Source organism: Arachis stenosperma, chromosome 2 (genome assembly GCF_014773155.1).
Source record: "Arachis stenosperma cultivar V10309 chromosome 2, arast.V10309.gnm1.PFL2, whole genome shotgun sequence".
In the NCBI taxonomy this organism is placed as follows: domain Eukaryota; kingdom Viridiplantae; phylum Streptophyta; class Magnoliopsida; order Fabales; family Fabaceae; genus Arachis; species Arachis stenosperma.
The window spans coordinates 115,646,823-115,762,941 of record NC_080378.1 but is presented as its reverse complement, the minus strand read 5'-3'; the positions used below and the strand labels follow the sequence as shown (position 1 = coordinate 115,762,941).

General features: G+C 30.9%; 10 protein-coding genes and 1 pseudogene across 14 annotated transcripts; 2 read left to right on the top strand and 9 right to left on the bottom strand.

Annotated features, from left to right (window-relative positions):
- The first annotated feature begins 3,129 nt into the window (after positions 1-3,129).
- On the top strand, positions 3,130-6,293 carry LOC130960960 (gibberellin receptor GID1B-like). Its single transcript, XM_057886522.1, has 2 exons — positions 3,130-3,648; positions 4,393-6,293. Exons 1-2 carry the CDS (start codon positions 3,610-3,612, stop codon positions 5,386-5,388), a joined length of 1,035 nt encoding a protein of 344 aa, XP_057742505.1. The 5' UTR covers positions 3,130-3,609; the 3' UTR covers positions 5,389-6,293.
- A 16,796-nt stretch (positions 6,294-23,089) lies between these two features.
- Positions 23,090-25,569, bottom strand: LOC130961828 (receptor protein-tyrosine kinase CEPR2-like). The gene is made up of 2 exons (XM_057887850.1): positions 24,426-25,569; positions 23,090-23,864 (listed from the first exon to the last, which is right to left on the bottom strand). The coding sequence occupies exons 1-2, from the start codon at positions 25,287-25,289 to the stop codon at positions 23,523-23,525; spliced, it is 1,206 nt and encodes a 401-aa protein (XP_057743833.1). The 5' UTR covers positions 25,290-25,569; the 3' UTR covers positions 23,090-23,522.
- An 8,130-nt stretch (positions 25,570-33,699) lies between these two features.
- Positions 33,700-36,812, bottom strand: LOC130960372 (histidine-containing phosphotransfer protein 1-like). 2 transcript variants are annotated; one of them, XM_057885751.1, is made up of 6 exons: positions 36,406-36,809; positions 35,762-35,892; positions 35,515-35,583; positions 35,103-35,174; positions 34,187-34,259; positions 33,700-33,990 (listed from the first exon to the last, which is right to left on the bottom strand). In XM_057885751.1, the coding sequence occupies exons 1-6, from the start codon at positions 36,463-36,465 to the stop codon at positions 33,940-33,942; spliced, it is 456 nt and encodes a 151-aa protein (XP_057741734.1). In that variant the 5' UTR covers positions 36,466-36,809; the 3' UTR covers positions 33,700-33,939. The 2 variants fall into 2 exon arrangements, with proteins under 2 accessions (XP_057741734.1, XP_057741735.1); XM_057885752.1 differs by lacking the exons at positions 33,700-33,990; positions 34,187-34,259 and having other exon boundaries at positions 35,099-35,174; positions 36,406-36,812.
- Positions 36,813-39,216: 2,404 nt separating this feature from the next.
- LOC130961087 (autophagy-related protein 18g-like) lies at positions 39,217-45,019 on the bottom strand. Its single transcript, XM_057886760.1, has 8 exons — positions 44,373-45,019; positions 42,999-43,454; positions 42,449-42,853; positions 42,085-42,330; positions 41,164-41,991; positions 40,932-41,089; positions 40,224-40,360; positions 39,217-40,055 (listed from the first exon to the last, which is right to left on the bottom strand). Exons 1-8 carry the CDS (start codon positions 44,550-44,552, stop codon positions 39,574-39,576), a joined length of 2,892 nt encoding a protein of 963 aa, XP_057742743.1. The 5' UTR covers positions 44,553-45,019; the 3' UTR covers positions 39,217-39,573.
- A 5,063-nt stretch (positions 45,020-50,082) lies between these two features.
- On the top strand, positions 50,083-52,113 carry LOC130962062 (uncharacterized mitochondrial protein AtMg00240-like). Its single transcript, XM_057888148.1, has 3 exons — positions 50,083-51,542; positions 51,603-51,671; positions 51,758-52,113. The coding sequence occupies exons 1-3, from the start codon at positions 51,229-51,231 to the stop codon at positions 51,786-51,788; spliced, it is 414 nt and encodes a 137-aa protein (XP_057744131.1). The 5' UTR covers positions 50,083-51,228; the 3' UTR covers positions 51,789-52,113.
- A 2,900-nt stretch (positions 52,114-55,013) lies between these two features.
- LOC130960294 (receptor-like cytosolic serine/threonine-protein kinase RBK2) lies at positions 55,014-61,071 on the bottom strand. 2 transcript variants are annotated; one of them, XR_009079058.1, is made up of 7 exons: positions 59,922-61,071; positions 59,303-59,554; positions 58,336-58,490; positions 57,898-57,977; positions 56,670-56,801; positions 56,432-56,581; positions 55,014-55,670 (listed from the first exon to the last, which is right to left on the bottom strand). XR_009079058.1 is itself a non-coding variant. In XM_057885667.1 (7 exons), exons 1-7 carry the CDS (start codon positions 60,283-60,285, stop codon positions 55,563-55,565), a joined length of 1,245 nt encoding a protein of 414 aa, XP_057741650.1. In that variant the 5' UTR covers positions 60,286-61,068; the 3' UTR covers positions 55,014-55,562. The 2 variants fall into 2 exon arrangements, 1 of the variants encoding a protein (XP_057741650.1); XM_057885667.1 differs by having other exon boundaries at positions 56,666-56,801; positions 59,922-61,068.
- A 10,871-nt stretch (positions 61,072-71,942) lies between these two features.
- On the bottom strand, positions 71,943-76,811 carry LOC130960627 (uncharacterized). Of its 3 annotated transcripts, XM_057886073.1 has the most exons (4): positions 76,524-76,810; positions 74,085-74,335; positions 72,920-73,769; positions 71,945-72,663 (listed from the first exon to the last, which is right to left on the bottom strand). In XM_057886073.1, the coding sequence occupies exons 3-4, from the start codon at positions 73,725-73,727 to the stop codon at positions 72,131-72,133; spliced, it is 1,341 nt and encodes a 446-aa protein (XP_057742056.1). In that variant the 5' UTR covers positions 73,728-73,769; positions 74,085-74,335; positions 76,524-76,810; the 3' UTR covers positions 71,945-72,130. The 3 variants fall into 3 exon arrangements, with proteins under 3 accessions (XP_057742057.1, XP_057742056.1, XP_057742055.1); XM_057886074.1 differs by lacking the exon at positions 74,085-74,335 and having other exon boundaries at positions 71,943-72,663; positions 76,524-76,811; XM_057886072.1 differs by lacking the exon at positions 76,524-76,810 and having other exon boundaries at positions 74,085-75,118.
- An 8,645-nt stretch (positions 76,812-85,456) lies between these two features.
- On the bottom strand, positions 85,457-87,519 carry LOC130963528 (uncharacterized). Its single transcript, XM_057889631.1, has 3 exons — positions 87,439-87,519; positions 87,031-87,247; positions 85,457-86,511 (listed from the first exon to the last, which is right to left on the bottom strand). Exons 1-3 carry the CDS (start codon positions 87,517-87,519, stop codon positions 85,457-85,459), a joined length of 1,353 nt encoding a protein of 450 aa, XP_057745614.1.
- A 7,024-nt stretch (positions 87,520-94,543) lies between these two features.
- Positions 94,544-96,376, bottom strand: LOC130962269 (uncharacterized). The gene is made up of 2 exons (XM_057888436.1): positions 95,565-96,376; positions 94,544-95,271 (listed from the first exon to the last, which is right to left on the bottom strand). Exons 1-2 carry the CDS (start codon positions 96,361-96,363, stop codon positions 94,739-94,741), a joined length of 1,332 nt encoding a protein of 443 aa, XP_057744419.1. The 5' UTR covers positions 96,364-96,376; the 3' UTR covers positions 94,544-94,738.
- A 946-nt stretch (positions 96,377-97,322) lies between these two features.
- LOC130963527 (VAN3-binding protein-like) lies at positions 97,323-100,625 on the bottom strand (annotated as a pseudogene).
- An 817-nt stretch (positions 100,626-101,442) lies between these two features.
- On the bottom strand, positions 101,443-103,782 carry LOC130963526 (E3 ubiquitin-protein ligase SP1-like). Its single transcript, XM_057889630.1, has 5 exons — positions 103,703-103,782; positions 103,493-103,545; positions 102,530-102,648; positions 102,330-102,425; positions 101,443-101,529 (listed from the first exon to the last, which is right to left on the bottom strand). Exons 1-5 carry the CDS (start codon positions 103,780-103,782, stop codon positions 101,443-101,445), a joined length of 435 nt encoding a protein of 144 aa, XP_057745613.1.
- Between the last annotated feature and the right edge of the window lie 12,337 nt (positions 103,783-116,119).

Genomic DNA, 116,119 nt, shown 5'->3' with positions numbered 1-116,119 from the left:
AATGTTTGTAGAATGACTAGTATATAAACTTGCAGAAAAGAAAAAAAATAATATATATACAATAAAATATAAATTATACCTTTTGTCTCTAATGAATTATAATTCTTTAAAATTATAAAAAATAAAATTTATTTAAAATGAAAGTAATGTGATTAACTGTAATTTATTTAGATGTAATTAAAAAATAATTAAATACTATGTACAGTAAAAAATTAATATTATTGAAAGATAAAATTAAATTAAAATTTACTTTTTAGTATTGTTTTTGTCCCTAACGTTTTGGTCCTATTTAAGTCCCTAACGTTTCAAAATGGTCTCAATTTTGTCCTGGCGTCAATTCTGTTAACGGATCCCTAACGGTAGGACAACATTGACTCAATTTTGAAACGTTTGGGACTTAAATAAAATGATTGAAACGTTAGAAATAACTGAGATTTACCCCAAATGTTAGGAACAAAAATGATACTTTACTCTTAGCAAAATACAAATAAGAAAAAAGTATTGGTAAATAGATTAAGAGTGAAAAAAAAATATTATTGATAGTAATAGACTAATTATCTTCATCATAATTTAAATGTACAAACATAATCTAACGGTGTAGATCTATTAAGAGTAATGATGAAAATTATATATTAAAATTTTTTATTAATTAAACTTAATTACTAGCTAAAATAATTTGATGATGTAGTATCTTTGTTAATTTTTCTTAGTAAGTAAAGTGTTAAATTTATTTTGATTCATCATATATAATCGTAACACAACATCAAGTGAATTTATTAGAATTTACTATTCATACACCCGTTAATATAAAACTAATCTTGTATACTAACATCTAGCTAGATATGGGAACAAAAGTAATTAACTTTTAATTTTATTATAAAATAGCTTTTATATCTTTATAATATTATTACACTAATTATATCTTTATAATATTATTACACGTTAGAGCTAGTGTACATAAAAATTAAAATGATTATCTCTATAATATATAATATATAAAAAAACAGCAAAAATTACAAAGTGAGAATTTACATATGTATATTTATAATAAAATTTATTTAAAAATGTTGTGAAATATATTTATCACAAAAGATTTTAAATTTTTTGATTTAATAAATAAATTTAATTTTCACCTATTTATAATATAAAAGAGTTTTATGATAGAGTCATCTAATCATTATCACATCAACAAAAAAAATAATTTTTAAATTTATTACTTAAAAAAACATCTAAACGTATGAATCTGATTTGATAATTCTGTACATGGTAAATATATCTAGATTAACAAAAATATTTAATAACAAAAAATTATTAAAATTTTTTATTTTTGATTTTTGATTTTATTTAATATATTTTTAAATAATTAAATATTAAATAAGATAATTGTAAATTGTTTAAACTTTTGTCTCTCTAATATTATTGTTAAATTAAATTATTGATAAATATATTAAAATGAAATGTTAAGAAATAGGAGTAAAATCCAAGAAACAATTAATAAAGAATAAAAGCGCAATTAAGAGTGGTGAAGTTGGGAGAAGGTAGTAGTAATTAATGAGAAGTGAATGGGGAGTACTAAAATAAGAAAATTACCTTCCCGTTTGAATGGGAAAGGAGTAATCCCAAAAATGGAAGAAAAGAAAGCTGTTTTGGACAACACACAATGTAAAATAAGGCTAAAAACGAAAATGAATCTTCTGAAAAAAATTTTAATTATTTAATAAAGTGTGAATTGTAATTATTTAATATTTTTTATATATATTTTATTTTATTTAAAAATAAAAAATAAAAAATGATATTTTATGAAATAATTTAAAAAAAATTGAAAAGATCCATTGTGAGTTAAAACGGAAATTGTGAATTGCCATGAAGAAAGAAAGGCTTCTGCCACACACTAACGCACAAAACGCAACACTCCTACGTCACACATGTCTTTTCAATTCAAAATTTCTCTCCACACACCAACAACCATACAAAACAAAAACTTATCAAACATCCCACCAAAAACTATAAAGTTATTGGATCCGGGTTGCTATATTTTACCCATATCTCCTACTATTATAGATTTCATCTTAGTTCTTTTAGGTAGCATTTGGTGGAGAGATAGAGACAGAAAGACTTAGACTGAGAAACAAAAATTAAGAGACAAAGATTGAAATAAATTTCAGTATTTTGTTTAGTGCAAAATGGGAGACAGAAATTGAAATAAGAATGAAATTCTAATTTAATTTGTACAAAGGATAAAATTGAAATTAATTAATTGAAATGAAAGTATTTTAGGTATAAAATGTTATTAAAGTTTCGGTCTCTATCTCTAAAAATTTCAGTCAAATTTTAGTACCAATCTCTGAACTAATAAACACGATACTAAGTCTCAATATCTCAGTTTCTGTCTCAGTACCTCAAAACAAACGCTATCTTAATATTTCTTTTTTTTTTAAATATAATTGCAGCCATTTCATAAGTCTAAATATAAAAAATATTAATTATACACAAAAAATAATAATGAAATAATTCATTTTTAAAATATATAACTTAATTGAAATACAAATATTAATGTTAATATTTTCTTTTGTTTTGCTTTTTATAAAGAAGGTGTTTTATTATCAATAACAGTGATTAATTTCTTTTTAAGACAATAAAAATGATTATGCCTTTCTTTAACACATTCTTCTCTCAACCAATTGAAATTGTTGACCAATACAATTCAGTATTTTTTAAATATTATCTTTTATTCAATTTAAAAAAAATAAATAATAAATAATTTTTTTAATTTTTTGAATAATTAGTATATAAAAATAAATATTTAAATTAATTAAATAATAATAAATATTTAAAAGACCTAGCTAACTATTAAATTTTAGTTATTTATATAGATTTAAAACTAATTAAAATATATTAAAATTATAAACACATATTAAACCAAAAATGTACCCGAATAGATACCTGCGGATACGAGTAGTCCTATGAACCATAAACACATATTCAACTTTGAATTTTATTAAATAAAAGAAATATATAAGAATAAAAATAATAAAAACATAAAAAAAAGGGGAGGGTGGGACCCATATAAATAGTTTAATTCGGCCGCCAGCTTTGTCGCCTCTGTCGTCTCCGTTCATCTCCGTCGTTTCTCTTTGCGTTTGACTCTCTCTCTCTCTCTCTCTCTCTCTCTCTCCCTTCTTATCCTTCTCTTCCTTCTCACTCACCCTTCTAACTCTGATCTTTCTCTCTCTCTCTCTCCACCTTCTTCCTTCATTCCACACACACAACAAACTCTGTCCCTTCCTTTGTTCCTTTTCCTCTCTCTCTCAAACACAACACAGACATACATATATATATACACATACACACCCCAAGCACTTCTCTGATTCCTCTTTCTACACCCACCCCCATCAGCAAAGGAACCGTTTTTATCATCTATTGTTACCATTCTCATAAAGGGTCGGTGTTACTTATTACTGTGAGAAGATCATCATTCATCACTGTTGCTTTTTCCTTAGCCCCCCCTCTCTCTCTCTCTCTCTCTGGATTTGTTTTTTTGAAAGTCTCTTTGGCTATTGAGATAAGACAGAGAGAGAAAAAAAAAAGAGAAGAAGGAACAAACAAGACATGACTGGCAGCAATGAAGTCAACCTTAATGAATCTAAGGTAATAACATAAACATAGACATAGACTTTTTTTTAAACATTTTTGTTCTTAAATTTCTTTTTTAATGAGGCTGGCATTATGTTGTGGTGCATTTCTTTGGGTTTTTGTGTTCTGATTAAGTGATTGGAGGTGTTTTTGGTGATGGGTTTTGGTGTTTGAGGTGGAAATTTCCAATCTTTAGCTTCAATTGCACATAACATGTCTGAGTTGCAGAGTAAATGTTGTTCTTTTGTTTTTGGGTGCAAAGGGGGATTTTATTTTCTAACTATAGGGGTTTTGTTAATGATGATGAAGTTCCTATTAGGATGATTTTTTGTTTTATTGGGGGATGGGGTGTTTGATTTTCTCTCTCTTTCTCTCTCTCCCTCTCTCTCTCTCTTGTACTTTCCATTTCTTCCATGTAGGCCTCTTGTTTCTTGTTCTGGTAAGTGCAAAAATTGAGATTTTGATTTGTTGCCCCAAGTTGAACACTTTTGTTTTTTCCTTAAGATTTGTGAGTAATATCATTCTGGTGCACCCTCCTTTTACCCCCCCCCCCTCCCCCTCTTCTTTCTTTAGTGCTATGATATTTTGATATTGCAGCCCTCTTTTGATGATAGTCCCTTGCTTTTGTTTTGGGGGAATGTTAATAGAGTGATCATTGTGAAGTACTGGAGTTCATCTTAGAATTAGTACTTAGTGAACTGGAATATTAAGTTCACACCTAACACTCTTTCAAATTTCTGTGCTGCCTTGATTTTACAGAGGGTTGTTCCACTCAATACTTGGGTGCTTATCTCCAATTTCAAGCTGGCTTATAATCTACTAAGGCGTGCAGATGGAACATTCAATCGAGAATTGGATGATTTTCTCGATCGCAAGGTACCTGCCAATACAATTCCTGTTGATGGGGTGTTCTCTTTTGATCATGTTGATAAGAAAACTGGCCTCTTCAACCGGGTTTATCAGCCGGCACCGGAGAATGATGCTAGGTGGGGCATGATAGAGTTGGAGAAGCCCTTGAGCACCACCGAGGTTGTGCCCGTCATAATCTTCTTCCATGGTGGAAGCTTCTCTCATTCATCAGCTAATAGTGCTATCTATGACACTTTCTGTCGCCGCCTTGTCAGCAATTGTAAGGCTGTTGTGGTGTCTGTGAATTACCGGCGATCTCCGGAGCATAGATATCCGTGTGCATATGAAGATGGCTGGGCTGCACTTAAGTGGGTCAAGTCAAGGGTATGGCTTCAAAGTGGAAAAGATTCCAAGGTTCATGTGTACATGGCCGGGGATAGTTCCGGCGGCAACATTGCTCATCATGTGGCAGTGAGGGCTGCCAAGGAAGATGTCGAGATTCTAGGTAACATTCTTCTCCATCCGTTGTTTGGTGGGGAGAAGAGGACAGAGTCAGAGAAGAAACTCGACGGGAAGTACTTCGTGAAGTTGCAAGACCGCGATTGGTATTGGCGAGCCTTCCTTCCTGAAGGCGAGGACAGAGACCATCCGGCTTGTAACCCATTTGGTCCCCGGGGTAAGAGCATCGCAGGACTAAAGTTCCCGAAGAGCCTAGTTTGTGTCGCGGGTTTGGATCTTCTCCAAGATTGGCAATTGGAATATGTTGAAGGCCTCAAGAACAGTGGCCAGAATGTGAAACTTCTTTACCTAAAAGAGGCCACAATTGGATTCTACTTCTTACCAAACAATGATCACTTCTATTGCCTAATGGAGGAGATGAAGAATTTCGTTAATCCTAACTGTTAATATACTACCACCACTTTTAACCTTGCTCTACAGGAGGCCATACATAACTATAAGCCTGACATTTTCACTTTGAGTTTTTTCTATTTTTTATTTCCTACTATTTTTGTATCCTACTTTATAGTAGTGGTGTGTAGTTATATATAATTGTGTAGCATTACTCACTGTTATAACATCTATGGTGGTTGGTTCTGCTAAATTCGGGGCTGTTCTGCGGCTCGTGTAGGGTAGCACCGGTTATACCGGAGTTTGGTCGAAACTGCAGGTATCTTCCTACCGAAGGCAATCGCGAAGTACCATAGTTTCGGGTCGTTCGGGGGGTTTTGCTGAATCACCATATACAAGATTACAAGCTTTGCCCCATTTTAACCTTTTCAACCTCAATAACAGGAGGGGAGATCAGAACATAGAAGAACAGGGCTTGGCTGTGATGATCACTTTGATAGAAAGTGAATACATATCTTTTGTTTGTAGCACTTATTACTGAATTGATTTGGAGCAGCAGAACCCCAAAATCCTGTTATAGAACTTGTGTATGTTTATATATATATAATTATATATCTATATACATATGTCTCCACTAGAGTTATATAAATGCTTTTCTTTTTTTGTTTGTTTGCATATTTCAGTTTAGATTTCTACTATTGGGGTTAGAATCTAATGTTTGTACTTGTTTCAATGTTGTTGCATGCTGCTACATAATTCAGATTAAGCTGTTTCTAGTTTGTGACACAAATGTCATAAATCAAATGGTTTTAAGCTTGTATTGTTTGTTTGTCCAAAAACTTGGATTAAATGTTTTAGGTTTGAGATACAAAGATATTATGATGGATAATGGGACAAGACAAAATAGTTGTTTATGTCTTTGATTTATTGGTCTCTCATTCTAGTGGATGAAAATTAATGTATTTTGTTGTAGGCTTTTGGATGAATGGAAAATTAGACCAATTTGTTATAGGAAAAATCTTTGTTTCTTTCTTTATTTATTCCTTTTATTTGGTGACAGTTACCAAACCGTGGCTATTTATGGCCAACATGAAAAGTAAAAATATTGGCAAGAGTATGATAAAGGGCAAACAAGGCTCAAAACTAGACTAGTAAAGTAAATAACAAAAGTGAAAAATTCCCTATCCCATGTTATAAAGTTTAACTTTTTTTTTTAATTTTTAAAATACAAAATCTATCCTCCAATTTGTGAAGTGACACAAAATCTACTTTCCGATTTGTGTTTCAGTATTAAAATTTTTTTTCGATTTGTGATTACCTCCATACTAAATTAAAATACACCACTTCTCTATAATCGAGAATAACACAACGATCATTTTTATATAAAAAAAAACAGCTGAAAATTTTTATTTTTATAAGTTTTGAAAGTAAGTTAGTATTTTTATTTTGATCAATTGAATGTTTTTCACATTAATATTATAAAATTATTTTTTAAAATTTAAATTTTAAAAATATTAATAAAATTAAACTCTAAATTCTAAAAATTAAATCCTAAAATCCTAAAACAAAAACTAATGTTAAACTGATAAAATAAATGATAGAAAACAAGAGTAACCCTATTTATATTTTTATGGCAAATCTTCCAAAGCCTTAAGTTTGTCATCTTTAGCATCCTTATCATGATTCATCATCATCATCATCACCAACAAGTTAACAACAAGAACAGTGTGGTAGTATTACAAGATAAAAAAGCAGTGTTGTACTATTGCACAAGTGGTTAAAAAGATGAAAGAGGGCATTGGAATTATTCTCTTTGGTGTTCCCTTCCCCCACCCTCTTTGCACCTTAGTTATAGGTTGAACATAAGATTCGCCTCAAAAAGTTGATACCAAATGTCCAATATGAAAAAAGGATAAAAGAAAAAAAAAAGAAGAAGAAAAGGGTTTTTGTTGTGTGTGACTAATAATCTTTTTACAAAGGAATAATCAAAGCATAATATAGAATAAATAGAGTACACACTAAAGTGAGGACCATATTTAGGTCCTTGCATTTTCTATATTGTTAGGTGTATTCATTTTACAAGTCTTTTTTTTCTTTTTAAAATATTGTGAATTGATTTTTTTTTATTCTAATTATTTTATAAATACAAATATGCATATTTTTTTTAGCTAATACATTCAATAAAAAAAATCACTTTAAAAATTCAAACTTAATCTTATTGTAAATGTAAATAAGTCAATACAATTATATAAATGTGTAGAACATAGTTTCACTCTAAAAGAATGATTGGCAAGAGTTTTTGAATGATGAAAAAATTTTCTCCATCTTTCAACATCAAATTTGATTAATGCGTGGCAACACCTCATTGCTTAATGTGGATAGGTGTATTTGGCACTTAGGAAAACATACAAAAATGAGAATTTGGCATTGTTTTGATGGGGGGAACTCATTTTTATAGTTGTTGGGAATTTTGGATGTATTCTTAGGGGGGCTACTTTTGGGAACCCACAAACCCTAAAAAAGTCCAATTAATAAATTAAAACCTGTTGGGATTGCTTTAAAGTGTTCAATGGCTACTAAGTGAGTGGTAGGATTCATGAACAGCTAAGCTTCGACAAAGACATGAACCTTGTCTTTTATTGACTTTCTTCCTATGCTTATCTAATATTTTTTCTTAATTTATTCTTGTTTTTCTTTAATTTAGATTAAGATGTTTTTGTTTTTTTGTTTGTTTTGATTTGAGAATTGAAAGAAAAATATAGATTCATATATATGATGGAAGCTTATCTTAATTTTTGTATATCACAACTCAATATGATTTAAATTATTTTATACACTCAATGTAAAATAATAGACTGATTTTCATTTAGATATTAGATACCAAGTAAATAAAAGTCTTTTCTTAATTAGAAAAATATTAGGTGTAAAAATTAATTGATTTTATTTATGTGTAATTATTTATTATGCACATATTTAGCAATTAAGATTTATGACTAATTATTGAAATTTAAGATCTAAGAGCGAAATCTACTCTTCTTACGAATATCAGTCTTATGTGCGTCAAAATTTTTATTTTGTCAATAAAAAATAGAGAAAACTAACTTTGCAGAATCAATAACAAATACGAAAAAAAATTTACTTATGGTAATCAATTTCGGCATATTCTTACATTAACAATTTGTTTACTATTTTGCAATCCTTGTATTTGAAAGGTTTAAAAAAAATATTTGTCAATAGAATTTGATATGAGGAGTTTTGTTTGGAGCTTGAGGCTTGATTTTCACCCCCTTTCTTTGTGCATATTATTTTGCTTTACTTTGTGTCTTATTGTGAAATATGTTTAGTAAATTAGCTGTTTATGTCTTTGAAAATATTCCCTAATACGACACTTTGGGGTGTCATTGTCAACAAATGGGGCTTTTCTTTATTGCAACAAGATTATCATCGACAAAACCCTCATTTGTTTGGTCGTCGGCAACCTTTCTTATATATATAAAAAAAATAATATATTTAATAATATTAATAAAATATATATATATTTAATATTTGACGGGTCATAACTTGTTTTATGCGCCTTCCCACCATGATGATTCTTCTCTTCAGGAGTGTGTGTCATTAGTGGCCCCCCATTTTTAATTTATACTATTAATTAATAATTAATTATGCATTATACTACATAATGTTAATATTAATATACTCCAAAATCTAAATCATAGTCCTTGAACACCTAAGTTGGCTAGTTACTTTCAGCTTTCAACGTTCACCTCAAAACCGTTTGCTATAAATGGTTTCAGAAAAAGTGTGATTCTCATGTGAGCATTTGACAGTTGCATTGAGACATAGTTGCATGATATATATTAAAAAAAAATAAAAAATAAAAAATAAAAAATTGTATAATGGAAAAAACTTTTGATCCCTTCTTTTTTTTTTTTTAAGTAAATTAAAACTGAAAATCTTACTCTTATGTGGTTGATTTATAGAAGTATATATTAAAAGATAAATTACATGATACTTGTGTTTTTATTTTATAAAATGTGTCATTAATTTTTTTAGACATTAATTTATTTGACGGGGATAAATAGTTGTATTTAATTAGTCTTTACTCTTTACTTCCAAGATAAGGTTAGGTCAATTGTGATGCAAGCCATGAGGTCAATAAATTCTCATTAATTTGGTCTCTTGTTTTGGGTTGTATTGTTATTAATTAGTACTATTGTTACATTTTTTCAAAGTAAGACCTAGGAAATGTAAAGTGAATTTCCAAGGGATTATTAATGAGCTTATGGACAAAATTAAGAGTGGAAAATCAAAATTTTCCTAACTTTATGATATTCCTTTGTATATAGACTTTGAATGATTATAGGTCAATTGGGGCTATGCCATGCCAAATACCCTAGCAGCAACCAATCCTACTTAATTATATAATTTATGTTAATATTAATTATTTTTTTTATTGTAAATTTATTTTTTTAACTCTTATTTTTTAGAGAATTTAGGGTTGGAATTTGTGATTTACAATTTATAGTTTAAAATCTAGGATAAAAAAAATTCAAAAAATTGATTAATATTGGTTAAAATAATTGGCTGGTAATGAACTCATATTAAAATTATCCATTGAAACAAAAAAAAATTATGAAAAAGATTTAACATTATCTACAAAATATTATCTTATTTTGATAAAATGTTTTTACGGTAAATTTGTTAAATGAATATTCTTTTTGTTTGGAGGATGGAGTAATTTTTTTGTGAAGAGTAGTTTTGTCACCATAATTATTTTATATGGGTAAATTTGCTATTTTCTTTTATTTTTAAGTGAAACTCTAAATTTGGTAATAAACAATGCTGTGAGAAAGTTATGGCATCTCATACAACTTGGGTCCTTATATTAATTAAGGAAATGTAATCTCACTTAAGAATAGAGTGATTTTTGGAGAATCAATCAATTATCAATTATTAAACAACAAATAGAAATTAAAGGAGCCAACAAAATTCAAACACATAGATATTCCAACTTTTTTTAATTTCCCTTCTTTTCAGTTTTCACTACCATAATAGCAATCAACTTTGTAGTATAATTAACAAAAGGAAAAGAAAAGAGAAATGAAAAATTAAATATATAAAAAAAAATCATAATGATATAATTAGTACTCACCATGCATAAAATAAAACGTGGCTAGGGCTGAGAAAGTGTTCACACATGTAAAGTCATATAAGAAGTTAAGAACACACGCATGGACTGACAAAGGCAAAGAAAAAGACTAGTGGAATTAATGTGTCATATAAAACAAACAATGAAAAATACAAAGCATGGCCACAATTATTATTCACTCTTATTTTGTTGGTCTCTAGATTTTTTAAAAATTGATAATTGCTAATAATGTGGAGACCAACATTGGTGATCACCAAGTGTGGAAAAGATGTAGAGTGAGAAACATTATTTGTGTTCATTAATTTACATGAAGAAATTTTATTTCATTTTTACTCTCAACTAAATGTATCCTAAAAATATATTTCTTTTAAATGTAACCTAAATATTTGATTGCCATATTTGGATTGATTTTTTTTAATTGTTTGTTTATTTTTTAAAATAAATCTAATATAATTGGACATTTTGATTGGGTTGATTTTTTTCTCTAAAATTCGATATATAATCAATTATTTGAAAAGAATTAACATAAAAAATATTAATTTAATTTTGATATACTGTCAGTATAGTAATATATATTTAATTATGTATTATTATGTTAATAAAAATAATTATATTTTTTATTATTAATTTAATAAAAAAAGTAAAAAATTATATTCAAAGCTTAACTCTTTAAAATACCAAATCCAATAAAAACATGACACAAACTATTACGTATAAAACAAAAAGAAAAAAAAAACCCTCATTTGCTAATCAGTAATCACAATTAAAAATTACACCCACATACACACAAAAACACATTATTCCTTCATTAGAACTTAGCATAACATTTCTAATTAAGGGATGATTGATTAGTCCTTATCAGATCAAAGATTTACCCTATCCATATTTAACTTTATTTCCTGTGCATGTTGCTTTCCTTTCTTTCCTATACATATGTCCTACTATATATATATGAATTTAATTTTAATATACTATAAAATAATTTTATACGTACATCTAATTATATAATATTACATTAATAAAAATAATTATTTTTTATATTAACAGCATAAATGATCATTTAAAATAATAGATAAAATTATACGATTATGTAAAACGTTTTACGTTGTCAGTACATTAAATTAAACTTTCTCTATATATGGAAAAGAAAAACACAAAGACAAGTTGGTTATGAAGAACAGGGGTAAAAAGATAAAATGATAAGAATAATATGAATTGTGGCACAAAAGACAGAAATATTTAAACAAAAGATAGGTTGTTAATATTTTTTACCCAATTTAGTGTCAAAATCATGGAACAGGGTTTCTTGTCTTGCAATGGATAAAATGGTTTTTGGGACCTACTTATCTTGTTCAGTGTTTGTAGCAAAATATAAACTTCCAAAACTGTGTCCATCATTGTGAATACACACAAAATCCATAAATACAAGGAACTTATTTAACTTTTGGAAAAGAGAGAAAAGGAAATTGAAACCACCACCACACGGTTTGGGGAAAAGCTTTCTTAATTCTTCCCCACACACAAAACATGCATCAATCTTGTTTTATATCCCCCCCTTCTGCGTATACTTTAAGTTTATGGATTGCCTTTCCCTCATCAAAATCATAATACACGTTTTCAATAAAGAAATAAATAAATAAATTATTATTATTATTATTATTATTATTATTATTTTGGAATAGGTAGCGATTTTAGTGACTAACTAAATCGATTGTTATGTGACTGATCGGATTTTTTTATCACAAAAGAAAATTGGTTATTAAATTAGTCATTGAATTTAACATAAAATTCGAAAGTTAGATTTTAGGAATTTTTGTAAATTTTTGTCACTAAACCGTCGCTAATATAATGGTAAAATTATTAATCGATTTAGCAGCTAACATGAATACTAAGTTCAAAATTAATGGTTGCTTAGTTAGTTATTAATGAGTTGGTCTCTAAATTGATCGCTGATGATTATATTAGTGATCAATTTAAAAACTAACAAGAAAATTAGGTCATAAAATCATTGGTCGCTAATAATAAAATTAGTAACCAATTTAGTGATCAATATAAAAATTAATTGTAAAAATTGTTAGTCACTAAATTAGTCACAGTCTGTGAAAGGACCAAATTGAATAATTACTTATTTAAAAAGTTGAAAGATTAAAATTATTTGAACAGTAATTAATTATTTGAAAATCAATTTTAATTCAATACTATTTATCTGAAATTCTTTTAACATAATTTGTTTTGTTTGGATTATATTCATATGGAATGAAAGGGAAAAAAAACTACTTGGGTATAAAAGATGATTATTTATATTATTTAATATGTGATATATATTTTAGAATCATTTTAATAAAATCCTAACAATGATTAAATAATCAGTTTGTGGCTTAGTTTCTGCATATAATTATAATAAATTTCCAAAAATTTCCTAGGCTTCCAACGGATATATTTTTCTAAAACATATTTTTTTTTAGAAGAAAAAAAAAAGGTTGTTCTGCTTTGCCAAATATGCTCCTAATTACTATTAGATTGTCACGTATAAATAAATCTTCTTGCTCAGCTCCACCATGTATTATTATGGCATACAAATCTGTTTGCCACCTTGGGACCAAGTGGATTAGTTTTATGTAATAAGTTTCATATATTTAAAATCAGAAGTCTATATATATAGTAAAATGTCATGAAGACACAAAAAAAAGATATAAATTAAAATGTCATGCACTCCACTCAATCTTTCATTGAGTCATTTTCAACTAAAGGAAGTGTATGTTTGTGGTGATTTTCTTTTAAAGAAACAATTATACATGCATTAGAAAATTTTCTTAGACTTTTCCAGAAAAGGGTATAAACAAATAAACAATGGCTTGCTTTCAATTCATGGGAAAAAAATATCCCCGTTTTGCAGGAAGAGAGAAAACGGGAAGAGGAAAAAATTGTGAATAATGAAACAATTATATGGTTCATAATAAATTAAAATGTAGTGTATGTGGTTGTCTTTTTGTCATTGTAGCTATTTTTTTATGCGTTGATAAAGAAAATTGAGGTAATTAACACTATTTAAAATATGCTCGGATTCAAGGCAAAAAAAAAAGCTTGGATTTAATTTTTTTTAAGGAAAAAATTTACTCACAAATAATAAGAAAAAATCTATAAAAAATAATTAGAAAAAAAACACGCCTAAGAAATTTCGCAAAACGTATTGAAAGTTTACATATTTTTAAATCTCAATATGTTTTTTTGCTTCATATAACATTAGACCTAATATTGTTATTGGTTTGGATAGATACACATATAAAGGAGAGATGAAGATGTTGAGATGGATGAGTGGTTATACGTGATTGAATAAAATAAGGAACGGAGATATAAGGGAGAGAGTTAGAATAGCACTCCTTGTAGAAAAGATGATAGAATCACGTCTCAGGTGGTTGGACATGTGAGAAAAAGACCGATAGAACATCTAGTCAGGAGGATGAATGAAATGGAAGATAGACAAGAGGTGAAAGGTAGAGGAAGACCTAAAAAGACCATCCATGAGATGGTCAAATGAGATCTACATGTAAACGGTCTCTCTGTAGACATGATATATGACAGAGTTCAATAGCATCGTTTAATTCATGTAGCCAACCCCACCTAATGGGACAAGACTTTGTTGTTGTTGTTGTTGTTGTTGGATAGATACATATATACTCGTTTTATATATAACGACCGAAATTCGAATAGATTACAAATAGGGTTAAGTACTTTTTTCGTCCCTAAGGTTTGGGTGAAAATTGAATTCGTCCTCGACCTTTTTTTATTATTAAAATCATCCTCAACGTTACAAAATGTTATAAAATCATCCTTTTTTTTACTAAATTACCCTTAACAATTAATAAAAATAATATTAAAAAATAAAGCCAAAACCCCGCCCCACCCCACCCCGGTGTCTCTTCACTGTCTTCCCTCCCCATCCCCTTCTTTCTACCATTCTCTTCGAAACCACCTCTTCCCCAATCCCCCAATTCTTCTTCTCTCCCTTTCTGTCACCCTACCATCTTCGCCCCTGCCTCCTTCTCTACCTTCTTCTCCTTCTCCATCACCAACCTTAACTCTTCTTCCATCAGCGTCGGCCTCGCCTTCCTCATCTCTACTACGACCACTCCCTATCACTCCCTTTCTCTCGATCTGTTCCTATTCTCAGCCACAGCTATGACAGAGTTGGCACGATGGAGAAGGAGTTGGAGCAGTCACGATCGCTGCGAGGGCGGCGGAGCTGGAGACAGAGTTGGCGAGGCTCCAACATGACTCCATATTGGATATGAGCACCGCTGATGAGACGATGGCTGAGGCTGTTGAGCTCAAAAAGCTGCTACCGAAGATGGAATCCAAGGTGAAATTACTGGAGTGAGAAGTTGAATTCCTGAAGAAGAACAAATCTGAGAGTGAAAAGAAAATTAGGAATTTGGAGAAAAAAATTGGGGCTCTAGAAAAATAAGAGCTCGGATATGAAAGAGTGGGTTAAGAAGAAACTGAGCTTGCAGGAGGAACTAAAGAACTCTAAGGAGAGAGAAAAGAGCTTGAAATTGTTTGTTGTTCGGTTGAAGGAAGAAGCAGGGGTGGTTGAAAATATGATCAGAGAACTGAACCAGAAAGTTGATACTTTGAATGGTGAAGTGAATGAAAATGGGGTTATTGCTAGGGATGAAAAATGGGTGAAGGGTTTGAATATTCAGTGACCTGTGGTGGTAGTTGGTTCTACTGTTGTTGCAACTGCTGTTGTGATCTGTGTCTTCTATGAAAAACGTAGGTGAGAAGAAAAAGGATTAAAATTTGAATGATGTGGGAAGGTTCTAGAGGTTAGGTTTTATGTTACTAGGGTTTATGTTTACAAAAAAAAATATATGTTTCAATTTTGGTTGATCTATGAAAATAATGACGATGATGGTTTTTCATATGGCTTAATGTTTATCAAGCTTGTGAATTTTGATTTCTTGTTGAAAAGTTGGAATACTTGTTGGTTGTTAGCACTTTTTTCTAAGGAATTAAATCAGAATTTTGTGTGTTGAGTTTTCTCATTGTTTGACCTTGATGATAAATTTAATTTGATAACCCTGTTACTGATTCACTGCTAAAAAAAATTTTTGATGCTAAATTTTGTGCTTTAATTTTTTCTTTTTCTGTTGTAAATCATTCTAATGAGGGTGAGGGTGAGGGTGAGGGTGAGGGTGAGGGTGAAGGGTGAGGGGTGAGGGGTTTTGTTTTAATTTTTGTTTAAGGGTAAAATTGTTCGAAAAATATTATTTATGGAAAATAGGACAATTTTATAACGTTTTGTAACGTTGAGGATGATTTTAATAATAAAAAAATGTTAGGGACGAATTTGATTTTTACCTCAGACCTTAAAGACAAAAAAAGTACTTAACCCTTACAAATACATATAAACTAACAATCTAAAATCTATCTTATTGTCACTTATTGAGATATATTTGATGGTTTTTGAAGTTCTAAAAATAAAATGTGCATAATATGAACACACTCAGTGGCGGAACTTGAAACCAAATTTTAGGGGGGTCAGACAGAAGATAATTGTCAAGATACTTTTGATATGGATCCCATTTAAGATAAGCTCGTCTAACATTTCTCTGATTTGGGTAATATTGCCAAATTTGGAGTCATTTTTCAGGGTATCGTTCTAAAGAATTAAGATCAAACTCATCAGATGTAACTTTTTAAACTTTTGAATGTTGTATCTTACTTTTTTCGTGATTCATTAAAGTAGAAAAACTATCTACAGGTGTTGATATTATAAAAGTTATATGTTTTCCTTCTTGAATATTAGCCTTCTTCTTAAAAAATGCATCATCAACTCTTTGATTTTTTATGACTATTTTATATAGAAATTTGAATATATATCCGGTAAAATATGTAAAAAAGAAATTAAAAGGACAAATATTAAAATTTATAATATTTATTGAATTTTTTATCAATTTATACAAATACAATAATATCAATACTGATTGAATATTCTAATTATCATATAAAAAATTAAATTAAATAAGCAGTAAAATATAAAATAATATTAAATTACATAAATAAAAAATACCTAATTTTTTATATTTGAACTCAAATGTAGAAGGAGTGTTGCTTATTGAATAGAGAGTTGTGAAATGCAAATACAGTCAATTCAGTTCAAATCCAATATGTTTTGAATGTTTAAAACTAAAAATTACTGTATAATAAAAGCAAGAGATGAAGATTAAACTTTGGTATTTTAAGTCATAATAAAATATTTGAGCCAACTGAACTATTTTTTTATTTTTTGAAAAAATATTACTAATTTTTTTAATAAAAGTTTGGGGAGGCCATGGCCACCCCTTATCTGAACTAAGCTCCGCCACTGAACACACTTGATCTAGTTATATCACAATAAAAAAATAAATTAAAAGAAAATACTTTAAGTGATAAAATAAGAATTATAATAAAATTTAAGAGTGATAGAATGACTATCGATATAAAAATACAAATATCTAGATGTTAAAAATATTATTTTTAATCTTATTTAAACATAATTAAATATAAAACTAATTCACACTAAGAAAAGGCCTAAATTTGCAGGGTTTTTTTTTTTAAAATTTGCTATGGTTTTAAATACCGCAAAATCTATCAATTTTAGAACTGACGTAATTTTATATTTTGCTGTTATTATTATTATAAAAAAATAATATTATTACTCTTATTTTTAATAATACCATTTCACACATAACTTTTTCATCATATATTTGTTTAAATTAAAAAAATATATTATTAAAATTAACAAAGACAATATTCATGGTCTGTTATTATTATTATTATTAATTTTTATTCATGATCTTTTTTAATTTAATAAGTTAATAATTTATTTGTCACAAATTTTAATTTTATTTAAAGATTTTTGTTATAAATATAAATTTTATTTAAAATTTTGTTGATAATTAATTAATTATTATATATACTAAATAAAATTTAAATTTTTAACACTTATTTAAAAGAATAAATAGATTGATTACTCAATTAACTCAAGTTGGTTTTATGTATGTCATTATTATTACTATTAATATTACTATTTTGACTGTCATATGATATACTATATGTAGCTAGATGGTTGCAATAAAAGGAATTAATTGTAGCTAGATGGAAGTAGTAATAGATATGTCCCACAAAATATAAGAAGTATTTAGTGCATGGTGATCAAATGTGAATTTACCAGCTATATAAAACAAAATGCATTCATTCCACCGTCACTCCCTATATAGAGTTACAGCCACTTCATGATTATTATTTCCACAATAGCCTAATTGCCCAACATGACATTTTTTATTTATCATGTGTCGCATTTTTAATTATGTTATTTATTTTATGAATTATATATAATATAAACTCTTATATTAACTTATTAGTTTTTGTATACTCTATTTTTCCTTATTTGATGTAAATAAAATAGTGAAATTTTGGAAATAAAGATATGGTGTCATAATAATAATAATAATAATAATAATAATAATAATAATAATAAACTTGGGTTGGTCGAGTAATCAATTCATTCATCCGTCACTTAAATAAGTGTTTGGGGTTTGAATTTTGTGTTATACATGTAGTAATTTATTGGCCAGCAACAAACTCTCAAATGAAACTTAAATCCGTGACAAATTAGGGTGTGTTTGGTTTTACGTTAGAAAGAAGAGAAGCACGTTTGAATGCATTGAACGCTTCTTTTTTTTGTTTGCATACTTTTTTTTCCTCTAAAGGCCAACGTGATTTTACGTTAAAAAATTACGTTAGGATTGAATTTATTTTGTTTTATCAATTCTACCCTTTACTTCCTTGCTTGTAGTCTCTTTAGTATTTAAATATTTTAAATATATAATTATATTTTTTATTAAATTTTTACTTTTGATTTTGTATAAAAAAATTTTTTTTTGCTTTGTTAAAATTTATAAGTGTAATTCTTGTATATTAATTTATTATTATAATTTTGTTATAATATAAATTATTGATCCTATTAAAAAGAACAAAGTAAATAAAAAACTAATTATAACTAAGAATAAAGTCATAAATAATTAAAATTTATAGTTTAAAATAGTATTAAATAAAGGAGTACCGAGAGTATTAACAGAATTATAAGTAATATAATTTAATAAAATATATCTTGATATATTTTTTATATATTATTTTTACTTTTGATATAAAAATATATTTTGTCAATTTTTATATATTATTTTTATTTTAGTAAATAAATTTTTTATTTTATTATAAAATTAATTAACAATATCTATTTAAATATTTAAACTAAAATGATAGAATAATATACAAAATTTATTTAAGTTAATGTCTATTTTAGTCATTTTTTATCTAAAAGTAATTTTGAATAGTGTAATCCAAACAATATTTATTTTACTATAATCCATTTTAATATAAAGATTACCAAACATAAATCACTTTAACACAAACTTACTTTTCTTCAAAATCAAGTTTGCAAAATCAATTTTACACAAACTTCTATTTATAAACTAAAATTCAAACACACACTTAGTTCTTAACTTGTCGAATTAGGAGATACCGTGAACAATTAAAAAAAAATAATATAGTACATCTCTTGAAAACAGACTAAGACTCGTTTTCTTTTAGTGGAAATTGATAAACAATAATATTTTTTAATTTGATAAGGCTAAGACTAATTTATTGAAAGAAATATATTTTTGGTCAGTTCCACGTTCTAATGATTTTTTTGGGGAGTTTAAGCTTCCACTTGTACCATAAAGATAATTAATTAGCATGTTGGGCCTGTATATAGTGTATATCCTAAACACTGTAATGCCTTAAGCTTTTTTATTTTTGTGGCTTAAGTCCAAAATGTATTTCATCCAAAAACGCCGAAATTAATGTAACAGATGGGTAAACATTTGGTTCTTTCGGTTGCCGGGTTCTGTTTATTTGGGCCTAGGCCATGACCTAAAGAATGGGTAAACATTTGGTTGGGTCCTCTGTATGAAAAGAATTTGAGATTAGGATACTTGTGCCTTCTATTCTTTCTAGTATGGAGACTGAAAATTGAGATTGAGTATTCTTTTAATTAGGATAAAAAAAAAAGTATCATTTTTATCTGAATTTTAGATGTTTAAATTTTATAAATTTCGAACTTTTTCTGGAAATGTATAATAAAAAATAAATAAAAATAAACTGTTAAAAAAAGCATCATTTTGAATATTACTTATACTTGGATTGTAGATATTTAAATTTTAAAGGTTTTGGATATTTTTTTTGGAAATGTTCAATTAAAAATAAATAAAAACAAACTATTAAAAATGAATGCATTATTTCAGATATTTTTATACTTAGGTTTCAGATGTTTAAATTTTAGAAGTTTTAAATATTTTTTTTGGAATATATATTAAAAAGTAAATGAAAACAAATAATATCTTTAGATTTTGAATGTTTAAATTTTAGAGATTTAAGATTTTTTTTTTTATAATTTTAGATGTCTCATTCTGTTAGGTTTTAGATATTCTTTTTTATAATATTGGATTTTTTTTAATTAAATTTTGGATGTTTTTTTTTAAATAATTTTAAATTTTTCTTATTCAACATTTTATTATAAAGTTGACGGACTTGTTAAAATGTTGGCTAGAAAAGATGTTGGGTAATTAGACTTTTTTTTTTCATTCTTTTATTTTAATAGATACTATTGTCTTCTATAGCAAATTCCGGTAATTTATTTTGACAAGATAGCATTACTTATATTTACTTTACATATTAAAGTGATGATATATTTTGTGGTAGTTGATGTATTGCTACAAAATATTCTCTGCCTTCGGATAAATGTTAAAGCTTCTATTTTAGAAATGTCATTCCAAGATGTGTATGTATATATTAACCTTATGGTGGTGGAAGTCTTGAGAATCTATACTATTTAGTTCTCATCATTTTGCATTTGTCTTTATGATTGATAGTATCATATTCTTTGTCATGAAGCATGATTTTGATAAGCCTTATAAAAGGGTTAGGTAGTTATCTAAGCATAAGAGATAAATATAATTTATTTATTTATTTATTCTTGGCTAAATAAAAAGGGAGAAACTCTCACAATTAATGGCTAGAGAATTGTTTCTTCTAAAGGGATTCCAAAGGTGCTACTTCAACATTTTGGGAAAGGAAAAAAATCTACTATTTATATAATTAAAATTTTAGATTCAACTTTTTTTGGCTCATCGTGTATATATATATATATATAGTGGGAAAATTTTCAAATGTACTGGGAACACCAATGTTCTAATTATTTTAACAGTTTATTTTAATTAATATATATTATATATATTTTTTATAATTCAAATTAATGGTTAAAACAATTGAAATATCAATATTCTCGATATACTTAAAACTCCTCCTATATTATGAACATTAACATTGTATATTAAAAGTGTAAGTTGGATCTACACACGAGTTCAACCCTACTCGTTATAAGTCGGATTATCAACCCACTCGATCGAGTTGGAATTGATTAGATATTGTAGATGTTAGTCATACTGTGAGTCTGGTAAGTAGTTAGTTACATAATTACTTAACCTACTTTATATAATAATAATAATAATAATAATAATAATAATAATAATAATAATAATAATAATAAATAATATAATAATAATAATAATAATAATGAAGAGTTAAGCCTAATATCTTTTGACATATAAACTAACCCTAACCACTTGATGAGCTACACTCTAGAGGTAAAGAAATGGAAAATGTTTAACATTTCATATGATCATGTTAAATTAAATCTCATCTCTTTAATTAATAATTATGTATTAACAACAACAAAACTGCCCATGATCAAATCATACAAAATTTTCACATAACAAATTAAAATTGATCTCCATATAATGCAATCTAGAAATGCACTTTAACAAAGCAGCAACAACTGGAGATGACAAAGACAAAACAAATGTGTCAGATACATAAGCAATGGTATTTGGTTTTGTTATCTAATATCTATTTATCTCTCTCTATCCCCACTACTTTCCTTTCCATCTTCCATTCCATGTGCCTCATATGCAAAAGCAATAAATGTCATCCAACCTTATATACCTAATCACATTTCTTTTTTTTTTTTTTTACCACAATTGATTTTTTTCTATAGATATTCTGTTTTAGCCACACATAGAACTAGAAAGAAAAAAAGAGACATGTCCTAATGAGTGAAGTGTGTTAGTTGCATCATTTTCCATTGAAATGTGTTGCACCTCGTGCTTATTAAAAGCTACAACAAAGGTTAAAAAAGCTGAGAAACGGTAAATTCTAGCTAGCAACCACCAACAAGGAAAGAAAGATGAAAAAATTGCAATCATTTGTTAAACTATTCTTCTATAAAAGTAAGCAAAACTTAATGCTACAAAAATATGCATAATCATTTTTTTTTAGTTTGTAAATTCTATACATTATTATAAATAAAAAGATAAGTGGTTAATGGTTATGCATATTTTTGCATTCATACAAACAAATAATTATTACTATTCACTATGGATCACCCTTGGGGCTTCTATCATGCATGACCCAACAAGCATTTATGTATGGAAAAGGGCGTCCTCTTTTATCGTATCGATAATACTAGAAAGAAAAAAAATCAAAATTTATTTTATTTAATATTTATTTATTATAAAATACATTAAATAAAAAAATAAACAATAAATTTTAACAATTTTTTACTAATATTTTTTTATTGCTAAATATTTTCGTACCCAAAATCATTGCTAATAGTTCCTAAGAATTGGAAATAAAAAATGTGTTAAATAAGAAACAAATGTTACTAGCATATTATGAATAAATTACCAATTGTACCCATAAAAGATATAAATGCTGACAAATGTACCTATATAAGAATAATACGACAATTATAATCACGGAAGATGGCTTCCGTGTGCCAAGAATACCAGACGTTAGATACATAATTGATTCGTTAGGGTATTCTTGTCATACAAAACTATCTTCCGTAGATATAATTGGCATTTTATTCTTATATAAATATATTTGTCAGCGTTTATATCTTCTATGGATACAAATGTTAATTTATTCGGCATATTATAGTCAAATAGCCGAGATTAATTTGAGAAAAGAAGATTAAGCATTATAACAATGATACTAGATATCCACATAAATATCGGAGAACAACAAAAAATATTGGATAAAATCTACTTTAATCTCTAATGTTTAAAAAAAATTTAAAAATATTTTTACCATTTAAATTGTTTTAATTTTCTCTTTCAAAAATACCCTCATCGTTTCTACCTCTTTGTCACCTCTACCTCCATCTCTGCCTCGTGCTCTGCTCTCGTGTGGTTGAGAAGGGGGAGGCAGTGTTAAATTGAAAACAGAAAAAAGGTTGACTTAACAGTATTAACTGTTAAAAAGTTAATAATAGAAGTATTTTTAGAATTTATTAAAAATATTAAAGAAAACATCAAAACAAATTAAATATTAGACAAAATATAATCTAACTATTAATAAGTATTGGCAGGACATATAATCAAGCAAACCTTAAGCCTATTACTTGGGTCAACTACCTAGACTAAACAAAATAATAATAGAATGGAAATAGTTTTACATGGCATATTAAGTTTCAAACTAACTACATAGATCAAGATTAAAAAAAAAAAGAAGAAAGAAAGCAAAAAAGGTTAAGCACTAACATAATAATTTTGCTTTGTTCTGCCTAATGCATCATATTACATTAGTAGCATCATAATATATATATATATATATATACTCCACCAAAATAGCTACACTTTTCTAACTATTCACAGCCATCTTAATCTTATTCATCCTATATGTTCCCCATAACTACCACAAAATTAAATAATAATGAATCAAAAAGCAAGAATAATAAGAAAGAAAAAAAATGAACATTAGAAACAAAAGATTAAAATTAATAATTATTATGAAACAAAAAAGGAAAACAAAAACCTATATGAGAGATTTTCATTGCAAGATTGCTCCAAATCTTGATGAGGATGGATTTGATTTAATTCATGAACTTCATTCTTGTTCATCCTTTCAATTGGTTACACTGAGCAATAGGCCTTGTCTTCTCTTTCCCAGCCCTCAAGGGGCATGGAGTCTCTACGGGAGGGACCATGCAGTTATACTGAAGACACAGTGAACTCCTTAGAGGAATCACGGCCGTTGGACTAATCTCAATTCCAGTCAGGTAGTTATGCTGCAAATACAGTATCTGAATGCTCGAGTCCAATAACCGGTTCACAAAGCTAGCGGGAACTCGCCCTGTGAACCGGTTATTGTTCAAGTACAGGTTCTGAACCGATGCGAGCATCGGCGATATTTGACCATAAAATCGGTTGTAGCTTAGATCGACCGTTGCAATTGAGACCTGAGGCAAATACATTGATTTAAGAATATATTAAATATTCATAACAACAACTAATTAAGTTCTCAGTGAATATAATGAATGATTAATAATGTAGAAAAAATTTCAGGTATTCTAGAATTACCGACGTATAATTGAGATCAACAGTTTATAATTGAGATCAACAACTAAAATCAGTAGAACATCGATATCTTTGGAATATTTGAAACAAAATTCACCATCATATATAGTTTATCACATTTTTTTAACATAAATTTTACATTTGAGAATTGAAGTACAAATAATTGTAAGTTTCAGTGAATGTATTGAATAATTAAATAGTATATATGATGTAAACAATTCACTACTTCTATAACTGAATTTCAGAGTAATACCTAGTTTTTTTACATTTTTTTACCAAGTTAACTATCATTCCAATTTATTCGTATACATTGCACGATACAAACAATATTACTACTGAATTTAAGGAAATATACAATCTTTTTCTATGCAAATTGTTTCAAAGAACTTAACATTATAATTTATAAGCTATTCTTTAACTACGAGAAGCTATTGCAAACTTACCTGATCCAATGGCCTAACCGGACCAGAGAACTGGTTCCTCTCCAATTGTAGGTTCGTTAAAGGGAATGAGAAGATCCTTCCGGGGATTGGACCCGTGAACCGGTTCAGGCTCAGGTCAAGGTAATTAAGCTGATCCAACCGGTTCAGAAGCTGGTCCACCGGACCGGTCAACTGGTTCCACGCCAGTGACAAATACAGCATAGAAGGTGGAAAGTGGTCTGATCCAAGCGAACCGGATAGAGCATTGTGCTTCAAATCAACCCGGGATAGGGTTTTCGACACGAACCGCGGAATTGAACCGGTTAGCTTGTTGTGGCATAGCATGAGGTTAGTAAGCTCCGGCAAAGATCCGATCGCCGGAGGAATTACTCCGGCGAGCTGGTTAAAGCTGAGATCAACGGTCCTTAACAGCCGGAGACCACCCAACCCTGACGGAATCTCGCCGGAGATGAAATTCCGGCTGATTCCAAGGAACCTCAAGTTCTTCAAATCGGAAATTGACTCCGGCAATCTACCGTAGATTCTCCCCGGAACGACAGTAAACTCGGCGAGCGAAGAGAGTTTCCCAATCGCCCGGTCTATCCGACCGGTAAGACCGGGCGAGCCGGCTCTCGGGTCGCCAAGGTTAAGAGAAACAACCCTGTCAGAGTCACAGAACACGCCGGAGAAGTTGCAGGGATCGGAAGTGAAGTCCCAATCGGAGAAAAAGGTTGAACCTGGCATGTCTTGGAGACTCTTGCGAATGGATTGAAGAGCTAAGAAATCAATTGGGTCCAAAATGGCATGCACGTTGAGAATCAGAATAAAGTGAATGTGAAGAAAACAAAGCAGAAAGAGAGGAATAGCGGTCTTTCGCCTCGCCATTGAAGAAACCAAGCTTAAAGTGTTCAACTTTCAATGGCGGAACAAAAATCAGCATCAAATAGATAAAAGGGTTATATATATATATAGAGAGAGAGAGAGGGATTAGGCTTGGAAGAGAAGCAATAGGTGAATGTGAATATTGGGTTTTTCTTTTCCTTCTTATGACTACTTTTCGTTTTGGCTTCTGAGAGAAGAGTGGTTCCGGCTATGGCTATGGCTATGAGAGAGAGAGAGAGAGAGTGAAGCAGAAACAGAGGAAGCTACTTTTTACTTTGGGTGTACGAAGTAACACAGTTGTTGTCTTTGGTGGCAAAAATTAATAATAAAATAATGATGATAAATAATATAATATTGCTTTAACTATTTTCCTTTCTTGGGAAGTGGTACGCGTCAAACGGTTGTCCGAGCCTACTTGGCATCCGAACCTTAGCCTCGGCTGAGACATGTCATCAGGCTGTGCAAGTGTTGAGCTTGAGTGGCAAGTGTTGTAGAAAAACTGAAAAAGAATGAAAAATGATTATCATAGCTGTTAATATAACACTATTATGGCCATTTTCTTTTTGTTTGTTTCTTGGACATTCTCAAACTACTTTCATGCATCATAATTTATGTGCTACTAATTATTATAATTATTTTTAAAAATTTAATTTTAATATACTAACAGTATAAAATATTATGTAATTATATTTATTTTATAGATAATTATTCACATCGTCTATAAAAATAGTAATTATTTATAATGTAATATTATATAATTGAATATACATATAAAATTATTTTATACTAATAATATATCAAAATTAAATTTTATTTTTAAAAGCAATATAAATATTCTTTAGATCAGATTAAATTAAATACAAGCTAGGATAAAGTACTTTATGTTATATTCTTAATTATATATATTGTTGTCGTATATTTTTAAACTTGTTACCTCAAGAGTTAAATGCTGCTAATACATGATATATAACATATCAAACTCAACAACTTCATTTTAAATTTAATCTGAAAATTTAACACTATATGCACGATTATTAAGACTAATAATTCAAGATTAATAATTGATGTTTTTCACCTAAAGAAATTAAATACTTTGTTATCAAATGTTGGGGGAAACAAAATAAATGGACATTATCACATGTCTTAATCCATATAGGGTAGCAGAAAGAGGACAGGAAAATCTTGTTTTTGTCAACTAATAAAATAACTGTTAATTGTTCACATGTGTGAAACCAAATCTTATATACATAATGTGTATACATATTACATTTATTAACAAACAAATAACTAATTATGATAAACGTTTGAAGAAGACACCAAGTGAGCCAAAAGCATGGTACAAAATAAATATCCAAATCTCTAAACAACAAATAAAGGGAAGGGAGTGAATGACAGCTAAGATACATTGATGTTGAAGTTCATAATAGAAAAAAATGGCAGCATTAGGACTGAACTAGATGCTCTTTCTCGCCTTGGAGTTCAAGGCAAGCTTATAATATTGAGAGTGTTACTATTTTTCTATTTCTTTTCTTAAAAAAATAAAATAAAAAATATTTACATATATAATACACTTGAATTATTGGTTCATAAGTCCCACTATTGATATAATTTATAATATGACACAATAATATCATTTGAAACATATAGCTAATAACTTTATCTAATATAATAAGATTTTGTTATTATTGTTATTTTGTTATTATTGTTATTTTGTTATTAATATACTTAAATTATTTATTTATTTTTTAATAGTATAAATTTTAATATAATTTATATTAATTTATTTAAATTTACAATCTTAAATTATTTATGAAGAGATACTATAAGACTAACAATATTTATTTTATTTTTGTCATTATTTTGACATCAAAGTATTTTTATCACTTATATTAAGAAAAAAAGTTCAAATACATTAGTAGAGTGTGTGTAATGACTAAAATTACTAGTAAATATAAATGAAAATTGCTAATTTCTAAACTTTTTTCTTATTTTAATGAATACTAAAAAGACAAAAAAAAATATGAGAATTTGCTTTATGTAGTATTTATTAATTGTTATAATAATTAATAAATAATAAAAAAATAATTTATAGTTATTTTTAGTTTATTTTTTTAAAAAAATAAACCGATTCCTGATTTTTTGGTTTGTGAACATTTAAATTTCTAAAGATTTAAAAATACATATAAGTGTCTGACTTCAAAATATGAACACATTGATTTGTAGGTCTAAATTGTCCCATTTAAAAAACTTTCTCACTTATGCATTTGTATCAATCAGGTCAGTACAACAAGAATTACACTTGATTTTTTCGTTGGATCTGACAGACTCAAGTGAACATGAGGGATCGATATGTCCAAGTTTTGAAAGCATCAGTAACTTAGATATATTTTTAAATTTTTGAAGATTTAAATGTCACAGATAAAAAAAAAATTAAGAATCTATTTATCATTTTTTCATTTTTTGTTATAAAATATTTTTATATTTTAACATATCACTCTCAATTTAAATTTGGTCAATTAAAATATTCTTGTATGTAATTTAATAATTTCTTTTGAAAACAATTATTATGAATGTAAACTCAACTTCACACTAAGACTCATACTCACATCATCACATACATGATGCATATTTGTGTGTGTGACACTTTATGAGATATGTTATTATTTAATTTTGGTATGTAATCTGTCCTATATCTCTAAATATCACAATAATAAATCCTTTTAATTCTATTTTAAGTTATCATGGTTCAATACTTTGCCAATTTTCCATATCAACCAAAGAGTTTGATATATATAACCTGAATGCATATTATGAGTTCCATTAATAGTGTAATAAGTGATCGTGATTCATAACAATATACTTCGCCCATTTCAGTTTCAACATATATAAATGTCTACCTAGTAGTAACTAGTAAGTAGTAACTCATAATAAATACATAGCAGCTACTACTACTCTAATCATTGAAGGGCTTTTTTTTTTTTTGGGTCACATTAATATTCCAGCTACTATAAGAATTCACAAGGTCCCATAACTAGAAATACTATTGTTTGGAAAATGTTGAGAGAGGGGGTCAATTTATACATGTGTACATTAAATTCATTTTTGCCCCCACAAAAGTATTGTTATTGATTATTGAAGAAGTTTTTAGTAAAAAAAAAAAAAACTGTTGGATTAAGAAGTTCTTCATAGGTTTAGAAATCACATGTATAAAATTTCACATTATATCATCAATATTGTTTAGTACGATTTTCACATGCTTTTAAATTTAATGCATGTAATACATATTTTAAATGTAGATAAAAAATATTTAATCACGTTCTTAATTTTCTTGTCCATTTCTTATGTATAATAAGTTATTTATAATCTAATAGATTAATTAATTAATAAAAACTGTCTTTTAAAAATATATATTTATTATAGTAAGTCATGTGTGAAACTAATAAACTATATAGTTATATATTATCCATCATTAAATGAAGTGTGAGCAGAATCCAAATAGTGTGTATATAAGTCCTTTTCCACTTCCAATTAAATTCAGTTTGGCTGATGAAAAACGAAATATCAACATAATATAGAGTTTTTTTTTAAATAAAATAAAATAAATATTAAATTTAAATTTATAGACACATATGTATTAATTTATGATTATACACTTGATTATATATCTCATATTCAGCATGAACGAATTTCTTATGAACATATTTTATTTTTGGCATAGACAAAAAACGTCCATAAAAATAACACTATCTTATCTTATCTACAAATTAAATATATTATTACTAATTTTTTTTCTATTTTTCCGTTTATAACAAAAACGAATACGTTCATAAAAAATTTATTCATGCTGAAAACAAAACATATAATAAAATGTGTAATTGCAACTTAATCCAGACGTATCTATAAGTATAAATTTAATATTTATTAAAAAAAAACTAGTGTAAAGGGTAGCTTGAAGCTGAGGCAAGATGAGTCAAACACATTTGCAGTCAAAGATATGCAAAGTCATCAAAAGCTTGTTTCGCAATTCACATTAATTGTGCTTTTATTTGCTTTGAGCTTTGGCCAATTACACTCTCACATTTGAAGAATGGTTTCTTCATGTCCCTTTCTTCTTTTTTTACTTGGACACAAAGAATGACTGAAAGTCAACATAACATAACCAAAATCAACCGCCATGTGCATGCATCCTAACATAAGTACATGACCTTTTAATTTATTTATTTCCCTTCACTTTTAACCTTTTTTTTTTGGTAAAAATTAAATTATATTTGAGCTTTATACATATGCTTGGAGAGCAAAAGTAACACTGCTGTAAAATCAAGCTATGATGATTTCAAGATTTATTCTTTATTTCACTTTTTCTATAGCTAATAAGCCTATTTGTTAGTATGTATAGACTATAGTATGTTCTGATTTTTGTGCCAAAATCAAATAGCATTGTTCTCTCTAACCTTGTACTTAGTTATATATGATTAGATCATTGGAACCTTCAAAGTAAGATATAAAGCAAATTAGCGCAAATTAAATTGAAGAGAAGTGACAATAAAACAATTAGTTTATATCAAAGCAAAAATAATAAAAGTATTGAATAATATACCACCTGGCTATAGATACAACATACATACATTTAAGAATAAAGTGATAATTAGGTCCACAAAAATTTTAATTTCAAAACAATTAGCTTTTAAAAAAAATACATTAATTTTATCTTCTACGATAGCAAATAATAGATACATTATGTCTTTCTATCAATTTATTACGATCTATAAAATTTAACGGTGATGTTTATTTGTATTGTAGGTTAACTATTGTGACGTATCTATTTATAAAAGATTATTATGTAAAGAATAATTTTTTGAGCGAAGCTTTACTTATTTTAGTAGGATTCGTGATAAATTGAGAGTAGTTAATAAATGTTATATAAAAACTTAAAAAATAATAAAAATTTCATTGTACAAAATTATATCATTTAATTTCTTTGTTCACATAATACCAACAAGACATACACCATTATAAATAACAGAATATATAGACAATTTTATTTTATTTTACACTATTAATTTACAAAAAAACATATATATCTACTATTTATTATCATAAAAAATCAAATTAATACTTTTTTCCTTTAAAAACTAATTGTAATCCTAGGTTAAAATTTTCAATAATCTATCTAATCGCCACTTTACTCTACACTTAATATTATAGGTAGAAATGCGTTGCCTCAAACAAAAACTCTAATCCAGCCAAGTGCAAAATAAAGACAAAAAGAAAAAAAGGCATTTTTACAAGGTGTATATATGTGTGTGTGTGTGTGAGTGATAGAATAATGGTTGTGAGTTTGGTCCCAAATCAAAAAGATATAGAAAAGCTAAGAGGCATATATAGTGCATGCATGCCTTATGACTACCACTACTCCAATAAACCACCCACGCACATACCTTTATATGATGGCAATGGGGACGCAATAACCAACAAAATACTCATTACTATCCAATCTTACACAATACACATTAGAATGGTGCAAACACTTACTAGATACTAGAAATAAATTTAAGGTAATAACATAAGGGTTTTGCTAGCTGAAAATTGTGGCTAATTTTTTTAAAATAACCTAAATCATGAACTAGGTTAACTAGTAAAGATATATGCAAAAGACTTTATTTATTTATTTATTTATTGCATACATTGGATGTGATATAATACTTTATTTATAGTGTTTGATTGAGAGATCATTAAAAAAAAAAGATAAAACTTCCACAGAAAAACAAATATATGTATTTATATCTACAAATATAATTAAGCTGTTTTAGATAAATAAGTCAATAAAAAATGTTACAAAATTAATAAAAATATCTACATAATGAACTAAATTGTACATATCTATTTTCAAAAGCAAAAGTTCTAATTGAAAAAATGACCTTGTCATGAGGGAAGTTGGGGGAGGATTATTATTACACCGAACTATAGCCACCAAAAGGACCAACTTTTTTCTGTTTATTACTGAAGCTTCAATTTATGGAGTTTGAGGTGGTAGGTCTAAAAACTTGGTGCATGTGTTAGTACTATATCTCTATGTTGTATTCATTCTTTGTGTCTATGAATGCAACTTTCTTGTGCTGTCCTTTTCATCCACCTATACATGTGCAATCAATCAATGATGATATTATAAGGTTGTTTCTCCCTCAAAATTTGACCCTTTTATTAGTGATGATACTTAATAAGAGAGTCTAGGCAACCAAGACTTGTTTAGTTAATACTATATATATATATAGCAAGCAAACTCGTTTTTATTTTCTCCATTCAAAGAAAAAGAGAGATAAAACATATGTGCATGACTATGACTATAAAATTATTGGTTGTGTAGCATGATTCATAATCTATTAATTGGAGTACTTGGAATAATTTTTTTAGGCGATACGTTGATTTAGTTTGCAATGTTGATTTAAAAATAAAATAATGACTATTTATTAGCATGTGATATACTACTTAACTACTAGTTATACTATAGTTTTTTTGTACTAAAAATAAAATAATATATAAAAATGTATGAGACAATCAGTGGTGTATCACACAAAAACAAGAAGTCGAGTGAATGATAAATATAAATATTGAACACGGATAAACATTATTATTATTATTATTATTATTATTATTATTATTATTATTTCTTTAGTTTTCTATTAACTATCTATTTCTGTATATTTATATAAATTAAGAAAATGAATAAAAATTGGAGTTAAAAAAGTTTTTTTTTTTTAAATTTACTACATTATCGTTACTTATACATACATACATTTACAAAGTGAACCAGCTCGGTTAAATTTGTGAATCAAATAAACCGGAACAATTATATATATTATTAACGAAATAGTACTAACAGACTAATAATATAGAGGTCCAACACTTTTTAACATTCCTCCATCAGATCAAATGGATTGTCTCATTTATTGAAGTTTTTGTTTTTTTGTTTTTTATTTTTTCCCCCTAAAATTGGAATTACGTTATGAAAAAAGAAACAATATAATTATTTTTGAGCTAAGTTCCAAACTTATGGTTGGATTTAGGTAGATTTTTGTTTCTTTCTTTTGGTGATGGTTGTTGTTTAATAACTATTTTGACTGACTAATCCAATTTCTTTACGAAATAAACAAGCGAACTATTTAAATATATATATTTTTTATTGACTTATTTTTAGAATCAAATGACTCTTCATAAGGCGGTATGACCAGTTTTGCCCTATAAATATTGGACTATATTATGTATATATTAAAATTAATTATTAAATTTATTTATTAATATAAAATATATATTAAAATATATAATATATATTAAAAATAAATTAAATAATATATATATTTATATATAAATTTATAATAATTAATTTTAATAAACAAATAACATTTTTGATAAACATAATATGACGCAACATGAAGAAGACCATTAGGTTCTTCAAATAAATTATTTATTTATTTATGTATTTATTTATTAAGTTAGATAAATAGAATATTTCTCAAAATCTTAGATATTACATCACAAATACATATTACATGCACACACATACAACATTTAAGAATTTCTATCTAGTATCTACTACTTAATATATATCCAACTTTAAAATTAGACCAAAGCCTCATGTTCTTTGAATGTTAACTGTACTCAAATTGTAATAGGGCAATTTTCTTTTTAAATTGTAATAGGGTAATTAATAATTAATGCCATATTAAAGGTAGTGTTTGGTAGAGAGACAGAAATTGAAAGATTGAGACTCAGAAACAGAGATTAAGAGACAGAGATTGAAATAAATTTCAGTATTCTGTTTGGTGTAAAATAGGAGACAGAAATTGAAATAAGAATAAAATTCTAATTGAATTTGCATAAAGGATAAAATTAGAATTAATTAATTGAAATGAGAGTATTTTAGGTAAAAATGTTATTAAAATTTCAGTCTCTATCTCTAAAAATTTTAGTCCCTTATATTATCACTTTTTAGAGGTACTGAAATACTGAAATTTTAGAAACAAAGACAAAAATTTTAGTACCAGTCTCAAAACCAATAAATATAATACCGAATTTTAGTCTTCTAATCTCTGTCCTAATACCTCAAAACAAATGCTAAAGGATAAATAGGGCCCAAAAAAAAAAAAAAACTCAGATACCCATTAGAGCTCATGTTGGCCTTTTTAAGTTTGATAAATAAGACGTTTTGGTAATATACCAAACAACAAAAACAAATGTTAAATTTTGACCAATAAATAATCTTGGTCTCTAGCTAAGTGACCTGATGGCTTTGCCATAAGGTTTTTGGGCTGGGCCCTTTCCCTGGCCTGGTAAAGTGGGCCCTGTTATCAAGAAAATAAATAACTAGACCAAAAAACAAAAAGAATAAGCTCTTTGGTAAGTGGTAACACATTAATAAACAAACGCATGAAGCTATATTGGAAAAAAAGAATCACATATGTAGCAAACTAGGCACAAAATGTTTATTCACATCACCATTATCCCACTGTTTAATTAAACTCTAGATATAATTATGAAAGATTAAATCAGAATTTTTTTTTTCTTTCCAAATAAATGAACAACAAAAATCAGCCGTTATATCCAAAGCTTCACGTTGTTCTGATTTTTCACCAATTGGTAATCATGTCACTTCCCTCTATTCTATTGTTGGAATTGAACCACCGGCAGCTTGGATTTCTTCTTGAAGCTGCAATACTCAATACATGGAACATATTATAAACATTATATATAAATATATGAAGCTTCATTTTCATTTTCAATATGGTATCTCAGGTGAAAAAAGGTTAAAAAAAAACAAATAAATACTCTCTATTCCCCTTTGTACATGAATCTAAGAATATAAACACCAAATAGAACAAGATATCATAGTGCTTATAACTTACCCTAAATAAATATTGAAGATTGTTCTTGAGTAGGGAGTATTCTTGTTGGAGTTGTTGTAAACATCTCACACACCTGCACCAATTTTAAGGAGGGGTAATATTGGAAATACACCAAGTAGCAAACTAACACTAATTCATATTTTTAGTTGTCCAATTTTTTTCTTTTACAACTTTACCACTTTAAATAAAAATAAGTCTAAGAATTTAGCTTTTAATGAGACAAAATTGGGGGAAAAAGTTTAGGCAACTAATCATGAGTTAGTATTAATTTTTCATATGGGGTATTATTAGTGGTCCATGTAATAATAAGATTACAAATAGCAAAGTGAAAAGTATTTCAAGCACTCTAATCATGGTGTTCCAATAATGTTTGCTCAATCAAAGTTTACCCGTGAAATCTTTATAATTGAAAAATAAAATAAAATTTCCATATTTTCTTTTTCTTTATCAAAAAGAGAAAAAGATCTAATATCATAATTGTGCAATCATTCTTTAATAGGAATAATATTTATAACAAAAGATCTTAATTGAAAGTTGTTAATAAATTTATAATTTTCCTATTACATTTAAATCTAGCTATCATCTTTATTTTCTCTTCCCTTTTATTTCAATAATAATAATAATAATAATAATAATAATAATAATCTTTTTTCTGTAAAACAAAAAAAAAACTTCTCTTGTGGTGATTCAAGAGTAAACTCTTTATGAATAACACATCACTTTTGTTTGTCATGCCTATATATATATATATATATATATATATATCTTTTTAATTCAAAAAATGTAACAGCAAAAATATATATTTAAAAAAAATGCAATGAAGCCAAGATGTTCAAAGATTCAACAATGCTTTTTTTTTTTTTTCTGCAGGGAAGTGAAGTGGTGAGAGAAGGAATTAGAAGTTTTTAGTTTTTACCCTTCAAGATTCTGAGTCTCACAAAAATTTCTGAATGTGGCACAGACATTCTTAACTCTGGCAGCCCCAACACTACAACAAATAATGGCAAATCATCACAAGTTTTTCCAAGTTCCAAATTACATATTTCCAAAGAGATTCAATACATTACATATTCAACAAAATAGATAATTAAATATTTTGTGTATTCTCTTTTATTATTATTATTATTATTATTATTATTATTATTATTAGGGTTTTGTTAAAGCATTTGTTAAAAATATTACACAGAAAATTTTAATAAAAAGTAATTTTTTTTTTATAAATTTTCAATACATTAAAAGAATAAAACCTTTTTACTTTACCTCTTTTAACCAATAAATTTTTAAAAAAAATTAGCTAAACCCTATTATTATTGATTTATTGTTAATACCTTGCACTGCTTCCCTTGTACTGATGAACATGAGCATCTACTTGCTTGAAATCCACAGGTACTTGTCCTCTGTAAAAGTCAAAACAAAATCACAATTCAACAATTAAATGAAAATTTATTCAAGAAAACATAAAGAAATTTAAATCCTCTGATATGTATTTATTATGATTATGACAAAATTTGTGCCTATATCTATTGCATAGATCAGATAAAAGGATTCCTAATCAACAATAATAATAATACTCACAAAGCTCTTGTCATGTTGTGGAGAAGTTTCTCAGAATCATCAAAGAACATTTTGACAACCTCAATCACAAAATCAGGACTGCTCTCATCTTGAAGTTTCTGAAGCTGACTGAACTGATCATCCAGAAATCCCTATTTTCCCCAAAACAAGAATCACATCATAATCACAATCACAATATTGAAGGGGAAAAAACATAATCATCATCATCATCATCATCATCATAACTTTGTGGGACTACATAACTTCCCAATAACAAGAACCAAAGTACACAAATTTTGTTTGTCCTTTGTTTCAACAAATGAAAAAAAAAAGGTGTGGGAAAAATTCAATTTTTATCTTGTTTTTCGAAAGAAAGTGACATCACACCAATCATTAGTTCCCCAATAAAAACACACAAAGTTCTCCAACCAAAAATTCAAACAAAGGGACAACACACCAACGTCATATACATATTTATTAATTATTTTAATTATTATTATTATTAAGATATAACTGAATGTAATTATGATAGAGAAGAAAGAAATAAAAAAAAAACTTGCCGTTGACCTGAAAAAACTGAACCCTGATTTTCTGTGGGAATAAAAGAAAACTAATATAGAAGAGAAAAAAAAGAAGAGAAAATTAGAATATTATGATTCATGAACCTCTCGAAGCATGGCAGCTTGGTGCTCTCTTAGCTTCCTCTGGAGCTGAAGAACGTCCATGGCAGAAACCAGATCTCAGCAGCCCACAAAAAAAGTTTCTGACTTGAAAGCGAAAATGAAGTCAGGATTGAAATTGAGATTGAGTAGCACTGAATTTGAGACAAGGGGTATGCACTCAAAACTAAAAGAACTTTTTTTTTTCTCTCTCTCTTTCTCTCTCTAATTCCAATTCTCTTTCTTTCTCTCACTTAAAAGGTGGCGTGGTGGTTGGTGCGTTTATTATTTGAGTGTTTCTGAAATTCTGAAGTGAAATGAAAACGTTGGTGTTTGTGTTGTAAGAAAAGAGTTATTAGTAGTAATAATGTTGTTGAATGAATGTGATGGGATTAATGAGGTTACCACAAATGGGGATTCCTCTCTTAATTTCTCCACTTATTTGGTTTTGACTTTCCATTTTATAAAAAGCAATACAATAATATATAAATAACGAACTATATTATTTACCCAATAAAAATTAACAAAAATGTTATTTTTAATTTTTTATACTAAAATCAGTCACCAATATATTTATATATAAATATATGTGTAATTTAATTTATTTTCAATATGTATTTATATTTCAACATATATTTTATATTAGTGGCTAATTTTAATGTACATGTAGTATTACTCAAAAATTAATTATTAATAAAATACAAATTAAAAATTTTTACAAATATACAATAATTAATATAATAATTGATATTCTTTGTTGTGTATAAAATATGTATTTTAATAAATGATTGGGTTTCAAAATTATAGGTGATAATTTAATGTATATTGTAGATCATAAATAACAAACTTAAAATAAACATTTCTCTTGGTTTTAGTTACACACACAACTTCAAATAATAATAATAATAATAATAATAATAATAATAATAATAATAATACGATATTTCTAATTAATTTGAATTGGTCGAACGATTAATTTATTTGTCTATTTAATTAAGTATTAAAAGTTTAAATTCCACTATTCAACAAATAAAAAAAAAAGCTTTAAATGAGTTAGTGAGTCTTCTATCTACTTTTAAACCCAATCATCCAACCATGGTCATATATTTTGGCATTGGTATTTTAATCCACATAGTGAATTTCAGTATGGATTTCAAACAAGTCTTAAACAAATTGTAAAACTTCACATTTAAATTTCATTTAATTTATCAAAATTAAATCTATATACAATATATATTAAATATAAGCAGTTGAAAATGAAATAAGAATTTATTTGTTTGAATCCACATGACACAAATAATTGTATGAATTGCCTTGACATATGATTATATGAATGGATTGATAGAGAATCAATATGAGAATGTGTTTGTTCATTGTGGGGAACACCATTTATTTCTTTTTGTTTTCGTTGGAATCATAAACCCCGAAAAGAAAACTATATGCTAAACGCAAACATTGATTGACCAAAAACATTGGTCATAACTCATGAGAGCATCAAAAAGAAAAGGGAAAAACATAAAAATTATTAACTATGAATTGCTCCAAAATAAGTTATCATCATAGTAGCAAATCTTCATTTTTCTTTTACTCATTATAAATTCTAATTAAAAATCAAGTCAAAATTCTAATACAAAATTATACCATTTTTTTTGAAATTTTTTTCTGACTCAAACAAAAATATGTATTTGTCAACTTAATCGTAACAATTTTACTGACTTAAAAGTAATTTTTTCAAACATTTGATTTGTGACCTAATGCAAAATTCCAAAGGAAAAGAGAGTAAAAAATGATTGGTTAGTAAAAGGAAAATTTGCAATAATACAATTTGATTTGGGTCCAGAGGAGTTGGTCTAAGTAAACAAATCTATATTGACATAAAACCCGACAAATCTTAGAAGCTACATGTGCTTGAGGATTCAAATCTATTTGGCTTCCATTAACCACGTTGCCCTTTTTCCAACCCCTATCATTTTCATTTTCCTTTTTGGTTTCTGTTTTATTCCCCCCTTGTTTTTATGTGCTTATGTATTCAATTTCATCCCCACACATGGAAATCTTGGCTCATTCTTTTTTTTCTGGAAAACATAATCTTGTTCTATTAAGTGTTGTGCTGGCACCACTAGTGGAATAAAAAGGACATAAGAATACCAGGTGAGTCTTTATATATATAGTGAATGTTATATGCACTATGTTCTATATATCACTTTTATACACTAAGAGTGATTAATAAGAAGTTAGAGAAAAAAATGTTTAACTTTTTATATCTTAAAAAAAAAGTTGTATGAAAGAGGTGTATAAAAAAGTGATTTAAACATCATTTCTCTTTATATAAATGGTATCATTGAATTTCATATTCAATTCAATATCATCTACATGTTTCTTATTTTTGGGAAGGGGGTGGGGGGAAGAGGAGAATAGAAAAAGTGGTTGATATCAATAATGAGGTTTTCATGAAGATGAAGTATATATGTCTTCATCTTCACCAATTCAGCATCAAAATACCTTTAGAAATGAGTACTTATTAAAAGAGCCACCAAGCATGACCCCAAAAATAAAAGGTTATTCACTAATGATATCTCCTATCCTAAAATACTCTTAATTATGTTTAATTACCAAGCATCAACATACTCTTAATTTTTAAACAAAGAAATGATTGAAGAGCTATTTTGTCTTAAGTTGCAACAACTTGTCATAGGCACTCTTCCTTGCAAAGTAATGAGTTAAGGAAAGCAAACATGCTTAGAATATATATATGAAATTTCATAAATTATATTAAAAAATCCAACTTTACTTTCTTCTCCTTAGCAAATTCAAGAATTAAAAAATATATATTATACAACTTCCATATCCCACTAATATTTACATGCTAAGCATAATGATAAATCCAAACTTAGCAAACCCATGAATATATGAATTCCCTCCTATGGAATATACAAGGTTGAGAGAGAAAGAGGAAGTGGCAGTTCACACAATTGAACAACAATCATATCCTTAGTTGTTGTTCATGTGTTCGTTTGCTATTCACAACATGCATAGACTTTTCAATCTGAGAATCTATTGAGTACAGATGATTGAATTGATTCATTAACAAAAGATGATCATCTGATGTAAAATTAAATTTCAACTATGGAAGAACACCCACAATCAATTTCAACTGCACTTTGTATTTTTACCTTATTCCGACAAGACAAAGAAGCCACCAATCATTTCATCCTTATCATCATCCTCCTCAGGCTGTTCTGTTTCATGGTGACTACTGCTACTGTCAACATCATCAGTTCCTACTTCAGTTAACATGTTACTTCCATTGACCCTAAGTGTATCGCAATGGTCATCTGAGAAAGATTGCCATGAAGATTCATTTTGCATTGTTGATGTGACTTCTCTAAAATTGTTCTTATCTGCATTATGCCGTTTCATGAGCAATGCTGAGCCCTCAGAGATACTAGCATCTTCTATGGTCTCTTTTCTTTCATCATGTTTCAATTTGTCCGAAGGAGATGAATGTTCCAGCATAATCTTATTTTGCGCATACGGTTCAATGTTTGGTTCAATGTTTATGGCTCCCAATCTCTCCAAGTGGATGTCGGCAAGTATTTGACAAGGAGAAGAAACTTGATCCATGTCAAACAGATTTTCAGTCCTCCTTGATGAACCTGAAGTAAATTACAAACATCAAATCAATAATAGATAGACAATCACCATAAATTCGAATAAATACGTTAAATGCTTAAAATAATACAGAAAACTTCCATTTAAAATAAGAGTCAAAATTCCAACTAATAATTTTTTTAACTCCATATGTTAACAAAATAATATCTTACCTCCATCAGAGCTCTCAGTGGAGCTCAGCGATGCTGGCTTTGAGTGACAAATAACAGTCGCATCGGCAGTTTGCTTGTCTTCACTTTGATTACGAATTGGAGATGCGATAAAATATTTTTCTCCGGAAAGTAGGCCTCTGAGTTGCATTCCAATATGCATGAGAAAAAATTAAATAATATTGAGAATATAAAAACAAAACAATACAATAAATGATACAAATGATTACATGTGCATTTTGCGACAAATAATAATAAGTTGTAGAAATCAATCTTATAAATGCCTCCAATTTGTAAACAAAAACAGCATGTGCTCAGAATATGAACACGTAAAGAGATTATATGAAAAGAATTGCAACATTTGACAACAGGTGATGTTGAGTTTTTCTCAATGAATTGAACCTGATAATATGTGGATAAATAGAAAAGGAATAGATGATTTTTCTCCTTGAGAGGTTGAACAAGCAGTCAAGCAAGCATCAGTTGAAGAGAGCCAATGCAGGAAGATAGGTAGCACAATCCCAAATTCCAAAGTTAAAAAACTATTAACAATCCCATAAAACTACAACCCCAAATTTCAGTGTATACAGGTATCACAATCAATTTTAGTAATCTAAAAGTAGTCTTACTAGATAGCACAAAATGATTAAAACCAAATTAATGGCACACAAAGCTGATAGCTGAATCTGCTGTAGAGAGAGAAATCACCACCTCTCGCTCCAGCTTGGTCTGGTGCTGTGAAAATGATCAAAAACAGGCAACAACTCCTTCTGTCTTATTTCAACTTCATTAGCAGAGATCTTTTCGATTTCAGACTCTCCACTGTCAATTGAACTAGTTCGCACGGAATTCATTGTGTAGAAGCAAATCTGTAGAAACAAGAAAGACAATCAACAACCAACAGCAAACAATGCATATTGAAGTCAAACAGCACCGCAAATACCTTTGACTTTTGCCAAACTGGCATACTTCCAAAATTCATTTGCACCTCTGCATGAGATAGATACCAGTGAAATTTGTCTTCAGGCTTCCCTGTATAAGGTTTCACCATCTTTTCCCCAACATTACTTGTATCCAAAATATTCAATCCATGGACACCACCAGAACATATTTTCTCTTGAACTTTATCAACATCTTGTCGATCAGAGGTATTCCCACAAGGGTCCCCTCTTTCCGGCCATTCTGACCTTCTACATACATCCCACCATTGAATAGGTTCAACTTTTACTCTGAACTCATCCTCTTGCATATGCATAATAGAAGCAGACTGGACTCTTGAACCACTTTCACTAGGTTCTGGACCTAAAGAAGGCACAAGTTCATGCTGGACCACATGACCAGATGGTGTATATACCATCAAATGCTCTAAGGGTTTTCCTTTTGAGTTAACAAGCTGCTGTGAGTAAGATAAAGAATTGTGAAAAATGGCAGCAATGGCACCAGATGGGACGAAAACTTTTCCTGATGCATTTGCAGTAGAACTATTAACAGTATTAAGCCATCCAAAACTGCTATATTTTATACGGCTAACCACTGAAAGGACAACAGGTGCTGGAGGAGGCAATGGTTGCTGATAAGAAAGAGAAGATGAAGTAGACCACCAAGGTAGACTCAAAATTGGAAGTAATGAGGGTTCTTTGCTCTGAGAATTGATAACTTGGAAGCCTGTATCACCTCCAAAAGGTGACAAAACAAAAATATGACAAGTTCCCTTGGATGAGACAATTGCAATCCACTGACTATAATGGCTAAAACAGATGTCCTGGATCATCTGTCAAACAAGCGCAAAAAAATATGAAAGAATGAAACGGGAATGACAATTGAAAACAGATAAAATAAGCAATTAGAACTACGATATACTAACAGCTGGTGTTATTCCACGATGAAGTTTATAGAGATGCGCATGAGATGAGCTCCAGTCATAGCTTGGAAGCCCTGAACCTTTGTGTGTGCACAATGGCATTATCCGAAAGATGTTAATATTATTCCCGTATATAGATGCAGTGACCAGAAGGGTCCCACTAGGATCAAAACACAGTGCAGATATAGGACTTGAGTGAGCCTTAAATTGTGAGATAATAGCTCTAGAGACAAAATCCTTAATAGTTACCTGAAATACATAAGAACCATGAACAAGTCTTAGATTAAATAATTTGATCTACAGTGTACAAATTTCTAATTCACTGATATGCAATCAACTAACTCAGCCATGATAAAATAATACCAACCATTCCTGCATTATCCATCTCAAGTCCTGTAGCCCTAACGGCTCTCCAGCCTAAATTTGGAGGCACTGGAGAACTAGAACCATCAGGAAGCAGCTCGTGACAATATTTGAGTATTCCAGCAGCAAAATGTTTACTGGACTCCATTGCATAACGAGCAACCAAATTACCACTACCTGGGGATGTTGATGGACTAACTCCTGGAGAAGGACTTCGATTTTGTGGGCTTAAGCATCCTACATTTACGGGCAGAGGGTTATTGGAAGCATATGCTAGCCACCTTGGACCCACAGCCATTGGACCATAACCCATATTAACACCTATTGGTCCTTGTCCAGATAACTGAGGAACAGGATAGGTGAGGACGCTGAATTTATTCTCAAGTGTTGATGCATCAAAGCAGTATATCTGCCAAAAAAAAAATATTAATAAAGTAAATCATTCTTGGTTTGCATAACAAAAATGAGCTAAGTAATATAGATATTCTTATGCTTTATCTGACAATAATTATCTTTGGACAATTCTAAAAGACACCAGAGGAACCACTGCATACTTGGCTGGCAAGACCAACAGCTACTATCTTTGAACTGCATCTGATCATGCGCACGGTGGATCGAAATCTCAGTAAATGAACGTAACTGTGAGACTTCAAAGAATAAAACCGAACAGCTGTTGCAGAGTTGATACTGTTTCCAGATGGAATCTCCACCTTACCATCTCTTCCCACACCAACATGACTACCATTTTGGTTAATGCTTTCAGTGTCATCCCCAGCAACAACCAGCAATAAAGGATGTGATTTTCTGAATCCTTCCTGGTCACCAGAGCCAACAGGTAAAGGTTGCATCTGTAAGAAAGAAACTGGGCCATCGCGCTTTGAAACCAGTTCAGTAAAACTAGAGGCATCGTCCACGTCAAGTACTTGAAATCCATTCAGATAACCAAGTAAAAGAACTCGTTTAAACGCAGATGAATCAAGCTCTAGTGTATCAAAACCAGCCCAAGTAACCTGCCAACCAACAAGCGGAAACTATAATTACAAAGAGTCAAGCTAGAATGGACAAACACATGAACCAAGCAGAAGCCAAGTGCAAAATGTTGGGAAGTGTAATTACCAAGTCAAATCTAATTAAGGAAGCTATGAAGCTAAGAGTGAGAAACGATCTATGTAAGCATAGAAAGTTTAAAATATCTGCAATATGTAAACTTATGGCCTTTATTTGTGCAGCATCACTCTTAGAATTCAATCAACTTAACATCCTGACACATGTCAACTACAATGATCGCACACTTTCCGAGGCGTCGAATAGGATCGCACTTTCCGAAGTGTCGAATAGGATCACACTCAGTCCATCCAGAACATGAAACTTCGGCCATGAATCATGGTAACATCCACCATTATCACAAATCACAAATAATTATTACTATACTTTGTTTTTTAACCTTTATAAACAAAAAAAAGTACCAACACATATAAGTCAGCGTTGGAGCCTATCATAATTTGTGATTAAGAATATTACTCTAAGGACTGAAAATATGCTTGCTTGGTTGAATATCCCCGTTCCATGCCTAATTTTAAGCATCAAACTCATTGATGAAAATTTCCATTCTAAAACTAAACAATACAAGTGCACTTTGTACCAATACACCCACTTAATCCAACAAAACCAATACAAGTAAGAAACATGTACACACAAAGCGCAACAAAATTCACTACCAAAAAAAACAAATAACAAAGAAAAAAAGTAACTTTCTCTAATAGGTCAAAAGTTCCTAATCGAACATAATCATGCCAAATAAAGTTCGCTTCCTACTTTCAATTTTGTTTTTTAAATACTTTGCAGTTTAAGGATAAGGATTAACAAGTTGAACTGAATTTGAATTGGAACTTGAAAAAAAAAAAAATTGAACAGTAGAGTGATGTAACCTGATCCTTATGATCCTCAGCAGCGGCGGAGATAGAAGCGGCGACGGAGGCACCGGCGGAGCGGACGGTGGAGGCGACGGTGCTGGCATTGGTGGAAACCGTCTTCAAGCACGACGAGATTATCCTCAACGAACTTGGTAACAAGCCGTTGTTCTTCCCCTTCCCTTTCTTCATAATCATTGACTAATCACAATTAATCAATTACTAATTAATTAAACTATTAATTAAAACTAAACACAACAAGTGTTTTGTTAATTCACTTAACCCTCTTTTCCTTTTTTTCGCGTTATAGCTTTTGAAGTTCCACCGACACAGACTCACCGGAAAAAAAAAACATTCTATTTTTTTTTTACGATCGGAAAAACGATCAAAGAAGAAACAAATAAAAAAGAGGTTTTGACTTCAAAGTTGAAACTCGTTGTGAGTGAGTGAAAGAGTGAAAGTCTCAAACCGAAGAAGAACAACGAAAGAGTTCGCTTTCTCTTTCGGTTTCTCTTTCGTCCATCATCGCTGTTTGCCTAAGCTTTTGCCTGAAATTTTGTATTTACTGTTTTTTTTTTCATCTTTTCCATTTTTTTTCTTTGATTTTTCTTTTTTTTTTTTCCTTCACTTCTGCTACTTCTCTTCGTTCTATCTCTCTATTTTAGAATTAATATATTTTGAAAATAGTTAAAATAATAAAAAAAATATGTGTGTTGAACTGTTAATTTGATTTTTGAAAGATAAGATACATTAAATTTGTTTCTAATAAAATCCTCCTTATTTATCACGTAAATGAAGATATGTCATTTCACTCACTTGAGACTATTTTACTATTAATCTATGCTTTTTATTTTTTTTTTTTTAAGATAAGATACATTAAATTTGTTTTTTATTTTTTTATTAAAGATATGATTTTTAATGATTTTTAAAACAAAAAAAAGAGTTGAGCTTTTTTCTGAGTTTGGTTCCTTAAATATGGATTGGGCTTGTGATACACACAACACGGAATGCATATCTTAGGAGAAACCAAAAACAATGAAAAATAATAAATTTGGATTGGTCTAATAATTAGTTCACTTATTGGTTTAAATTAGGGATGACAATATGTACCCTACCCGCGAGTACCAATCCGACTCCACCCGATTGGGTGGGGTCGGGTAGGGTTGTCAACCCGATCCGCAGCGGGTAGGGTAGGGTGCGGGTAGGGTAGGGTGTGAGTTGAGCCTTAATCTTACCCGACCAACCCGTACTCTATATATGTATATATTATATGCTTATATAAAAATATGTTTTAAGTGGATGTTGAACAACTTCTCACTAAATGTAAAAGATCCTGAGCCACAAAAAGAAAATCATTAATTGATAATTTATTTTTTTTTTACATAAAAATCAGTTTTATTTTGAATTATCATCAAGTTATATAATAATAGTGTATTTTTTCTATAACCCGCAGGTAGGGTCGGATACCCGCGGGTTAAGAACGGATAGGGTTAGGGTTGAGATATTCTCAACCCCATGGATAGGATAGGGTTGAGTTTATATAAAAATATCAACCCGCAAGTAAAATTAGGGTTAGATCCAAACCCTACCTACCCTACCCTACTCTACCCATTGTCACCCCTAGTTTAAATAAGTATTGGAATTTAAATTTTGTTTTATATATACAAAATTTATTATTCAATGATAAATATTTAAATAGAATTTAAATTTATGGCAAATTAATTATTAACTTGTTAGATCGAGAGATATTATAAAAAAAATAAAAAATAAAACATTGTTAAAAACAAATTAAAGATGCCTTTTAGTTTACGTTTTTATTTTTTATTTTTATTTTTAATATTTTTTATTTTTTAAATTTTATAAAAAATAAAAATTAAAAATTAAAAAATTTTATTATTTTTACCATTTTTTTCATAAAATTTAAAAACTCAAAAATACTAAAAATAAAAATAAAAGCACAAACTAAACTCACCCTAAACTCTCCAAGAGAGGGAGTTTATTGGTTGTACTTTTGACCAATGACTTTGAAAAAATTTTCAGATGCATTAGGTTGAATCATAAATGATCATTTTTCATACTTGATCCCCAAGTATGTGAGAAATGAATATTAAATTTTATGGGGAAAGAGGAATTGAATGCTGAATATGGATAGCTTTAATTATCAAATCATACACGTTGTTTAATTAATTTATTAGCATTTATATTGTCGTATAAGTAAATTTTTATTATTTTAAAAATGACTCAAATATATAAATATAATTAAATAAATGTGTAATTTTTTTCATAGTATATTAAAATTAAATTTTTAAAATATATTTAACATGTAGACTAAATAGTTGATTTAAGTAGAAAATAATCAAAATTAATTCGATCTAAATATTTAAATATGGTTAGAGTTAATGATTCATTGATAAATAGTTCAAATTAGATGTGGACAAATCTTATTTCGTAGTTAAAACCTATTAGATTATATATATATTTTTTAATATTTTATTCAATTTAAAAAAAAAATGGGATCCATATTTAGTTATTAGATATGTTTATGCAATTTTTATCTATTTTAATTTTTGTACTTTATAATTATCCTAGTTTCATAAATTCATAATTATCTTGAAAAAATCTTTACTATAAAAATTAGTTGGTATAATAAAAGAACCTAAAATTCTATAAGACTTTTTTTTAAATATTAGTTCTTTATTATATAACTTTTGTCAGGTAAATTAATCTATTCATAATATTGTATTTCTTTTTAAGATTTAGTATTTCAATTGTTAAAGATAATAAAGATAAAGATTATAAATCTTTATTAAAAATAGAGTGTTAATTTGGTTAATTAGTGATTTGTTATTAACTCTATCTCTTGTGCTAGTATATATATCAGTAGTTAATCTTTTTGAAAGTAGATAGTATTGTATTCATTTCATATATCTCTAGGTATTTATAAATCAAAAAATTTCTTTTCTGCTTTATTTTACTTTTCTTTCTTTTCTCCATTTTTGATTTCTTGCTAAACTAGTTAGTGTTCCAAAGCTTCTTTATAGTATCAGAACTTCATGTCCGAAAGGTCAAGAGTTCGATTTTTTGTGAACCCCCAAAAGTAAAAAAATAACAAATAAAGCAAACCCAAAAAAGAGAGGTTATTGCTTGAGAGAGAATGTTAGAGATATAACCATTAGTGTTACCTTCTCCTATCAGCTTAAACTTTTGGGATAAGTGGTTTCATAATTTTTTCGTCAGATGATTCTACTATCTATTCTAATAAAGAGTCAAGTGCTGCAAATACAAATTCTTTTCAGATTCCACTTCAATTCTTCAACCAAAGGCCCTTTAATCCGATTCAAGATAATTTGGGGGAAAATAACCACAAGACATGGGAGCAACAAGCTTTGACAGCCATTCGAGGACAAACATTAGAAAATCACCTTTATCAAGAAAAGATCCCTGCACCTTTTAAAAATTCAGAAAATCAATCTGCTGGTGTTGAATCTTCTCAATACAAACAATGGATTCAAGATGATCAAAACCTAATTTCATGGTTGCTGGCCTCTATGGATTCTGCTATCAAAACTAAAATGGTTGGATGTACTTATAGCTACCAGATTTGGAATAGGATTGAGGCATATTTTCCTAAGTCTACAAAACTTTGAATCAAACAATTAAAGGCATAGCTCAAACTTATCAAGAAACATAACCTCACTGCTTCTGAATATATTTCAAAGATCAAAATCATTGCAGATTTATTAGCAGCCTTGAAAAAGCCTCTCAAACCAGAAAAACAGGTTAAAGCTATTCTTGAAGGTCTAAATGAAGATTATCAAATACTTATGACTACCATCAATTCAAAACCACATATGTTTACCCTATGTGAAGTTGAAACTATGTTGTTAATTCATGATAAAAGGTTGGACAAGTATAGAAAACCAGAGAATCTAGTGATGCAAGCTAACCTCACACAAACCTCCTTTCCATCTATTCCAAACTTCAATCGTGGAACAAGAGGAAGAAGAGGGAGAGGAGGTGGAAGATTCACAATAGGAGGAGAAAGATCTTTTTATAATTCTCCTAGATCTCAGTGCCAAGTTTGTGGGCATTTTGGCCACATTGCTTAGCACTGCTTCCATCGATTTAATCAAGAAATTCCACCCCCTTTCCAGTCTCAATCCCGTAGGCCTAATAATTCTGGATAAAACATTGCATTACCAGCTTCCTCTTCACAAAACAATACCTCAACTTCTACTCCTCCACTACCAACTTCATCTTTTCATAATCCACAAGTTTTTCTAGCTGCACCATCTACCATTTCTCATCCAGCATGGTATCTAGATACAGGATCCTCACATCATGTGACTCCACATCAATCAAACATGCTATCTTGCTCTGAATACTCTGGTCCTAAGCAGGTTCAAGTTGGTAATGGTTCAGGTATTCTCTCTCATATTGGTAGTTTTTTTTGTATTCTTTAGATTTTAAATGCTGGTTTTTATTACAACAGTTAATTCACACACCTCACATTACTAAGAACCTAATTAGTGTATCTAAGTTTACTCAAGATAATTTTGTTTACTTTGAATTTCATGCAACTTACTGTGTTGTTCGTTGTCAATTCACCCAGAAAGTTCTACTGCAAGATTTTAGAAGAGGAGGCCTTTATCAATTTGTGAATGTGGCTGTGTCTCAAACTACATCAGTTTCTAATCCTCCTCGTATCTTTACTATTTCTTGTTCTATTTTTTTGTGTGTCACAAACGTTTAGGATATTTAGCCACTAAAACAGTTCAATTAGTTCTCAATCAATATAATATAGCTCATAATATTCTCAATTCTGATTTAGTTTCTAAGACTTGTAATAATTGTGTTGAAGCAAAAATACATAAACTTCCTTTTTCAGATTCTACTACATCTTATACTTCTCTTTTACAATTAGTTTATAGCGATGTATGGGGTCTTGCTCTCATTGCGTCTCATCTTGGTTATCGATATTATGTTATTTTTATAGATGCTTTTAGTAGATTCACTTGTACTTATTTGCTTGTTAACAAGTCATAAGTTTTACATGCCTTTAAACAATACAAAAATCTAATAAAAAATCTTACTAATTACAAAATTAAGGAGTTTTAATCTGACAATGATGGTGAATATAAATCTCTTACTTTTGCTAATTTTATGTTCTTATGTTCCTGAACAGAATGATTGTGCAGAGAGGAAGCATAGACACCTCATTAAAGTGAGTTTGTTATGTTATCTACTGCTTTTATACCCTTAACTTATTGGGATGAAGCTATTATTACATCCACTTATTTAATCAATCGTTTATCTACTGTTATTTAGCTAACAAAGCACCACATGAAGTCTTATTCGATCGTAAACCAGATTATAGTTTTCTAAAAATTTTTTGCTATTCTTACTATCCATTATCGAGACCTTACACTAATAACAAACTTGAATCTAGATCCAAGAAATGCTTGTTTTTAGGTTATGCTACAAATTACAAGGGTTATAAATGTCTTGACTCTACTGGTAGAATTTATATATCTCGACATGTATAATTTAATGAGTCTGAATTTTCCTATCTTGAATTATTTCATCAATCTTCTTCTGCGAATTTTTCACAGGGTCCTCTCAATACTGATCAGGTAATAAGTTCTAATTTTCCTACTTTAGTGTCACATAATAAGCTTTACACTACTCTTAATACTCCTTTTATCAGTACAGATTCTTTTATGCCATGTAACACTAGCACTATTACTAATATTAATGATTGTCCTTTCCGTACTATTAAAAATGATGATATAGTTACTACTAATAATAATTTAAAATCATCTTGACACTCAAACTCACCAAGATACTCTTAATACTAGAAATGATGATATAGTTACTACTAATACTGATTCTATAATATCCATATTAAATATCCACATAGAGCCTTCTTCTATTGAGAGATAAGATGATTCTCTATCCGAGTCATAATAATCTAAACCTTCTCTAAATGTATATCTTATGGCAACCAGGTCTAAAATTGGTTTTTCTAGATAAAAAATTTTACTGTTACGGTTAATACTATCACCAATAGTCTAGATTATATCCCTAAAACACTAACTATTGCTTTTGGTATTCCACATTGATATAGAGCTATGATTGAAGAGTATGATGCTCTTCTAAGAACTAAAACCTAGGATTTAGTCCCTATACCTCAAAATGTCAAAATTATTGGGTGCAAATGGGTGTACACAATCAAAAAACTACCTGATAGATCAATTCAAAAATACAAAACTAGGTTAGTTGCACAAGAATTTCATCAACAAGAGGGCTTTGATTTTGAGCAAGTTTTTAATCCTATTATAAGGCCAACTACCATTAGATTAGTTTTAAGTATAGCATTATCTAGAAATTGGATAATTAGGCAATTTGATTTTAATAATATTTTTTTGAATGGTGATTTACAACACACTATTTACATGTCTCAACCAATTGAATTTGAACAAAAAAGTGATACTCATGTTTGTGGATTGAACAAGTCTCTTTATGACTTAAAACAAGTCCCAAGAGAATGGTTTTTAAAACTCAGTAAGACTTTGAATTTATTTGGCTTTAAAAGTGCTAATTGTGACACATCTCTCTTTATTAAAAGGACTTCAGATTCATTAATCTACATCTTATGTTATGTTGATGATATAATTATAACAGAAAATAATTCTAATAAAATAACCTCTATGATTCAACAACTTAATAAAATATTTTCGTTGAAGGATTTGAGACCATTAAGTTATTTTTTGGACATTGAAGTTCAAAACACCAAAGATAGTATCTTGCATCTGTCACAAACTAAATACATAACAGATTTGTTGTCTAAAATTGGCATGGAAGAGCATCTCCAATGCCAACACCAATGATTTCTTCTCTACGGCTCTTGTCTTCAGGAGCTGAAGCTTTTGAAGATTCTAAACTATTTCGGACAATGGTGTGTTCCTTGCAATATCTAACTATCACCTGTTTAGATCTCTCTTTTGCAGTCAACAAATTAAGTCAGTTTATGCATGCACGCCTTCTTCCTCATCGGAAAGCAGCAAAGAGGATATTAAGATACTTGCAAGGAACAAAAGAGTTTGGATTGACATTTCACAGATGTAATGATACAAGGCTCTATGCTTTCTCAGATTCGGATTGGGCTGCTGATATTGAGGATCGAAGGTCAGTAGTATCTGAATTTTGTGTGTATTTTGACACTAATTTAGTGTCTTGGTCTTGTAGGAAGCAATCTACTATTAGTAGGAGCTCTACTGAGGCAGAATTCAAAAGTTTGGCATCTTGTGAAACTGAGTTAGTCTAACTTAAAAATCTTTTTCAAGAGTTAGATGTTTCCCTTTCAACTACTCCTACTATTTACTGCGATAACCTTTGCACAGTTCTGCTTATGCACAACCCAATCTTGCATGACAAGATCAAGCATTTTCAGCTTGAAGTCCAGCTGATTCGAGGCAAATTGAAGGACAACTCCCTTCATATTGTGCATATCCTAGGGATTGAACAAATTATAGACTTCCTCACCAAGCCATTATCAGCTGCTGTCTTTGAGAGATTACGGGTCAAACTGCAAGTAACTCTTCGACCATACTCCATTTTGAGGGGGGTGTGAAAGATAACAAAGATAAAGATTGTAAATCTTTATTAGAAACAGAGTGTTAGTTTGATTAATTAGTGATTTGGTATTAACTCTCTCTCTTGTGCTAGTATATATATCAGTAGTTGACCCTTTTGAAAGTAGATAGCATTGTATTCATTTCATATATCGCTAGATATTTATAAATCAAAAAATTCCTTTTCTACTTCGTTTTGCTTTCCTTTTTTTTCTCCATTTTGATTTATTGTTAAACTAGTTAGTGTTCTAAAACTTCTTTATCAATAACTCCAGTCTCTGTGGTACTTAACTCAACTTTTTGTCAATTAGAACTCTCTATTGGTTAATTCTTGTCAGATAATTCTTTTTGGTCGACTAATTTTCAAGATCCGGCTCGATGACTACTCTATAATATTTTATTTAGTGGTATTTTATTTGATTTTTTTGGGTTGTATTTGTTTACAGAAATACAAAATTTTATTTGATAGAAAAGGTATAAACAGAAATAATGTGTTCAAAAATATTGAATTAATATATTTTGTGTTCATTTTGACAAAAAAGATATGAAGACACTAATAAAAAACATAACCTATTTTTTATTTTTTTTATTATTTTTGTTAATTTTTCATAATTATATTTTTTTATTATTATATTTTTTCGTTTCAAAATTTTTGAATGAGAAAAATAAGAATAAATTAGATTTTCATAATTTATTTTAATTTATCACCAAACAAAATATAAAAATACAAAATTTTATATTTTTGTCTTTTATATTTTATTTTTAACATCTTATTTTATCCTGTTCTCATAAACAAACACAATCTTACTGATCAAAATTCTCCATTAGTTATTAAAACCCTTTGCAAGTAAATTTTTTGCGATTGATCGACTGAAAACACCAACTTCATGAATTATAAGACTTTGGGAGAACTATCATCATAAAAGTTAGCTCGGATGGTGAAAAAATCTAAGAGTTTACAAAGCTATTTTTCAAATATTAGCTTTCTGAAATAAAGCTCTTTTTCAAATATTAATCCCACAAAATTCATATCATTATCTCGCTCTTACTTATTAATATAAATTAAATGGCGGAATTTAAAGTGGTGTATGTACATTTTTTGGTCATTGTGTATCTTATAATAAAGAAGAAAGTAAATTATATTTTTTATCTTTATGTTCGTTAAAAATTTTTAAAATATTTTTAAATTTTATTTATTTTAATTTTGTCCTAAAAATTTTAATTTGTATTAAATATATTTTTAACAATTAAATTTTCAAAAAATTTATGAATAATCTAGCAATAGTATATGACAACTATGTCTAACTAATAATTTATGTTAAAGGTTGTTCTTGTAAAATTATTATTAAATTGATCCTAAATTTTTTAAAAATTAGTTATTTGAAATATATTTAATACAAATAAAATTTTTTTAAGATAAAACTAAAATAAAATAAAATTTAAAAATATTTTTAAAATTTCTAAAAAATATTAAAATAAAAAATATATTTTATTCTAAAATAAATTATATAAATATAAAACAAACTTATAAATATATAACTTTAAAAAATATCCATTAAATTTTGTTTTATTTTGGTGACGTCGCAGATAAACTTAGTTTTGTTTACTTTACCAAATTGTTTAACAGTAAGATAGCTTCAAGATTCAAGAGATTGGATTTGGAAGAATTTTTCATTCTTATTATATATTCCCACTTTAATGTTATACCTATAACTATGATTATTATTGGTCCTTCTTTTTTAATACAAAAGTAGAGGCCCCATCTATCATAGTGCTAAAAAATAATAAATGATAAATAATATGATGTTTGAGATGATAATGGTTAGAATATATATTATCTATCCTTTATTTCCTTTAATAGTTTAAATTTGTATAATAAATTATTTATAACGTGATAACTGATATCAAATTAAAGTCTATATCCCATAATTAATAATTACCAATGAACTATTATCAACCAAGTTACATTGGTTTAGTAGGTAGTTTATTAAATTATTTAAATAGATGTCTGAGGTTTGAATTTTATTTTATACATACAGTAATTTATTGACTAACAATAAATTCTTAAATAAAATTTTAATTTATGACAGATTAATCTTTAACCAACCAGACTAAAGAATACCATTAAAAACCAAAAAAATTAATGAACTACTATAAAATATTTTACTCTTCCAGATTTTATAATCTTGAATATCAATTTTGGATGTAAAAAGTTTGTTAAATTTTACATAGTTTTTTTCCTCAAAATTAACATGGCTCAACATTAAACTTTAAATATCTACCTAATTCTTCTATGGGACTATTTTTCTCGATAAAAGGAACACAAGTTGAACCCTAATCTTTGTAGATTTTGATAACATTGAGTGGGTTTAGCTAATTCTAGTTTAGAAATTAGTTCCAAAAGAAAAAATTATAAAAACTTATTATCGGAGTTATTATCTGTAGACAACATAAGATATTAAGAGTAAATTTAAATAAATAACTAAATTAAATTCTTAAAAAAACTTAAAATATAAAAATTTATGTTAAAATAAATTATTTTATATTTTAATTTTTAATTATAAAAATACTTATTTTAGAAAAAAATAATTAAAAAATTATTATAAATTTTTTAATTTTTGGTAAATAATTCAAATAATTTTTTAAAAAATTATAAATTAATTTTAAAAAATTATAAATTAATTTTAAAAATTATACTAAATATTAATAAGATAATTTTGTATAAATTAAAAGTTAAAAAAATCACTTATAAATCCATCCAAGCTTACTGGAAGATCTGCTATAAACTAATAATAGAATCATTTTTCTTGGAAAGGGGGTAATTTTTCTTCGTTATTCATTGGTTATTTTTTTAATTTGTTTTTTAATTGATTATTGATTGATCAATGAATAGTCAATATCCAATCGATACCTACTATAATGATCAAAAGCGTATGTCATTAAATAATTATTAATTAAAAATAAAAAAAATGAAAAACAATATACAATAAAGATTATCTAAATTACTAAATAACATGTTTTCCATATATATGCCAAATTATGCGAAACTTGCACATGAAAAGATTCTAATATATATTTTTTGGTGTCTTAACTAAGACTCAATATACAATGAAGTAATAACTATCTATTACCAATAAAATAAAAATAAAATAAAATTCTATCATGTACACAGGTTTAGGGGCAATAGAATGCTTCTTTTGGGCTTCACAAAGTGCAACACTTTTTTGGGTTTGATGAGTCAATTCCTATATATAGAAGCCCATCAATGCCTTGTTTGGATTGAGAAAAACACTTTTTTTTTTGTGGCAAAATGAATAAAAGAAGTTGATCACATGCATCAATTACCATTAACTCATCAGTGATCACAATCTTCCTTTTTGTGTGTGCATGCTGAAGAAGATCATGTGATTTTCATGTTGCACCAAAAGGTAAGTCTTGAATGCAACGGATTGAATTTGGCACATCATACACTAAAATAATCAAACTGTATATATTTGAATATTTCAAAAGTAATTGATCTTAATATATAATGTACCAAATTCAACCTGATATATTTGTTGCATTTCCCTTCAAATTATTCAGAATCAAGGAGTTCTTCTTGGAAGACTTTTCTGAAGAATGGAAATCTAGTTTTCTTCACGCCCTTAAAGCAGCTGAGATTTCCATTTAAAAGTTGAACAACCTACCACCACAAAAAAAAAAAAAAACAATTTGAAATGTGTACATAAATGAAAAGAAGAAGATCAATAAATCGCAAATTATTTTTTATATTGGGGTGGAATGATGGTTTTTAATATCATGGACAGTAAAAAAGTTAATCTTAAATATAGATTCAGAACGTAGAAATCAAACTATTCAATTTTTGAGAAACAAAAATTAGATTTTTTTACTTTTAGAAATAAAAATTGGACCATTCAATTTATAAACCTAAAAAAAAATCACTAAAAAAATGGACCCTTTAATTTGATATTAAAATATTTTTAAAAATTCTATTGCAAAATAATTGGACCAACCAATTACACATTGTTAACATAATTAGATTGCACACAATCCTCGTTTATTATAAACAAATTTAGCCTCAAGAAACATCATTCTTTTCAACTTCTTAAAAGACCTAGCATGTGTTTTTTAATATTCTTATTATTTTTATTAATTATGTATATATATGAAAAATAAAATTTCAATTAAATGATAACTTCCAACCGAAGGAAAAAAAATAAAACAAATAATAAAAGCTGTGTTTGAATACTCAAATACTAGTTCTATTTCTGCTTCTCCTTCTTTAAGAAAAAAATACTAATGGCACACAAATTTATACGGTTACAAAAATAAAAAGATAAAAGTATAGTTGGTTTGTATTTTTTATTTTTTAATAAAATTTTAATAAATAAAAAATATTAAAAATAAAAATAAAAAATAAAAACACAAACAAAAGGTGCATGCCTGTCTGATAGAGGGGCGACGAATTGAAGATTGTTGAATGCACAAAGAAGCTGCCAATAACATGAGATTCAACTCCCTTGTGTCAAATTCTTGATCTAGTGATGGATCAATCAGCTCCTTAATTTCATTCTTTCTCAGCAATGGTTTTGCCTGAGAACATAAATTAACTTTAATTTTATCAAACATCGTGTGAAATAAAAGTTGTTTGGAAATGAATTAAAATGGATACTATACCCACAAAACAAGGCTTTGTTGTGAATAATCAAGTGCACGCCTTCCACTGACCAATTCTAATAGAAGCACACCAAAAGCAAATACATCTGTTTTCTCATCAACAATTCCATGAAGCAAGTACTCAGGTGCAAGGTACCTGTGGGAATCATAAATCAAAACCCTAATTAATCCGGATTAGTATTTGGTTGGTAAAGACTTAGTGAAGTTATTTTCGTGTAAAATTGATAATTGAGAGTCATTAGATAATAATTTAGTTAAACATGTTAAATTATATAATGATTCTTAATTAATAATTTTATATAAAAACAACTACATTTGAGTTTTTACTATTTAATTGTTATTCTAATACAGATGTTGAAAATATAAACTACCGTTGTACACAGATCGGATATAGCCTATAGTTTTATCTGATTCGCACTGTACTCGTCGGATCGGTTATGATATCTGCATTTTTTTCATGTCGAATCCGATTTAATCTGATCCGCATATTTAAAAAAAAATTGTTTTAAAGTCTGTTTGGCTGTTTTTACAAAAAATGTCCAGAAAACCTATTTTTTCACTTATTTAAGCCTATTTACTAAATATTATTAATTAAAGTTCTCTTGAATAACAAAAAAAAAGTAACACGAGATCTAAGTTTAATTATTCTAAGTTGAAGTACAACATAAAAAATTAAAAATGAGATATCATAAAATTCATAAAATAAAACACTAAAATTCATATCACACTAGGGTTTACTTTTTTAAACTATACTATTTATATGAGATGTGCGGATATGCGGATCTGCAAATATGATTATCAAATCTGCAATCTGATCCTATCATCCTATCATAGTGCAGATCGGATCTGATTTGATCCGATGGCTCTGTGGATCAGATAATATTCACAAAATTCAGATCAAATACAGATAATTACCGTGGATATATGGATATTATTCGATTTATGTATAGTCCTAATCAAAACATGTTTTAAAAAAAAAGATAAATATATTTTGAATTTAGAAAGACGAAAAAAATGTTTGAGATATTTGTTAATTTAATGTATATGCATCCGAAAAAAATAAAGAATTTGGTTAATAAATAAAAATTGGGTGACAAAATTTATTTATGAAAGTATTTGGTGTGTAAAATTAACAAAGAACTTGTCTATGAAAATATTTTCACTCTATTCTCTTACTCCAATCAAAACATAATAAAAATGAAATGAAAAAAAATCATTTAAAGGTCACATACCCAAAAGTTCCTTCAAATTTTGAAACAGTGTGGTGAGTCCAATTCTCCGGTAGCCATTTTGCTAGCCCAAAATCACATATCTGCACAGAAATTTAATTAAAGTTTATATAGTACTAATGACCAAAAAAAAAAAAGTTTATATAGTACTTATTTAATTACTAAAACATTAATATTGAAATAAATAATTAAACTTTAGTGCTTTTAATATTAAGAAGTAAGGATGAGCTAATTAATGTGAAACAAAAAAACAAAGAGGCTTCAGTTTCATTTTTCATTTTCATCCATAAATAAACAAAGAATCTTCCAACAAAATTGTCCTTTTGTCTTTTGGGGTAAATACAAAATGCAATAAAAACATTACTAAAAAGGTGTTTGTGGTGATCAATTGCAAGAATCAAAATTGTATAAGTAGAAAAAAATTGCAGTAAAAAATGATACCTGAGGCTCATAGTCCTCAGTGAGCAATATATTTGCAGCTTTTATATCTCTATGAATTATTCTTCTTTGACAACCCTCATGAAGATATAATATACCCTTTGCTGTTCCTAGTGCAATTTTTTGCCTGATGCACCATGCTAAATTTTCCTTGGAACCTGATGAAGGAGCAAATAATTCAATCTTATATATATAAAAATCTCAATAATAATGTTATATTATATTGATTTCTTTGAATTTATAAAATATATTAACTCAACATTGCTTAATTCCTCCTATATTGTTAAGGGTTAGTGATAGAGGAAAGCTGATAGTGAGAGAAAAAATTATTTATATTATATTAATTTTTATCTTTATATTTATATCCTATTTTTTGAAATCAAATACTATATAATGTAATATCATGTAACCTTTAAAAGAAATAGCAATTTTACTAAACAAATGGTGTATATAATATTACCGGAACACTATTATATATGACTAACAAAAGTTATTATTTTTGGCCTAAACTTTTAACTCCAAATATAAATAGTAAATTCTAAATTTTAATAGTATAAAAATAAGTTATTGATCGAAAATGTTAACTAATATTAATAAAAAAATATTAATCTCTTAATATCACCCACTCAATTGGGGAGCTCTCACCACGAAAAAAATTTTGGAGAAAAATCAAGAGAAAAAATATGAAATGAAACTACATCCAACTTAAAATTTTAAAGTAATAAATTAATGGATTTTTTATTTTATAAATTTTCCACCCTTTCTTACTTTCTTTAATATGTAACTAATTTTATATACTATTCCTCACACTTGTAATATTAACACTAACTAATTTTCTTAATTATTCTTCTAATTTTTAAATAAAAGAATTGAATTTTTAAGAGTATGAATGAGGATTTCAATTGTTACTATTGGGTCAATAATAAGATAAAGCAAGAAAACAAAATGATAGCATAACATCAATGATTACCATAAAGCAGTGAAGCTAAGCTCCCTTTCTCAGACAATTCAAGAACAAGGTGCATTCCACCATCCACACCATAACCAACAAGCTTAGCAGTGTTGGGGTGATTAACATGTGCCATAACTCCAAGCTCTGATAAAAAGTCACCTATGATCTCATCAGCACTTCCTCTTGTTAGCCTCTTAATTGCTACAAGCTGATTATTTGGTAAACACCCTTTGTAAACCTCAGCATAACCACCTTTTCCAATCAAGTTTTCTGCACCAAAATCAATAAAGAAAATTCAAATTAAACCATTGTCATAATACATGGTAATTGAGATAACCTAGTAACATATAATATAATATGATACTTTTATATAAAAAAGTAAGATATGTATAAATAATATACTAAAAAAAACTACTAAGAACAACTTCAACGATTGAGTTGTTTCCGTGTGATTTCAAAGTCAAAGATTCAAGCAACGGAATTAGTCCGATGTAATTATTTGTCTACGACACTGCGTTAACGCAAAATGCTTGTACATTCGACTACTCATTTTAATATACTTTAAACCAAGAAAACTACATAATGTTCCTTGATTGAAAGATCAAAATGCTTGAAGGAACAACAATTTAGGGATTACCTTGGCTGAAATGATTGGTTGCTAGTTGAATATCATGGTGAGAGAAGATCTTCCAAGGTGACCTACAAGGTGAAGGGCTTGCAACATCTAAGAGGCAACTTGGCCATAGAGACTCTCTCATGCTACTACTCATTCTTCTTGATATGTTCAAAGGGTGCAACAATGTGTTGTTCTTGGATGATGATTTTCCCTTCAGAATTTGAACAAATGAATGCCACCTTGAACAACTTGGCCTTGAAATTTCTTGAGACTCAGAATCCAAACCACTACGATCATGATCTTTTGAACAACTTGTTTCTGATGAATCTGAGGACCTGAAATAGTCCTCAAGAACTGTAACTGGTGAATCCACTTTTTCTTTCATTTTTTTCTTTTTTTGGGAGATCCTCCAAAACACAGAAAATTTTAGAAAATGAAATATATTTATGTATTAAAAACCAACCAAAAAAATGACCATTTTCATGGTGAAGATTAAAATATATATAAAGTAGATATTTTTGTGGTACCAAATTCTTTTTCCCTCTTAGGTACAAGGTATAGAGAAATCTGATTAATTAAGAGCCACCCATAAACAAAAGATTAAGAGTTTATATGAAAAAATATGTAATAATAAGAGCTGAGAGGGGACTACTAATAAAAGTAGATGCAAATAATTAAATTAAAGACATTGAAAGAAGGAACCTTTTGGTATCTTAGAAAGAAAAGATTGGAATATCTAAGGATTTTTTCATAAGAAACAAATTTTCAAAGAGAAGAAATGTTCCTCTGAGTGATGAAGGAATCAAAGAATCCCAAATGGATAAGCCAAAGCAACAGGAAAAAGAAAATTTAATCTAATGACACACCAAAGAAGAAGAAGAAGAAGAAGAGAGTCCCCTGCATCTCAAAAACATATAAGAAAAACACAACATCATCTCTCAATAAATGCAAGGAAACTTAGAAGATAGAAAACGTTACTGAAAGTTTTAAATAAAACTATTAATATGATTTTATAAAATTGTATGATGAAAACATGGAACAGAGGAAAGAAGAAAAAAAAACAGAACAGAAACAGAGGAAACAGAGGAGGAGGCAGAGGAAAGAGACATATCAAAAAGGTTTTTTTAATTTACTTAGCATCTCCGCTTCAGCAAACTACTATCATCATTGCACCTTTTTCTTTCGTTTACTTTGTCACAAAATGTTTTTTTTCCTCTTTTTTTATCCCAAGATTTTGCGGATTAGAGAAGGAACAATTTAGTAGTAATTATATTAAAATATTAAATAAAAATATTACATTGTATATGTTAGAGTGTTATCTTGGTTACGTTGGTGGGTTTCTATTATTATTATTATTATTATTTTTTTTAATGCTAGAGATCATGTTACATATCTTTAAAGTACATAGAATTATTTTTTATTTTATTTTAAAATTTTATATTATAGTTATTATTTTATATTTTTGGAACAAATTTATTTTATTTGACCAAATATTGAATTAGGTTAAAAGAATTGATTAATCTTATAATAAACACAAATTATTAAAAATTGATTAATAAAACAAAAAAAATTATTTAGAAAAAGACACTAAAGGATAAGAATATTAATTAATTAATTATGTAATTTGGAGTTTTGCATATTGTTAAATTAAATGTCAATTTATGGTTGGCATGGAAGCATGGTAGCTTCCATGGTCAGAGAGCCACAGACGCCAACCTGTGGCTGTGGTCACTTTTTCAATACGCCACGTGGAAAATGGGGTTTAGAAAAAGTTTATTATTTTAATTTTAATTTATTATTCTTTTATATTCATCCTATTTCGTACATAATATAAATTATTTGATAATAAAAAAATAAAGAGAGATATATATTTTATTTGACAAAAATAGTAATGTAAAAATGTTAGGTATGTATAAAAAATTAAATTTTATTATATATATTATTTAATAGAATAAATTATCATTTGTACTCATAAAAGATATAGATACTAACAAATGTACATATAAAAATAAAACGACAATTATAATCACAGAAGATGACTTTCATGTGTCAAGAAGTTGGTTACATAATTGGTCTGTTAGGGTATTCTTGACACACAAAAGCTATCTTCGGTAAATAGAATTGTCGTTTTATTCTTATATAGATACATTTGTCAGTATTTGTATCTTTCGTGGATACAAATGGTAATTTATTTTTATTTAATATATATTATATGAATAATTAATGTAGTTATTATTTTTTATGTGCATAGTTGATAATAATGTTTGGTTATTTTATTTATGCTTAACAATATTATCAAAAGAGAGAATATATTTTATTATATATATTATGTGTATAGTTGATATATAATATTGTCTGGTAGGTTATTTTATATATGATTTCATTGGTCAATATTTGTGACAAGGAGTCTTGAAATAAAGTCCATTACAATCTTATCTGATTAGATAAGCAAACATGAAAGTAGTAATTATAAATTGCAACTATGTTGACCTTTTTAATATTTGATAAGCTTAAGATTAAGATTATGTATGCAAACATATCAATTTTTAACCTAACTTTATTTGAATGGTATTTCCATGGCGCCCTTTTTCAATTATTGCCATGCATAGATTAGTATGAAGTAGCTATCACCTGAATTTGAAATGCAAGTTGCAACTAACCACTATATAGACCAAGGTAACTGTCTCCAACATCTTAGTACACTAAAATGACACAAGGTTTTTTAAATTTTGGAAACTAATTAAAATAATTTTGAATTGATTTTTTTTAACAACCATAATTAATTAGAAGCTTAATTATTTTACGGTTTTTATAGTTGTATCAAATTTTTAATTAGATATTTATAGTTAAAAATTACTAAATAAAATTTTGTAATTAGATCTTATTAGTTGTTATTTTTTAAAAAAAGTAATAATTTTAAAATATTTATTTTTAGAATATTTAATAATTTATTCTACATTACACAAAAATAAATATTCTAAATTAATTGTATTTTTTAATAGACTAGTTAAAAAATACAACATTAATTTTTTATCTAATATAAAAATTTAATTAATAATTTTAAATTATAAAGACTTGATTAAAATCTTGATATAAAAAGGTTACAGAATAACGAAGTCTAATAAGTAGCTCTAAATTAAAGGAACACAAGCAAAATATATAAGAAGTGGAGTTAGATACTAAAGAAAAATAGGTTACCTAAAAGAATATATATATAATATTTAAGATGATATTTTTGTCGGTTCATTCTTTGTTATACTATTATTGGTACCATAAACTAATAATCAATGCATCAGCGTGGCTGCGAAGTAGTGATAACCTAACATGACGTTTAAGAATTTTTATACGTAATTAACGTACATTCTCTCACAATTTTATATTATCCCATCTCATTCAAATGAACTCTTCTATTTTTTCTTTTTTGGTATATATATATATATAGAGTTGAATATTAATCTTTTCTTTTAAATAAAAAGTTCAATACAACAAAGTGAAGTATCAACGTCTCAACAAAAAAGTACTAAACAGATAAAATAAATTAATTTTTAATTATATTTGACAAAAGTCATTAACAACCCAAAAAATTAAATACCACTCAATTTTTTATAACACTTAATCGATCTACTGACTATTACTGCAACAGCTGATTCTTGAATATTAATTAATTCAAAAAAGGAAAAAAAAAAGTGGGATCCAGAAGTTCGTTATAATATGTGTGGCCACACCATAATTGTATTCATTATTATTATTTATACATATGTGGATGATATATAATTAATAAACACGTCTTGCTGCTATTGCTACGTGTTTTTATTATCCCTTTCTCATTTATTAATATGCCAACACACGAATTTCTCTTTTGCTTTCTTTTCCCTTTTACAAGCATATATATGGCCGTGCATTATTTTTTTTCCCTTTAATTATTTCTTTATAAATAAATAAAGTGTGCATAAATTCAAACCACCACGCACTATGAGTGAATCACATGGTAGCAGTAGTAAATTTTCTCTTTTTCTAAAAAAAAAAAGTTTCAGACTCGAATCATAATTTTTCAAATTTTTAATAATACAGATTGAATAGCAAAGATTAGACTGTACTCGCATCAACACAAACGGAAATGTTGGAGAAAAAAATTCCATTTTTTTATTTAATATTTATTAATTTTAATAACAATTAATAAATATTAAATAAAAACTTTTGCAACACAAAATTATTTTTTAATTCTTAGTTTCTTACTGATCACCGTCTCTTAACTATTTTAAGATGGCCAGACTATCACTAGTTAGTAATTAATTAGTACCAGTTAATTATTAATTAATTTACTTATATATATGTATAACGTACCCACACTAACTAAGATGCTAATTAATTAATTGAATATACACGAATGGACCTTTCCCAATCAATTGTCACTTAGCTCAAATTAAACGACGTAACGTGCATAGCATATGTACCAATTTCAGTAATATATGTATATATAGGAACGGATCCAGAAATGATATTATGAGGCCAATAACATATATAATATTAAAAATTAGATAAAAAAAATTATATAATATAAGATGTATTACAAAAATATATCAACAGAAAATATATTTTAAAATAAAAAATATGTATATACTTTTTACTAACGAAGTAGTCGATTTTTCGTATCATAAAAAATTCACTGATAATGGAATTTGTGTCAAATTTTTCAATAATTTTTTTTAATATAATTAAAAGACAATTAGTAAGAAATTTATTTTTTATTTTGTTTCTAAGTTATTTTTCACAATATTCATAGTTGAGAAAGATCTCTTAATTGTAGCAGTTGAAACAGAGAGAATTAATACCAAATGAATAAAAAAAGACGGTCACAAAAAGAAAAAGAATTCACTTTATGAAATTTGAAATTTTTTATTTAATTAAAAAATATTAGTAATAATTTATTTTTCAAATTTTTTTAATATTATTACTTATTTTTTAGATATTAAAAATTATTAATATTTAAATTAAATTAGACTTTTATTTATATTAGACTAAATATTAAATAATTTTTTTAAAAAAATTAAATTATACATAATAATTTATTACTATTAAAAAAGGGTAGTGCTAGAGAGCCAATAGTCTACGCGTACAATGTGTACAATGGGCTAAATCTTTGGTCGTTGATTTTGGAGTTTATCAAAGATCGAACCTTTAACCTTTCGGATCTAGAACTTTAATACTATGTCATGAATCCACTTATCCTAAAAGCGTAACCTGACAGGACAATTTAACACTAATGGTCATATTTCTAATACTTCTTAAATCTTTATTGTACACATTGTACGCTTAGACCATTGGCTATATATATATATATATATAATCACTACACACACGAAAACAAAGAAACCAAACCCCTCGTCCAAGGAACTGAACTGCAACACTTGATACGTTATTATTGTTCCTCACCAGCAAAATCAAAATGAAGGGTCCACGTACGTTTCAATAATAATAACAATAATAATAATAATAATAATAATAATATGTTGCAATTTGCATTAAAAGTATCTTTATTACTATTATTTTATTATATATAAATTAAATGTATGTTTTGATGAATTATGATTGAGTGGTATTAATTAGTATATATCAATTTTATGATCTTTTTGTGATTGATTAAGGTTTAAGTAGTGTCAACATTGATTAGTTGGTGGCTCTTCATCACCCATCTTACCACAAAAGCTTATTTTAATTTGTAAGATTTAGCTATTTCACCTATTCTATATATTTCTCACACTAATACTACTAAGCTTAGTGTATACATGTCACAACATGTTTGATATTTTTTCTACCATGAAGGTCCTCTTTCTACCGACATAAAACTAGGCTAGCTCAACGGTTATTTTGGACTTGCAAATTGATTGAATACCTTCCTACCCTAGAAAGAGAATAAAAAATAAAAATAAATAAAAATTAACATTTGATTTAAAACCTAGATTCAATATTTTATTGTTCAAACTTATTGAATTAATTGTGACAATAATAATTGAAGAAGGTTGTGCAATTTCTAGTTGAAGAAGCCAACACTAGAGAGGAAGAACTAACAGTAATAGCATTACCAATGACGGATCTAAAAAATTTTGATAATAGAGCGAAATATATATAATATGATAATAATTTTTATAATAAAAATATTAAGTTTACATAAAAATTAGCTACCAAATTATTTACTATAGATTTGTGTATAAATATATATATTATTTAACTTATTTTTAGTATATATTTTATATTTCAAAATTTGTATTTTAAGATTTATTCTATACAAGTGATTATTTTATATATACGTAGCATAATTGTTGTTATAATTATATTTTATTATTATAAAATATGATTGAATTTTAAAATATTTAATTGCAAATTAAAATACTAAAATAATAATTTAAATAATAACATATAATTTAAAATTTAATTTTTTATATTTCATATTTTAAAACCTTGACAATATAATTAAAATGTCTTTTTCTTTTTTGTATATGTCTGTTGATCAATCATTTAAAAACCAACTTTCATATAATTAGCTCTTGATGATATTCATTGTTGAAAAAGTTTATTCAATTAGTGTAGTTATAAAAAACTAAAGCTAATTTCAAAAGAAGAAATACAAATGGATAGATAATATTCTTTCGAGTCGATTTCTAAAAAAGAACACAAATTTTATTTAAATTTAAAAATTGATAATTATAATGGACATCTGATATGAAGTACTCAAATTGACTATCAAGTGTCGAAAGTTAATAAAAAATTATTTTGGAGTCAAATTTAATAATTTGGTAAAGGCAAATAAATATTATTATTATATACTACTCAATAAAATTTTAAATTGTAATGAAAGTGCTTATTTTCATATTTATAAGAGTAGATCCGTCCCTGGGTATCACAAAAAAAATGTGATAGATTAGATTAAAGGATGTAATTGAATCAATTGGGAAAAAAGATTTTTGAGAAATAGAATTATGAGAAAGAAAGATATGTTTTAGAATTTAGCAATTGTGTATAAAGAGAAAAAAGAATTAAACTAGAGAAAAAATGAGAGTAATAGACGGCGGAAGAATCACGTCAATAGGTGTTCTGGGACTTTGAAGATACATAAAATACAATGTGTGATGTGCGGATTTTGCGGACTAGGATATATTAATTATGTGTTTGATTATACGTGGTTTGTACCAGGGTATCCATCAGCCCGGAAGCCCAATGACTAATCCCTCGGGTACTGCAGAGGCACACAAAGTGGGCGACCCTCCCAAGCAAGCAAGCTCCATTCCCATCCTCCAGTGAATATCGAACCCGGGAGAGATGGTTAAGGGACACAGACCCTCATCCATCTGTGTCAACTTGCGTTGGTATATATTTAGATACTTTTGCTGATTTTGCTGATTGATGCATATGTAAAGTATATAGGTGTTGTTTATAGGAGACAATACTTAAAATTCTAAGTGGGTGATCAAGTTTTTTTTTCGAGTGTCACTTATGAAAAATGTGATGATATTTGGTAAAAAAAGTAAATTTAGTTTTTACTATATTAGTCCTTTTGAGATCTTAGAATGAATAGGTGCAGTAACATATACTACCTGATTTGTTTATGATTCATCCAATATTTCACATGTTTGTGTTACATAAATACCATCATAATCCATTTCATGTACTTACCCTTCAATAAGTGGAATTGAAAGAGAATTTATTATTTGAATAAAAATCTATTACTATAATTGATCGACAAATAAGGAGGTTACGTTTTAAAAAAATAGCCTCTAACAAAATTATCTGAAAAAATTATTAAAAAAAAACAATAAAAAAATCTGATAATATAATGCGCCACAAATATTCGTATTTGTTCAAAACTTAAAGTATTTTCGTGTTTGAAGTTTGAGAACCGAATTTTTTAAAGGTGAAAAGACTATAAAGTCTTTAAAAAAAAAAAAACTGAGCCAAGCCTATAACATTTCCTTCTTTTCTTTTCTTTCCAATGGCGCACACACCCTCTAAAAGTATCATACACACATAGACACTATGCTACCATTCCATCCTTTCTCACCGCTAGAATATGTCTTCCTCCCCTCCCTTGTGCTATTTTCTTCAACAATAAATTTTTATATACTTTTGTTTTAATTATTTCCATTACTCTTCTTCTACTCTAACTCTATTATATCTTATCAATTGTGTTTTTTTATGTTGGTTTTTATTGCAAAATTTTATTAAAATAACCTAAATTTGAGAAAGAAAAAAAAAATCATCTTTTAATTCAAATATTACTAATTATTAAAACATCAAAATGACTGTTTAACTTAATAATTACTTATATCTTTAATTTTTGTCATGATTATAATTATAGGTATTAATAAATCCAAAAAAAATTAGAATTAGGATAAAATAGAATTTAAAAATTTTGGATATATATATTCTATTATATCAATTGATCTTAAAGTTAATTTATTAGAGTTATTATTGTTATATTTGTGATATTAGATACTCAACGAAATCACTCTTTTTATTTGTTGAAATCTGTGGAGTAAAAATTTTTCTTTTGAATTTTAATTTATGAAAAATAAATCTTGTATTTATAATAAATTTTAATATTGTATCATTTTTATAATTATAGAAAATAATTTTAAAACCAATTATTTAATTATTTACTAACTTAATTGTTAATATGATGTTTATATTAAATATTTTATAAAAAAAATTCACCTGAGACATAATATTTCTGCTAAAATTAATTAAGTTTGTTATTTGAAAAATTAAATTACAAATTTAAATATTATCTTGCATTTACACTTTAAATATAAATTTAGTATTGAATTTGGATAAAGTTATCATATAGATTATTAGTAGATTGATGATGTCTTTATTGATTTGTTTGACAACTATTAATATGATTATAGTTGTATGTTAAAATATTTTAAAAGGTTCTATGACAAAAACTGTAGCTAGCGGCAATAAGTACTAGACTTAGTGCACCTTGTCTGTATATAATTATATTTTCAGAATCATATAAAATGAAAAATGGTACCTATCTATTTCATGTTCACAAAACCAGTTGAACATATTTATTTCAGAATTCACACAAAAAAAAACCTAAATATGATTTCTGTCTATTGATTTGAATTTTTTGGATTAGATAATCTTCCACTTATATTTTTTATATAAAATTAAAAGGTTTAAACGTTTAATATTTATAATTAATTATCAATGTGTTTGAATATATTTCTATCACTATTATTAAAGTGGATTTATTTGGATTTATTTTAACTAAGAATTTATTATTTATAATGGTCTCTTGTGAGACTATAGTCTATAGATACTCTATTTACTACTGAGTTGTAAAACTCACTTTGTTGTCCTTTATTTTTTTTTTTTTTCAGATATAGGTCTTGATCCTAACCTTGCTTCATCAATTCCGCTGTAATTTTGTTTGAGTTGGTAAGTCCTTTATAGTTTAAGGGCTTAATGTTTTATATAAATAGTTTAAAAATTTTTTAGACTTGTTAAACTGCTTTAAATTTATATGACACAGATAAAAATTAATTTTAATGACATGAGTATGCTATTTTGTAAATATTTTAATAGGTAAAACTAATAAATCATATTTTACTGTAGATATTAAAGTCGAATTTTTTATAAATATGTTTTAAATATGAAGCTGAGGATGTGTTACCTTTTAATATGATTGAAAATTTTATTTATTTCTATTTTCTGTAATATCAATTTTTGAGGCTTACTTAGAAAGATTTGTTTAAGCGCCAGTTATGACCGAATCGAGTCGTGACACTTAAATTTTAAGATTAATCTTAAAAAATTATTTTAAAATAAAAGTATTTTAATTGTTTTAATATAAAATTTAAATTTTTATTTTCTACTACAATCAAACAACCTTAATCAATACTCTAAAATTATTTTAGCCTTTCAAAATTATTGCTAAATGGCCATTTTGGTCTCTTATAATAAATTATGTGAGTATTTTTTCTTTTTAAAATCAATTTTAAATTTTAATTCCTAATATAATTAAACAAACTTAAATCGAAAATAATATTTTAGTCTTTTAAACTTAATTATAAAATATTATTTTTATCAAAATATTAAAAGTGGTACTTTAATTCTTTTGCAAAATTATTCAAAAAAATATTTTAATATTTTCATAATAAATTAGAAAGACATTTTAGTATAAAAAGTATATAATATATTTTTGAATTTATTAAACATTTAAAGTGAAAGAATAAGAAGATATAAATAATGAAATTTAAAAAATAATTTGACTATTTATAAATAATATAACATTAAATATATACATATTTAAATTAAATAATATTAATTTAAAAAAACTAATTTTATTTTTAATTACGAGGATATAAGAAAAATCACCTCATATAATCATATATATATTTATATGATTGTTCAATTTGGTCATATATACATAGCTTGTATTTGTTCCGGCCCGGCCCAGCCAGAGTATGTCCCAGCTCGGGCGGCCGACCAACGGACAACCAGAATCGGAAGAACCATCCGACACATCCACCCCTCCAGCATAGCACTTAACAGCCGGGAGAAAAGAAAATTTTTTAGAAGGCGAGTTTGTTCTTGTGGGACCCGTCCTAGATCCAGAGTATATAAGAAAAGACTGCCATCTGTACGAATTTCTACAGATGATACTGTACAGATAGCAGTAAAGTGAGGGATAGTGACTGTACTTTGGGGAGGGGTAGGACCCTCTTCCTATATACTCTGGATTTAGGGCGAGTCGCACAAGAGCAGACCCGCCTTTTAGGAAGTTTCCTTTTCCTCTAGCTGTCAAATACTGTGCCGGAGGGGTGGAGGTGTCGGATAGTTCTCCCAGTTCGAATTATCCGTTGGGTCGGTCGGAACATGCTCTAACTGGATCGGGACAGAATAGATCTCAATTTTTTTAAGTGATATTTATAAAATTTTGGTCATAGTTATCAAAATTGATTGAATAATAGATTCAAGAGAAATATAGATTTACTAAATCAATAGTTCAATAAAAAATGTTTAAATCAAAATTAATTAATTCAATATTAAATATATAATTAAATTAATTGATGTAATATTAAAACAGATACATATAATAAGAAAAAATTTGACAAAATTCAACCAATCTAATTACAAGCACGGACCAAAAATCAAATTAGACTAGTTTGGTTTATCTGATTTTAGTCAAATCAATCTAAATTTGATAAGGCAAATTTTGTGGTGCCTATAACTTTGGTGTCGAAATTATTAAATTTGTCTTTTATGGTAAGTTTTAAATATTAAAAAATTATTTTTTTTTATATTTTTTAATTTAAATATTAACTTTTATCTCTTTTTAGTAAGTTAGACAAGTTTATATAAGCACCATAGAATGCATTGTTTGATAATTGTCTTATAATAAAATAATAAAATAATATATATTACTCACTTAATATTTCTCTCAAATGATTAATTACAAACTTATTTATATAAATAACAATTTTCTGATTTCCCATTTCTCTTACCTTCTGTTTTTCAGCATTAATAGTTAAGCTTAAACTCTTAATCATGGAAGCACATACTAAAGAAAATAATAAAAATAAAAGAGACAAAACTTGCTCATATCTATAGTATTATGTATCTTTTTCTAATTCCTCTAACTCTCACTAATGAGACTTTCTTTGCATGCAAAAAATTTAAAATTTCATATGGCAAACTACACTTTGTTTTGCTGCCACAATCTCAAGCAATTACTATATTCGTAGCTTGAATAATTGAATCTATGCAATAACCATAGCCAAGTGCTGATCAAGCCAAAACATTCACAATCTCAATGCTTGAAAGAAACCAAGATTGCTCAGCTTTGCTATCACTTTACCAAAAGCCATGGCCCATATACATCCAACAAAATCAGTGTTTCTTCGAACTTTTTCGCAACCAAGCAGTCGGAGGTAGTACTCAAGCAAGCCTCAGTACAGCCAGAGCTAGCAACGCCACAGCTCGAAAGTAAACGAAATCATAAATACTATTAATAACATCACATTCATCCCAAATTAAACAATTGTTGTGAGAATTGAATTACAAAGGAATTCTTTCAAAAATTCAACCCAATTCTTTCAGTGTGAAGTTTCCAAATCCACAAAATACAGTTGGAAGTATCATGTCTTCTTAATTCTTAAACCAAAAATACATCCAAGGAAAACCTAAGCAAAACATGAATAAAAGATGTTAAAATGGAAATAACTCTAGATGAGCTTTGGCTTCTTTGACACAGGAGAGAGAGGATCCTTTGACTCTATCCAAAGAAATTCCTTAATTTCATCTATAAATGGGTATATGTCTCTCAGTATAAAAGGTCTTTCCAAATAATCTACCATGGAATAGACATTTCTCCTGATTACATTAACAGTTAAGAAATTATGAACCTTTTTATGAGCAGGACTGTTAATGTAATCCATATCAATAGCATCCTCCATGATAGATAACTGAAATATAGAAACACAAATTAATGGACATTTACGATTATGATGCTCCCCTAGAAAGCCAATTAACATGGCACAAACCATGTTGTTATCAAGGTAGACGAGAGTCGGACATGCAGCATAAAATGCAGGTTGGATGCCCTCAAAACAACCCTCGATTGGCTGAACAAATCGAACACCTCTTTCGTTCACAAGCAAGGCATGTAAGGTTGCTTTATACCCATTTTCCCATTCACCAAAATGATCGGATCTTTCAATGTCAGAAGTAGAGAGATGAAGACTATAATCCCCGCGGACTGCAACAAAAAACATAAGGACTAGATTTCAATTCAATTATACGTTTCACTGCTGAAAATATCATTAATGATCTAACAAAACTCAATTCAATTAAACTGTGTACTTTAAATTTCATTTCAATTCAATTCCGTATCGATTGTAGTATGTTTATGGTGAGAAAAATAAGTTTTGATCCAGCATATAAAAAAGATAAATAAATTAGAGAAACAAAGAAACGAATTAAGAGATTATGATTGAAATTGCTGAGAATGATACCTGGAAGAGGCAGTGTAATGGGACGGTGGTAGCGCTGTCTGCCCTGAACAGTAAATCTGAAAGATTCTATGAATGCATCAGCTCCCCCCTGTATAGTCCATGTCCCACCTCCCAAGTATGGATCAAAGGAATAGAAGAGCACGCTTTCAAAGTCTCCAACATTGGGTGAAGAAGTTTTGCTGTTTAATTCCATAAATGCATCATCTGTCATATAAATGGTTTGAAAATATATTTTTTCACCATACACAAAATGATTTGTTTCAAGTACATCAAGAATACTGAGGCCCAAGTCAGGAGGAGACGGTAGAGGTTGCCAGTCACGTGTTTGTGAGGGCAGAACCCAGAAGGAATCCGATGATACTCGAGGCATCATGGGATCGAACTGGATGAAATAATAATCCTTCTTAATTTTTTCGTAGTCGAACACCATCTTGGCGTAGCACATTGGTGGTTTAGAGATTGAGTCCAGCTCCTTGAACGTTAACTGCTTCTGCTTCTGTTTCTCATTATCTTCTTCCAGATGAAGTTGGAATGTTTTGAACGAAGGAGGACCGAAACGAGATTTGGCGACAGGACGATTTTGAAGACCTCCGAGGAGATAGAAGTTGGAGTCGAACTCCACAAGCTGCATGCAGAAAGCCGGAAGATCAGCCTTGAAAGCAGCTGGAATCGGAGGAAGAGAATCCCAAGTCAGCACCGCCTGGTCCTCCAACTCCGTGGGCGGAGAAAGCAAATCGGAGACGTCGATTCCATAAAACATGTCTAGCGTCTTGAAACACACGTATTGCATCTCTTTCTGTTCCTCCATCTTCCTTTTCTCTTATCGAAACTGAACCCTTGCTGCTCTCGACTATGGTTGATAAAAAGTTAAAAAAACACGGACAAGACCAAAGAGTAAAAAATCAAAATAATCTTAATTTTTTATTTTTTATTTAAATCTTTGGGTCAGTCTAAAATCAGCTCAAATCTTTTAGGCGTTTATGCACCATAGTATTAAAAGCATTGATTTAAATTGGTAGAAGATCCGGTGGTTTACATTCACTCCATAAACAATTTGCTAGAAATTAGGAAAATAAATGACAAGTCTTTGAATATTTCAAAACCACTCCTAAATTAATTGTAAGACAAATTAAGCATCGAAAGCCGCAGTAAAACTTTATCCTACCTCCATGGTCAGTCTGATAATGTTATGGAAGACTTCCGACGACATGCTTGAAAACAAAATCTTGGATGATGGTTGCCGGCTTCACCAACGGCAACATTGAAGAGAAGAGACTATAGCACCGATCTTGACGATGACAACGAGAATGAAGAAGAGGAAAATTACAGGTTTAAGCAATGATGAGTTGGTAGACGACAGGGACAATCAGTGACATCATAGTCATTGACGTTGCTGCCACCGCTAACTGCTTACTCCTGTTCTTGATGAGCAGGCCATTAATTTTTTTTTTTAAGATTGCTTTTGGTTGTAAATAAAGTTTTTTATTCTTGATTTTATTTTGTAAAATTCTACAAGTTTTTCATGTAATTAGATCTTCACTAATTGTACTTTTGAGACTTTGAATCTGCACAAATTTTTTATATATTTATTCAATTTTAGAACAATAACATATTCAATTTCATTGGCAAATTTAACGACAAGGAGGCCATGACACTGATGTTGAATTGTTGTCCAGGACAACGGTGAAGGGGAAGAGCAAGATTGCATGATTTAGGTGACGAAGAAGACACAGATGGTGATAATCATGTGGTACCGTGGTCATTGACGCCCCGATGGTGATTCCAAACTCCTCAAATCTTGTAAGAATTTTTTCAATGGCAATTTTTTCATAAGAACAATGCTAGGGGCCAGCAACATTTGTGATTAGTAGCCATCAATTAGCCATCAATGATGATTTGATGGTGTGAGATTTCATCCAATGGCTCATATTTTTCTGCTGGTTACATGCTGGCCAAAATGCAATAAAATTGCTGGCCCCTAGACTTTTCTTTTTCATAATTGCAGATAGTACGATAACAATAAGATGTGCAAAGTTTATTTCTAAAAATTTCATGCTATATTGCTGGAAGAAGGGTCAAAATAAGAATTTACATAGTATTTACATTCAATTTCTGACGGAAAAAGCAATGAATGGTCAAGATGAATAATACCTGAGAACTATACATCTTCATGAAATTTTTAACTAGCAATTTTGTTGAAGAATATTATCAATAAGAACTTGAAGTTCATATTTGACTTTTACTATATCTGAATTTGTAAGTTTGTGATAGAGATGTTTAATTATGTGATAGCGTTGTGTGCAGGTAACTTAGATTTTTTTAATTGTGTTAACTTTGATAGGTTTTTGGCTGCGGAAAACATTGGTACATTAACTCTCTTAATTATTGATCATTTTCTTGTCATGGCAGTAATGCAAATTCCTTAAAGAAAGAAGCAGATATGTCCAGAGTGGATAATGAGGATGGCAACCTTTGCAGCAACATGTTAAGCGAATTATCATTGTTAAAGGAAAGAAACAAATTGATGGAAAATGAGCTGAAAGAGATGCAAGAAAGATACTCTGAAATGAATCTAAAGTTTACAAAGGTAGAAGGTGAAAGACAAAAGTAGAATATTTGAAATTGAAGGATCTTTGGAAAAAGGAATATCAATGACGACGGGCTCTCATATATGTTAGAAGTTTCTTGACTTGGATATTTTGTCCTTTTTATGTACAACAATGTGTCTATTTTATGGTATAAAATTGGACTAGAGTGCTGCTTAACCGTCAAAAAGAGATAGTTAGCATATTTGTTTTAACAGCTGACAGTGATAAAATACCATAAAACATAATTTTCATACTCCATACTGCCATTGTTGAACTCTTGGTATTATGAAAAGTCTTGTCCAAGTTTTAATTTACTTTATCTTAAATTTACCATATATATAAAATGCATTAGATAAATTACTTAAGCTAGAAGTATGAGCTTAATAAGTCAAGGCCTTCAAATTAAAAATGTTTTGATGTCTATACAAATTTCACGTTAAATCCACATTGGCTTGAGATAGTGAAAAAAATTGCTCGAAAAACTCAATATTACATATTTCTAAATTCAGAGTGTAACATATAAATAAATTGATAGATCCTATTTTTTCCTATATGAAAGATTCTCAAAACTTGTTAAAACAAAGAGATGAACTTCATATAGTTAAACTCCAGAATCAAATAAGCAAAATTAATGAGACATTTTTATTTTAGTTGTCATCATTCATGAACCACTAATTTAAAAAATGCATTTATCTTATATCTACAAAATCTCCAAATAAGCAACGAAAGAAAATAACATTTTCCAATTTTCACATACTTTTCAGTTCATAATCTTAAATTATTCACTGTTCTAGGTTACAGATTTCATCGTAATCATAATTTAACAAAAAAAAGTGGAAAATCGTAGATTTAGAGAGAAAAAATGAAAGGAACGAAACGAGAGAGGAAGAACCGAAGAAGACTAATAGGTACTCACTGTGTTATTAGAAAACAATTTGGCATGCTTTATGAATATACACAAGCATTCTTAATTTGTATTGGAACAAAAAAATGAAATCAATTAAGCAAATTCATACCTGAGACTGAGGTTCCATTGGAACTCTAGAAGTGGAGGATGAAGGAGAAGATCGAGCACCACGGTGCTGACGACGACTTGAAGAGAGAAGAGAAAAGAAAGAAGAGAGAAGAGAGAAGAGGAGACGGGAAGAGCGAGCCTAGGAACTGACGCCGGGAGATGAGATGAGACTGGCAGTGAGTGTTGGCTAGACGGCGACGGCGAAGGCAGAAACAAGAGAAGAGTAGAGTGGGTGGTGATAGTTCTGAACGGATTGAAGAGAAAAGGAATTAGGATTCCACTTTATGAATTTAAAAAATGTTTGGGATAAAATGTAAAAAAAATTATTATTATTATTAATCTCTATATACAGTATATTTATAAATTATGTTTTGTGCATATTAAAAAAGTTCAAAAGATTTGAGCTTATTATAGACAGACTCTAAATCTTTTTGTGCTTTTACAGTTTTGCTACAAAAACTTTTATTTAATTTAGAGCTGTTATTCGTCCCATTGCTCTTGCGATACAGAGCCATTTACATTTAACCTTGAGAAATATTTGAGAGTTTTTAGTTTTTTTTCCAACCCTAAAAAGTAAACGGGTCGTTCTTCGAATAGAAAAAAAACTCGACCAAATGACAGAATGACTGGATTTTCAATCGAGGCGAACCGAATTTTAATTTAACGTCGTTATTTATCTGGTTACCCTCGCACGTCGACAACCACTACATTTGACTTTGAGTAACATTTGAATATTGAGACCAATATTTGGATATTTTCATTTTCAATAAATTTTAATTCTAAATCAATATTTATTTTTTTATTTTGTTAGAGAAATTAATTATTTTGTCAAATTTTGGTGAAATATTAGATAAATAAATATTTATTTATATTTAATAAAAACATATATTTTAAGGCTTATTTGAAATTAGTGTACTTTGAGACTCAACGTGAGATTTAGATGCTTTTGTGGTGAAAATTTAGACGTCTTTTCATATAAAGATGAAGTCATCCGAATTTTTTGTGAACAGGTGAAAAATGGTACCTACAAAAGACTCCAATACTTAAGTTAGCAAAGATTTATGTAAGTTTTTTTTGTAAATCGAGTTTGAAATATTAATAAAGATGTTAATGTATTTATAAGATTCAAATTAAATTAATTAATATTTTAATGACCGATTTGAATAGAAAATAAAAATTCATGAATTATTCTGAACTTTTACTCAACTTGAAAATACTCTAAAACTAATGTATGTACTGTATCATTAATATTTTATAAATTAATATCCCTATTTTGAAATGACAAAAAAATTTATTTTACATAAAAAGAACAATATCTCAAATCAGTGCTTAAGAAAATTTTAATCAGACACTTATACCCTCAATAAATACTACAACAATATAGACTATTTTTTAGGATTATTATGTGTCAAAAAAAATTAAAATTCGTCAAAAAAACAAATTTTGACACTATTTTAACTGTAAAAATATGTTAATAAAAGTTTTGTCAAAAATAGTATTTTTGACATATAAGTAAATCGTAAAAAAAAGTTTAAATCTTATTTTGGTAAATATTGGCCGTCAAAAATAATTTGTTAGAAAAATTTGAGAATATATTTTTTGTGATACTTATTAATCGTCAAAAATACTGTTTATTTTGACACTTATTGACCATAAAAAATTCTCAACAAAAATTTTTAACAAAGAATGAGATGAGATCTTGAAACTGAAGAATAAACTGAGATTTTTAAAATGAAGAATGAGTAATATGATCCTAAATTGAGAGTAGTGTGATGCTAAAATTGACGGAGTTCAACGAAGAAAAAAATAATGGAGTAAGTTGAAAATAAATAAGTGTCAAAATTGAGGAGTAATTTTCTACAATCAAATTATTCAAAAATATTTTGACATTTGTGATATTTGTCAAAAATATATATTAATTTTTACACTTAACTATGGCCGTTAAAAAAATCATGTTAAAATAGCTCTCTTTTTTTATAGTGAAATTTTAATCATCAAATTAGTTTTTAAATTTTTATTGTGCTAGATAAATCAATTTTAACATTAAATTATTTATCTATATAAAGAGACTAATTTGAGAAATTTTTAAAAAAAATCTAAAAACTGTCATGTCTTTTATTAAATAATAACAGTGATTAATTTGTCTAATTTTTTTATTAAAATTCAACATAGAGATTGATATGTTTGATAAAATAAAAAGTTAGAGACCAATTTAGTAATAAAAATTTGTTGAAGATTAAATTATTTAACTAAAAATTATTCGAAAACTATTTTGGAATATTACTTGAAAAAAAAAAACACGTTCCATTAATGCTCAAATTTATACTAACTACCAAATGAGCACAAGCCTGCATTGGTTGAAGCATAAGGGAAAAAAATGACCCAAATAAAAAAATTAGCTCCAGTGTAATAGAAATGTACACAAGTTTCAGTTAATCTGTATTCATCTATTCTAGTCTATATATATTTCTATGATAAAGATCATAGACATTATATTAACTAGAATGTGACCCGCGCGATGCGCGGGACGGTAAATTAATAATAGTATATAATAAATATTAAAAATTATTATGTTTTGTAGAATTAAATTAAATATGTATAAACTAAAAATAAATTTAAATGGTATTTTATTTAAAAGAAATGGTAGTACAAAGTATTTGGATGTTGGAATTGATTTTTGCATTTAGTTTAATTGATGGAATTTGTCTTCTTATGTGGCACTCGTCCTCCTTTTTTTTTATTGGTTGTTGTTAGAGTTGTTGCTTTCTTCTTTCTGTCATAGGTTGTTGTGAAGGCATGTTCCGTATGAATTGGTGAGTTGTGTGCACTTTCTTTTGTGTTGTTTGCTCCCTCTTTGCATGTATGGTCTTCTTCCGAAGATGTGTCTTGAATTTGTATCGTTTTTTTTCTCCTCAACCTCTTGATAGGTATGTGATCTTCGTCTGATGATATTAGTGTTGGCGAAGTTGGTTCCTATAATGAATGAATAATATAAATTAGAAATAAAAATGATGTTTTAAATAAGAATTTTTTTTAGTATTACCTGTTTTATTTGTTGTAATGAGTGTTACTGTTCAGTGTTTTTAGTTGGAACAAATGTCTTGGTAACGGTGTATTGTTGAGAACCTTCTTTGAGATTAAACTCATTTAGTTTGACTTCAAAAATAAGTGTGAGGTTGCACAAGTTTTTCAATTGGGGTGGTGCTTCAAGATCATTACTTTTCTGCAGTGTGATTAGATTTGAAACAGTTGTGTCCAACAATTTTTTTGCTTCGCCATCAAATAATACAAAAGTTGCTGTAGCACTTTGATCTGAAACCTTTAATTGAATTCTGAACCTAAAATAAGTATTGGGTTAGTAATTAATAATTTGCTAAATGGGATTATGAAAAGTATATAAAGTTACCTTATGGTTGGATATTGTGGTGTTTGATTACATGTGCCACAGATGTAGTTGTCTCCTTTTTTATATGCTTTCTTATGACACTTTTCACATTCAACATAGTTCCATCCAAATTTGTCATCAATTCCGTTTATAGTTGCTAAAATTGTGAAGATCTTTTCCTATTCGAATATTCCATTTATGTTATCATTAGGTATATGGTATTTGAGTAAGAATGAATGTATGATGCATGTTGTGAGGTTTTTTTGTCATATCTGATCATCAGATTCCCATTGTATAGCCATTAGATCTTGAATAGTTATTCGATTTCTAATCATTCTGCTCTGAAGATTTGTGTTGGCATTGTCTTGGCTTGGTATCTCCATTACTTCTTCATGTTGATCAGTCCTGTTTAGGAATTTTTTTTTATATCTGTTAAATTGAATAATTAAATAAATAAAATAATTTTTGAGAGACTTATTAGTTATGAAATACCCATAAGTCAGCTGTGCGAATTCTTCAGTTTCTGGATTGATATAGATTTTTGTACTTGAAGTTGTGCTAACCGAATAATGACCTAAAATATTATAATATAATAGGTTATATAAAATAAGATTGTGTTGTATTATGTCAATTAATGTATTATATAAAATATAATTCTTTGAACTAAAAAAAATAATAAATTAAAATTTTTTGAAAAAGATCATACCTTTGTATTCACTAACCAATGTTGATGTGAGTGCAACTATTTTTTGGCCCTTGATTTGTGTTGTAATTTCTTTATTTATCTGACTTGAGAGATTTCTCCACGACGTGACTTTCAACACGATGTTCCTAAAATTAATAGTATTTTGTTAATAACTATATATCTAAATAAAAAATGAATTGGTTGTATATTTTTTTACTCTTTGAGTATCAATTCCATTCGTCGTATTTTTGTGGGTTTTCCTTTAACATCTACTTGTTCTTCTTCTCCTATTGCATGCAGTTTTCCAATGACATCTACAATAAAAAGAACAAAAATGTGTTGAATTTTTTTTAATAAATTATTTTGAATAAGAATAATTGAAATACTATAAAATAAAATTACCTGTTAAAATTTGTCTTTGACCCACTCTGTCAGACAATGTCTCAAGTGATGCAAATTCAAAATAGTGTTGGGGAATGTTCAAAACTGGATCTTTGATTTCTTTCACAATAGTTGTTATTAAAAAATTTGCTTTCATCGTCCCTTTAATTGGTCTATACAAATTATTTGCATCTTCTATTTTCAAATTTTTGATAGTATAGACTTTTCCTTCTTCTAACAAATGTTTGAATTTGTTCATCATATTTTTCTTCACAATTACATGAAGAGGTGTTCCCTGCAGTTTTAGTAAATCATTGTTAACAATTAGTTAAAAAAATTATTGCGTTTATTTTTTAAATTATTAGAAAAGGAACAATGATTATCAAATTGAGAGAAGTTTAACTTTAACGATATTAAAATACAATTATATATAAAGTATTATAAAATAATATTAAAAGTATAAAAAACAAAAATATTTAAAGCATTTTTTTTAAATTCAATTTAAAAACAGAATAAATTTGTTTATTTTGTACCTTTTCATCTAATATAATCATTTATAAGCAAAGAGGCTCCTCTTCATTTTTGGGTGTTAATGTTTCCCATAGACGAACCACGCGAACTTTGATAAACCAATTGTCTGTATGTTTGGTTATATTGTCCAATAAATGATGCTCCATTGAGTAAGTTTGAGATGTTGTATAGTTTGGAAAGAAATTTCTTATGGTAAATTTGATGTTATTTTAAAGAATAGTGATTAGAGACTTATATAAATAGTTCAAATAGTATAGAATTTGAATATTTGTAACGTAAAATTTATTATGATTATTAATATTATTATGACATTTATTATATGAATATTTATTACATGATTGAGTTTATATAAATTAATAAATTAATTATTAGTGTTATAAAGTTATTATATTGTTTATAACGGTAAGATATAATAAATATAAGAATATAGATTTAATATCTTTATAGGTTACAAACTTAATTTCGAAATTTATAATTTAAAAAGACTTGGTTGAAGAATATTTGTATATTATATGAATTTAATAGAAAACTTCTAGATTTATATGGACTTAATAGAAAACTTTTAGACTATTTGCAAATGTTTAAGTTTTAGGAAGTTTTAGAATACTTCACCTATATGAATGAAATACACCCAATGCTTGGTGTGACTATATGATACTCTTTTTGTATTGAAGAGATCCAAAGTTGAGACCTATGTTCGCTAAAATAATGGCAGTAGTGAAGTAATATGCAAATAATAATAATATAAATTTTTAATGAGTTAATTTACGTAAATTAATAAATTAATTATTAGTATTATAAATTTATTGTATTATTTATAACGGTAAAATATAATAAATATAGGAATATGATTTTAATATCTTTATAGGTTACAAATTTAATTTCAAAAATTTTAATTTAAAAAGACTTGATTAAAAAATATTTGTATATTATATGGACTTAATTAAAAATTTTTAGACTAATATTAATAAAAAAATATTAGTCCTTAACGTTTCTCTTTGAACAATTAATATATACTGACGTACCGAAAACGGCAAAAAGTTTATTAGCAGTAATTCAAAATTAATATTCTAATTACTTAATTAAATGACTTCATAAAATTTTGCAGTTAGAATAAAAGCCAGTGCATTCTTTCTGCCCATTTTTTCTTATCCCACTTTTAAAGCAACTTATTAATTAATAATAATATTTTTATCTGTAATCCTGAATAATACCAATTATTCCTAATAAAATACATAAATTAGCAAGTTGAATTAGATAATATCATATTATTAAATGTGATCGGTTCTTGGTGGATCAAATTGAATGCCGATGTCTTAATGCTAAAGATGACCAAGCATTCCACCTAATATGATATTGTCACATTTAAATATATATGTTTATAGCCGTTAGTGAAGTAATATGCAATAATAATGATATAAATTTATTTACTAACTAATAAATTATTATAAGCTTTAAAATGTAACTTTAACCTATTTAAATTGTTATATGTGATTAAGAATATTACATAAATTTCATAGACCAATTTTAATGGTTTAAATTATGATTTATAATGATATGATTAAGAATTTTGTAAAAGAAAAAAAAAACTGTAGCATAATATATAAATAAATTTAGAAGTATACAAAACTAAGAGGAAAAAATATCCTTAAATTCAATCCATGGTTATATGTACAATGTCTAAAAAGAAGTATTGAGATTTAATTTTCTGACCAGTTAAAGCATTGTAGAGGTTGACCTTATTCCGAAGCGTGTTATACCTGTAGATACAACCATTTTCACAAAAAATATGTATGAGGGATTTTAGAAGAAAGAAATATAAATATTACTCCAGAGGTAAGAAATTGATTACTTATGAAGAAATATATTATCGCAAGTTTTTTCAAAAGAGTTTGGTATGAAATTACTCATCGACTCACAATGTGTAAGAGATGACTTACTTTATAGAAGATATATTCTCATGAGTTTGTTGAAATGCCATTGATATGGAATCAAGTACTGCAAGCATAAACGACTGGTAAAGAATAATTTTATGAATAAAAAAGATAAAAGATAGGTTAAGTATATCTACTTTTAATTTCTTATATAAAATTACCTCAATGTTGTAAAAATTGTGAAAAGGCTACTACAAAATTTCCTTGTACACAATATTTAAGATTGTGTTGTCTGTTGGTTGGTCTTCGTCAGTGGTGAGAATACGCAGACCGTTTCTAGTTGTGACCCTTGACACGGCGACGTATAGTTGTCCATGAGTAAATACTTGCTTTGGGAGGTATAGCCCAACATGTTGAAGGGATTGTCCTTGACTTTTATTGATTGTCATAGCAAAGCATAGTGATATGGGATATTGCCTCCTTTTTAAGACAAATGGCCATTTAGATTCTGAAGGAGACAATGTAATTCTTGGAATTAGAACTTTTTCTCCCACACTTGAACCAGTCAAAATTTCTCCTTCAATAAACCATTTTTCAAGTTGTGTGATTTTTAGTCTCGTGCCATTGCATAATCCAGAGCCTTAGTTCATATTTCTAAGAAGCATTATTGCAGCGCCTTTTTTCAACTTTAGTGTGTGTGGTGGAAATCCTGGAAATTTAAGTGTGTTAAGAAACTCTGTTGGATAAAGTAGGTCTTGCTCTTCAACATGAAAATCCGCTTTACAAATTGAATCAGAGGAGAAATAGATGCTTTCTTCAGCTGGTATCCTTTCCAATATATGGTCATTTATTAGATCAACCGTCTCATTTGTTGGAGTTAAGATTGCTCTAGGCACTAAGAAATTTGATTCTCCAACATGATCCTCCAAATCTTGATATATGTTTTCAATAATAGAGCGAACACAACTATCAGTTTTTTCAATCATCAAGTCTGGATCTATTGTTACCCATGCTTCTCCACTATCTGGGCAATGTTTTCCATTTCCAATGTCAAGAATCCAATTTGCAAAGTGTCTCATTTGTTCTTTTGATGCAGAATCTAAATTATCTGCCTTTAACCTCATATTTTGTTGTAGTGAATGAACCTCACAAACTTGCCAAAGATAAGAAGTCTTAATACATGCTTGAATGATGTCTTGTCTATCACCCTTGGGAATAACTGGCAAAATTTGCCTGAAATCACCTCCTAACACAGTAGTTATCCCTCCAAAAGGCTTTGCTGAGAATTCTTCTCGAACAATTTTCATAATATCACGAAGGCTTCTGTCTACAGCTTCAAAGCAATATTTATTTGTCATTGGTGCCTCATCCCAAATGATTAAAGATGTTTGCATGATCAACTCAGCAAGTTGTGTGCCTTTTTTTATGTCACATGTTGCTTCTTCTATTGGGTTCAAAGGTATTTTAAATCTTGAATGCGCAGTTCGACCACCCGGTAGAAGTAAAGCCGCAATACCAGAAGTAGCAACAGCAATTGCTATTTTTCCTTCGGACCTGACTTTTGCTAGGAGTGTTCTCCAGAGATATGTTTTTCCTGTTCCTCCTGAACCACTTACAAAGAACAACTTGCCCAAACTCAAATCAATAGATTTAAGTACAATATCATGAATTCCTTTTTGGTCTGAGTTTAAACCACAAGATAGTTGAACATATTCATGGTGCATTTTTATCTTGTCGTAGTTTAACTCTTGAAAAATAAGACGGCTATTCATTTGGCTAATTAATGTGTCATTAGGAATTGGCATTCCTGAATAATCTTCTAATGATTTTCCCATCTTTCTCAGAATTTGCTCAATCTCCAGGAGAGAATAGTTTTGCAATTGTTCATCTGTCAACTGTAGATTTGGGAGATCTAATAAGCGGCGCTGCTTGTATAAAATATCCTCTGAAAGTAACTTCCAATTTGATTCCCAAAGGCGACATGGATCAACCACTTCACAGTGCACTAATATGGTGGAAAATAATTGGCGAAGCTGGTTTCCTGTACCCCACATCGAAGCTTCTTTAAGGCAATCATCTCATTCTTTATCATCCTCTAATAATCCAAGTGCATAGCATGCATCTTTGAAAGTGTCATATACAATACCATCTATTGTTCTTATTTGTTCATAAGAGCAACTTCCTCGAACAATGTTGAGCAGCATACGCAAATAGTATTTTTCTCCAGCAGTAGGAGGAACATAGTACATTCTGCCAATACATCTGCATCTACGTCTTCTTGTCCACAACTTTTCTTTCTTATTCCAAACATACTTCGTAGGGAATTCAGAGTATGTTAGTTGTCTGGCCTCAATGTCCTTAGAATTCACTTTCATCCACTCAGTAAACATTGTTGTCTCAATTCTTGAACGACTCATAATGTTGTCAAGTGTCATATGCCCTTGAAAATAAATTGGTTGTTGATCAGGAAGGTGGAATGATAAACGTTCTACAGCTGGTTCTCGATAGAACATGTCAAATTGGTAAATTCTCCAAGCAGCTTCAGCTGCAGAAATATATCTACAATCCAAGTATGCCTTTATCTCATCATGTTCCTGAATTCTAGTTTCAGATGTGGAGGTAGAATTATGTTCATCTGAGATAACTGCAGTAGCACGATCGGGTCCTTTATTGATATATTTGAATAAGTATTTGACCGATCTAGATCGGTTACAAAGCTCAACATTAAGATGGGTGTCGTACTTGACCAAAAGATTCCTGTTATATGGAACGACATGGCGATTGTCAAGTTGGAGACCATTCTTCAATATACATCTGCCATTATCCCTCCTCATGTATATAGGGAATCCATCATCATCAAATGATGTGCTATCATGAAATTTTTTTGGATAATGCTTTGAGCATTTGCCATTAATCATGCATGGAGAATTCTGGTTTAAAATCCCACAAGGTCCATGAACCATGAATCTATCAACTGCACTATAAGCAACAGGATCATTTTCTTTATCTGGTATTTCAGCAGAAATAATTTCATCAACTTGAGATGCTAGCTGTATCTTGTCATCCGGATGTAAGAAAACTAATATATGGGCATGTGGTAGTCCTCTCTTTTGAAATTCTATCGTGTATACAACTATTTAAATAAAAAAAAAAGTTAGAACATCTAATTGCTGATTTTGATGAAATCAATTATACATAATAAGTTAAAAAAATGACTTAAACATAAAAAATAAATAGCAAAGGGATTTAAGAATTGTGTTATAAAATTTAAAGAATCTCAATTTTATAAATGATTGTAAAACTGAAAGAATTTATCAAATAGATAAGAATTGTAAAAGGCAATTATTGAAACGAAAAATGTATTTGTATAAAGAAGATCAATATTTGCCGATTAAAGAAGTTGGAGAGTGTTGCGTAACATTTAATTATGGATTTTTGAAATAAAATTTAAATTTTATTTATGAAAAAAAGCCTTTATAAATATTTGCTCCTAAATTGCACATTCAAAATATTCATGGAGGATTAAAATTTTGTTAATGTGGTAACAGATTCATTTGCAAGAATGGGTAAATATTATATCCGAGTATTGTATTTCAAAAAGTAGATGTAAATAACATGAGTAAAATATTAGAGTAATAAATAGATACATTACCGGCAGTGACTCTCCCAAATATATGTCGACGTTTAATATCATTGATGAGCTCCATTAACTTTATAGAGAAAACACGACTGACAATGTCAAGTCTATCATCGATTTTTTGCCCTTCAATATCTTCAAGCATATAATCATTTTCAAACCACTTTGGATTACAAGTAAAAGTTATAAATAAGTCTGGATATCCAACATAGCGACATATTGCCATTGCATCCTGTACATAAATGAAATATTTTTTTTAATTAACCATAATATTAGCAACCAATATTTTTAAAATGGCAAAAATGGAATAATTGGACACTATCAATATTTGATTTTGAAAGTATTGCTCAAAGAATAATTATTTAATTTTTAAATTACTTTAAAACTTTTCAAAAATAATTATGGCATAAGTCAATTATTTACCTGATAGTTTTGTACTCGATATCGAGGTCCACCCGTGTAACTTGAAGGTAGTATTGTCATTTTGCCTACATTATCTGCCATTACATCTCCTTGATTGATTGCATCTCTTAATCCACAATACAATTTAACTCGCAATTGTGTTTGATTATTTCTAATCCAATGAAGTCTCCCTTGTTCAATACAAGCATAAGCATCAACCATGAATTGTTGTAATAAACATCCACCTCGCAACAAAGTTTGGGATTCTCCAATTCTTTGCCGAAGACGAAAAGCATAGTATTGTCTCATAGTGACTGTTTGTTGTTTGTACCTTCTACCTGTTCGTCTATTAAAATGACTGATGGTTTTAGTGGCTAAGAGAAGGGGGGGTTGAATCTTAGCCCCCTTTTTAAATGCTGGCACTTGCTGAACTTCAGAGAAGACTTTTCTGTATTTGCTCGTCACTTGACACGAGCAACTTTGTTTTGTCTCGTCCCTTGCTACGAGACTTTTTGTTTTGTCTCGTCACTTGGCACGAGATAATTCTAGCTTTTGCTCGTGTGTGGTAGAAAACAGAAATGGAGTAGAAAGAGAAAGAGATTGCACCCAGATATATCCTGGTTCGGCTGCTAAGTGCAGTGCAGCCTACATCCAGTCTCCATCACAAGCATGATGGAATTTCACTATAATCAATCTGATTACAACTTGTAAAGTGCTAACCCAACTTACAAGGGGATTCCCACAGAATCATGATACACAACATAGATGAACAAAGGACCTCTAAGACATCTATGGCTTTTTCTTTTAATTTTGCACTCTCTGCCTTTTTCCGCTCTATGGCTTTTTCATTACAAACCTCACTGTTTGCCTTTTACCATGAGACTCAAGACATGACAAAATTAAACAGAAAATTACAAAACAGAATACATTGAAGGAGAAGAGAAATCTGTTAGCTCAGGTAGCTCTGAGAACTCTGTGCCTTGCACTCTCAAATTTTCTCCTTGCTTCAAACAGTGGTTGTTCCCCCTTTTTAAAGAAGAGGAAAGCCTCCACACTTGAAGCCAAAACCGAACCAACTTCTTCCTCCTTCAACAAACACAGAACCGGTTCGGCCACTCAGAGAGAGAAGAGATAACCATGCATTAACCAACATGCAATTACCTCTAGTCCTTTCTTGATCATCAACCTTCATCAATCCGGGCTCTCCATCCTTGGCTTCTTCTCCAAGATGGATTTTTGGCCCTTGATGCCTCATGATGATGATGACTTCATCTGCTTCAATCTCTGCCCTCAACCATCACTTCGCCACTCTAGCTACTCCCTGTGGTGGTTGAGCAGAATCAAAGACAAGCCATGCTTCAAGAATCTCCTCTAGCTGGCCGAATCTTCTTCTTCCATTTTTGAGCATGAAAGGCTCAAGATAGCTTCACCAAATCTAACCACATTTGGTAAGCATCTTAGCCACAGCTCATCTTTCTTTTGGTATGTTTTCTTGCCATCATTAGCTTGATGGTCTTGATGCATGCTACTCTTTCTTTTTCTTCGTTGAAGAGCACGGCGTCCATGGTTCACTGGACAAGGACCAAAGAGAAAAGAAGAAAGAGATGAGAGAGAGTGAAAAGAATCTGAGGAAGAGAAAAGCAATGTAAAGAAGTTAAACAAATTAATTAGGCATAGCTTGCTTTTACTTCCCTTAACATAGAGTGGCGTGTTTGACATAATAGCCATCAATCACTTCAGCTGAATTTTTCTCTCTCATGTTCCCCATGCATTAATTAACAATGTAATAGATTTTGAAATCCATTACATGATTCAAGACTTAGTTCCGTTGGAAGCACTAAGCTTTCATTTTTCCTTTTGTTTCGGACCAAGCATGGAACCTTTCTCTTTAGTATAATTTGGGCTTGTGACAATATGATCAAAGCTGGCCCATTTGATAAGCATTTGCTTTCCTGATAAAATTGTGTAGCGGATCAAGCATAGGAAGCAAACAAGAAAATATTTGGTTGGGCTTGCAACATTAATATTTATTCTGGCCCATTAATATAAAATTTCAGCCTCATAGTATAAAGCATGCAACAAGGCTGCTTATTGGGCTTAAGTCAGAAACATATTTCCCGGCCCAACATAAAATCTGCACAACAAAATTATTAATTAAGCATATATGAATTAGGATCAAAATTAATAATTTTGTAAATTAATATTTTAATAATGTTTGTTCATCATCAAAATTAGATAAGAGTTTTCCAAACTCATCAATGACTTATTCCTATCCTGAAGCCATCTTCTCCATACGGAAACAGCAAAGGATATTGTAGGGCCATAAAGCTTGGATGTATTTCAGTTATTCTTTGAAGACCAGCTTTTTTATGTTCAATAATTATATCACGATGGTATTCCTCCTCATTAGAGTACTAATCAACTAAAAGTGCTGCAACTTCTGAAGAAGAAGGTAGATTATATTGTCTTCCATCGGTTACCCTTTTATTTATCAATCGAAGTTTGAAATCACGAATTTCATCTTCTTGATGTTTGTCTCTAGCCATTCTAAAAGATTGAATCAAGACATTATGTTCATCAAACATATGAATTAGATCTCTGACAACTTCCTCTTCAAGGGGGCAACTTCCATCATCATTGTTGAACACTCCTAATCTATTTGATATCTCATTAGCTGTGTCATGTATATAAAGTTGTGCAAATTTAGCTTTCCTCCCATCTAAAGGAACCAAAGATCCTAGGAAATGGTAATTTTGACCATTAATATGAAAAGTATATGGGCCACCATGTTTATTAATTTCATGATTAATTTTTCCACCCATAGACGTAAAAGCAAAGACAGCATTATAGATGCGAATATGCTTCCTAAAATTTTTTGCAATGTTGCTTCCATGGTAATCCAGTAAATTATGTAGCAAAAGAGGAGGGGGTTTTAACAATGGCAATTGGACTCTTCCTTCCAAGCAGCAAATGGAGAATTTCGGATGAGTTGTAGTTATAGTTTTGCGAGTCCTTTCTTCGTACCAAAGTATTGCGCCACAATACTCACAGACGCATGTTGGTCTTCCAAAATTTCAAACTTCATTTGTCAAATCTGTAAAAATTGAAATAAAGAACATAATTTAAATAATATATTTGAAATGAAATTAAATTAGTAACTAAAGAATCAGTTTAATAAAACATTATTTGTAATAAAAGAGTTCACTCAAACATTTAGTTGCCTTAATTTCGAGCTATAATGTTAAGAGAAAATAAATAAAAATTTGTCCACTTACTTGGGCGTTGATTTGCTCGATTAGAAACGACCCTCGTTGAGGAAGTAGTTGGTTGAATTTCTGGATTGCCTGCTACAATTTTAAAAAAAAAGGAAAAAAATTAATTATGAGTAATGAAATTGAAAATTTATTTTGGAAGAAAAAGGGAGAAATTATTGCTGAAAGTAGGTATACGTGAATTTTGAGTAGATCGAACACATCTCTTTTGATTTAATAATTGCCTTCTTTTGCGTCTTGCCTCTCGAAACACAGCATATCTTTCCATCTCATTATTTGTATTATCTGCGGTGCAGAAGATATACAATAAAGCCTTAGTAAATATATAAATATTATTATATTTTGTACATTATACTTTAACCTCACCAATTTAAAATTATGCACCGTAGCAAGCACAATACGTCTTGAAGGTGAGCTATGAATACACGTTGATTGTCCATCTGTAAACAAAAAACTTTGATGAAATGTAGTTTTAAACAGAAAATATACAATGAAGAAGTATTAAAAATACAAATAGGCTTCACAATTTTTTTTCTAAACAATTGGATTTAACTAATGGATTGCACAATCTTATTACACAATAAAATTGAAAGGATATCCATATTTTTCTACAGATTACAAAATTATTATTGATGTGATTTTTTGACCCAAGAATTATCCCTTTTTTTACCAATTTTTATGATTTTAAATATAATGCAAAAGATTTCATTTTCATCGTACATAATGACAGTAAACAATTACAACAAACTATACAGATTTTTTCCTATTAATTAGCTATGAGTAGCAACAATTAGAACAAAGTATGTTACAAAATAATTTGTACTCACCTAAAGTGAAAGTTCAATTGGCATTACTCCTTAACTTAAAAATTGCTTTCTCTTCAAGGGTTGCAAAATTATTATTGAAGTAATTTTTTCCAAAAAAAATCCTTTTTTTCACGTATCGATAAAAGTAATGTCGGTAAATTTATTTATGGATTGCAAAATTAATATTGATGTAATTTTATTTTTAAAAAATTATCTCTTTTTTCACAGATTTGTATGATTTTAAATATAATACAAAAGATTTCATTTTTATCCTACATAACAAACAATTACGACAAATTATACAGATTTTTTCCTATTAATTAACTATGAGTAGCAACAATTAGAAGAAAACATGTTATAAAATAATTTGTACTCACCTAAAGTGAAAGCTAAATTGGCAATACTTCTTAACTTAAGACATAGCTTTCTCTTCAAGGATTGCAAATTTATTATTAAAGCAATTTTTTTTAATTATCCCTTTTTCACATATCGATAGAATTTTAAATGTAATACAAAATAATTTATTTAAATTCTACGTAATGATTCGTAAACAATTACAAAAGAATTTTTTTTTCTATCAGAACCAAAAATCAATACAAAAACAGAACATAATATGTTATAAGACTCTTTTATACTAACCTGAAGTGGAAACTAAATTGGCACTTCTCTTTGACCGAAGATATTGCTTTCTCATCATCCTTACTTGTTTAAATTGGATAGATCTAAGTCTTTCAAATAATTTTGTTTCTACATTTTCAAAATAGGCATCAAAGTCACCTTATAAATCAATTTACAAAAAATAAAGAAGGTGGTATAAAAATAATGTTAAACAAACCAAGCTGCATAATCATATGTTGGAGGCACATAACTTCTTGTCTTCTTTTTTTGAAAGGATTGGACAATCTTATTACACAATAAAATTAGAAGGATATCTATATTTTTCTACGGATTGCAAAATTACTATTGATGTGATTTTTTGACCCAAAAATTATTCTTTTTTTACCAATTTTTATGATTTTAAATATAATGCAAAAGATTTATTTTCATCCTACATAATGACAGCAAACAATTACAACAAACTATACAGATTTTTTTCTATTAATTAGCTATGAGTAGCAACAATTAGAATGAGATATGTAACAAAATAATTTGTACTCACCTAAAGTGAAAGCTCAATTGGCAATTCTCCTTAACTTAAACATTGCTTTCTCTTCAGGGGTTGCAAAATTATTATTGAAGTAATTTTTTTCAAAAAAAATTATCCTTTTTTCACGCATTGATAGAAGTAATGTGGGTAAACTTATTTAGGGATTGTAAAATTAATATTGATGTGACTTTATTTTAAAAAAATTACTATACGGATTTTTTCCTATTAATTAGCTATGAGTAACAACAATCAGAACGAAGCATATTATAAAATAATTTGTACTCACCTAAAGTAAAAGCTAAATTGGCAATACAAAAGATAAATAAAATAATTTGAATCCTACGTAATGATTCGTAAACAATTACAAAAGAATTTTTTTTCTATCCGTACCAAAAATCAATACAAAAAACAGAACAGTATTTTATAAGATTATTTTGTACTAACCTGAAGTGGAAGCTAATTGGCACTCCTCTTTGTCCGAAGATATAGCTTTCTCCTCATCCTTGCTTGTCTAAATTGAATACATCTAAGTGTTTTAAATAATTGTGTTTCTACATTTTTAAAATAGGCATCAAAATATTAGTCAGGAGGGTTTCAGAAGAGGTGCCAAGAAGAAGAGGGTTTCCAGACGAAGAGGTGCCAAGAAGAAGAGGGTTTCCAGAAGCATGAGAAGAGTAAGGAGTTTTTAGGCGAGAATTTGTGTTTTTGTTGTTTTTTATTTTGTTTTTTAGTTTTTTTTTTAATTTGAAAATAGAAGTTGATTTGGCAAGATTTGAGTGGTTGAAATTTGGCAAGATTTGATTGGTTGTTTCTAAAATTTTGCCACGTAAGCAATATTGCTGACATGGCATTAGTAGAATAAGAGGAATAACTTAGAAGGAATGTGGTGCATGCTTATGTATCTACTTTTATATATTAAGAATAGATTGCTTTCTCTTCAGGGGTTGCAAAATTATTATTGAAGTAATTTTTTTCAAAAAAAATTATCCTTTTTTCACGCATTGATAGAATTAATGTGGGTAAACTTATTTACGGATTGTAAAATTAATATTGATGTGACTTTATTTTAAAAAAATTACTGTACGGATTTTTTCCTATTAATTAGCTATGAGTAACAACAATCAGAACAAAGCATATTATAAAATAATTTGTACTCACCTAAAGTAAAAGCTAAATTGGCAATACAAAAGATAAATAAAATAATTTGAATCCTACGTAATGATTCGTAAACAATTACAAAAGAATTTTTTTTCTATCCGTACCAAAAATCAATACAAAAAACAGAACAGAATATGTTATAAGATTATTTTGTACTAACCTGAAGTGGAAGCTAATTGGCACTCCTCTTTGTTCGAAGATATAGCTTTCTCCTCATCCTTGCTTGTCTAAATTGAATACATCTAAGTGTTTCAAATAATTGTGTTTCTACATTTTTAAAATAGGTATCAAAATATTAGTCAGGAGGGTTTCAGAAGAGGTGCCAAGAAGAAGAGGATTTCCAGACGAAGAGGTGCCAAGAAGAAGAGGGTTTCCAGAAGCATGAGAAGAGTAAGGAGTTTTCAGGCGAGAATTTGTGTTTTTGTTGTTTTTTATTTTGTTTTTTAGTTTTTTTTTTTTAATTTGAAAATAGAAGTTGATTTGGCAAGATTTGAGTGGTTGAAATTTGGCAAGATTTGATTGGTTGTTTCTAAAATTTTGCCACGTAAGCAATATTGCTGACATGACGTTAGTAGAATAAGAGGAATAACTTAGAAGGAATGTGGTGCATGCTTATATATCTACTTTTATATATTAAGAATAGATGGCTATAACAGATCTTATTGACACTCAATATAATATTGTAGTGTGTAGAGACTAGAGAACGAAATCATAAATACTATTAATAACATCACATTCATCCCAAATTAAACAATTGTTGTGAGAATTGAATTACAAAGGAATTCTTTCAAAAATTCAATCCAATTCTTTCAGTGTGAAGTTTCCAAATCCACAAAATACAGTTGGAAGTATCATGTCTTCTTAATTCTTAAACCATAAATACATCCAAGGAAAACCTAAGCAAAACATGAATAAAAGATGTTAAAATGGAAATAACCCTAGATGAGCTTTGACTTCTTTGACACAGGAGAGAGAGGATCCTTTGACTCTTTCCAAAGAAATTCCTTAATTTCATCTATCAATGGGTACACGTCTCTCAGTATTAAATGTGTTTCCAAATAATCTACCATGGAATAGACATTTCTCCTGATTACATTAACAGTTAAAAAATTATGAACCTTTTGAGAAACAGAACTGTTAACGTAATCCATATCAATAGCATCCTCCATGATAGATAAATTAAATATAGAAACACAAATTAATGGACATCTACGTTTATGATGCTCATCTAGAAAGCCAATTAACATGGCACAAACCATGTTGTTACCAAGGTAGACGAGAGTTGGACATGCAGCATAAAATGCAGGTTGGATGCCCTCAAAACAACCCTCGATTGGCTGAACAAATCGAACACCTCTTTTGTTCACAAGCAAGGCATGTAAGGTTGCTTTATACCTATCTTCCCATTCACCAAAATGATCGGATCTTTCAATGTGAGAAGTAGAGAGATGAAGACTATAATCCCCTGGGACTGCAACAAAAAACATAATGACTAGATTTCAATGCAATTATACGTTTCACTGCTATTGTGATTACAAATATCCTTAATGATCTAACAAAACTCAATTCAATCAAATTGTGTACTTTGACAAACTATCCCAGGCGAAGCAGATAAAAATTTTAATTTAATTCAATTCCATATCGATTGTAGTATGTTTATGCTGAGAAAAATAACTCTTGATCCACCATATAAAAAGGATAAATAAATTAGAGAAACAAAGAAACGAATTAAGTCATTATGATTGAAATTGCTGAGAATGATACCTGGAAGAGGCAGTGTAATGGGACGGTGGAAGCGCCGTCTGCCCTGAACAGTAAAACTGAAAGATTCTATGAATGCATCAGCTCCCCCCTGTATAGTCCATGTCCCACCTCCCAAGGATGTATCAAAGGAATAGAAGAGCACACTTTCAAACTCTCCAACATTGGGTGAAGGAGTTTTGCTCTTTAATTCCATAAATTCCATAAATGCATCATCTGTCATATAAATGGTTTGAAAATATATTCTTTCACCATACACAAAATGATTTGTTTCAAATACATCATAAACATCGAGGCCCAAGTCGGGAGGAGACGGTAGAGATTGCCAGTCATGTGTTTGTGAGCGCAGAACCCAGAAGGAATCCTTTGATATTTTAGGCATCATGGGATCGAACTGGATGAAATAATAATCCCCCTTAATTTTTTCGTAGTCGAACACCCTCTTGGCGTAGCAAATTGGTGGTTCAGGGATTAAGTCCACCTCCTTGAACGTTAACTGCTTCTGCTTCTGTTTCTCATTATCTTCGTCCAGACGAAGTTCGAATGTTTTGACCGAAGGAGGACCGATAGGAGCATCGCCGGTAGGACGATTTTGAAGACCTCCGAGGAGATAGAAGTTGGAGTCGAACTCCACAAGCTGCACGCAGAAAGCCGGAAGATCAGCCTTGAAAGCAGCTGGAATCGGAGGAAGAGAAGCCCAAGTCAGCACCGCCTGGTCCTCCAACTCCTTGGGCGGAGAAAGCAAATCGCAGACGTCGATTCCATAAAACTTGTCTAGCGTCTTGAAACACACGTATGGCATCTCTTTCTGTTCCTCCGTCACCACCTTCTTTATATACAAATATCAGTGTACAGACCATCAATTTTAGGTTTTTCAAGTAGTGCATGCTCAGTTATGTGGTTTAAAAATAACATTCATTATTTTAATTTCCCCTGGAGTTAAAAGTTGAATTATATTGCTATATTAAACTATTAGGGTTCTCTATATTAAAGATAAAATAACCTAAAATTACTATAACATTTTAGAGTTGAGACAATATTCAAAAAATATTGTCTAAAAATTGATAAAAAAATTGCCTTTGATCTATAATAACATTTTGAGACTTGAGACAACGTTTTTGGAGACCTTGCTGATGCGGCCATTGCCTTAGGTCGAAGCAAGGTTTTTTTGCTTTAAAAGCAACGCTTCTGTAGGCAACTCTTGAACTGTGTTTTAGACAACACTTTAACACCTGTTCTTTTAGCTGTCATGCTGCTTCAGCTACTAGCAAAAAACGTTGCCTCTTCTTAGTATACACGCTAAAATGTTGCCTATTAATTTGACTTAGCTACCTACTAAAGTGTTATCTGTCAGATTGATATGAAACCTTTGGAAACGTTGCTTATTCTTCTAATTATGCAACCCATATAAATGTTGCCTCTAAACTAAATATGCAACTATTGAAAGGTAAAAATAAGAGTTGTTTTTGTAGTGAAAATACAAAAGAGACATGTATAATCATTTAATTATTAAATAAATTTGTACACAATAAAATTAAAAAAAGAGATAAATCCTCAGCTGAAATTCTTAAGAATTATAGGGACTTGAGACAAGGCATAGTTACCCAAATAAATAAATAAATAAAACTCCTACAATTGTACAAATTCAGACAGTAGACGATTTTTGCTTAATTTACAAAGTTCACTCGAGTTGAGTCTGTCTATCTACAGTTACACATATGCAAAATGAATTATAATGCATATAATTTGAATTTAGTTCAGTAGTCAGCAGTAACTAGAGACCCAATTAATAGTAATAGTGTAAGATGCATGGATCAGTTTCCAAATCTGTTTTGTCTTTGTGCAACAATGGAAAGAAGCCTGGAGACCCCTTGAGTCCAGATATCATAGTCCCCTTGATTTCTACACTCAATCTCTACAATTCCCCTTGCATCTGTCTTCAACCCAAAGTATTTCCACTTTTCGCCATCATCAAGCAGTAGTAAGTCTCTGCAAATATCTAGCATAGCATCTGCAACTTCAAAGATTACAAAGAATTTAGTATCTGTTTATGATCAGGATTATCCCCACATATAAGGAAAACAATGTTGTGACTTGTGAAGCCAAAGGTAGCTTACTCTTTTTCTTTTTGGTAATGGATCCTGCAACATGTCTGCTCTTCATTTTCAGCATCACCTGAAAAGTTTACAAACCATATGAACTGAAACAGATAAAGAATCCCATCATCAGGTGTGAATTCTTGAAAGGAAAAAAATTACCTGGCCTATTCGATGTATGTAAACAGAAACTATTTTCCAGTGAAGATCACCTGCAATTTTCATCATTATTCATTACTATGTCAAGACATTTTGCCAACAAAATAAAATTGATTTAATACTAGCAGCAACATTTGTGATTGATGTTGTGTTACCTTTGCGGGTTTGTTTGAGTAATTCACTTCCCTTAGCAAGTAGCTCTTGGCTGCAGACGCCTAGAAAATTTTCTCCATTAAGAATCTCCCCACCATCACTTGTGCTGGTATTGTTGCTATTATTGTTATTGGTAATTGTAGTACCTTTGCCACAAATTCCAATCCTCCCCTGCCTTTCTCTAATGGTGTCACTGCAGCAATGTTCCATACCTCTTTCAATGCTCTTGCCTTCAGGGTAGCTGCTCCTCTTAGAGTTACAAACATTAATAATTAAGATCAGGGTCATCATTACTATCTCTTAGTGTCACACTATCCATGCCAACATGAACACAAGACACATTTTGTCCTATGAAGCGGCTTATTGACAATTCAACTATACTCTTGTTGATTCTTGACAGTGTCATCAAGGAGTGCTACCTGTTGCAGCTGCAGTGGTAAGAGTAGTGATATCATCTTAAGAGCTGACATTGACAGCTGAGCTAACCACAGAAGCTAGGTGATCTCTCTCAGCCCCTATTGCCTCAGTAGCCTCGACGCACTGCACGACCACCAATGTGGCTGTAGAGGCCACAGCCACGCCAGTCTTGGCCATCCTCTCATCCTTGCTTGGTGCAGATGAAGCAGCCATTGCAGCCGGGATGGCTGCCACAGCAGAAGCCACTGCAGCTCTGAGATGGTAGCATGCAGTTGAGCATTGTGAGTTCTTGTTTCTTCTTTCTTCTTCTCCCTCCTGTCTCCCTGGCCATGCTGGTAAGTCTGTGCAAATATCTAGCACAACAACTGCAAATTCAATATTACAAAGAATTTAGTATCTATTTATGATCAGGATTATCCCTATATACAAGGAAAACAATTATGTGATTTGTGAAGCCAAAGGTAGCTTACTCTTTTTCTTTTTGGTAATGGTTCCTGCAACATGTCTACTCTTCATTTTCAGCATCACCTGAAGTTTTTACAAACCATGATGAACTAATACAGATAAAGAATTCCATCATCTGGTGTGAATTCTTGAAAGGAAAAAAAAATTACCTGCCTATACATATAGCAAATTATTGTCTCTTGAAAACTTTACAATGACCAGACAGAAAAAAGAAAGTAAAGACACAATAATTAATTAATCAATTAATTAGAATTATGAAGTTTGATAAGATATATGATAAAGAAAGGCATTGAATGAATGCCTACGATGCAATGAGTATGGAAAAAACGCCGATAAACTGAAGCACCGAACATGGAGAAGCAGAGTTTATAGATACGAATTTATCAATGTAAAAAATGGAAAGAAAAAGAATCTCTACTGCACACAACACATCACTAATTGGCTTGCTTTATTTTCTTGAAAGTTCAAAGTATAAAAGTTTGGACCACTAACATGAATTCAAGTATACTGAGAGTTGAAGAACTTGTCAAGAAACTCTCTTGAACTTTGCTAAATCTATCAACCTCTTCCTCCTCCCTGAAGAAGTAAGTTTAGTTACGCAGAGAAAAAGAAAAAGTGAAGGTAAGTGGAAGCATTGTGAAAAACCTAGCAGTAAATTGATTGAACTGGAAGCATTCTCAGCCAACTCCAACACCTACAATGACTATGAATCTAATGTTAATTAAATTTTTCAAGCCCTAAAATTGACATCATTTAGTGATTAAAGCACAGGCCGGCGAATACACAATAAAAATAAAACATTGCAGTGATTAATAGGATCATAATTAATTAAACAGTAATTTCTCATAAAAGAAGAAAAATTTTCATTACCAAAATTTCTCGTCAACTTCAGCCATAACAAAGCTGAGTAAAGTAAGGAGCCTATCTGTGATGGAAAGAGCACGAGCACCACGGTGGAGCAGAGCATATCAGCACCCAGCCAGGGGCCAAGCAAAACGTCGCAAGTAGAAGAAGACGAGCAAATTGGAATCGAGCAGAGAAAAGTTCAGAAGCTCAAAATGCAGAACGACTAACACGACGACGATGCGAGCGGCGACGAGCACGAAGGCGCACGAGCAGCAACAAGCACGACGGCGCGCGAGCAGAGACGAGCACGACCGCGCGCGAGCAGAGAGGAAGACAACTTCAGAAGCAACGATGAGAAAATGTAAAGCAGCGACGAGCACGATGGCAATTCACCCCGACAAAAGAACCACAAACCAAATTATATCTGAAACAAATTATCATAGTGCAGAATGAAAAATCATTAGATACACCCAACAAATGCTTTCTATACATCCAAAAGACACCCAATATACACCTCTGCGGCAGATTTATAAAAATACATTAATTTAGCATCATAAACAGGGACAGTTTGTTACCTGTTTGTATTGTAAGTGGTGTCAAATGAAATAACATCTCCGAAATACTCAAAGGCAGCTCTACTTCTTGCATCGGCCCAAAAAGCCAGCTTAATTGATTGATCCTCCTCGAGTTCAAGCTCAAAAAAGAAATTTTGATTCTTCCCTTTCATTCGTAACAAATATTTCCCGAATTCCTTTGCATCTTCTTGTTCGGAAATATTCCGCACTTCCCTGGTAATGTAATTCCTCACATCCTTTTCAATAAAATTTAACTCACGATGACCACCAGCAGCCGCAACAAATGATTGGTAAGTTTTGCTTGGTCTAATACCAGCCTCCTCGTTATTCTCTATTGTACGACGAATGGACATGCTTAGTTCCTTGTGCTGTTTGAGCATCTCTGCTTTACTTGGACAGCAAGGGTGTGAATGATCCAACACAACCTTTGAAATGATCCAAGCACTAATATCCTTCAATGTGTGTATATAAATTCTTGCAGGATAGTTTAAACCGGCTGTCAGATTTGTCTTCTCAGTCGGAGATATTTTAGATTTCCATTTTCCCTCTCTGCTACATGTAATCAATTGATTCTTAATCTCGTTTCCCTTTCTATTTGTGCTCCAAACTCTTGTAGAAAAACCTACAACCTTGGCGTAGTTCCTGTAAACTTTTCTAGCATCTTCAAGGGTGGTAAAGGTCATTCCAACCTTCGGAACAAACTGGTCATCAACAACAGAGAGGGACTGCAGAATACACCATGTCAAAAACTATAAATACACCCAATCATTGCTAATATAATACACCCGAACGGCACCAACTCAACTAAAATGGCAATAAAAGCCATAAGCTGTAAACACACATGCTGCAGAATACATCATCACAAAAACTAAAAACACACCCAATCATGTCTGATATAATACACCCGAACGACAACAACTAAGCTAAAATAACAGAAAAAGCCATAACTGTAAATACACCCACACTACCGAAACAAATACACCAAAAAAAGTTCTGATCTACACCCGAGCGTCTGCTATAAATTCCAGATAATCAATCAAAACTAATACATTACATTCAATCCACAGATTTATGTTGATGCGTTAGTCTCATAGTCAATGTTCACGAATTATTCAGCTACACAATGCTATACAAATTACTGCAACAAAATTCAGAGTAAACGTATGTAAATCAAACCTCAGAAACTTCGTTAGATTCAAATTCATAATCCACTTTGCCCTGATTCATCTGAGAATCTGAGGTTGAATCATCCATTATCTTCAAAACGAATCCAAACTTTGATTTCAGTAAACAAAAATCGATAGAAAATGAAGTTGGAGTTAGAAAGAGAGAAGAACGAGAAGAAGAACGAAGAAGGAAACAAATCTAGAAATAAGGAGAGAAGAACCAGAAGAAGAAGAACCAGAAGAAGAACGAAGAAGGAAACAAATCTTTTAAATTTGGTAGTTATATATACGCGGGATCTTTATATAGCATGTGTATTGGACGTAGGGCTTGCAGCGCGTTTTGGGGGTTTATTGGTTAATGAACTTGTAAAGCATACAAGCCCTAATGGCTTGTATGCATAGCTTTTCTGTTTTGATATATGTCATTCTGATAAAACTCGCCCCAACAACACCTACTTTAACTCATTTATTGTTTGAGAAGGATTGCATTATTTTTGCAGGGGCAGAGAAGGAGGAGATTTACCAGCTAATTCAGATTCTCAACACTTACACGACTGTCTCAGAAAAAATGTAGAGAAATCTAGCATCACTTTTGGTAAGCACGTCCCAATCAAGATAAGAGTGAACATTGAGGAGATCCTAAGTATTCCAATGTAGGATAGTCCAGGAAAATACTTAGGACTCCCAGCCCACTAGGGTAAATCCTAAGTATTCCAAGTGAACACAAACATTCTAACTTTTTTCATTCATTTTATAGTTATCACCATTTTGGCCATTGGGCATTGAGGGAAGAAGGGAAGAGATAACTTAATATCCGGTACTAATAGTTATATAATACATAAAGGAAGAAATAAATCAAAATACACTAGAGGAACAGAGAAAACTGCTCACCAGATACCAAGGAACTTCTTTACTCATGGATAGCATTAAAGCAGAATCTTGTATCCATGAACCTGCATCATTGTGTTTAAGAAAATGTTGCTCTGCCTAAAATGAAAACTGCAAAACGGGTTCCATGTTAATTGCAAAGGGCTGAATGAGAAAGGAAAATTCTGTAATCATTGATGCTTCACAATATTGTGTCTACTTACCGTTTCTTCAACTATTACTCCTCTTAAACCACTAAACTCACAGTGAATTAGGGTTTCAGAGCTGACTCTCCCAGAAATGCTAACAACCAAGGGTAAGATTTTCGCATCTAACAGTTGTGCTGGAAAGCGAGGAAATCCGAAGCAAGGTCACAAATCACAAGAGCACATATTGCATCACTAATTACGAAGTAGCAAGTAGAAATGCACATCAACTCTACATTAATAAGAAGTATCATTACAGGTAATTTACTAAAAGAAACAAGTATTGTAAGGAGTAAATTAATGATAAATATGATATCACAGACACCAATATCATAGATAATGTCTGAAGCATACAACAAAATGTCGTTACCAAAATGGTTACAATAAAAATTTGCATGTTACAACAAAAAAGCTCAGCAAAAATGGCGTGAACACACGAAGAAAATGGATGATGAACAAAGAAGCCATACAAGGCCAATGTTCAATCTAGCCAGCAACAACTGCTTTCCAGCCATATGCAAAACCAAAATACCTAGAAGCTACAATTAGAAAAACTAATCAAGGTTAAGAAAGATGATACAAGTAACAAAAATAATTTGTACCGAATTAAATTATCCAATTTAGTAGCCATCATTATCACTGTGGAAACAGAGATCATTAATCTGATCAGTACTTTCTTTTACCCAGTTTCAGTGACAATCTCTCTAGTGCATAGCAACACAGGGCAACAATAAATCTGAAACAATGCCATTGATATAACACAACTTCATTTATCAAGCATGATTATATTTATACGCAATTTATTGTATGAAATAATAAAAAAAACAAACAATCTCTACATGCACAACAATTTGAATATCAGTTACTCATATCATACACTTCAAAACAACAAAAATAAATGCAATTAAAAAACTTGCATATCTACATAAGAAGAATTGAACTTTCAGTGTCAGGGGGTCCAGAAGGGAAAAGCAAACATACCCAGCTCCTTCAATTGATTGACCCTTGTTACAGATTTCAGAAGCTCAGCATCCCTGCAAAAAAATTAAAATTAAAAAATAAAATAAAACTATATATATGTTATAAGAGTGCCATTTATTATCATTACAATGCACAAATGTTTACATCTTAGATCTAAGTTTGGATTGAAATTAAAGGGAAAAGAACACAAATAGTGAGAAAATCAGTTACCTGCCACTGCTTCTGCCAAGGAGGTATAGAGCAGCTGCACTCAAACAGCAACTTATTCCACCCCATGGAATCATCGTCATCGAAGCTTTCTACTTTTTCAAAAAAAAAAAACACTAGCTATGATAAAAGGCTAGAGTCATTAGCAGAAACTCTAGAACCAAACCAATCGGAAAATTAAATTAGAAAATGATTTGAATTGCAATGAGGAAATAATGCAGCGGTCGTAGAGAAAATCACAAAAAAGGGTTTTTTTTTGGAAGCTGAGAAAGTGAAGAGAAAAACAAAAAAACGAAGGTGGCACAGTGGTGGGTTTGTGTTTGGGAAAGTTTCTTTATTGGATTACACAAAAGAGAAAAGGGGAAGAAACTGAAAACTAAAATTTGGGTGCTTGAGAAAAAGTAAAAGAAAAAGAGAATTTGATGCAATGAGTGGAAGTGAAGAGAAAGGAAACGAGGTATGGTGCGTGTGTGTGAGGTTGGTGGCACGGTTTTTTTGTGGCTAATGCATCCACGATTTTGTGCTTTGTTTAATTCTTCGAGTGAACTACCACCCCGGTCCCTGACCATTTCGCACAATGACAAAGCAATCCCTGACGAATATTGTAATCCACTTTGGTCCCTGTCCCATATCTCTGTCACACAAGCCGGTCCTTGAGGGTGAATCTCCGGCAAGAATAAACGGAAGCTAGCTGACGTGGACGATTGATGCAGACATGGACAATTGAAATGGTCAGGGGGTTAGTTGTCCGAATCCACGTCAACATAAAACGTGGTCGTTTTGAGGGGAGGTGCCAAAAACATTTATTTCACAGTGTGCCATTCCATAAAAACCCTTCATTTACCTTTCAGAATTACCAGTAAATCCTAGGAGAGAACGTTTTTCACCTTCGTAACCATTGTTTACCTTGGAAAGTTAGAGATTCGTGTTGACGTTGTTACTGGGGTGGGCATTGACGAAGCTGACATCGTTGTCGTTGACGGAAATCTGACGGTGCTTGAAGGAGCTGACTGACTGTGCTTGTGACGGTGTAGGTAAGCCCCTTTCTCCATGGATCTCTTTGTGTCTTGTGCTTTATGTGGTCCTATTAACTCACTCTGACACACCACCATTGAGCTTTACAACTCACTTGTGGTCCTGAATAAAGAAAACATGAAACCTGATTAAAAAATGTCCAACGTGATTAATCAAGGTTGATTATGTATTATTTTAAGCACACATTAGAGAAAGTTAAAAACATATTCCACTAATTTTGACCGTGGTGAATTTAGGAAAAAATTGATTATGAGATTGTAATGCATGTTTATTTTTTGTAGATGTCTGAATATTTAATTATTCCGATGTTTCATCATGGGGGAGATTTCAGAATGATTCTGAGGAAGGTGGATCCAGTTGAGAAAGAAATGCACTCGAACAAGGCAAAGAAGACTTTTGACAAGGTCATGGTAAATTGACCAAGAAAGAGAGAAGGACTGCTAAATTGCAGATTGTAGTCACCAATGTCCCCAGCCAGAGCACACCACATGTATCTTAGGGTTCAATTTGCCATATTATAGACAAGGTCATGGTCTTAAGTGTCTGCTATTTTAATGGTTAGGGTTCGATTTGTCTTACTTAACTATTGGTTATCCATTTCATTAGGATCAGCCACAACAGGGCACTAGTGCAGCTGCACCTCAAAGTGATCCTTTGGTAAATATTCTTTTCACCCACAGTCCTATTGGTAATTTTTGTTATCTGACTGCAAAGTTCTTGGTGTAGGCAAAATCAAAGAAAAATAAGAAAAAGTAACCTAAAGCGATTGGAAGGTCTAATCCTACACTTACTCAAGATCATGTGGATGAGATACCCCTCTCACAAACTGCACCACAGGCCGAAGAGGTGTGTGAATATATAGCTTGTCTTTATTCAATATTTTCTTAATATGTAACTGTCTTCTTTTATTGTTTCAGCCTGCATCAGATGCAATCAACTTGAATCACTGGCCACCACAACAGCCCATCTTTACTGAACAGGTGAACCAATTGCAAAGGATGAAGCACCCTATTGTAAGGCCCCTAGTGCCTCCCACATCTGCTCCACCAATGGTTAACCAATCTGCTCAACCAGCAATGGGGTCAGGCCTTCTGCTCCACCAACGGTTAACCAATTTTCTCAACCAATAATGGGGATCAGGCCTTCTTTTCCACCAACACCAAATAGTATATCCACGGAGACAATGCACGCAGCATGTTCTGGTAATGCTTCAAGGATTTTCATGTTTATTCCAACTCCTGGGTTCATCCCACCAAGAAAGAAATAATCTATGTAGGGATATGACAAACTCATTTTATATGTTTTGTGTGTTACTTTGGTATTATCCGCCAATGTTATTTTGGCTTTGTTTTGGAAATTTTATACCATAAGTAGAAAACTGATAAATTATGTGTTATCTCGCTTTTGTAAAGGCTTATATACTGCCCTTGAATATTAGTTGCTACATTTTCAGAACTTTTTTTTGTGTTGCTTCTTCAGTGCATGAACGTATTATATTATATGAATTGTGTTTACTTTTCGTAAGTCTATTCTTATCTTCATATGTCCACAATAATAATAATAATATTAAACAATATATGTGTTTGATTATCTCCAAACAAAATATCATAAGAAGATAATAATCTTAACATCAATTCACATAGTCATCCTCTAACTTAATGTCCTAACGCAGTTTACAACTATAATTCCACAGAAAAATGCAATAACTGCTGCAACACTAAAACACCTATGGTCACTCTGCACATGTTTGCATCTCTTAACTTCCAGTTCTAAAGCATGTACTGTATGCTCTAGCTCCCTCACTTTTCCACCAAGCATCTTAGCTGCAGCCACGTCCTGATCTTCGAGTTACTTTCCAATATCAAAACCGAACGATTTCAAGCCTTCAAAATTGAACAACGCCACAAAATCATCAAGCCACACAAAGTATTTGCAGTGTGACCGTGAACTCTGTAGTATTTACAGGTAATGGTAAGAACATGTTACCAGAGGTCACATCAAACAAACTTAATTAAAAATTTAAATCACCTTAAAGTTGGGACATCCATAAAATAACCTATTAGGGTTAAGCTCCGTCGAAGATAGGAACAGAATTGCATGAGTTCCACAATAGCACCGTGGAGCATTAAACCTCTTCTTCTTTATCGTCTTCTGCAGTCCAACACTTCCAGTAGAGCCAGTTGTTGCACTCCTGCTTTTGTCGTTGACTACATCTCTTCCAATTTCGTGAACAGACGTTGAAGTGAGCTCCCTCATGCTGCTCATGGCGACTTAGGGCTTCACAAATTAGTCAGAAGGAGGGGGACAAATACCCACAATGAATAAGAAGTCACCTCCCCTCAAAACGACCACATTATATGTTGACGTGGATTCGGACAACTAACCCCCAGACCATTTCAATTGTCCACGTCTGCATCAATCGTCCACATCAGCCAGCTCACACATGCTCACCATGACAGCTCAGCGTTTTCTGTTCATTCTTGCCGGAGATTCACCCTCAAAGACCGGCTTGTGTGACGGAGGTATGGGACAGGGACCGAAGTGGATTACAATATTCGTCAAGGGCTGCTTTGTCATTGTACGAAATGGTCAGGGGCCGGGTTGGTAATTCACTCTAATTCTTCTTTCTTATCCTCTTAAATCCAAACGTAGATCTACACATATGTGACAATCCCCCCAACTTGAAGTATAAAAAGAAAACTTCGATATTGAATTAGAATTTTTTTTCCTTTCAAAATGCTGTTGTGTTAAATTGGTCATGGCTTAACTGTAGATAGGCTCACTTTAGCATTTTAGTGTTAGTTTCTATTTTTTCGACCTACCATCCTTACGGTCTGACCTTAAATGGTGCCCCCACTGTAGGTATGGCACAACTTTCTCTTCTGGGACCCCGTGTTAACAGATACATCTGGGTCACCTCTGACATGAAGGGTACTCCTTCACAAATAACCTTAAAGGAGCTCACAGAGTTCCGCTTTCGCGACCAGCTATGTGGGGGAGGTGACGAGGAGGGGCGTTACGAGGTGTTTGTTCCCGCTGCCCACGAGCGCATATGCCATCTTAACCTTAACACTTCCCGAATAGTCGACTGGATTTGGATGTACAAGGCGATGTTCACCATTCTGGAGATTCGTATCCCCTTCTCCCCCTTTCAAATGTCGCTTCTTAACCGGTGCGACGTGGCTTCGTCGCAGCTGCATCTGAACAGTTGGGCAACCATCTGGTGTTTCGAGATGGTCTGCGAGTACCTGGACCTGCCGGCTTCCGTGGAGGTGTTCTTATGGTTGTTTGTCTTGACTAACCCTTCCAAGGAGGGAAGACATAAGAAGGGGTTTATGTCATTCCGGGCTGTTCAGGGCAGATGAATTTTTAAGGTGTTTAAAGACTCATTTTATGGCTTTAAAGATAAGTTCTTTAAGGTCCGACCTACCGAAGGTCACCATCCTTTCAGGTTAACTCTGGAAGGGGAGCGACGGATTCCGACTTACTGGAGTTTCGGAGCCGGGTCTAATGCTTTTACGAAGGTTACGTACAAGGGCTTTACTCAGCGAGATAAGAACATTGCTGATGTGTTACTGGCCATTTTTAACAAAAACAATATTAACTCTCATCTTTTAATGGGTGATCGGGAGATGGGTAGAGGTTATATAGGTGAGTGGTCGACTGGCTGTGTTGTCGTTTCTCCTATACTCCCTATTCTCTTTCTATCTCTCTCTTTTTTTTAATGAGCTAACGGGTTGTTGTGTATTGCAGTGGACATGGTTGCCGGGCACACTGGACTTAAGGATTTAATGTCCCAATTTCTTCCTGGCCACAGCGAGGTTCGCTTTACGACCCAGTCTACCGAGCATCCGTCCTCCCCGAACGCCGAAGCACAATCAGCTCCTCCCCCTCCCCTTCCAGGGCCCGTTGGTCCCGTCGTAATGAGCGGTCCAAGTGGTAGCGGGGTAGTGCCTCCGGAGGTAGAGCCGGCCGGAAAGGGTTCCGATGTTGTGATTGTCGACAATCCTCGTAAGAGAAAACCGGCCTCTAGTCCTGAGGGGTCCCTCACTGTTATGGAAAAGAATTTTGATGCTGGGGGTTTCATTTATTTCCAGCTCATGCCTGACACTAATGAATTATTTCATGATGGGGACCAGGGCGCTTAGGCCAAGTGGATCTACTGATGCATGCTGAGGGCCGCAACTATCGCTAGGAGAGAAAAACGCATCTTGACTCAGTCCGGGGCTCTGGACGAGAAGTATTATCAGTCGCTCCAAGAAGTTGAGAAGCTGAAGTCGGAGGTCGGGATCTTAAAAGAGAAGTTAGCTGACTCGGAGGGGAAGCTGAAGACCTCCGACGAGGCGGTCGCCCGGCTTAACAACCGGGAAATGAAGTTGGAATCTGAGCTAACACTGCTCGTGGTGAAACTTCTGCAACCCAAACCAAGATTATTGCTTTGGAGGCCAAGCTTGAGGAGGCCGAGAGGTCGGCCAAGAGCGCCAAGGATGAGGTAGCCGGGCTGAAAGGAGAGGTCGCCGGTTTGAAGAAGAAAAATAAAGACATCGTGAAGATGGCAAGGGAGGTGATTAATGGAACCGAGGAGGCGATTAAGGCCCAGGTCAAGCTGCTATCTCCCGATTTTGATGTTTTTGTGATTTGAGCCTTCAAGACTATCGGGGATGGTCAGATTGTTGACATCCCGAAGAATTGATGTCATTTTACTTTGTTATTTTGAACTGTAATAATTTGTGTAGATCTTTGAAACCCGTGTAATTGTCTTAGCTGGTTTACCGTTTAACTATTGGTAATTGTTAACTTGGCTACCGTTTTTGTAATTTCTGGTTTGTTTACCGTTTTTATTAACAGTGTTACGGGCTTCCGGGGTGATCAGTCCCGTGGAGCCGTAATCGCTGCAGGCGATAAGAAATAACAATGGAAGAAAAATAGGAGTACAAATAGAAATAGAAATGGAATGAAGTGGAACCAATAGCATACTAAATAATGGCAAAATTTAAAGATAAACAATAATTCAACACAAAGTAATGCGGGTGTTACTGAGTTGGTGGGACGAGTGGTCGTCCCGGCTTCTAAAGGTAGAACGTTGTCAAGTTTGCCACGTTCTATGTTCGGAGTACCTATTTTCCGTCTAAACTTTCCAACTTGTATGCTACATTGCCGACCACTTCCTTCACCCTGTATGGTCCTTCCTAATTAGCCGCCCACTTCCCGTCCCCAGGAGTGGGGAGGCTTACGTCGTTGCGTCGTAGGACTAGGTCGTTTGGTTCGAAGCTTCTTTTCAGCACTCTGGCATTGTATCAAAGTGTTATTCTTTGCTTCAGTGCTGTTTCCGACAAGTGTGCCATTTCCCTGGTTTTATCGACCAAGTCCTTTTCTACGGCCTCGTCTACTCCGCCCAGGAGTAGCCGTGGGCTCGGCTCACCGATCTCTACAGGGATTACTGCATCAACCCCATAGGTAAGTCGGAAAGGGGTTTCACTGGTAGAAGATTGAGGTGTTGTCCTCTACCACCACAGGATCAACGCTAATTCGTCTTCCCAGGCTCCCTTCTTCTGGTCGAGTCGCTTTTTCAGGCCCTGGAGGATGACTTTGTTTGCAGCTTGAACTTGGTCGTTGGTCTGGGGGTGTTCTATCGAAGAGAACCTTTGTTTTATCCCTAGGCCGGCGAGGAACTCCCTAAATTTCTTGTCCACAAACTGTGTCCCGTTGTCCGATATCACGGGCTCCGGGATTCCAAACCTGGAAATGATCTGTTTACATACGAACTTACGGCAGTTGGCTGATGAAATACTAGCTAGTGGCTCTGCTTCAACCTACTTCATGTAGTAATCAATGGCCACAATTAGGTATTTTACCTGTCCAAGGCCGACTGGGAAAGGTCCTAGGAGGTCAATCCCCCACTGGCTAAAAGGTTGGGAAGCCATTAGCAGGCTAAGCTCGGATGCCGAGGTCTTATGGAAATTAGCATTTTCCCGTCACTTCTAATATCTCCTGACAAATTCTTGGGAATCTGTCATCATTGAGGGCTAAAAGTAACCAGCTCTCACGAGGTTCTGGGCCAAGGCCTCTCTTAAATAGGCATTTCAAAAGGGGTCGATTCAGTCCTCTCTTAAATAGTTGGCCTTGCACTCTTACGTACTTGGTTGCCTCCCTTCTCAACTCCTTTGCAGCTTTGTGTTCATCAGGGAGCCTGCCGCCTTCTAAGAAGTCCATGATTGGGTCGATCCATGAGGGGTCGGCGTCTGCTCGGGACGCGCACATGGTGACTATTGGCTCTTTCACCAAGCCATGAATCAAGGAACGGTTTCCCGTTCCTAGCTTTGTGCTGGCCAGTTTGGATAGGAGGTTAACTCGTGTGTTCCTTTTCCTTGGGACATGTTGCACCACGACCTCCTCAAAGTCCTTGCTTAAGCCTTTAACCTTTTCCAAGTATTTTTGTAGCAAGGGGTCTTTGGCCTGGTATATTCCATTAATTTGCGAGGTGACGACCTGAGAGTCGCTGTTCACCTCTACCCTTGTTACCCCCCACCTCTTTTGACAATAGCAGGCCGCCGATAAGGGCCTCGTATTCTGCCTAGTTGTTGGAGATCGGGAACTCGAACTTGATGGATTGTTCGTACCCCACCCCCGTCGGGCTCTCAAGTATTATCCCTGCCCCTCCAGATGTTTGGTTGGAGGCCCCGTCAACATGGAGCTTCCACCGTATGCCCGGGATTTTGTGAGGTCTCCCGTGACTTCCACGAGGAAGTCGGCCATGGCTAGGGTCTTGATTGCATGTCTGGGCTCATACTGTAGGTTGTATTGAGATAGCTCTATTTCCCATGTCATCATTCATCCCGCTAGGTTGGGTTTTTGCAGGACTTGACGTATCGCTTAATCCGTTCTTACGACGACACGATGACCTTGGAAATATTGTCGTAGCCTTCTGGATGAGGTTAACAGTGCGCACACCAACTTTTCTAACTTGTTGTATCTCAGTTGTAGTGCTTTGCTAACAAAATACACTGGCTGTTAGGTCTTCCTTTCTTCCTGCATCAAAACGGCCGCCAAGGCTTCATCAGTTACGGCAAGGTGCAGGTATAGTGTTTCAGAGTCTTTGGGTTTGCCGAGAACCGGGGGTGCCAATAGTATCTTTTTGAAATGGTGGAATGCCTCTTCGCATGCTGGGGTCCATTCAAATGCTATCCCCCTTTTTCATCAAGTTGAAGAAAGGGAGGGCCTTAGCTGCCGACGCGCCGAGGAAGCGAGATAGGGCTGTAAGTCTTCCGGCTAGCCTCTGTACATCCTTGACGCATCTCGGGCTCTTCATCTGCAGAATTGCTTCACACTTTTTAGGGTTGGCTTCTACTCCTCTCTAAGTTATCATGAATCGCAAGAATTTTCCGGCCTCCATGACAAAGGCACACTTGAGAGGGTTAAGTCTCATGTTATGTTTTTGGAGGGATGCAAACACAGTCTTTTAGATCGCTGACGAGGTCGTCCGGCTGGGTGGTCTTCACCAGCATGTTGTCTACATAAACTTCTAATGTCCTGCCGATAAGGTTTCTGAAAACCTTATTCATCAGCCTCTGATAAGTAGCTCCTGCGTTCATTAGTCCAAACGGCATCACCTTATAGTAGTATGTACCTCCTGGCGTTATGAACGCCGTTTTCTCCTCGTCTAGCCCCTGGCCGGTGCATCGGAATCTGGTTGTAGCCAGAGTATGCGTCCATGAAACTTAGAAATCGATACCCTGCGGCAACGTCCATTAGAGCATCAATGTTAAGAAGGGGGAAAGAGTCCTTGGGGCACGCATTGTTGAGGTTGGAGTAGTCTACACACATCCTCCATTTTCCATTGGTCTTTTTGACCAAGACTACGTTTGATAGCCAGGTCGAGTAGTCCAATTCTCGGATGAAACCTGCTTCTAGCAAGCTGGCCGTTTGCCTGGCCACCTCGTCAGCTCTCTCCTGGGACATCTTCCTTGTTCTTTGCGCTATGGGCTTGGCATTTGTCTTGATAGCCAGGTGGTGTGACATGAATTCGGGGTCAATCCCCGGCATGTCGGCTGGCGTCCAGGCGAACAGATCGCCGTTTGCCCGAATCATCTCTACCAATGGTTCTTTTAAGTTATGAGGAAGGTTTTTGTTCACAAAGGTGAACTTTTCCTCCGAGTCACCGACTTTAAATTTCTCGAGGTCTCTTTCAGGTTCTGGCCTCGGCTTGTCGTCGATCCTAGCGTCCAGATCAGCTAGGAAGACCCCGAATGCCTCTTTTGACTTCTTCCTTAAGGAGAGGCTGGCATTGTTGCATGCGACTACTGTTCCTAGATCTCCCCTGATGGATCCCATCGACCCATCGTCCGCCACAAACTTCATCATCAATAGCTTGGTATATATTACCGCTCCAAACTCATTGATTGTTTTCCTTTCCAAGATAAGGTTGTAGGTCGTGGAGTCCCTTAGAACAACGAACTCCGCCATTAACGACCTCTTTCCTTGTCCTCCTCCTATGGAGATCAGTAGGGAGACTATTCTGTCAGGCTTGATAAAGTTATCCCCTAAGCCGACCACACCGTGCTAGTGGGTTTTTAGGTCGGCTTCCCGGAGGCCCAGAGCGTCGAACACATTTCAGAACATGATGTTCGAGTCGGCTCCGGTGTCAACGAGGATTTGCCTGACCAGACCGGTTCCCAATCTTGCTGTGATTACCATGGGAGGGTTCTCCAATAAGTCGTGGAATCATTGATCCTCTGGTCCGAATGATATTGTCGGGACTCTCCTGGAGGAAGGTGTAGGGCTGGATTATGACACGGCCAAGATTTTGGCGTCCTTCTTGTATGCCGAATTCGACCTTGGTGCGACGACTCTCTTGAATACGACGTTCACGATGGTAAGGCCACATTCAATGTCCTCTTTGGGCTCTTGCCTAGGTTTCACAACACGGCTCTTGTCGTCGCCAGATCGGTCGTGATCTCGCCTCCTGGGTTCTCTCATGAGGAGAGAGAACTCCGCTAGCTTACCTTCTCGGATCGTCTGCTCCAGAGCATCCTTCAAATCGAAACAGTCTTGGGTTTTATGGCCAAAGACATTGTGGTAGTCGCAGTAGAGAGAGAGAAGATGGAGTATAGGAAAAACGGCAATATAGCCAATCGACCACTCACCTATATAACCTCTACTCATTTCCCGATCACCCATTAAAAGATGAGGGTTAATATTATTTTTGTTAAAAATGGCCAGCAACACATCAGCAATGTTCTTATCTCGCTGAGTAATGCCCTTGTACGTAACCTTCGTAAAAGCGTTGGACGCGGCTCCGAAACTCCAGTAAGTCGGAATCCTTCGCTCCCCTTCCAAAGTTAACTAGAAAGGATGGTGACATTCGATAGGTCAAACCTTAAAGAACTTATCTTTAAAGCCATGAAATGAGTCTTTAAACACCCCAAAAATTTGTCTGTCCTGAGCAGTCTGGAATGACATAAACCCCTTCTTATGTCTTCCCTCCTTGGAAGGGTTAGTCAAGACAAACAACCATAAGAACACCTCCACGGAAGCCGGCAGGTCCAGGTACTCGCAGACCATCTCGAAACACCGGATGGCTACCCAACTGTTCGGATGCAGCTGCGACGGAGCCACGTCGCACCGGTTAAGAAGCAACATTTGAAAGGGGGAGAAGGGGATACGAATCCCCAGAACGGTGAACATTGCCTTGTACATCCAAATCCAATCGGCTATCCGGGGAGTGTTAAGGTTAAGCTGGCATATGTGCTTGTGGGCAGTGGGAACAAACACCTCGTAGCGCCCCTCCTCGTCACCTCCCCCACATAGCTGGTCGTGAAGGCGGAACTTTGTGAGCTCCTCTAAGGTTATTTGTGAAGGAGTACCCTTCACGTCAGAGGTGACCCAGGCGTATCTATCAACACGGGGTCCTGGAAGAGGAAGTTGCGCCATACCTACAATGAGGGCACAACTCAAGGTCAGACCGTAAGGCCGCTAGGTCGGGAAAACAGGAACTAACACTAAAACGCTACATTGAGCCTATCTACAGTTAAGCCAAGGCTAAATCTACAGCTAAGTGAAGATAAAAAATCAGGAACCTAAATGGCAACCCCCCTAATATCTACCTAGCGTTGTTAAACGTGCAAACCCAACACCTAATTCAGATAGGCATGAACAAGGAATATCACACAGGCAACATAAACACACAGCAAAGTTAAGAAACATGAGAGGAAGGAACAACTCACCAGGAAAATGATGATCGACAGGAGCTACGAAACTTTGAAGAAATTTTGCTGGATCAATCTCAAATGAAGAGCTTCAGAGAATGTAGAAGGGAAATGAGAAGTTTGTGGTAGTAGTTAGGAAACAAGCTAAGAACAGAAAGCCCGAGGGAGAGAAAAGGAAACCAAAGTAAAAGAGTAACTGCCATGGAGAAGCGCGAAGGTCAGGGATAAAATGGAGTTTTCTCCCGCCTTCAAATCAGTCATAAATGCACTTAATTGTAGGCACGAAGAACGAGGTGACAAACAACGCCTCCTCGAAACGGTGAAACTAGCTCGCAGGTAGGGGGCACGCTCCAATCACGAGCGGCCGACCCACCGACGATACAATTGATCAGAACGCGCCAACAACGGCGCTCACGGCTATAGCTGGCGCGTTGGAGACACTGTTCTGGCTCGGACGGCCGTCCCAACGGACAACTCAAACCGGGAGAGCCACCCAACACCTCCAGCCCTCCAGTATAGCACCTGACAGTTGGTGGAAAAGGAAACTTTCTAGAAGGCGAATCTGCTCTTGTGGGACCCACCCTAGATCTAGGGTATATAAGAGAAGGCCCTACTCCTTCCCGAGATACGTCACTATTCCTCACTTTACTATTATCTATATGAAGATTTCAGTCATTCACTTCTTAGCACGAACCCGAGAGGTCCATCCACTCCTCAACCAGGTTCAGATTTTCCACATCTCTTTCCACCTCGTTCACTTGACCCGTTCGTCACCCGGCAAAATGAACATGATTAATTATTCAATTATTCTGATCTATCCAATAATAAACAAAATGCAATGTATATATATGTCTGTGTGTGTGTGTTTGGGGATGTATCAGTACGTGGGTTATATATGTGGATTGAAATTGAGTTAACAGGGAGGAATTAACATGTGCGTAAATATATATAGTACTTTTTTTTATCATATCTTCTAACTCAACAGGTCAAGAATTAATTCACAACTATGGTACTAAATTCTATTTAAAGATTTATTATTGACTAATAAATTGCTACATATATAAAATTAAAAAGTTTGAGTGTTTAATATTTATAATTAATTATTAATGTGTTTGAATATATTTCTATCACTATTATTATAGTGGATTTATTTTAACTAAGAGTTTATTATTTATAAATA

Bases quoted from the DNA above. Each gene is read 5' to 3' on its own strand.
- LOC130963526 (XM_057889630.1), bottom strand. From the start codon at position 103,782: ATGACGATGATTCCATGGGGTGGAATAAGTTGCTGTTTGAGTGCAGCT. The intron at 103,546-103,702 runs GTAACTGATTTT...ATTTTTTTGCAG, and splicing joins CTTGGCAGAAGCAGTGGCAG to GGATGCTGAGCTTCTGAAAT. The intron at 101,530-102,329 runs GTGAGCAGTTTT...TTCGTTTTGAAG, and splicing joins AAGAAGTTCCTTGGTATCTG to ATAATGGATGATTCAACCTC.
- LOC130960294 (XM_057885667.1), bottom strand. From the start codon at position 60,285: ATGAAAGAAAAAGTGGATTCACCAGTTACAGTTCTTGAGGACTATTTC. The intron at 57,978-58,335 runs GTATCATTTTTT...ATTTCTGTGCAG, and splicing joins CTGAGGACTATGAGCCTCAG to ATATGTGATTTTGGGCTAGC. The intron at 56,582-56,665 runs GTATAGTATCCA...TTATGTTCTCAG, and splicing joins AACAAAGCCTTGTTTTGTGG to GCAAAACCATTGCTGAGAAA.
- LOC130961087 (XM_057886760.1), bottom strand. From the start codon at position 44,552: ATGATTATGAAGAAAGGGAAGGGGAAGAACAACGGCTTGTTACCAAGT. The intron at 42,331-42,448 runs GTTGGTATTATT...TATGTATTTCAG, and splicing joins AGATGGATAATGCAGGAATG to GTAACTATTAAGGATTTTGT. The intron at 40,361-40,931 runs GTGGTGATTTCT...AATGCAACTCAG, and splicing joins AGACCAAGCTGGAGCGAGAG to AGGCCTACTTTCCGGAGAAA.
- LOC130962269 (XM_057888436.1), bottom strand. From the start codon at position 96,363: ATGCCATACGTGTGTTTCAAGACGCTAGACAAGTTTTATGGAATCGAC. The intron at 95,272-95,564 runs GTATCATTCTCA...TTTTTGTTGCAG, and splicing joins CATTACACTGCCTCTTCCAG to TCCCAGGGGATTATAGTCTT.
- LOC130962062 (XM_057888148.1), top strand. From the start codon at position 51,229: ATGCCAACACCAATGATTTCTTCTCTACGGCTCTTGTCTTCAGGAGCT. The intron at 51,543-51,602 runs GTCAGTAGTATC...TTGGTCTTGTAG, and splicing joins GCTGATATTGAGGATCGAAG to GAAGCAATCTACTATTAGTA. The intron at 51,672-51,757 runs GTTAGTCTAACT...ACCTTTGCACAG, and splicing joins TTGGCATCTTGTGAAACTGA to TTCTGCTTATGCACAACCCA.
- LOC130960372 (XM_057885751.1), bottom strand. From the start codon at position 36,465: ATGGACGTTCTTCAGCTCCAGAGGAAGCTAAGAGAGCACCAAGCTGCC. The intron at 35,175-35,514 runs GTATTAACAATA...TATTTGTTGTAG, and splicing joins TACAAGGGAAGCAGTGCAAG to TGTTGGGGCTGCCAGAGTTA. The intron at 33,991-34,186 runs GTAAGTTATAAG...TGAGTATTGCAG, and splicing joins ATCTTCAATATTTATTTAGG to CTTCAAGAAGAAATCCAAGC.
- LOC130960627 (XM_057886074.1), bottom strand. From the start codon at position 73,727: ATGGAGGAACAGAAAGAGATGCAATACGTGTGTTTCAAGACGCTAGAC. The intron at 72,664-72,919 runs GTATCATTCTCA...TTTTTGTTGCAG, and splicing joins CATTACACTGCCTCTTCCAG to TCCGCGGGGATTATAGTCTT.
- LOC130963528 (XM_057889631.1), bottom strand. From the start codon at position 87,519: ATGGCAGATAATGTAGGCAAAATGACAATACTACCTTCAAGTTACACG. The intron at 87,248-87,438 runs GTAAATAATTGA...ATTTATGTACAG, and splicing joins ATCGAGTACAAAACTATCAG to GATGCAATGGCAATATGTCG. The intron at 86,512-87,030 runs GTAATGTATCTA...TTATTTAAATAG, and splicing joins ATTTGGGAGAGTCACTGCCG to TTGTATACACGATAGAATTT.
- LOC130960960 (XM_057886522.1), top strand. From the start codon at position 3,610: ATGACTGGCAGCAATGAAGTCAACCTTAATGAATCTAAG. The intron at 3,649-4,392 runs GTAATAACATAA...TTGATTTTACAG, and splicing joins TCAACCTTAATGAATCTAAG to AGGGTTGTTCCACTCAATAC.
- LOC130961828 (XM_057887850.1), bottom strand. From the start codon at position 25,289: ATGGCGAGGCGAAAGACCGCTATTCCTCTCTTTCTGCTTTGTTTTCTT. The intron at 23,865-24,425 runs GTAAGTTTGCAA...TATTTGCCTCAG, and splicing joins CGGTTAGGCCATTGGATCAG to GTCTCAATTGCAACGGTCGA.